The sequence below is a fragment of the Anser brachyrhynchus genome (assembly GCF_964034855.1).
Source record: "Anser brachyrhynchus genome assembly, chromosome: W".
Lineage (NCBI taxonomy): Eukaryota > Metazoa > Chordata > Aves > Anseriformes > Anatidae > Anser > Anser brachyrhynchus.
Genome location: NC_137704.1, coordinates 21373728 through 21510629, shown reverse-complemented (window position 1 = coordinate 21510629; position 136902 = coordinate 21373728). Strand labels below are relative to the sequence as shown.

Genomic DNA, 136902 nt, shown 5'->3' with positions numbered 1-136902 from the left:
CTCCCCCCTCCCTCTCTGGGATGGGGGAGAGAAACCGGAAAGTGAAGCCGGTGAGTTGAGATAAAGACAGTTTATTAAGACAGGAAAATAATAAGAACAATAATAATAATTGTAATAACGATAGTATTACTAATAATAATGTGTATGAAACAAGTGATGCACAATGCAATTGCTCACCACCCGCTGACCGATGCCCAGCCTATCCCCGAGCAGCCGGCCCCCCCACCCCTGCCAGCCACCCCTATATATTGTTTAGCATGACGTCAGATGGTATGGAATACCCCTTTGGCCAGTTTGGGTCAGCTGTCCTGGGTCTGTCCCCTCCCAGCTCCTGCTGCACCCCCAGCCTGCTCACTGGCAGGACAGAGCGAGAAGCCGAAAAGTCCTTGGCCTGGTGTAAACACTGCTCTGCAACAATTAAAACATCAGCATGTTATCAGCGCTCTTCTCATCCTAATCCAAAACATAGCACCCTACCAGCTACTAGGAGGAAAATTAACTCTGTCCTAACTGGAACCAGGACAGATATCCACCCCTTATTCCGTACCATTTATGTCATGCTCAGGTTACACTCTTTCCAATACATTCTAATTAATCACCATTTTCATCTATGATATATAGCAATCATGGTAGTGATGACATACAGTATTATATAATAATTAACATACTACAATTCAACTCATGGGCTATTCTCACCCAGTATTAAATCCCCTTGAGGTACACACCGGACCTCCCCATTCTTTTGCATTACCCACCAAGTGCATCCAGGTCCCTGAGCAAAAGCAATCCCACGAATGGGTTTGCCTTTTCCTGAGGCAGGAGTAGCCCAGACTGTTTGACCCAGCATGTTTCTTACGTGCACTACAGGAACTGAGGTCAAACTAACAGGCCTATAGTTGCCCGGTTCTAACCTCTGGCCCTTCTTGTAGATGGGCGTCACGTTTGCCAGACACCAGTTGACTGGGACCTCCCCTGATAGCCAGGACTGCTGATAAATGATGGAAAGTGGATTGGCCAGCTCTTCCGCCAGTTCTTTCAGTACCCTCAGGTGGATCCCATCCGGCCCCATTGACTTGTGTACATCTAAGTGCTGTAGCAGGTCACCAACCATTTCCTCGTGTATAGTGAGGGCCACATTCTGCTCCCCATCCCCTTCCACCAGCTCAGGGTACTGGGTATCCAGAGAACTGGTTTTGCCGCTGAAGACTGAGGCAAAGAAGGCATTAAGCACCTCAGCTTTTTCCTCGTCCCTTGTAACTAAGTTTCTCCCCGCCTCCAGTAAATGATGGAGATTCTCCTTAGTCCTCCTTTTGATGTTGATATATTTGTAAAAACATTTTTTGTTATCTTTAACAGCAGTAGCCAGATTGAGCTCCAGATGAGCTTTGGCCCTTCTAATTTTGTCCCTGCACAGCCTCACAACAGCCTTATAGTCCTCCTGAGTGGCCCGCCCTCTTCTCGAAAGGTCATAAACCCTCTTTTTTCTCCTAACCTCGAGCCACAACTCTCTGTTCAGCCAGGCCGGTCTTCTTCCACGCTGGCTCGTCTTTGGGCACGTGGGGACAGACCGCTCCTGGGCCTTTAAGATTTCCTTCTTGAGGAGTGCCCAGCCTTCCTGGACTCTGCCCTTCAGAACCACCTCCCAAGGGACTCCGCCAACCAGTGTCCTGAACAGCTCAAAGTCTGCCCTCCGGAAGTCCAAGACAGCGGTTTTACTGGTCCCCTTCCTGGCTTCGCCAAGAATAGAGAACTCTACCATTTCGTGGTCACTCTGCCCAAGACAGCTCCCGACCACCACATCTCCCACCAGTCCTTCTCTGTTTGCGAACAGAAGGTCTAGCGGGGCACCTCCCCTGGTAGGCTCTCTAACCAGCTGCATCAGGAAGCTATCTTCCCCGCTCTCCAGAAACCTCCTAGACTGCTTCCTCTGGGCTGTGTTATACTTCCAGGATATGTCTGGGAAGTTGAAGTCCCCCACGAGAACAAGCGCTGACGATTTCGCAACTTCTGCCAGCTGCCTGTAGAACTCCTCATCAGTCTCCTCATCCTGGTTCAGTGGTCTATAACAGACCCCCACCAGGATGCTTGCCTTGTTGGCCTTCCCTCTGATCCTAACCCATAGGGACTCAACCTTATCATTCCCAGCCTCGAGTTCCACAACATCAAAACACTCTCTAATATAGAGATCCACACCACTACCCCCTTCTGTGCTGCCTGTCCCTTCTGAAGAGCCTATAGCCAGCCATTGCAGCACTGCAGTCGTGGGAGTGGTCCCACCACATTTCCATGATGGCAACCAAGTCATAGCTTGCCTGCTGCACGATGGCTTCCAGCTCCTCTTGTTTGTTACCCATGCTGCGTGCATTAGTGTAGATGCACTTCAGTCGGGCCATTGCCTGCTCCCCCGGCCTTGCCATTGCTCCCCCTGGCACAGCTCCAACAAGCCTTATTTCAGCCCCGTCCCCCTTCTTTCCTAGTTTAAAGCCCTCTCAATGAGCCCTGCCAGCTCCTGGGCTAGGATCTGTTTTCCACTTAGAGATAGGGACCCATCTGCGGCCATCAGGCCGGGTGCCGAGTAAAGCGCCCCATGGTCAAAAAAAAAAACAAAATTTCTGTGTTGGCACCAGCCTCTGAGCCACGTGTTAATCAGGTGGGCTTTCTGTATCCACTCTGTACCCCTCCCTGCCATTGTAGGGGTAGACAAAAACACCACCTGTACTCCCGCTCCATCCACTAACCGTCCCAGTCCCCTAAAGTCCCGTTTGATAGCCTTCAGGCTTCTCTCTTCAATATTACCACTGCCAGCCTGGACTATCAAAAGCGGATAGTAGTCAGAGGGGCGAACCAGGTTGGGAAGCTTTCTGGCAATGTCCCTGACCCTGGCCCCAGGGAGGCAGCAGACTTCCCTATGGGTAGGGTCAGGCTGACAAATAGGGCCCTCTGTTCCCCTGAGAAGGGAGTTGCCTACAACGATTACCCTTCTGTCTTTCTTGGTGGAGGCAGTCTTGAGGCGTGGAGTCGACCTCCTCGCCCTAGGTATCCTCCTGGGTAGACTTTTTACCTCATCCTCACCCACCAGTCTCTCAAGCTCCAAGGCCTCAAACCTGTTGTGTAAGGGCACCTGGGAAGGTGGAGCCGGTGGGGGGGGCGGGGTCGTCTCCTGCGAGGTCGAGCAGGGACCTGTCTCCATTCCTCCTCAACTCCTAGGTCCCCTCCCTCTGCCTGACAGCGATAGGGCAGGGGGTCCACCCCCATTTGGGGTGTCTCATCCCGGTACCTCTCCTTCAGGCCCTGCAGGGAGTTGCTCCACCAGTCTATCTCCCGCTCACGCTCCCTGATAGCCCTCAACCTCTCCACCTCCTCCCTGAGCACTGACACCAGGCAGATCAGGTCGTCCACCTGCTCGCACCTCACACACACAGTCCCTCTGCCTCCCTCAGATGGCAGCAACAGGCTTAGACACTCCCTGCATCCAGAGACCTGAACTGCCGCATTTTTGAGCAGGCAGTCAGTCTGGGTGGTTACAGACTTTCCAGAGAGAGCAGTCTGCCTGGTGTCGTGTACACTGGACTTCATCTGGATCTGTGGATGTTTGTGCGTCGTCTAGGTCCTTATAAATTACTTCCCCTATGGCTAATTCCCTCAGGTACTGAATTCCCTTCTCCATGGTGGTCCACTTGCCTGGTAGACATACAAGTTCTTCCTTGAAGGGATACCTTTCTTTCACAGCTGACAGGAGATGCCTCCAGAGGCTGTGAGATCGTGCTCCATCTCCAATTGCTTTGTCAATGCCTGCGTCTCTAGCAAGGGATCCCAGCCGCCTGGCTTCCCTGCCCTCTAATTCCAGACTATTGGCTACAGTGTCCCAGCACCGGAGCAGCCAGGTGACAAGCTGCTCGCCTATACAGCGACCAAAATCTTTTCGCACATCTCGTAGCTCACGCTGGTATAGAGTCCAGGTAGTTACTGTTGATTTTTCGACATCCTCATCCTCATCTTCAGTCTCCTGCACCTTTGATGGCCCAGCCTCGTCTTCACTATACCTAGACCTAGCAGAAGACTGTCTGTGTTCTAAACGACCTGAGTCTCTATACCATTTTTTCACCTTGTCTACAGGGGCAACTTGCACTGCTACAGCTCGTTTCTCTGACCCAGCCACAGGAGCGGGAGTGGCTGCAGGAGCTGGAGAAGCTGCAGGGGCTGGAGTGGCTGCGGGAGCTGGAAATGGAACAGCTGCAGGAGCTGGAACTGGAATGGCTGCAGGAGCTGGAGCGGCTGCAGGGTCTGTCCCTAATTTGATAGCAGCATCAATTGCAGCTCGGTAGGCACAAGCCAGACCCCAGCACGCTACAGTGATTTGTGTCACTTTGGAACTGCCAGAGTCATGACACCCCTTTTTCAAGCATTCTACCAGTTTTTTAGGATTTTGCAGTTGTTCAGGGGTGAATGTCCAAAACACTGGAGGTGACCACTGCTCTAGAAACCTGCCCATATCCTCCCACACTCCCTGCCACTCGCAACTATCCCGCCTCAAGACAGATCTCCGGATGAGATTCCTAAGTAGTTGTTTAACCTTAAACAAAACCTGAAGCGCATTCAGGAGACATAACAACAAGAACATGCTGGTCTGAGTATCCCAAGGATATTCAACATCTCGGAGAACTATCGTAACTAGCTCAGGGGATAAGAGGGTGGTGAAGGAGAAAGGGAGAGTGAACAAGTAGGAAAAAAATATCTTCCCCTGTCCCCTCCACAGATTGGCTCCCTGACGAAAAAAGGCAATAGGTGTAATTGCTAATAGTTTCCGAGATATGGGTTCCAAAGTATAGAGTCGACGTCAGTGCTGAGTACAAATACCAGGTTAGAGTCATGACCAGAAATCTCATCATTTCATAAGCCATTGTTACACCGCACAGTACCATAACAATCTTAAAACAGGGCCTGGAAAGGATAAACAGCATGACAGGGAGCACATAGAGAAAGTAAAGTGCTATAAAACTCAATTTGGAAAACAGGCACAGAAGACTTGAGATTAAGGCAGTCAACATCGTGACTAGCAACTATTAAGCAGGTCCAATACTTATACCAATTTTAGTTTAACACACTGTGGTCAAATCTGTCATTATCTCAACCCTTCGTGCCCCACGTTGGGCGCCAAAAGGGCTGTTGTGGTTTAACCCAGCCGGCAGCTAAACACCACACAGCCGTTCGCTCACCCTCCCCCCTCCCTCTCTGGGATGGGGGAGAGTAACGGGAAAGTGAAGCCAGTGAGTTGAGATAAAGACAGTTTATTAAGACAGGGAAATAATAATAACAATAATAATAATAATAATAATAGTATTAATAGTAATAATGTGTAAGAAACAAGTGATGCACAATGCAATTGCTCACCACCCGTTGACCGATGCCCAGCCTATCCCCGAGCAGTGGTTCCCCCCGCCCGACCAGCCACCCCATATTAATTTCTCTGCATGACGTCAGATGGTATGGAATACCCCTTTGGCCAGTTTGGGTCAGCTGTCCTGGGTCTGTCCCCTCCCAGCTCCTGCTGCACCCCTAGCCTGCCCGCTGGCAGGACAGAGCGAGAAGCTGAAAATTCCTTGTCTTGGTGTAAGCACTGCTCTGCAACAATTAAAACATCAGCATGTTATCAGCACTCTTCTCATCCTAATCCAAAACATAGCACCCTACCAGCTGCTAGGAGGAAAATTAACTCTATGCTATCTGAAACTAGGACACTGTAATAGCTTTTTTCTATATATAATGAGATCAATTTGCCTGATTAATCAAAGTATTCTTGCTAGTGCTTATTTGTATTGATTTATAATAAATAGAAATCTTTAGTAAACAAAGCCTCTGTGTCCTTGTGTATCACAAAATCCTATGAACTCACTGTTGCAATTGCTACATATTGCTGGGCTGGGTAGCTTCTCTCCCCTTTTGGTTCATGACACCCACATTGGAGGAGTCTGTTCCTAATGGACTCTACCCTATGGGAGGGACCCCATGCTAGAGCAGAGAAAGAGTGTGAGAATGAAGGAGCAGCAGAAACAAGGTGTTATGAACTGACTGCACCCCCTGTTAACCACCTGCACTATGCAGAGGCAAGGAGGTAGGAGAGTTGAGACTGAAGCTGAGCCTGGAAAGAAGTGTGGGGAGTGGGGGAAGGTGTTTTTAGTTTGCTTTTAGTTCTCACTGCCCTACTCTGTTTTCAACTGGCAATAAATTAAATTCATCTTTCCTGAGCCAAATTTGTTTTGCCCATGACAGTAATTGGTAGGTGAACTCCCTGTCCTTATCTCAACCCACAAGTTTTTCATCGTGTTTTCTGCCCCTGTCCTGCTGAAGAGGGGGAGTGAGAGAATGTCTTAGTGGGCACCTGACAGCCAGCCACGGTTAACCCATCACACCTATCTTCAGAGGATCAGCTCATTTCAAACTTAGCCACTAACCATTCACCACAAGCAATAATCAAATAACTAGCTGTGATGGGTTGACCTTAGCTAGTTGCCAGACCCCCACCCAATTGCTCTCTTATTCCCTCTCCTCAACAGGACAGTGGGAGAAAATATGATGGAAAAGCTTATGGGTTGAGATAAAGGCAGTTGATTAAGAAAAGCAAAAGCTGCACATGGAAGCAAATCAAAATGAGGAATTTATTCACTGCAGGCAGATGTCCAGCCCCTTCCTGGAAAGCAGGGCCTCAGTATGTGTTACATTTTCTTGAGAAGACAAATGCCATAAACATCTCCCCCCTTCCTCCTTCACTCACCAGGCCTTTGTTGCTGTGTGACACCATAGGGTATGAAATATCCCTTTTGTCAGTTTGGGTCAGGTGTTCCAGCTATGTCCCCTCCCAATCTCTTGCCGAATCCCAGACTATTAGTCTTTGTGGAGTGTATTGGGATCCTTGCAGAAGACGTTGTATTCAAGGAGTGATCTTGAAAAAGACATTTCTGCTTTATTGGGCTTTGTACTTAGGACTTGAGAAGCCCCCATGTTATTAATATAATCTGTAAATTATAATATATCTTTAGAAAAGGTAAACTGTATGTGAATCAAAGGGTGGAGTGCATCGATCCTGACTGAGAGACCGTTGCACGTTTAAGAGTTAGTGATCCACCTAACAGTTAACCTGAGTAGGTGCAGGCCTGTGCTGTGCTGCATGTACAGTGTGGATTCCTGGGGTGCATCAAGCATGGCATTGCTAGTTGGTCAAGGGAAGTGCTTGTCCCGCTCTACTCTGCGCTGGTGCGGCCTCACCTTGAGTACCGTGTGCAGTTCTGGGCACCACAGTACAAAAAGGACGTTAAACTGTTGGAGAGTGTCCAGAGGAGGGCGAAGAAGATGGTGAAGGGCCTAGAGGGGAAGACATATGAGGAGCGGCTGAGGTCACTTGGCCTGTTCAGCCTGGAGACGAGGAGGCTGAGGGGAGGCCTCATCACGGTCTACAGCTTCCTCACTAGGGGGAGTGGAGGGGCAGGCGCCAATCTATTCTCTTTAAGGACCCGAGGGAATGGTGTTAAGCTGCGACAGGGGAGGTTCAGGCTGGACATCAGGAAGAGGTTCTTCACTAAGAGGGTTGTCGCACACTGGAACAGGCTCCCCAGGGAAGTAGTCACTGCACCAAGCCTGTCGGAGTTTAAGAAGCGTTTGGACTGTGCACTTAGTCATATGGTCTAAACTTTTGGGTAGACCTGTGTGGTGCCAGGAGTTGGACTCGATGATCCTTAAGGGTCCCTTCCAACTCAGGATATTCTATGATTTTATGATTCTATGATTTCAGGCCTGTGTTGTGTTGCACAAAATCCTGCAGGATAAACTCAGGTAGCTCATTGTAACAGAGAAACCTGCAGGCAGTTCCCACTTGGTTTCAGTGATTACACCACCTGCAAGGCCTTGCCTTTATCTGAAAGCACAGCAAGAAGTTCTCATGAGAACATCCTTTAGGAAAAGAGTTTTTTCCTTGTAAGAAAATTCTATAATACCTCAAATGACCAAAAGGGAGAGCTTCTCTCCATTGACAAGGATCTCCTTGGATCTGTGCAGTGCACCAGGGGAAAATCAGTCCAGGCTCTGTCCAATGCACGAATGCATGGTTCCCAGTATCTGAAAGGATGCAAGATTTACTTGCTATCTATATTCCTCTTCTTCTGTCTTATTAAAGCAGTTATCTTATTAAGACAGTTGTTGTCAGGCCTTTCTTACTGAGATCCAGAAAGTACCCTAAACTATCTCAGTCTCTCTCTCACCTCACCCCACCTCCTGCTGCAGAATGATGGAGTGAGTATGGAGAGAAAGCCTTGATGGTGTCCAAGCACTGTTCAGCAATAGCTAAAACATTGGTGTAGTATCAGTGCTGTTTTAGCCACAAATGCAAAGCACAGCACTGGCTTCTATGAAGAAAGTTAACTCCATACCAGACAGACTCGGTACAATCTCTACCCCTTATTCCATATAATTTGCATCATGCTCACATCCCACATTACATCTATGTATCTTCTGACCATCCCATTTTATCTATTTTTATTCCTGAAACCCCCTCTTTCCATTACTTACAACTTATACTACATAATTAAACCAACTTTTCATCCAACATATAGCTTGATACATTCTCATTAAAAACTATCCTATCTCTTAACAGATAGATATTATTTCCCTATTCCATGGGCCTCCCCCCCCACTCCCAAAACTGTCTTTAAGAACAGTTGATGACTTGGGCCCCATTAGTCACAGTGATCGGTCAGAAGCATGTTGGATTGTTGGGTGCCAAGACTGGCTTGGACTGGATCATCACTGCACTTGCCCAGTTCCTTGCAAATCTCATTCTTTGTTGGTTCAGGTGGTTCCTGCTGTAGTGCTTCCTACAACATGTAACTCAAATCATGGATTAATTTATTTCAAGGTTATATTTCCTTGAAGAACGCACCTGATATCCCCATCCTTTTACATCACCCACCAGGTGTACCCAGGTCCTTGGGCAAACACAATCCCACAAGCGGGTTTGCCTTTTCCTGAGGCAGGAGCATCCCATACTGCCTTCCCCATCCACTTCCTTACATGCACTACAGGGACTTTATCTCCTCCAGCAGTGTGTAAGGGCTTTGTTTCAGCAGGACCAGGATGGTTGTCAGATCCTCTGGTATTAACTAGCCAAGAGGCTTCTGGTAAATTCCCATCCCAGTGTTTCCATGTCCCAGCACCCAATGCTCGTAACATGGTCTTTAACAGTCCCCTGTATCTCTCAACCTTTCCAGAGGCTTGTGGGTGATAGGGTATGTAATACACCCATTCAATGCCATGCCTCTTGGCCCAGAAGGTGACAAGATTGTTTTGGAAGTGACTCCCATTTTCTAACTCAGTTCTCTCTGTTGTACCATGGAACCACAGCACTTGGTGTTAATTAGACAAGTGGCTTCTGCTAAATTTGTGTCCCAGTGTTTCCATGCCCCAGCACCCAATGCCTGTAGCATAGCCTTTAACAGGCCATTATACCTTTCAACCTCTCCTGAAGCTTGTGGGTGACAGGGGATGTGATACCAAATCAATGTCATGGTTCTTGGCCCAGACATGAGCCCCATTGTCCGAGTCAATTCTTTCTGTGGTACCATGCCATCATAGACATTGCCTTTCCAGGCCCCAAATGGTATTTTGGGTGGTGGCATTCTTTACAGGGTATGTGAACATCTACATGTGGTACCTTTACAGTAATGTTTTCTACCCAGGCAGCAATGTCTTGCCATAATGCATCAGCCCAGATGGGTATACGTCTGCGCTACCACTTGGCCTGCTTCCATCGCCATAGCCACATCCACAGGGCATTTGCTGCCATTCATGAGACAGCATAGAAAGAAAGTACTGGCAACTTTTCTTGTTCAGAAGTCTCTAAGGCCAGTTGGATAGCTTTCACCTCTGCAAACTGAGTTGACTCTCCTTCTCCTTTGACGGCTTCAATGACTTGTGTGGGACTTTACGCAGAAGCTTTCAGCCTCTGATGGTTTCCCACAAAATGACCATACTGATCAGTAGACAGAGTATAATGCCTTTCACCTTCTGATAACTCATTATACAAAGGGGTCTTTTGGGCACGAGTCACCTCCTCAGGCGATGCTCAAAAATTTCTGCCAGTCCATGATCTCTTCCAGGATTCCTGAGCAGTTAGGGTTCCCTATTCAGCCCATTGCATAATTAATGCTATCTACTCACTCCACGTAGCAGGGGTTGCATGATGGGTGTCTGCAAGGCTGGTTCTCGCTCCTCACTCTCCCAGCTGATTTTATGCAGCAGTTTTTTCCCTTTCTTAAATATGAGGGGTGCACAGAGGTGCAAACAGCCTTGCTTATTGGCTCGGCTCTGGCCAGTGACAGGTCCCTTGTGGAACCGGCTGAAACTGGTCCTTATCTAACATGGGGCAGCTTATGGACTCTTCTCACAGAGACCACCCCTGCAGCCACCTGCTACCAAAACCTTGCCATGTAAACCCAACACAGTGGCTGATGTACCCAGGGGGCATGTAGCCATCCAGAGGGACCCTTACAGGCTGGAGAGTTAGGATGACAAAAATCTCATGAAGTTCAACAAGGGGAAATGACAAGTGCTGCACCTGGGGAGGAACAACTCGAGGCATCAACACATGCTGGGGGCCATCCAGCTGGAAAGTAGCTCTACAGAAAAGGAGTCCTGGTAGAATTAAAGTTGAACATGGTTCTACAGTGTGACTAAGTGTCTGTGCCTCTAAGAAGGCTAATGGCCTTCTTGGCTGCATCAGCCATAGTATGACCAGCAGGTCAAGAGAGGTGATCCTTCTGCTCTTCTCAGAAATGGTGAGGCCGCACCTGGAGTACTGTGTCCAGTTCTGGGCCTCCCAATACAAGAGAGGGCTAGACATTCTCAAAAGAGTCCAGCAGAGGAACTACTGGGAAAGGGACTAACTAAAGGGAAAAGGGAAAGGGGAAAAAGGGAAGAAAAATCAGTCAAACAAACAAACAAAAAAAAAGCCACAAGCAAAGGCTGTATGGAAGCACAGAGGAAAGAAATTACTCTCTACTTCCCACCAACGAGCGATGCTTGACCACGTCCTCGAAGCAGGGCCTCAATATGTGTAGCTATTGTGGTTTAACCCGGCCGGCAGCTAAACACCACACAGCCGTTCGCTCACCCTCCCCCCTCCCTCTCTGGGATGGGGGAGAGAAACAGGAAAGTGAAGCCGGTCAGTTGAGATAGAGACAGTTTATTAAGACAGGAATATAATAATAACAATAATAATAATAGTGATAATGATAATAGTATTAATAATAATAATGTGTAAGAAAACAAGTGATGCACAATGCAATTGCTCACTACCCGCTGACCGATGCCCAGCCTATCCCCGAGCAGCCGGCCCCCCACCCTGGCCAGCCACCCCTATATATTGTTTAGCATGACATCAGATGGTATGGAATACCCCTTTGGCCAGTTTGGGTCAGCTGTCCTGGGTCTGTCCCCTCCCAGCTCCTGCTGCACCCCCAGCCTGCTCGCTGGCAGGACAGAGCGAGAAGCCGAAAAGTCCTTGGCCTGGTGTAAGCACTGCTCTGCAACAATTAAAACATCAGCATGTTATCAGCGCTCTTCTCATCCTAATCCAAAACATTGCACCCTACCAGCTACTATGAGGGAAAATTAACTCTGTCCTAACTGGAACCAGGACAGTAGCCACTGTTCGGGAGGACAGACGTTTTGACAATGAGAGCCTACCACCCCCTTTCCTTCCTTTTTCCACCTTTTATTGCTGAGTGTGACATCATATGGTATGGAATATCCCTCTGGTCAGTTTAGGTCAGCTGCCCTGGTGATGTTCCTTCCTCACCTCTTGCCCACCCCCAGCCTGCTGGCTCTTGGGAGGTTGGAAGGAGTCCTGATGCTGTGCCAGTATTGCTCAGCAGTAGACACAACACTGGTGTGATACCAGGGCTGTTCTAGCTACAAGTGTGGAGTACAGCACTGTATGGGCTGCTGCAGGGAAAGGTAACTCCATCCCAGGCAGACCCAGTACATCTCCATAGGCCACAGCCTCCTTCAGGGCAGGTCCACCTGCTCCACCGTCATCTCCTCCATGGGCTGCAGCATGGAAATCTGCTCCATCGTGGTACACCATGGTCTGCAGAGGGACAACCTGCTGCCTCTCCACAGGCCGCAGGGGAACTTCTGCTCCGGCGCCTGGAGCACCTCCTCCCACTCCTTCTTCAGTGACTTTGGTGTCTGCAGGGCTGGTTCTCATGCCTCTCTCTCCCAGCTGCTGCTCCCCATCAGGTTTTTTTTGTTTTTTGGTTTTTTTTGCCTTTCTTAAATATGCTCTCACAGCGGCACAAAAAACATCGCCTATTGGCTCAGCTCTGGCCAGCGACGGGCCCTTTATCTAACATGGGTCAGCTTCTGGATTCTTCTCACAGAAGCCACACCTATGGCCTCCTGCTAACCAAACCTTACCATGTAAACCTAATCCAGGGTGATGGAGCACTGGAACAGGTTGCCCAGAGAGTTTGTGGAGTCTCATTCTGAGACAGGGAACAAGATAAAGGATGTTGATTCTGTAGGTCTTAGCTACCACAATTGTATGTCAACGACCCCAAAGATACGGGAGTAAAAGACTGTATGCATAGATAATGGAACCAGCAAGAACTGGCTTGACTGCTGAAGCCTGTCAAAGACAGGAAAGGTCAGAAGTTTAGCAGCGAGGAAGACTTCTGGCCTTCATCAAAAGACCACCAGAGTATGCCGGACGACCACCCAAGGATTCCAGTATGCATGCGAATAAGGGCAGGAACCTACGTTAATGATTCTTCGGAGACTTGATGAATATGCAAAGAGATTTACGGGAAATTAAATGAATATGTATTTGTCCCACTAATATAAGCACACTGTCAGTAACCCTTGGTGTGTGTGTGTTAGGCGGAGCAATCCCCCCCACACCCGGCGCCGTAATAAAGAATACCTGCTTAATAACTTTGGTTATTGAGTTTTCACTGCATCAGTTCCTTGGAGATATTCAAAAGCTGCCTGTATAAGGACCTGGACAACATGCTCTAGGTGTCCTCGCTTGAGCAGAGGGTTTGGACCAGATGACCTCCAGAGGCCCCTTCCATCCTTATTCTGTGATTCTGTGAACTTACTGATTTTTTTTTGTAAGTTACAGCAACTAATGGAATTAATTTCCTAAATTATTAAAAACAAGCATGCAGCTTATAAGCAAACCGCATTATCTATGGCACTCAATAAACACATTACTATGCTAAGGTAGTCTTTTTTTTTTTCCCTTGTTTTCTAAGAAAATTAGATTTATTTGATCATGCTCTGTGCGCATGTGTGTGAAAATGTTTGCCTCCTCCAATAACCTTTGAACCTCTTGGCCCAATGTTGACCCGGTCTTTACCAGGGCTCAGAAGTAATTCATTTCCTAGAAGTTTTTGGAAAATTGGGGTACGGTGTGTCCTAGTTTCGGCTGGGTGTGGTATAATTGCCTAAAGTAACTAGGAAAATAAAACTAATATTCACATTTTAAAGAAAATGTACAGCATTGAAGACGCTTTCAGGATAGGGTGTAGCTGCATTATCTGAGCGTTCCCTAGGCTTCCAACCTTAGATGCTATCGCACTAGGGGAACCTGGTGTGCTAACTCTGAGGAACAGTACGGAGCGTAGAGTGGAGACACCGTGGCTAGGCTCTGTGACCAGGTGGGGACTCAATTGTTCTTGTGCACACCAAGACCAATAAGCTGCACTTTTGCTACCCTGAGCCAACGACCTGTCATGTTTTGACAAAATGCTGTACTCTAGTGTACTTTTGCTCATTATAATATCATTATAATACCAAAATACACCTCCATCCCAGAAGATACCTGCCTCCAAGGTGCGACCACCCCTCACTGAGCACGCACTCTGAATTTCTTGGAGCCTATTCTTTTAAACAGAGACGGGAAAACTTTTCACCAGTCATAACTGATATGCTTGACTAGAGTCACTCAAGCTCCACCTAAAAGATAGAAAATAATATAAATTGGCCTAAGAGAGAGGGGATGTTAGGGAAGATACCATTGTCAGGGGAGATACCATCACAAGGGAATATACCATCACGAGGACCTCCTGACTTCTGGGATCAGTCGATGGGCTGAGCCTCTCTTCCCCTCCCATTGGGATGCCTTTGGGTAAGATTTGAACACTTGGTTATACTGTGTGTCTCCGCGGAAACAGAAATCTCTATAGAGTCTTTGTGCCTTTTAACACGTTAATTTCCAGGCTGCACACCTGTATATTTCATGCATGCTAGCTTGCTTTTGCAGACAGTCGATTATCACCGGCAATCCAAAGAACCTGTGTACCTGTTGCTGTAATAAATTGCACCTAACTGCATTGTTCCTAGCCATGATAGTTCTCATTGAACACGACTAGAGTGAAGGCGTTAGTTATGTTGTTGGTAAATCCATGATCGTGATAGTTCAGTGTTCTGAATCCGATCAGACCCATATCGGTTAATGCGTTATTGGTGAATCTGTGATTGTGATAGTTCAGCACCCTGAATCCGACCAGACCCGTAACAGTTGATCGGCTACACCCCTTAACGCGACACTAGGATGTAGTTCATTTCCTTCATAGTGGCTGGTATGGTGCCATGTTTTGGATTTAGGAGGAAAACAATGCTGATAAAATGCTGATGTTTTAATTGTTCCTGAGCTGTGCTTACACAGAGTCAAGGACTTCTCAGTTTCTCATACTGCCCTGCCAGCAAGGAAGCTGGGGGTGCACCAGAAGCTGGGAGGAGACACAACCAGGACAACTAACCCAAACTGACCAAAGGGTTATTCACAGAATCATAGAATCACAGAATATTTAAGGTTAGAAAAGACCTCCAAGATCATCTGGTCCAACCATCACCCTACCACTGATATCACCCACCAAACCATGTCCCTAAGTACGAAGTCCAACCTTTCCTTAAACACCCCCCGGGACAGTGACTACACCACTTTCCTGGGCAACCCGTTCCAATGCCTGACTACTCTTTCTGAGAAGAAATTTCTCCAAATTTCCAACTTGAACCTCCCCTGGGGCAACTTGAGGCCATTCCCTCTTGTCCTATCACTAGTTACCTGGGAGAAGAGGCTGACCTCCAGCTCCCCACAGCTTCCTTTCAGGTAGTTGTAGAGAGCAATAAGGTTTCCCTCGAGCCTCCTCTTCTGCAGACTAAAGAACCCCAGTTCCCTCAGCCACTCCTCATAAGATTTGTGTTCCAGACCCTTCACCAGCTTCGTAGCCCTTCTCTGGACATGTTCCAGGGCCTCAATATCCTTCTTGTACTGAGGGGCCCAAAACTGAACACAGTACTCGAGGTGCGGCCTCACCAGAGCAGAGTACAGGGGGACGATCACCTCCCTGGTCCTGCTGGGTTACACTATTCCTGATACAAGCCAAGATGCCATGGGCCTTCTTGGCCACCTGGGCACACTGCTGGCTCATGTTCAGGCAAGCATCGACCAACACCCCCAGATCCTTTTCCTCTGCACAGCTTTTGAGCCACTCTGCCCCAACCAAGCCTGTAGCGCTGCATGGGGTGGTTTTGGCCAAAGTGCAGGACCTGGCACTTAGCCATGTTGAACCTCATCCCATTGGCCTCTGCCCATCGATCCAACCTGTCCAGGTCCCTCTGCAGGGCCTTCCTACCCTCTGGCAGATTGACATTTCCCCCCAGCTTGGTGTCATCTACAAACTTACTGAGGTTGCACTCAATTCCCTCATCCAATATCAATAAAGATATTAAAGAGGATGGGCCCCAACACCGACCCCTGTGGAACACCATTCGTGACCGGTCGCCAGCTGGATTTCACTCCGTTCACCACTAATCTGTGCGCCTGGATGTCCAGCCAGTTTTTAACCCAGCAAAGAGTGTACCTGTCCAAGCCATGAGCTGCCAGCTTCTCTGGGAGAATACTGTGGGAGACCATGTCAAAGGCCTTGCTGAAGTCTAGGTAGACCACATCAACAGCCTTTCCCTCATCCACTAGGCAGGTCAGTCGGTCATAGAAGGAGATGACGTTGGTCAGGCAGGACTTGCCTTTCATGAACCCATGCTGACTGGGCCCGATACCCGGGTTGTCCTGCATATGCTGCATGATTGCATTCAAGATGTCCTGTTCCATCACCTTCCCTGGCCCCGAGGTCAGGCTGACAGGCCTGTAGTTCCCTGGTTCTTCCTTACGACCCTTCTTATAGATGGGCATCACATTAGCAAGTCTCCAGTCATTCAGGACCTCTCCAGATGACCATGATTGCTGATAGATGATGGAAAATGGCCCAGAAGTCACATCTGCCAACTCCCTCAGCACCCTCATATGCTATTCCATATTCCATAGCATATGATGTCATACTTGACAATAAAATGAGAGGGAGTTGGGTGGGAGGGTTACCATTGCTCTATCTGGGCATCAGTCGGCTGGTGATGAGCAATTGTATTGTGCATCACTTTTTTTTTGTGTATTCTTTTACTATTATTACTACTACTACTACTATTTTTCCTTCCTTTTATTTCCTATTAAACTGTCTTTATTTCAACCCACAAGTTTTACTTTTTTCTGATTCTCTCCCCCATCCCACTATGGAGGACTGATCAAACACTGTGGTGCTTGTCTGTCTTACCTGTTAAACCACAATATGTGAATAGACTATCAAAAACAACGTATGCCCCCCCCCAGACAGAAAGGCTCACAAGGTGAGCTCTTTGTTTTGTCTGCCATTAGTCTATATGTGGCTTTTAAGCAAATAGTCCATATGCAGTTCAAAACCAACTACATCTTATTCTGTCTCTTCCTTAGGCAGTATTTAGGGAAGAAAAGGGAAGTGATTGTGCCCCTGTACTCGGCTCTGGTGAGGCCGCACCTTGAGTACTGTGTTCAGTTTTGGGCCCCTCGCTACAGGAAGGACATGGACGTGCTCGAGCGAGTCCAGAGAAGGGCGACCAAGCTGGTGAGGGGTCTGGAGAACAAGTCTTACGAGGAGCGGCTGAGGGAGCTGGGCTTGTTCAGCCTGGAGAAGAGGAGGCTCAGGGGCGACCTTATCGCTCTCTAGTTACCTTAAAGGAGGCTGTAGAGAGGTGGGGGTTGGTCTGTTCTCCTACGTGCCTGGTGACAGGACGAGGGGGAATGGGCGAAAGTTGCGACAGGGGATTTTTAGGTTGGATGTTAGGAAGTACTTCTTTACCGAAAGGGATATTAAGCATTGGAACGGGCTGCCCAGGGAGGTAGTGGAGTCACCATCCCTGGAGGTCTTTAAAAGACGTTTAGATGTAGAGCTTAGCGATATGGTTTAGTGGAGTACTTAGTGTTAGGTCAGAGGTTGGACTCGATGATCTTGAGATCTCTTCCAACCTAGAAATCTGTGATACTGTGATACTGTGAAAAGAAGAGGTGGTAATGATGTGTGAAGATGCCAGAGTCAGGGATGCTGTTATGGGTTAACTCCGTTAGGTAGCTAAGCACCACACAGACACTCACTTGCTCCCCACCAGTGGGATGGGGAAGAGAATTGAAAATATAAAAGTGAGAAAAAGGGCAAAATCCAAAACATAACACCAATATGAGGTACTATAAAGAAAACGAAAGAAAACGTAGGTCCACTACTAGATGGGGAGGGTCTCCTCACAGACAAGGACATAGGCAAAGCAGAGATGCTTAATGCCTTCTTTGCCTCTGTCTTGAACACTGATGATGGGCTTCGGGACCCTGGGTGCCCTGAGCTGGAGGACCATGACGGTGGGGATGACAAACTCCCAACCGACCCTGAACGTGTGCGGGATTTGCTGCTCCACCTGGATCCATACAAGTCCATGGGTCGGGATGGGATTCATCCCAGGGTGCTTAAAGAGCTAGCTGACATCATCATGGGACCTCTCTCAATTATTTTTCAACGATCTTGGGAATCTGGAGAGGTCCCAGTAGACTGGAAGCTGGCAAACGTTGTGCCAGTTTTCAAGAAGGGCAAGAAAGAAGACCCTAGCAATTACAGGCCTGTCAGTCTCACGTCAGTGCCTGGTAAAATTATGGACAGGATGATCCTTGAAGTTATTGAAGCGCACCTGGGGGACAATGCAGTCACTGGTCCCAGCCAACATGGGTTCATGAGGGGTAGGTCCTGCCAAACAAATTTGATTTCTTTTTATGATAAGATCACCCATCTAGTCGATCAAGGGAAACCAGCTGATGTGATCTTTTTGGATTTCAGTAAAGCTTTTGACATGGTTTCCCATAGGATCCTACTGGACAAAATGTCCATCATACAGCTAAACAAAACCATCATGCGATGGGTGAGCAATTGGCTGACAGGCAGGGCTCAAAGGGTTATGGTAAATGGGGCCACATCTGGCTGGCGGATGGTCACTAGTGGGGTCCCTCAAGGCTCCATTTTAGGGCCAGTCCTCTTCAATGTCTTTATAAATGATTTGGATGTAGGACTAGAAGGTGTTTTGAGCAAATTTGCCAACGACACCAAGCTTGGAGGAGTTGTAGACTCAGATGAGGGTGGAAAGGCCTTGCAGAGAGATCTGGACAGGTTGGAGAGCTGGGCGATCACCAACCACATGAAGTTTAACAAAAGCAAGTGCCGGGTCCTGCACCTGGGACGGGGCAACCCTGGCTGTACGTACAGACTGGGCAATGAGACGCTGGAGAGCAGCCCCGCAGAGAGGGATCTGGGGGTTTTGGTTGACAGCAAGCTGAACATGAGCCAGCAGTGTGCCTTGGCGGCTAGGAGGGACAACTGTATCCTGGGATGCATCAAACACAGCATTGGTAGTCGGTCGAGGGAAGTGATTGTCCCTCTCTACTCTGTGCTGGTGCGGCCTCACCTCGAGTTCTGCGTGCAGTTCTGGGCACCACAGTACAAAAAGGACATTAAACTGTTGGAGAGTGTCCAGAGGAGGGCGAAGAAGATGGTGAAGGGCCTAGAGGGGAAGACATATGAGGAGCGGCTGAGGTCACTTGGCCTGTTCAGCCTGGAGAAGAGGAGGCTAAGGGGGGACCTCATCACAGTCTCCAACTTCCTCACGAGGGGGAGTGGAGAGGCAGGTGACCTATTCTCCATTATCACCAGTGACAGGACCCACGGGAACGGTGTGAAGCTGAGGCAGGGGAAGTTTAGGCTGGACATCAGGAAGAGGTTCTTCACTGAGAGGGTGGTCGCACACTGTAACAGGCTCCCCAGTGAAGTAGTCACTGCACCAAGCCTGTCTGAATTTAAGAAGCGTTTGGACTGTGCACTTAGTCACATGGTCTAAACTTTTGGGTAGACCTGTGTGGTGCCAGGAGTTGGACTTGATGATCCTTATGGTTCCCTTCCTACTTGGGATATTCTATGATTCTATGATTCTATGAAACTAAAGCTTTCATGTGCAGTGGGTCTTTTGCAGAGCCAGTTGGAAGCAGCTGTGACTGGCAGAGGGCAGTCCCTGACCTCCTCCCACAGAGGACATCCCTGTAGTTATTGTTCCCCTTGCCCCCACCTTGCCATTTATACACAATACAAATACACAAAGTTTATAGATGGTAAATGTTTAACAATACCATTCCTTGAGAATGCCAAATGTATGACCTGCAGCTTGGATCCTGCTCACTGATCAGTTTCATCCAGTCTCTGTGCTAGTTAGTGAATTTTCAGATTTGTCAGTAAATTAAAACATAATACTGACAGTTTTATCACTCTCATGCTATGTATACTCTGAATGGTATTAGCCTTTACAGGTACATTTTCAAAGCACTTAGTGTTCAGGAAAAAATGTCTGCTTTGTGCTGTAGCTGTATTTTAGAAGGTCTAAAAGTACAAAAAGTCAAGCACTGACTTAACAGGCAAAGAGCAGCAGCAAAATAAACTTCTGACTCTTAGAACAGGCCAAAGTGTGGCCATGAGGCTGTGCAATGCCTCCAAACAGACTGCAACTGAATGGTGTTGTTCTTGCTTAAAATGGATGTTTTTGAATAATTCACTCACTGATATACTATATTTTATATAATCCAAGATAAATATTCATTCAAATGAATATAGTATGTTTCCATAGGCATGTCAGTAACAAACTGAAAAAAAAACCAACAACAACAACAACATTATGAATACATAGTATTTCAAAAATTTAGTGGTAATATGGGAATAATTAAGGGTAAGAGCGTGTACACTGGAATATTACACTCAAATGAAAGAAATGGATTTTAAAATGTCATCAGTAAAAAAATTACTCTTTGATGAAACTGATAATCTCTGTACAACATTTAAATGATATGTCACAGAAAATTTATGCTTTCCAAAGCCAGTTCTCAAGAAAACTGCAGCACAACAGGTTCTGAGAAAATCTTTCAAGAATGTACAAGTAATAAAGGTAGGAAAAGAATTTTCACTGGTATTCAAGACTGGGATGACTGGATAAAAGCATGAGGCCACACTCAGAACAGTGAGTAACAAGATTTGTCAGGAAGGAAAGATTTGGGGATCTGGGACAAAGGGATCTGGGGGTTTTGGTTGACAGCAAGCTGAACATGAGCCAGCAGTGTGCCTTGGCGGCTAGGAGGGACAACTGTATCCTGGGATGCATCAAGTACGGCATTGCTAGTCGGTCGAGGGAAGTGATTGTCCCACTCTACTCTGCGCTGGTGCGGCCTCACCTCGAGTACTGTGTGCAGTTCTGGGCACCACAGTATTAAAGATATAAAACTGTTAGAGACTGTCCAAAAGGAGGGCTACAAAGATCGTGAAGGATCTGGAGGGGAAAATGTACGAGGAACAGCTGAAGTCACTTGGATTGTTCAGCCTGCAGAAGAGGAGACTGAGGGGAGACCTCATTGCGGTCTGCAACTTCCTCACAAAGGGGAGCAGAGGGGCAGGCGCTGATCTCTTCTCTGGTGATCAGTGATAGGACCCGAGGGAATGGCTTGAAGCTGCGACAGGGGAGGTTCAGGCTGGATATCAGGAAAAGGTTCTTCACTGAGAGGGTGGTTAGGCACTGGAACAGGCTCCCCAGGGAAGTGGTCACAGCACTGAGCCTGCCAGAGTTCAAGAAGCGTTTGGACAACACTCTCAGACACATAATCTGATTTTATTTTTGGGGGGGGAGGTCCTTTGGGGACCCAGGAGTTGGACTTGATGATCCTTGTGGGTCCCTTCCAACACAGATATTCTATGATTCTAACAATTTAATTGATCTTACAAGAAGCTCTCTTTCTGTGGAATCCTTGCTGAATTTAAAACTGCTCTCCCTAAAACAAAACTCATGAAGGAGGGCTGCAGTTACATTACCCTCTTCTGCAAGGAATTATTAGCACAGGTGTCCTTCTAGTTTCCACATACCTACCTATACACATGCTGTTGCCCTTGAAAGCACTTAGAAAAGACTGCATCATAAAGGGAATCTTATTAAGTACACAGCAGTAAATAGAAGCCCACAACGAACTACAAGATTATTTGAAATTACATATATGATACCAAAACATGGTAATGCAGAAATCAGTCATAAGAGAGTGACATTGAAGCTGTAACTTCTTAAAGAGAAAAACAACAGTGTACAGATGTGTTAGAGTCTTGTAAACTGAGGACTTAAACCTGATTCTGCTTTCATTGACACTGGCACAAATACAGCATAATTCCATTGATATTAGGGGTGTAACTAGAAGTAATTTTTGCCTTTAAAAGGCAAGATATGAAACTTTGTTTCTGCACATAAAAAGATGTTGGCTGAAAAGCTGTGAAAATGAGAGTATTAGGTTGTTTTAATGGCCTCAGGAGAAATTCACTTAACACTTTTGGGTAATACAAAACTGAAAAACTGAATGCTTAGATGCCTTCTGGGAACTCGAGAGACATGCAAGTGTCAATGTGCTATTATTTGTCGGCTCTTTTAATACTGAAAATAAAAATTAAAAGATATCTACACGTTACATTGCCTGGCAATATGTCACACAGTCTCTTGATCATGGAGGTACTTACATATGAGGTGAACCTAATGTATCCAAGTAAACCCACTGAATTTAGTAGAATTATTAATGACAAAGATAAACTTGGGTGTGAGAATTCATAGGCTTGGATAATAAGAAAAAAAAACAATCAATTTCAGAAAAGTGCAGATTAAATATATTTTAAGTAGCTATATAGTTGCAACTCTTACAAGATGTAAGGAATAGTCCAGCAATTCGTGCCACTAAGGGGTGTGAAGGGTTAACATTGAGGCCTGGGTTTAGGCGAGAAGAGAACAAAGGGATTTCTTCAGAGAAAAACTGCTGACTTTGCACGGACGTGCAGTAACTTCTGACAGCCGGCCAAGAGACCACTAGATAAGGAGGAAGAATATGAGCCTCCCTGTCCGAGCGGCCCCCGAGAAACTAACAGAGACTGATAAGCAGGTGCACCTGGGAGGACTTCGGATTCGGGAAACCAATTATAATAACCCTGCCTCTTCTAGAAGTAGTAATGAATATGTATTAGCCTAGGAGCATAAAAACCAGCCGCCTTACGTAACAGGTGTGCGTCCTGGTGGAGCAGAGACTCCCGGCGCACCCAGCGCTGTTTGCTTGCCTCTATTCATTTAATAAATTGTAAACTTTGATTGTAATCCTATTTGGGACCCAGTCATTTATAACATCGGGGGAGAGGGGCTGACTGATTATCAAAGTGGTAGAACGGAGAGTAACTTCTTTGGAGGTTCGGGCCTGAGCCCTGGGAATTCGGTAAGAAGGGGGAGAGCGAATTTATTTAGGCCTCAATACCTTTTTAAACCCCCATCTTGACGGATACACAGGAGTGATTCCTTGTTTTGTGTAGGCTTACTAACAAAGTGCATGAGAAAAATTAGCATTTGGCTTGAAATTCGGTCTTATTGAAATGTAAATTTTGTGGAAAAGGTGTTATTGTTTGTCTAGAAGACAGAAGGCTGAGTGCTTCAGGTGTTTTTCCGAAGTCCTGCGGATTTATGATTGGAATGGGGCTCATTAATAATCTGAAATAGTAAAGTTTGTATGTGGAAAGAAGAGTTTAATCCCAGAGAATTGGGACATTTGGGAAGAAGATTAGGAAAAGATAGTAAAAACCTGCAATAAAAAGGTTTGCGTGGAAATTGAAACAAGGGACAGTAACTAATATAAATAAATAAAAGGGAATGGGAAATCAAGGAAAAGGGGAAAATCCCAAAAAAAAGACGTCCTAAAAAAAAAAAAAAAAAGCCTCCTTGGGTGCATATTGGCACATTGGAAGGATATTGTTAGAAATGGGGGCACAGAAAGCAAGAGGACTTCCACTAAGTATTGCAATCAATGGTGGCCACTATATAAACTAAATGGCCACTTTATGGATCAATCGACTATAACAGTGTCTTGCAATTAATGTTGTTTTTGAGGAGAGAAGGAAAATAGGATGAAATGTTGTATAGTGATATGTTGTTTCAGCATGTTGGAGGGAAAAGGTTTGGAATTAAGTTGGCCCCTGACTGAGCCTTTGGTGTTGGCATTAGAAAAGTACGGGCTGGAGAAAGATAAAGGAAGCGTTAAAAGGATTGTTGAAGTTGTTAAAGTTTGTGTGGCATGTAGTATTTAACAGAGCTGTTTGAAGTTGAATGAGCAGGGAAAGAGGATGTAGGAATGTTAATAGTTCCGTCTCAACCCGAGGCTGAGATCTCTAAATCGCGGGTGTGAACCCTCTGGGGCAGGGGGACCGTGATGGGTCCGAGAGAGTTGTCGTGGAAACAGAAAAGCAGCTAACTCTTAAAACAACCTGAGTTCCTGTGTGAGCTCAGATTGCCAATGGGACTGCTCAGGGAACTTTCAACCATTGCATTCCCCTGACCGACCCCCTCACTGAGACCCTAATCACCCCGGAAATTATGTAAATACTAAAATCTGGTTAAATTGGCTATTGGGAATTGAGAATCTGTTCCAACAAGGTCCAAAAGAAACCCCTATGGAATTTATGGAATTTTTGAATTTCTGGACCAACTTTGAAATGCAATGAAAAAAAAAAAAAATGGACCTGGCTTAAAAAAAAAAAAAAAAGAGAGAGAGAGGCAACTGGCTAGCCTCTTTCCAGGGCAATCGGCCCCTGATATCAGAAAGAAATTGTCTTAGGCTGCAGGACAAACTTACAACAGTCAGGAATGATGGGGACCTGGGGCATCTACCCTAGCAGGTCCACTAGTTGAAATAAAGCTAGGAAACGAAGACAGAGGCTTGAATTTTTTGTTGGTTATGGGAGCTTCTTTCTCTGTGTTAATTAGGCTGTAAATGTAATAGGAGCAACATATTCAGTGTTAAATAGTTTAAAAGGACGATTAGGAACTAAGACAACTACAATAATTGGAGCCACAGGGAAAGAGGAGGAATGGTCATTCTTACAACCCCTTGATTTGCGTTTTGGGGGTAAGGAACTAACCCATGAATTTTAGTATGTACCAGAATGCCCGATGCCACTCTTGGGACGGGATCTATTAGCCAAATTAGATGCAACAATAACCTTTGAGGATGGAGAATTAATAATGAAGGTACCTGAGTCCAAAGTAGGCCAAATCCTAATGATCAAAGATAAACCCTTTGTTAATATTCCAAGAGAAGTAGAAAATGCAGTTATAGCAACAGTACGGGAAACAGATGTACCAGGGAAGTCGAAACTGGCACAACTGGTAAAGGTGGAATTAAAGGAAGGAGCCAAACCTGTTTGAATCAAACAATATCCGCTTAAGATAGAAGCTAGGCACAGGAATGGTGAAAATTATTGACAAATTTCTCAAATATCAGATTCTGGAAGAATGTAAATCGGAATACAATACTCCAATTTTTCCAGTAAAGAAGCCGAATGGCGAGTATAGATTTGTACAAGATCTTAGAGCAATAAATGAAATAACAAAGGATATTCACCCGGTAGTAGCTAATCCTTACACATTGTTAACATCTGTGAAAGGGAAATATAAATGGTTTACCGTGATAGATTTAAAGGATGCCTTCTTTTGCATACCTCTTGATAAAGATAGTAGAAAATTATTTGCCTTCAAATGGGAAAACGTATTGAAGTTTTTGGACCACATATGGTAACAACCGTTTTGGAACAAAGGGGGGGGGGCACTGGTTATCACCCAGCTGGATGATGAAATATCAGGCAATCCTAACTGAACAAGATGACATAACCTTGAAAACGACTAACCTGTTATATCCAGCAGTATTTCTAGGAACCGTTCCAGAAGAAGGACCGTTGGAACACAATTGTGTGGAAATAATCGAACATACGCCAGCCACAAAGATTTGAAGGATGTACCCCTTGAAAGGTATTCAGTGGGAATACCACACTCCGTGGCACCCACAAAGCTCAGGGAAAGTAGAAAGGATGAATCAAACAATAAAACAACAATTGGCTAAGTTAATGATCGAGACACAGCTGCCCTGGACGAAATGCTTACCATTGGCACTTTTAAACATAAGAACTAAACCACACAGTGAGACTGGTTATCATCATATGAAATGTTATATGGTATGCCTTATTCTCAAGGGATGCCCCTAGGGAACAATGTAGTTGAGGATCATAGTATCCAGAAATACATAATTACCATTGGAAGGAGATTACAGGAGATAAGAGAAATTGGGATGATGACTCAGACACCACCTTTAGGATTTGCTATTCATAAAATACAACCAGGAGACAAGGTCTTAATAAAAACCTGGAGAGAAGAATCATTGAACCCCCGATGGGAGGGACTGTACCTTGTTTTACTTACTACTGAAACAGCTGTGAGAACAGCAGAAAGGGGTTGGACCCACGCATCCAGAATAAAAGGACCAATAACTACCGAAGCCTGGAGGGTTGAGTCCACTCCTGGGGAACTGAAACTGAGACTAAAGAGGAACTGATATCCCAGCAATGAGGTTCTGCATGAATTAAGGGCACTGGATAAAGAGGACAAGGCTGAAGGGAGGAAAGGGAGAAGGCAAGACCGGGGTAGGACCCTCCACTGCGGCGTGTATGGTCTACCGAGGGAGGCAACCCCTATGGGTATTGACCACCGAGTGAGAGTGCCTCGACCGGACTTCTCCCACACCAAGATCAGTTTGTCCTGAGAAAAATAACATGAGAACCTTTTAAACCCATAATAAAATTGTGATTAGTTTTTCCAGGAGCTGGATCACCCTGAAGGGCTGAATGGTAACACAAGCTCTGAAAGCGGGCCCAACCCCATGATTGAAGGCGCTTCCCACACTCTCAAGATTGGACGGCGAAAAAGGCTTAAAATATGACAGGTTGCCAAAGAGAACTGAATTGTGACTGTAAGTGGAAACCCAACGTGGGAGCTTGGAAGCGTGCATATATGAGTACAAACGGGGCAGACATTGTAACAGGACCACTCGGTAACAAGGACACTCTGTATTATCACGCCCCAAAGGGTAAAGATGGATGGGATGGTCATTTTCCAAACGGGACGTGGGCCCTAAAGAGACATTATTGGGTGTGTGGCAAACATGCTTACAAGAGGCTACCCGGAAACTGGTCGGGAATATGCTATGTGGGGTACATAAGACCCTTGTTCTTTTTATTGTCACAAACACAAGGAAATCATTTAGGAATAAGATTATATGATGACCTGAACAGAATAAAACGATCTATTGATACTTCCTTATCCGGGGATAGTGCCCAAAAATGGGGAAAGGATGAATGGCCTCCTGAAAGAATCATACAGCATTATGGGCCAGCTACCTGGAACCCGAATGAGTTGGTATCAGGAGCCCGAGAACCTATTTATAATTTGAACCGAACAATTAGGTCGCAAGCTATCCTCGAAGTTGTAACCAATCAAACAGCGACGACCTTGGATCTTCTGGCTGATCAATCCACTCAGATGAGGAATGCTATCTTTCAACGTAGAATGGTCTTAGACTATTTACTAGCAGAAGAAGGGGGAGTGTGTGGAAAACTGAACAATTCTAATTGTTGTTTACAAATTGATGATAATGGAAAAGTGGTTAAGCAGATAACAAAAGAAATTAAAAAGCTAGCCCACGTCCCAGTACAAACTTGGAAGGGTATGGATTGGGATTTCTTTCCATGGTTGCCCGGTGGACCATGGGTTAAAAGAATGCTATTTTTATTTTTATGTGGTGTAATGACATTATTGTTTATACCTTGTATGATACCTTGCTTTACGTTGTTGATACGGCAGATAATAAATAGCACCCAATTTGTGATGACTTTGGGAGAGAAAAGGTGATGTGTCGATAATGATGCTTAAGAAATGGACACCCCGAGAACTGACTGATGAAATCCAACTGCTACTAACAAAAGTTGAAGAAGAGACACGAATTGATGATAAAAAAAAAAAAAAGGGAGGAATTGTAAGGAATAGTCCAGCAATTCGTGCCACTAAGGGGTGTGAAGGGTTAACATTGAGGCCTGGGTTTAGGCGAGAAGAGAACAAAGGGATTTCTTCAGAGAAAAACTGCTGACTTTGCACAGACGTGCAGTAACTTCTCACAGCCGGCCAAGAGACCACTAGATAAGGAGGAAGAATACGAGCCTCCCTGTCCGAGCGGCCCCCGAGAAACCAACAGAGACTGATAAGCAGGTGCACCTGGGAGGACTTCGGATTCGGGAAACCAATTATAATAACCCTGCCTCTTCTCGAAGTAGTAATGAATATGTATTAGCCTAGGAGCATAAAAACCAGCCGCCTTACGTAACAGGTGTGCGTCCTGGTGGAGCAGAGACTCCCGGCGCACCCAGCGCTGTTTGCTTGCCTCTATTCATTTAATAAATTGTAAACTTTGATTGTAATCCTATTTGGGACTCAGTCATTTATAACACAAGATAAATAGTACTTATTTTCAGGACAGGCTGAGAGAGCTGGGCATGTTTAGCCTGGAAAAGAGAACACTGAGGTATCAATGTATATTGGTATCTCATCAATGTATATAAATATCTGAGGGGAGGGTGTCGAGAGGATGGAGCCGGTCTCTTTTCAGTTGTGTCCAGCGACAGGACAAGAGGCAACAGGCACAAAATGAAGCACAGGAGGTTTCGGCTGAATATGAGAGGACACTTCTTTACTGTGAGGGTGACAGAGCACTGGAACAGGTTGCCCAGAGAGGCTGTGGAGTCTCCTTCTCTGGAGGTATTCAAAACCCACCTGGATGCCTTCCTGCGCATTGTGCTCTAGGTGATCCTGCTAGGCCGGGGGTTGGACTAGATGATCTTCATAGGTCCCTTCCAACCTCAACCATTCTGTGATTTATAATATTAATATATATTATTTATCTTGTAAATAAGATGCCTGTGACGCCTGCTCCCCTACCTCCCCAGCCCCCCATCGAGCATGCCCACCCTCCCCACGCTCAGCCCCCATCGCTGTCCGCCTGCACCTCTCACTTGCAGCATCTGCACTGCGGTGCCTCACTAGATCTACTAGATCTTTAGGCAGCAGCATAGTACCAAGCAAATTCCTGCTTTTTTCCTCAAGTTGGGATGACCTGAGAGCCACCCTGCTCTCCCTACAGAACTATGCACGTATTTACTGCTTCACGCTTTGGTAGTCCAAAAGGCTCACACAGTTGTTCTCAACTTCGAAATCATAATGAAGCCAGGGATAGAAGAATGGGGGCTTGCTTAATCGCATTAAAATAGACGTTGCTGAGTGTCTTTGCTTACTACTGTGCAAATTAACCGAAACAAGGAGTCTCGGGGCCTCTCACACAGGATGTTTCCTGACAAAAATGGGGAACCTGTCTCAAAAACCAGCTGAGACCGACCTTGTAGTTTGGACAAGAGCCAAGGAGCAGCTGAGTCTGTACAAAGGCAGGGGGTCAACTAGTGGTGATGAAGAAGAGTTATCAACCTTCATCCCCACGACCCTCTGACGACCACCACCAGAAGGCACTGTGCAAGCGCAGATGGGAGGAGTTTATGGAAATGACTTCTTGGAGCTAATTTTAATACAAAGCGGGGATAGGTTATGCATATGTATAGGCGTATTGGGAAACTTCATGCATATGTAACTCTTTACTGCATATAACCAAAGCAAGTTGCCACGTTAGAGTGCGCATGCCTTTGGGAGCTATCCTGCATGCGCCCAGTGCCGAAATAAACCGCATACCTACTTTATAACTCATTTGCTTTGAGTTGTAGAGTTCTTCCATGAATCAATAACTTTGGGGGAAGAGAAAAGTTTGGCACGATCCTGGGAAATCCACCTTTTTCCATTTGCTTGTCGTGGAGTTATGTTTTTTGTTTGTTTGATTTTTTTCTCCTGATGGTGGTGAGGAAAATTCCTTATACTTATCTCTCTTCCCTGCGTCCCTCACAACCTCCAGGAAAGAACAGAAAACTTGTCCCCATCCCCTCTTACGGCGCATCCCACAAGCTGCCCGCACGTGCCGTGCGCCTTAGTGAACACGCAGGTGCAGCCCGCCCATCTGCTCTTTTTTGTCGCTAGCTAGCTCCCTCTCTATTTTCTTCCTTTCCGCACCTATGTGTGAGCTCGCTGGCTCTCAAAGGGGGTGGGGTGATTGTGAAGCTACGTTCTTGCAGGAGCTGTTCCCCTCGCGGCCACAGGGGGAAGAGGCAGCAGGGCTGATGCCTCGTGGAGCTGCCTTGAACGCTTAAACAGATATTGTTTGGAGGCCGTCTCTGTCGGGGAAATGTTCCCCTCGTCCCCGGCTCCGCTCCCCGCAGACGTGGGGGAAGTCTGAGCTCCTTTGTCGCCACCTCCCTAGCGAGTGTTGGCGGCGGCGGCGGCGGCGGGTGGGGGTGGGGTGGGGGGGTGTGTTAGGAGGGGGCGAGGCTCAACATAATGGCGGCCGAGGGCGAGGAGGACGTCTCGGTTACCTCCGTCAGGATGATAGGAACCGTTGGCAGAGCTGAGCCGGGGCACTACCCTGCCCTATGGAGGAGCAAGGAACTGGGGTCTCAGGGCCACTTCCTGGTGGGCTCTGGTGAAGACAGCTCAGGCACCGGCGGTCCGGCTTTGTGCTCGGCGCTAGGGCTCTTGGCGCTGGGCTCAGGGTCTGCCCCTCTGGCGTCCGGAGGTGGTGGTGCCGTGACACCGACTGGCCAGGGACCGGAGGTGTCCGGAGGGGCGCTGCCCGAGTCCGGCACCGTCGTCTTTTCTCTACTGCCGTTACAGCCGTCTTCCTTGGTGGGGGGGTTGGGAACTGTGGACGAAGGCGACTCGCTGGATGGGCCGGAATACGAAGAGGAGGAGGTGGCTATCCCGCTCAACGCTCCCCCCACGAACCAGTGAGTAGTAACGTTCCGGTGCCCTGCCGGGCGCCCGCCACGCCTGGGCTCTTCCCCGCGGGGGGGAGGGGAAGCAGCAGGAAGCGCGGCGTCGGGCCCCATCTTTTTCCGCTGGAAAATGCGCGTCAAACTCCCGTGCAAGTCCCGCAGAAGTTTTGCCCCCTCCCCCCTCTGATTCCGCTTAAGTAGGAATTTAGACGGGAAAGTTCCGTGCGTAGGAAATGCTAAACCTCGGGATGGCTTTAAGACTTAGTTCCTTGTTTCGGGTGAATCCGTGGCTTGGCCTGGCTTCATTTCAGAGTTCAGTTTGACTCACATATGCGGAAGACTCCACGGAAAGTTAGTCCTGTTTACTTGTACTTAGTGTTTTGAAGCGTCTTATCCATCTTTTGACTTTTTGTGCTGTTTTATGACTGGCAGTGGGTGAATGTGAGTCTAATAGGTGTGTCTGTGTATTTCTAGGAACTATTGCCTGCCCTCTTAACTGTAAGCTAGAGCAGTAGTGACATGAAATGTCTGAGATTTAAAGATGGTGCTCTACAACTAACTGGGGTCAGCTCCTGTGAAGACTGATCTGCACGAGTTAACTTTTTCAGCTTTTAATACTAATAAACAAAATGCCAAAAAGGAATGAGCTGTTCCGAATATGATTTGATTATCTGTTGAACTACTGGGGAGACTTGTCCAATATCTAGAAGCACAGTAATTTTTCTCAGAAGAGTAATAAACGTGCTGGTATTATAAAGAACCTTGCACTAGAGGCAGAGCAGTTCTGTGTTTATATTTTGTGAAATAAAAAATCAGAAATTGTTATTTAGAGTTGATATAACTAGTGAGTACTCAAAATATAACTTTTAGATTTAACAACAAATTAAATTTAGGAAGCGTGCACATTTACATAAAAATGTTGCAAGACTTGTATTAGAGCAAGAAAATAGCCCTCAAGCAAGTACCTTACCGTCTCCAAAGTAAAACATTGGTATCTATAAATCTATTACTTTTGAAGTTATAGTAAGTATAGTGGATAATTTAGGGTTTCAAGATTTCAGGTTTTATTTTTACATTCTCTTCTAACTCCAGTGTTAGAGTTAATTTCTGCGTTCTTTCAGGTATTTCCAAGATTTCAGAAGCCATTGCAGTTTTAAGGAGGACGTAAACTGTAATATTAAATAATTGTTTTAAACATACATGCCCCCTCTAACTTTCAAAGACTTCTTACTAAACCTTTCCTCTTTTTGTTTCTTGACTTTTGCTAGACATTTCTAAAGAATAAGACATTGTTTTGTGAAGATAGTGTTTGAATAGTCTTTAACTTGTATGCTTCCATAAAGAGCTAGAAATATAATCAGGCAGTTTAGACAAAGGATGAGGGTAATGGAAGCACATAAAGGTGAAGTTACTTTTTTGTTGTGTATCAAGTCAGTGAGATACAGAATTCTGGTATTCTGAAAAAAATCTGACATTTTACTGTTAGAAGTGGTTATGTTTCTCAGACAAAGTAGGTTTTTTTTGGAAATATTTCTAGGGAGTGGGGTAATTATGATCACCTCTTCAACACAATAATTGTACTACTTTCACAAATGTGAGTAGACTTTGCTGTCGGAATGTTTTCTTATAACTCAGCTGATAGCATGGAAGCTAATGTTTTATGAAAGGATACAGAATTTTTGACAAGTACATTCTAGGGGGAAGACTGCATTTGTTCAATTCAAGGCCCTGATTTCTTGTATTAGTCGATGAGGCTACTTATAATCCTGTGTCGGCTTCCTGTAGGTTGATGTTCTTCAAGAGTTCAACAAGTGCAAGGTCCTGCATCTGGGTCGGGGCACTCCCAAGAGTGCCCCTCTCTAGCTCTGCCTCTCTCTGGGCAGAGAATGGATTGAAAGCAGCCCTGATGAGAAGAACCTGGGGGTGTTGGTTGATGAGAAGCTCAGCATGAGCCAGCAAGATGTGCTTGCAGGCCAGAAAGCCAACTGTATCCTGGGCTGCATCAAAAGAAGCATGGCCAGCAGGTCAAGGGAGGTGATTGTGCCCATCTACTCTGTTCTTGTGAGACTCCACCTGGAGTGCTGTGTTCAGCTCTGGGGCTCCCAGCACAAGAAGGACATGGATGTATTAGAACAAGTCCAGGGGAGGGCTACAAAGATGACCAGGGGGCTGGGGCACCTCTCCTACGAAGATAGGCTGAGGGAACTGGGGTTATTCAGCCTGGAGAAGAGAAGGCTCTGGGGAGACCTTATTGCAGCCTTTGAGTACCTAAAGTGGGTCTACAGGAAAGTTGGGGAAGGACTCTTTATCAGGGAGCATAGTGATAGGACAAGGAGTAATGACTTTAAACTAAAAGAGGGTAGGTTTAAATTAGATGTTAGGAAGAAGCTCTTTACTATGTGGGTGGTGAGGCACTGGAACAACTTCTCCCAGAAAAGCTGTGGGCGCCCCATCCCTGGAAGTGTTTAAGGCCAGGTTGGATGGGGCTTTGAGCAACCTGGTCTAGTGGGAGGTTTCCTTGCCCATGGCAGGGGGATTGGAACTAGATGATCTTTAAGGTCCTTTCCAACCCAAGTTATTCTGTGATAATATTAAGATTAAAAGGGGTATTGAAGTCTTTGCAAGACCAGCATAATTGTGTTTTCTCTTCTGGATACTTTAACATTAAAAATACTTGAACAGTAAATATATTTAAAAAATTTATTCAGAAACTTATACCTCCATCTGCCTATTTTTCATCATCGTTTATCCTTGTTTTATTACTTAAAGTTAAATTGGGTAATTAAAATGTAAGCATGAGACATCAAAAAGCTTTTTATTTTATACAGTCAGCTTTTACCACTCATTTTTTTTAAATTGGCTGTGTGTTGATAGTAAATTGTATACTTTCCATCCTGCCATTTTCTCTTGTAAGTGTCCTTTCTTTGTAGTCATACCATCTGCTTTTATTAAATTGAACTCTTCATTACCAAAACAAACATCTGTCACCTTAACGTTATAAGCAAGCACCTGATACACTTTAATTTCCTCTTCTCTTTTCCAAGTTTTGGTGGTTTCACAGTGATGGCTAGCTAAACGGGGAATGGGGTTGTGGTCAGTCCATAACGCTCTGTCATCTGCTGTTCCTTCCTTGTTTTCTTCCCCTGCTCCAGCATGGGATCCCTCCCATGGGATGCAGTCCTTACCAGAATGATACTACATGGGCTTCCCACAGGCTGCAGTTCTTCAAGAACTGTTCCAACATGGGTCCCCTATGGGTGGTACCTCCTGACAGATCACCTGCGTGTGCGTGGGCTCTTCTCCACAGGTTGCGGTTTTGGCCTGTAGTCTGTTTTTGCATGGACTCTCCACGGGCTGCAGTATGGATATCTGCTCCTCCATGGTACCCATTGGGCTGCAGGGGAGATGGCCTGTTCCACCATCGTCCTCTCCATGGGCTGCAGGGGAATTTCTGCTCTGGTGCCTGGAGCACCTCCTCCCCCCTCCTTCTTCACTGACCTTTGTGTCTGCAGGGTTGTTTCTACACTTGTCTACGTTTTCTCACTCCTCTATCCCAGCTGCTTTTGTGCAGTAGTGTTTTTTTTTTTTTGTCGTTGTTTGTTTTTCCATTTCTTAAATACTGATTGCACCTCTGTGAGAATGTGCTGCTCGTTGGTGAAGCTTTGGCCAGTGGTGGGTCCCTTTCGGAGCTGTCTAGAACTGGCTCTTACCTAATATGGGGCAGCTTCTGGACTCTTCTCACAGAGGCTACCCCTGTAGTCTTCACCCCAGCTACCAAAACCTTGCCACATAAGCACAGTACAGATATGTGTTTGCTTTACATCATAGAATATCTGAGTTGGAAGGGACCCACAAAGATCATGGAGTCCAACTCCTGGGTCCCCAAACGACCACCCAAAAACAAATATCAGATCATGTGTCTGAGAGCGTTGTCCAAGTGCTTCTTGAACTCTGCCAGGAGTGAAGAACCTTTTCCTGATATCCAGCCTGGACCTCCCCTGTCGCAGCTTCAAGCCATTCTCTCAGGTCCTAAATAGGATTTTAGGTCCTTTTAATAAGCTGTGTTGGGTTTGGGTAAGACTCTTTTGACTACGGTGTAGTAGTAGTAACTGATCTTATTTAGTTTAAGTACAGGCCTTGCTGCTGAGATTTCTGTGTCTGTTGTTTGAGAAACAGGTTATTACAACTCGCTTCACAGTTCATGTTTATCCAGCCTGAATTGAAGCTTGAATAGGCTTAAAATACAACAGTCTGAGTCAGATCATTTACTTCTGTTTCTGGTCACTTACTGAAAATGAATAAATTGAGGAGGAAAGAAAAAGCTGGTCATATAGAGCCTTTGGATGGTCCAGAGTGCTTTCCTCAAGTGTGAGTTATTTGGGAAAGTAGGTTATCTGAAAACCTGTGGACTATTTAAAATAATTAAGATTCTGTGTATTGGAAACAATTAATTCCAAGGTGATTACACCTGATAGCTTTATTTGAAACAGTCTTGGAATTGCATCAATTTCAAATGATAACTTTAATTATTTTCAGAGGTCTGTTCTGTGAGAATGAACAGAAGCTTTAAGTTCTAAGGACACCCATTGTTACATTCATTTTTTAGGTGGTATCATGGAAAACTTGACAGAGCAATTGCTGAAGAACGTCTTTGGCAAGCAGGAAAACCTGGAACTTACCTTATTCGAGAGAGTGATCGGAGACCGGGTTCATTTGTGCTTTCATTCCTAAGTAAAACAAATGTAAATCATTTCAGGTGAGAATTATTTTTTTCTTTTAAAGCACTGTAACCTGTTTGTGATTTTAGAACTTAATACAGTACAGAAAACAATTGTATTATAAATTGAATATTTTGACTTTTTATTCATGTACCATATAGCTCTTCGCTTGGGTTTGTTTTTAAATTGTGATACTTAAAATCTACTTTATAGGCTAAAGAATGAAAATGTCATTGGAATAGAGAAGCTTGTCTCAAGCTGTTATGGCTAAACTTAAGTAATCTGGAGACTTTTTATTAGTCATCCATGGAGATTGTTTTGAGCCTGTTCCTCAGTCACTGCAGTTTACAGGGCATACTTGAATGTCAAAGTTGTAGTAAATCTGTGTGCTTCCTTTTTAAGAAAAATAACGAGGAGAAACAAAGAGGTTATGTATTTAACAATCTGAGGTTTTGGTGGAATCAACTTTCCAGTACGTGTTAACTGAGTTGTTCTAAATATAAGTAGTCCTTTATACAAAATTGGAACTAGAATTATTTTTCCATTGGCAAGTTGTATGCTTCAATTTATTCTCATTTATCATCAATAAGATGTGTTCTGGGAAGCTCTTGAATGTTAGCCAGCATGTAGTGTGCTGCAGTGTAATGTTTATCTTCACAGAATAGGAAATCAGATGCATTTTCAGTAGGTTAGGGGGGGGGGGGGGGGGCACAAAAAACAAGCAAGGAAACAAACAAAACCGGTAACTGTCAGCTATCTAGATAACAGGAAATAAAAGGAAAGCAAATTTACTTGCAGACCAAATAGAAATGGCATACTCATGTTTGCTTCATACTATCTGAGCTAACAATTCATACTTCTCAGCTATACTGATTTACTGATTCTTATTTGGGAACCAGTTATTATGTAGCAGTAGTAGAAAATAAAAAGCAAGCATTAACACAGTATCAATTTTTTTCTAAGAGTGTTTCATTATTTTAATAACTTATGATCATTGTAGCTAACACCAGGCATTGAATATTGGTTCATGTCCACCATACAGTTGTTTCTGACATCTCAGATAGAACGTACTCTTTAATGGCTTCCCAGTTCCTAGGAAAATGATCCTAATATTTTCAACTATTAAAGAAAATTTCCTTCTTAGATCCATTACATATGTGAAGAGGTAGCTATTCAAATGAAATTCATTTCTTTGATACTGTTCTTTACAGAATAGACATGCTTTTTGGTTTCATTTGTTGACTGCAGAGTGTATATTTTCCTTATTAGAAGGCAGGTGCTACACTCAAATGTTGTCAGCCTCAAGAATGGCAGTCTTGAAATTGTTTCAAGCAAATGTAGGGATGCATCCACTGGGTCTCACAGACTAGAAGTGTCATTTTCACCAAAGCTTGTTCTTTGACAAGCATGAAAACTAAAATTCTCTTTGGATGTAGTAGTATGCTTTTAGTGAGTTGCAGAGTGATGTAAAATATTGGGAAGGAAAACTTTTCATCTTGTCCTTCAGAGTTCTCTGTGTTTACAGAAATCATATTTACTAGTCCCATGTGTTCTGAAGAAAAGTTTAATTTAAGCTTGTTTAATAATAAAATCTGAAATACTAAATTTCATTTAGAAGCCTAATCTTTGAATAATTTACCTTGCCTTTTATAAGGAATCTAGCAGAAAATATGCGAAGTGTTTTATCCATGCTCTAAGTTACTTTTCCAGATAGCTCTTAACATTCTTAAAGAAGTGCTAAAACTCAGTATTGTTTTCCAGATTCTGAATGGCTGGAAAAGTCCACTTCCTGTTGATGCTGTCAATTTACCTAACTGGTTGTTTCTTTGGTTTGTTTGGTCAAAAATACTAGCTGTTTCAACTTAAGTACTCCTCCCCCTTGTAGAAGTTATTGTGTAATATGAATGTTTTTTAAAACCATTTTTTACCTAAATCAATTATTTCTGTTTTTAGAACTTTTATTGCATAGCAATATGAACAGATAATAATTTGCATTTTTGGTACAAGTGCATTCATGAATCTGTGTACTTAAAAGCAAAAAGTAGTGAGGTGAGCAGTTCTGTAAGAATTCTGTGTTAAACAATTTTTGTAAGCTTTTTTCCTATTAATGAGCTTTTAAACTGAGTAATTATGATCAAGTTGTTATTTTTAGCATGTCTACTAGACTAACTGTAGAAAAGTGACTAATTCTTGAAGGTATTTCAGTATAATTAAGTGCAGTTATTTGTTATACAGTTGTATATACTATATGCAGTTATTTTTTACTATATTGATACTTTGCCAAACTTATGCAGGCCTGTCATATAAGCTGTATGTCGTGCATGGTGGAAGTACTAACGCTGTTACCTCTACTAATGTATGTCATTTGTCCAGGATGCTGGTAATTGCTTCTCTGTTTAATTTAACTTAATTCTGGCTAATTTGCTTGTTTTTTTGTGAATCTGTGCCTCTTTTACAGTCTTCAAAGACTTCTATCATGTGATGTTTATCAGCAACTTCTGATTATCTAATGATTAGTTAAAGGGTGTGCATAATATTGCATTTTATTGAATGTAGACTGCTTTAAAAACTCACCATTATCCTAATTTTAAAAATCCACACAAAAAAAAAAAGCCCAACAATTTGTAGCAAAAGACTTTCTTCTGTCAAGTTTCCTTTTTCCATATTAACAGAATTATTGCCATGTGTGGAGACTATTACATTGGTGGACGTCGCTTTGCTTCACTCTCGGACCTAATCGGTTATTACAGTCATGTGTCTTGTTTGCTGAAGGGGGAAAAACTATTCTTTCCAGTAGCACCTCCAGAGGCAAGTAGTAAAAATTTTAAACGTTTACTTGAATGTTAATATCATTTATCTTGCATTTGACATTCATAATTTTATGTGGGGGGAAAAAAGCATTGTAGAAAGCTTGTCCAAGTTCTAGAGTTGTCTCAGTGTATGGTGAGGTATAACAAATATATAAATGCATTCTTACTGATACAAAATAATTACAAAAAAATGCTTTATAATGAGAGTCTAATGACAAAGCTAGATATCTGGTACTTTAGTTATCTCCAGATGTAATTATAGCGTTGTGTGTAAACTCAGATAAACAAGAAAATGTGCAATCTTTGGCTAGTAAAGAGCACTGTTGTAATGTAGCTAACCCCTACACTGGGTTTTACACCGACTTAATAGAGTATTTCAAAATAATTCCCATTTTGTGATATTCTTGATGAGGTGATCAGCTCTGGTGCCAGCACAATCCTTAGTGTGGAGCAGGGGGATCATGGTGTACCGGGTGTGTGTGCGTGCGTGTGTGTTCCTGAACTGGGGAAATCCCAGGGGAGCAACAGCAACTCCTGTGAGACTGGCTGATGAGGCATGGGCAGGGCCAGGAGCAATGGTGAGAGACTTAAATGTGGTGTAACTGTAACTAGCAGTCATTTGCTGAGGTGATCGGCTCCAGTGCCAGCAAGATCTGCAGTAGAGCAGGGGATTGTGGTGTACGGGGCGGGGGGAGGGGAGGTTCCTGAGTTGGGGAAATCCCAGGTGAGTGTAGAAACCTGCCAGGAGCCAGCAGCTCTTGTGAGAGTGGCTGATGAGGCTTGGGTGAGGCCAAGAGAAAAGGAAGCCAAATGCGACTTGCATAAAAGGCAGCCCTAGGGAGCACTAGTGACCAGGTCAGAGTGTAGCACTCAAGGCAGGGCACAGGAGTGTGTGCAGGGAGGGTACAGTCACTGCCAGTTCAAACAGCAGTTCTAACCAGCTCACAAGGAGATCCAGTCATGGTATCCACCTAGCAGAAAGCTATGTTCTCTGTGTTCCCTGTGCCATCTCCAGCCACAGGAACAACTGACACAGCTACCCAGACAGAGTTCCCAAGGGAACATGCAGCTATCTAGATCTCAGGCTGAAGGGTGTGCCCAAATTTTCTGCTGCTATCTGGTGGCAGCAGTGAGTGTACCTGTAGGAGGTGCACCCAGGTAGAAGAACTGCTCAGCCTGGTGACAGAGCTTCAGGAAGATGTGGGCAGGCTGAGGAGCATTAGTGAGTCTGAGAAGGAGATTGGTGGAATCATTGTGGTGGTTTTACCCTGCTGGGCAGCTCAACTCCACCACAATCACTCTCACTCCCCTTCCTCAAAAGAAGAGGGGGAGAAGAAAATACTACGGAAAGAAAAAGGCTCACAGGTTGAGATAAGGATAATTTAATTAAAGGGAAAAGAAAGAGGGGAGGGGGAAAAAAAACCAAAGGCTGTGCGGAAGCAAAGGGGGGGGGAATATTCTTCATATCAACAAGTGATGTTCGGCCACATCTGGGGAAACAGGATCTCAGTATGTGTAGCAGTTGTTTGGGAGGACAGATGTCTTCATAACAAGAGGACCCCCCCCCCCTCTTCTCATTCCTCTTCCCCACCTTTTATTGCTGAGTGTGACATCATATGGTATGGAATATCCCTTTGGTTGGTTTAGGTCAGCTGCCCTGGTGATGTCCCCTCCCCACCTTTTGCCCACCCCCAGCATACTGGCTCTTGGGGGGGCTTGGAGGGAGTCTTGATCCTGTGCCAGTATTGCTCAGCAATAGACAAAACACTGGAGTGATACCAGGGCTGTTCCAGCTACAAGTGCAGAGCACAGCACTGTGTGGGCTGCTGCAGGGAAAGGTAACTCCATCCTAGCCAGACCCAGTACAATCATACTCTGTCATCCCTGGGACAGATGCTTCAGCCAGCCACAGCACAAGAAATGAAGTATCCCCTACCCTCTCCCACCAGAGAGAAGGAGGGGAATTAAGAGATGGGGGAATGGAAGGAGGCTTCTGCTCAGGACAGCAGGTGAATCCCCTCCCTGCCTACCTCACCTTCCCAGGTGCCCTTGTACAACAGGTATGAGGCTCTGGAACTTGATGGACAGGCAAATGATGATGTGATGTGAACAAAGGTCCATCTAGGTTAGAGGGGTCACCTAGGGCAAGTCAGCCTACCCCATGGTTCAAGACCACCTCTGTCAAGGAGAAAAAAAGAAAGGCAATTGTCATTGGTGACTCCATTCTGAGGGGAACAGAGGGCCTGATATGCTGATCAGACCCAACCTGTTGGGAAGTCTGCTGCCTCCCTAGGGCCTGGGTAAAAGACGTTACTAGAAAACTCACTAGCCTGGTATAGCCCTTTGATTATTACCTGTATTGGGTTTACATGGCAAGGTTTTAGTAGCAGGGGGGCTGCTAGGGTGGTCTCTGTAATAAGAGTCCAGAAGCTGCCCCATGTTAGATAAGGACCAGTTTCAGACAGCTCCACAAGGGACCTGTCACTGGCCAGAGCTGAGCCAATAAGCAAGGTTGTTTGTGCCTCTGAGAGCATATTTAAGAAAGGGGAAAAAACTGCTACATAACAGCAGCTGGGTAAGTGAGGAGTGAGAACCAGCCTTGCAGACAAGAAGGTCAGTGAAGAAGGAGGGGGGAGGAGGTGCTCCAAATTAACTCTGTCCTAACTGGAACCAGGACAGATATCCACCCCTTATTCCATACCATTTATGTCATGCTCAGGTTACACTCTTTCCAATACATTCTAATTAATCACCATTTTCATCTATGGTATATAGCAATCATGGTAGTGATGACATACAGTATTATATAATAATTAACATACTACAATTCAACTCATGGGCTATTCTCACCCAGTATCAAATCCCCTTGAGGTACACACCGGACCTCCCCATTCTTTTGCATTACCCACCAAGTGCATCCAGGTCCCTGAGCAAAAGCAATTCCACGAATGGGTTTGCCTTTTCCTGAGGCAGGAGTAGCCCAGACTGTTTTACCCAGCATGTTTCTTACGTGCAGTACAGGAACTTTATCCCCTTCTACAGTGCGTAACAGGTTTGATTGGGCAGGTCCAGCTCGGTTGGCAGATCCACTGGTATTGACTAACCAGGTGGCCTTTGCCAAATGTGTATCCCAGTTTTTGAATGTCCCAGCACCCATTGCTTTCAGTGTAGTCTTCAACAGTCCATTGTATCGTTCAACTTTTCCAGAGGCTGGTGCATGATAGGGGATGTGATACACCCACTCAATACCTTGTTCTTTGGCCCAAGTGTCTATAAGGTTGTTTCGGAAATGAGTCCCGTTGTCTGACTCAATTCTCTCTGGGGTGCCATGTCGCCATAGGACTTGCTTTTCAAGGCCCAGGATAGTGTTCTGGGCGGTGGCATGGGGCACAGGATATGTTTCCAGCCATCCGGTGGTTGCTTCCACCATTGTAAGTACGTGGCGCTTGCCGTTGCGGGTTTGAGGGAGTGTGATGTAATCAGTCTGCCAGGCCTCTCCATATTTATATTTCAGCCATTGTCCTCCATACCAAAGAGGCTTTGACCGTTTGGCTTGCTTGATTGCAGCACATGTTTCACAGTCATGAATAACCTGTGCTATAGTGTCCATGGTCAGGTCCAGCCCTCGATCACGAGCCCATCTGTAGGTTGCATCTCTACCTTGATGGCCTGAGGTGTCATGGGCCCATCGGGCTATAAATAATTCACCTTTATGTTGCCAGTCCAGGTCCACCTGAGCCACTTCAATCTTAGCAGCCTGATCCACCTGCTGGTTGTTCTGATGTTCTTCAGTAGCCCGATTCTTGGGCACATGAGCATCTACATGGCGTACCTTTACAACCAGGTTCTCTACCCGGGCAGCAATATCTTGCCACAATGCCGCAGCCCAGATGGGCTTGCCCCTGCGCTGCCAGTTGTTCTGCTTCCATTGCTGTAACCACCCCCACAGGGCATTTGCTACCATCCATGAATCAGTATAGAGATAAAGAACTGGCCACTTTTCTCGTTCAGCAATATCTAAAGCCAGCTGAATGGCTTTTACTTCTGCAAACTGACTCGATTCACCTTCTCCCTCAGCAGCTTCTGCAACTCGTCGTGTAGGACTCCATACAGCAGCTTTCCATCTCCGATGCTTTCCCACAATACGACAGGACCCGTCAGTGAACAAGGCATATTTCTTCTCATTTTCCGGTAGCTTGTTGTACAGTGGGGCTTCTTCAGCACGAACCACCTCCTCCTCTGATGATATCCCAAAGTATTTGCCTTCTGGCCAGTCCATAATCACCTCCAAGATTCCTGGGCGACTGGGGTTTCCTATTCGAGCCCGCTGAGTAATCAGTGCAACCCACTTGCTCCATGTAGCATCAGTTGCATGATGTGTAGAGGGGACCCTTCCTTTGAACATCCAGCCTAGTACCGGCAGTCGGGGTGCCAGGAGGAGCTGCGCTTCAGTACCGACCACTTCCGAAGCAGATCGAACTCCTTCATATGCTGCCAATATCTCCTTTTCAGTTGGAGTATAGCGGGCCTCAGGTCCACTGTATCCCTGACTCCAAAACCCCAGGGGTCGACCTCGAGTTTCCCCAGGTTCTTTCTGCCAGAGGCTCCAGGTGGGACCATTCTCCCCGGCTGCGGTGTAGAGCACGTTCTTTACATCTGGTCCTGTTCGGACTGGACCGAGGGCTACTGCATGAACTATTTCCTGCTTAATTTGTTCAAAGGCTTGTCGTTGCTCAGGGCCCCATTCAAAAGCATTCTTCTTACGGGTTACTTGGTAGAGCGGGTTTACAATCAGACTGTAATTTGGAATATGCATTCTCCAAAACCCCACGACACCTAGGAAAGTTTGTGTTTCTTTTTTGCTAGTTGGTGGAGACATAGCTGTTATTTTGTTGATCGCATCCATTGGGATTTGACGACGTCCATCTTGCCATTTTATTCCTAAAAACTGGATCTCTCGTGCAGCTCCTTTAACTTTATTCTGTTTTATGGCAAAACCGGCCTTCAGAAGGATTTGGACTATTTTCTTCCCTTTCTCGAAGACTTCTTCTGCAGTGTCACCCCACACAATGATGTCATCGATGTACTGCAGGTGTTCAGGAGCTTCCCCCTGCTCCAGCGCAGACTGGATCAGTCCATGGCAAATGGTAGGGCTGTGTTTCCACCCCTGGGGCAGCCGATTCCAAGTATATTGGACTCCCCTCCAAGTGAAAGCAAACTGTGGCCTGCACTGTGCTGCTAGAGGGATGGAGAAAAATGCATTAGCGATATCAGTTGTGGCATACCACTTGGCTGCCTTTGATTCGAGTTTGTATTGAAGTTCTAGCATGTCCGGCACTGCAGCACTCAGTGGTGGCGTGACTTCGTTCAGGCCACGATAGTCCACTGTTAGTCTCCACTCACCATTAGACTTTCGCGCTGGCCATATGGGACTATTAAAAGGTGAATGAGTCTTGCTGATCACTCCTTGGCTCTCCAGTTGACGAATTAGCTTATGGATGGGAATCAGGGAGTCTCGGTTGGTGCGATATTGCCGCCGGTGCACAGTTGTGGTAGCGATCGGCACTTGCTGTTCTTCAACCCTCAGCAACCCCACAACAGAAGGGTCCTCTGAGAGACCAGGCAAGGTAGACAACTGTTTAATGTCCTCTGTCTCTAAGGCAGCTATGCCAAAAGCCCAGCAGAACCCTTTTGGGTCCTTGAAATATCCTCTTCTAAGATAGTCTATGCCAAGGATGCACGGAGCATCCGGGCCAGTCACAATACGGTGCTTTTGCCACTCATTACCGGTTAGACTCACTTCAGCCTCCAATACAGTTAACTGCTGGGATCCCCCCGTCACACCATAAATACAGATGGGCTCTGGCCCTTTATAGCTTGATGGCATTAGAGTACATTGTGCACCGGTGTCTACTAAAGCCTTATACTTCTGTGCGTCTGACGTGCCAGGCCATCGAATCCACACAGTCCAATAAACTCGATTGTCCCTTTCCTCCCCCTGGCTGGAGGCAGGGCCCCTCTAGTCCTGGTCAGAATCTTCGTTTCTGTGTTTAAAGGACTGCCTGCTGGAAGTTGGAGCAGCAAACTTTTCAGAGAACTCCTTTTTCCCAATTGTTTTCCTTTGCAATTCACGTACCCGTGCCTCCAGGGTCGCAGTAGATTTTCCATCCCATTTTCTCATGTCCTCTCCATGGTCACGTAGGTAAAACCACAGGGTGGCGCGGTGTGTGTGCCCACCATATTGTCTTCCTTGCATAGATGAACGTTTACCCCTAATAGCTGAGACACTGGTTTGTACAGGTGGGGAGGAAAATAATCTCTCTTCAAGTTGGTGGATCTTTTCAGAAAGTTTCTCCAAAGCATTCTCTTTTAGCTGGTGGACACTGGTTCGTTCAGGTGGAGGGGAAGATAAATTCTCTTTAAGTTGGTGGACCTCTTCAGAGAGTTTCTCCACAGCTGAGACACAGGCCTGTAGGGAAGAGGAGAGATTTCCTTCGTACTGCCGGAGTATTTTAGTCACTTCATTCACTGGGGGATTCTCCTCCGCTTTCCAGGCTAGTATTGCCAATGAGCTGGCATATGATGATGGTGCACTCTGTACAAACTTCCGCCACATGGGTCGTGTACACCGGACTGCATCTGGATCTGCGGATGTTTGTGCGTCATCTAGGTCCTTATAAATTACTTCCCGTACGGCCAATTCCCTCAGGTACTGAATTCCCTTCTCCATGGTGGTCCATTTGCCTGGTAGACATACAAGTTCTTCCTTGAAGGGATACCTTTCCTGCACAGCTGACAGGAGACGCCTCCAGAGGCTGCGAGATTGTGCTCCATCTCCAATTGCTTTGTCAATGCATGCGTCCCTAGCAAGGGATCCCAGCCGCCTGGCTTCCTTGCCCTCTAATTCCACATAATTGGCTCCGGTGTCCCAGCACCGGAGCAGCCAGGTGACAAGCTGCTCGCCTATACAGCGACCAAAATCTTCTCGCACATCTCGTAGCTCACGCTGGTATAGAGTCCGGGTAGTTACTGTTGATTTTTCGACATCCTCATCTTCAGTCTCCTGCACCTTTGATGGCCCAGCCTCGTCTTCACTATGCCCAGACTTAGCAGAAGACTGTCTGCGTTCTAAACGACCTGAGCCTCTATACCATTTCTTCACCTTGTCTACAGGGGCAACTTGCACTGCTACAGCTCGTTTCTCTAACCCAGACACAGGGTCTGCCACAGGGGTTGGAATACCCTCTGCGGGGTCAACTTGCACTGCTACAGCTCGTTTCTCTGACCCAGACACAGGAGCGGGAGCGGCTGCAGGGGCTGGAGCGGCTGCAGGGGCTGGAGTGGCTGCGGGAGCTGGAGCTGGAGCGGCTGCAGGGGCTGGAGCGGCTGCAGGAGCTGGAACTGGAGCGGCTGCAGGGGCTGGAGCGGCTGCAGGGGCTGGAGTGGCTGCGGGAGCTGGAGCTGGAGCGGCTGCAGGAGCTGGAGCGGCTGCTGGAGCGGCTGCAGGGGCTGGAGCGGCTGCAGGAGCTGGAACTGGAGCGGCTGCAGGGGCTGGAGCGGCTGCAGGAGCTGGAGCTGGAGCGGCTGCAGGAGCTGGAGCCGGAGCGGCTGCAGGGGCTGGAGCCGGAGCGGCTGCAGGGGCTGGAGCTAGGTTGCTAGTAGCATCAATTGCAGCTCGATAGGCACAAGCCAGACCCCAGCACGCTACAGTGATTTGTGTCACTTTGGAACTGCCAGAGTCATGACACCTTTTTTTCAAGCATTCTGCCAGCTTTTTAGGATTTTGCAGTTGTTCAGGGGTGAATGTCCAAAACACTGGAGGTGACCACTGCTCTAGAAACCTGCCCATATCCTCCCACACTCCCTGCCACTCGCAACTATCCCGCCTCAAGACAGATCTCCGGATGAGATTCCTAAGTAGTTGTTTAACCCTCAACAAAACCTGAAGCGCATTCAGGAGACATAACAACAAGAGCAGGCTGGTCTGAGTATCCCAAGGATATTCAACATCTCGGAGAACCACCGTAACTAGCTCGGGGGATAAGAGGGTGGTGGCGAAGGAGAAAGGGAGAGTGAACAGGTAGGGAAACATGTCTTCCCCTGTCCCCTTCACAGATTGGCTCCCTAACGAAAACAGGCAATAGGTGTAATTGCTAATAGTTTCCGAGATATGGGTTCCAAAGTATAGAGTCGACGTCAGTGCTGAGTACAAATACCAGGTTAGAGTCGTGACCAGATATTTCATCATTTCATAAGCCATTGTTACACCGCACAGTACCATAACAATCTTAAACCAGGGCCCGGAAAGGATAAACAGTGCAACAGGGAGCACATACAGAAAGTAACGCACTATAAAACTCAATTTGGAAAACAGGCACAGCAGACTGGAGATTAAGGCAATCAACATCGTGACTAGCAACTATTAAGCAGGTCCAATACTTATACCAATTTTAGTTTAACACACTCTGGTCAAATTTGTCGATATCTCAACCCTTCGAGCCCCATGTTGGGCGCCAAAAGGGCTGTTGTGGTTTAACCCGGCTGGCAGCTAAGCACCACACAGCCGTTCGCTCACCCTCCCCCCTCCCTCTCTGGGATGGGGGAGAGAAACGGGAAAGTGAAGCCGGTGAGTTGAGATAAAGACAGTTTATTAAGACAGGAATATAATAATAACAATAATAATAATAGTGATAATGGTAATAGTATTAATAATAATAATGTGTAAGAAACAAGTGATGCACAATGCAATTGCTCACCACCCGCTGACCGATGCCCAGCCTATCCCCGAGCAGCCCGGCCCCCCACCCCGGCCAGCCACCCCTATATATTGTTTAGCATGACGTCAGATGGTATGGAATACCCCTTTGGCCAGTTTGGGTCAGCTGTCCTGGGTCTGTCCCCTCCCAGCTCCTGCTGCACCCCCAGCCTGCTCGCTGGCAGGACAGAGCGAGAAGCCGAAAAGTCCTTGGCTTGGTGTAAGCACTGCTCTGCAACAATTAAAACATCAGCATGTTATCAGCGCTCCTCTCATCCTAATCCAAAACATAGCAGCCTACCAGCTACTATGAGGGAAAATTAACTCTGTCCTAACTGGAACCAGGACAAAGGATCATCCTGTCCATAATTTTACCAGGCACTGACGTGAGACTGACAGGCCTGTAATTGCTAGGGTCTTCTTTCTTGCCCTTCTTGAAAACTGGCACAACGTTTGCCAGCTTCCAGTCTACTGGGACCTCTCCAGATTCCCAAGATCGTTGAAAAATAATTGAGAGAGGTCCCATGATGATGTCAGCCAGCTCTTTAAGCACCCTGGGATGAATCCCATCCCGACCCATGGACTTGTATGGGTCCAGGTGGAACAGCAAATCCCGCACACGTTCAGGGTCGGTTAGGAGTTTGTCATCCCCACTGTCAGGGTCCTCCAGCTCAGGGCACCCAGGGTCCCGAAGCCCATCATCAGTGTTCAAGACAGAGGCGAAGAAGGCATTAAACATCTCTGCTTTGCCTATGTCCTTGTCTGTGAGGAGACCCTCCCCATCTAGTAGCGGACTTATGTTTTCTTTGGTTCTCCTTTTTCTGTTCACCTATCTAAAAAAAACCTTTTTTATTATCTCCCACAGACATGGCCAGCTTCACCTCTAGTTGGACTTTAGCCACACGAATTTTCTCCCTACAAACACGAACAGCATCCCTGTATTCTTTCCTTGTCGCCTTACTCTCCTTGTAGCAGCCGTACACTTTATTTTTTCGCCTAAGCTCCAGTAGAAGTTCCCTGGTCAGCCAGGCTGGCCTTCTGCTCCGCTTGCCTGACTTCCGATTTTTTGGAATTGCCTGATTATGTTCTTTTAGGAGGCAGTGCTTAAAGACTGACCAGCACTGATGGACTCTAGTGCCTTCAAAGTATGCTGGAAAGAAAAAAAAAAAAAACGCAACAAAACACGGGTTGAGATGAGGATAATTTAATTAAAAGGCAAAGAAAAAGGGAAAAACAAGCAAAGGCTAAAGGCTGCATGGAAGCACGAAGAGAGAGAGGAAAAAATTACTCTCTGCATTGCTCCTTGGCAGGAAGTTTCGCCATGGCCCAGGAAGCAGGGCCTCAATATGTGTAGCAGTTGTTTGGGAGGACAGATGTCTTAATAACGAGAGCCCCCACCTCCTTCCCCTTCCCCACCTTTTATTGCTGAGTTTGGCATCATAATGGTATGGAATATCCCTTTGGTCGGTTTAGGTCAGCTGCCCTAGTGATGTCCCCTCCCCACCTCTTCCCCACCCTCAGCCTGCTGGCTCTTGGGGGGGGTTGGAGGGAGTCATGATGCTGTGCCAGTATTGCTCAGCAATAGACAAAACACTGGTGTGATACCAGGGCTGTTCCAGCTACAATTGCAGAGCACAGCACTGTGTGGGCTGCTGCAGGGAAAGTTAACTCCATCCCAGCCAGACCCAGCACAACCTCCACCCCTTATTCCATAGCATTTGTGTCACTCTAAGGTTCCATATACTTTAGTGTATTGGTATTCTCATCACCACTGTTCCTTGTCCTTTAATATATTTATAGATAGGTACTTTTTTTTTTTTCATTCTATAAGCCTCTCCACAAAAAGTCCATAAGAATCCGTGATGATTTAGGCTTTATCTGCCAAAGTGGTCACTCAGGACAAGCTGAGTAGGATTTCTGGATGCCAGCACCAGCTTAGCTTGAGTTGTTGCTGTGCTTGCCCTGTTCCTTACGAAGCTGACCTGTCATTGGTCATGCAGTTTCCTCCTACAACACATATCTTAGATTACAGATTATTTTTGTCCCTAGGTTAAATCTCCTTGAGGCACACACCTGATATCCCCATCCTTTTGCATAACCCATCAGGTGTACCCTGTTCCTTGGGCAAACACAATCCCACAAGCGGGTTTGCCTTTTCCCGAGGCAGGAGTAACCCACACCGCCTTCCCCATCCACTTCCCTACATGCACTACAGGGACTTTAGCTCCTCCCACCGAGTGTAAGGGTTTTGTTTCAGCAGGACCAGGATGGTTGTCAGACCCTCAGGTGTTAATTAGTCAAGTAGCTTAGGGTAAATTCCCATCCCGGTGTTTCCATGTCCCAGCACCCAATGCTCGTAACATAGTCTTTAATAGTCCACTGTCTCTCTCAGCTTTTCCAGAGGGTTGTGGGTGATAGGGGGTGTGATACACCCATTCAATGCCATGCCTCTTGGCCCAGAAGGTGACAAGATTGTTTTGGAAGTGACTCCCATTTTCAGACCAATTCTCTCTGATGTACTATGGTGCTACAACACTTGCCTTTCTGGGCCCAAGATAGTGTTTTGGGTGGTTTATGGGGTATGTTTCCAGCCACCCAGTAGTTGTTTCTACCTTGGCGAGTATGTACCATTTGCCTTGGAAAGTGGTCCGATATAGTCAATTTGCCAGGCCTCACCATATAAACATCCTAGCCACCTCCCCCTATTCCAGGGGGATTTTACCCTCATGGCTCGCTTCATTGCAGCACAGGTCTCACACTCATGGGTAACCTGTGTGATGGCCTCTGGTCAGGTCCACCCCTCGATCACGAGCCCATCTGTATGTGGCATACCTCCCCAGATGTCCTGATGTTTCATGGGCCCATCGAGCTACAAACAGCTCACCCTTACGTCCCCAGTCCAGGTCCACCTGAGCCACTTCAGTTTTCGAAGCTCGGTCTGCTTCTTTGTTATTCAGATGTTCTTCGATGGTATGACTCTTGGGCATGTGGGCATCTACACAATGTACCTTTACAGCTAGGCTTTCTACCCAGGCAGCAATATTTTGCCACAGGGTAGCAGCCCAGATAGGTTTACCTCTTCACTGTCAGTTGCTCTGTTTCCATTGCTGTAGCTACCCCCACGGAGCATTTGCCATCATCCATGAGTTAGTGTAGAGAGAGAGTATTGGTGCTTTTCCTCTTTTGGCTGTTTCTAGGGCCATTTGGATGGTTTTAACTTCTGCATACTGACTCGACTCACCTTCCCCTTCCATGGCCTCAACAACTTGTCGTGTGGGACTCCACACGGCAGCTTTCCATTTCCGATGGCTCCCTACCATGTGGCAGGATCCGTCAGTGAACAACACATACTGCTTTCTGTCTTCTGGCAACTCACTATATGGTGGTGCCTCTTGGGCACGAGTTACCTCTTCGATGAGTACTCTAAAATCTCTGTCTTCTGGCCAGTCCATGATCTCTTCCAGAATTCCTGGGCGGTTGGGTTTTCCCATTCAAGCCTGCTGCATAATTAACACTACCCGCTTATTCCACATAGCATCAGTTGCATGGTGTGTAGTGGGGATTTTCCCTTTGAACGTGCAATGTAACACAGGTAGCCGTGGTGCCAAGAGGAGCTGTGTTTCTGTACCAACAACTTCTGAAGCATCTCAAGCCCCCTCCTATGCTGTTAGTATTTCCTTTTCAGTTGGGGTGTAATTGGCTTCTGATCCTCGATAGCCCCGGCTCCAGAAACCCAGAGGTCGACCTTGAGTTTCTCCTGGGGTTTTCTGCCAGAGGCTCCGGGTGAGGCCATGCTCCCCAGCTGCAGTGTAAAGTACATTTTGCACAGCTGGTCCTGTATGGACAGGCTACTGCATGAGCTATTTCTTGTTTGATTTGTTCAAAGGCCTGGTTTTGTTCTGGACCCCACTCGAAATAGTTTCTCTTTCAAGTCACTCAATATAGAGGACTCACAAGCTGACTATAGCCTGGAACATGCATTCTCCAGAACCCCACAAAGCCTAGGAAAGCTTGTGTTTCTTTTTTGCTAGTTGGCAGAAACATAGCAGTTATTTTGTTGATCAAATCCATTTGAACGTGACGACGTCCATCCTGTCATTTTACCCCCAAGAACTGGATTTCCTGTGCAGGTCCCTTGACCTTACTCTGTTTAATGGCAAAACCAGCTTTCAGAAGGATTTTGACTGATTTCTTCCCTTTCTCAAAAACTTCCTCTGCAGTGTCACCCCACACAATGATGTCAACGATGTACTGCAGGTGTTCAGGAGCTTCCCCCAGTTCCAGCACAGACTGGATCAGTCCATGGCAAATGGTAGGGCTGTGTTTCCACCCCTGAGGCAGTCGATTCCAGGTGTACTGGACGCCCCGCCAAGTGAAAGCAAACTGTGGCCTGCAGTCTTCTGCCAAAGGGATGGAGAAAAATGCATTAGTGATATCAATTGTGGCATACCACTTGGCTGCCTTTGATTCGAGTTTGTATTGAAGTTCTAGCATGTCCGGCACTGCAGCACTCAGTGGTGGCGTGACTTCGTTCAGGCCACGATAGTCCACTGTTAGTCTCCACTCACCATTAGACTTTCACACTGGCCATATAGGACTTTCAAAGGGTGAGTGAGTCTTGCTGATCACTTCTTGACTCTCCATCCGATGAACCAGCTTATGGATGGGAATCAGGGAGTCTCGCTTGGTGCAATATTGCTGCTGGTGCACGGTTGTGGTAGCGATTGGCACCTGCTGTTCTTTGACCCTCAGCAATCCCACAACAGAAGGGTCCTCTGAGAGACCAGGCAGGGTAGACAGCTGCTTCATCTTCTCTGTACTTAAGGCAACTATGCCAAAAGCCCACCGGTGCCCTTTTGGATCCTTGAAGTACCCTCTCTTGAGGTAGTCTGTGCCAAGTATGCAAGGAGCCTCTGGGCTAGTCACAGGGGGATACTTTTGCCACTCACATTTCTCCAGTTAGAGTCACTTTGGCCTCCAATACAGTTAGCTGTTGGGATCCCCCTGTCACTCCAGAGATACAGATGAGTACTGCTCCTTGGTAGCCTGATGGCATTAGGGTGCGCTTTGCGCCAGTGTCCACTAGAGCTTTGTATTCCTGTGGTTCTGATGTGCTAGGACACTGGATCCACACAGTCAAATAAATCTGGATGTTCCTCTCCTCTACCTGGCCAGAGGCAGGGCCCCTCTAGGCCTTGTTGGGTTATCTGTCACTTAATTCTTGCAAATGAGAAGCAGAGGTCCCTTCATCAGGGTCAAGAGTAACATCAGCCCTTCTACTGCCTCTGGGGAACTGCCCAACAGAAACCAGAGCAGTAATTTTCCTAGGAGACCCTCTTCTTGCTGTTTTATTTCCTTGCAGTTCACTTACTCGAGCTGATCGGGTCAAGGTAGGTTCAGCATCCCACTGCCTCATATCTTCCCCGTGGTCATGCAGATAAAACCACAAGGTGCCATGTTCTGTGCATCCCAGGTACTCTCTCCCTCAAGTAGGAAAATGCTGATTCTTAATGGCTGAAATATTACTCTGTCTGGGTGAGGAGGGAGATGATTGTTCTATGAGGTGGTGGAGCCTTTGGGACAGTTTCTCCACAGCCGAGATGCAGGCCCGTAGTGGAACAGAGAGATTGTCTTCATATTTTTGAAGCTGGCAGGACAGAGTATCCACTGTCGGTCCCATCCCCTCATCCCAATTAATTGCTGCCAGCGTACTGGCATGTGATGATTGTGCACCCCGCACAAACTTACGCCACATAGATGGTGTGCACTGGACTTCATCGGGATCTTGAGGTGTCTGGGCATTGTCCAAATCACTATAAACCATCTCCAGCACAGCTAATTCCCTCAGATGCTGGAGACCTTTATCCATGGTGGTCCACTTGCCTACTTGATATACAATATTCTCCTTGTGTGGATACCTTTCTTTCAAACCTGCCAGGAGTCACCTCCAGAGGCTGAGAACCTGTGTCTCTCTCCCAATTTCTCTGTCTATGACCTTTTTTCTAGAGAGGGACCCCAGCTACTTGGCTTCCTTGCCTTCTTGTTCCTGGCTATTGGCTCCAGTGTCCCAGCATCTAAGCAGCCAAGTGAAGATGTGCTCACCTGGGTGTCGACTGAAATCCTTTCGTATATCTCGCAGTTCACTTAGGGATAGGGATTGGGTGGTTTCTGACTCATTTATGATTTCTGTCTCTTCTTCCTGCTGTTTTTGTGATGACTCTGCTTTAGAGCTGTCTGCCTTTTCCCATTCTCCCTCCTTCTTAGGAGGAGCTTCTTCACTTACTAAATGAGCTGACTTCCGTTTCCACTGTTTTCTCTTGACTATGGGGGCGACTGATACCATGGACAGTTGGTCCTCTGGGTTATCCACAGTGTGTGTTATCTGGTCATCAGATTCAGAGACCTCCTCCCTCCCTTGAAGGTGCTGGGTAGCATTAATTGCTGTTTGATAGGCAGTGTTAATTACTGTTTGATAAGCGTAGGCCAGGACCCAGCACAGTGCTGCAAGCTAGAGTTCTCCACCTTTGCCAGGATCAGGGCATCTTTCAAATATTCTGTCAGTTTTTTAGGATTTTGCACTTGTTCAGGGGTGAAGTTGAAAAGCATCGGAGGAGACACCCGTGACAGGTACCTGCCTATATCTTCCCACACACCTTGTCACCCACCACCACACTTTCTGGGTGCAGATTCCTGAGTGGTATTCTTAATTAATTGTTTAATCTTATAGACAAGAGGAAAAAAATTGTGCAGACTTAGCAATAGGAGTACATTGGTTACACATGGATATTCAAAGTACTCAAAAACTGTTGTAATTAGCCCACTGTGAAAGGAGGAGGAGGTACCATTCCTGATATTATTCATAAAATGACTTCCAGAGGAGGAAAGGAAGACAGTATAATTTTGAATATTCTCTAAAAGATAATTTCCAGGAGACCCAAATGATAATAATGCAGAACCTGAATACCAGATTAAACTCAAAGCCACTGCTTTACAGCACAGCAAATTAAAAAAAAAAAAAAAAAGAGATTTTAGCACACTCTCTGATCGGATATAGAGGAGAAGGGAGAACATGGCACGGATTACATGAGACATGATCAAACAGGAAAATATTAACAGGAAACTGAATATGGTGACTAGCAAGTAAGTGTGTTAGTCGTAAGCGTTTTAATCAATTCTGCTGTTATCTCAACCCTTCGAGCCCCACGTTGGGCGCCAAAAAGGACTGTGGTGGTTTTACCTTGCTAGGCAGCTGAATTCAACCACAACCGCTTTCTCACTCCCCCTCCTCAGAAGAGGAGGGGAAGAAGAAAATAATAAAACAATTCACGGGTTGAGATAAGGAAAAATAATTATTAAGATAAAATTATTAAGGGAAAATTAAATAATTTAACTGAAGGGAAAAGGAAAGGGGAAAACAAAACAAAACAGGACAAGTGCAGAACACAGCACTGTATGGGCTGCTGCAGGAAAAGTTAACTCCATCCCAGCCAGACCCAGTGCAAGTGCTGAGGAAACTTCAAGAGTGAGATGCAACAGGTATGGACGGAAGGAATATGTTCCATGATAGTCCCCTTGGCAACATAACCTACTTTTCTGGTTTTGGCTGGGATAGAGTTAATTTTCCTCCTAGTAGCTGGTATGGTGCTTTGTTTTAGACTTAGGATGAGGATAATGTTGATAAGACACTGACATTTTAGTTGTTGCAGAGCAGTGCTTCCGCAAGTCAAGGACTTTTCAGCTTCTCATACCGCCCTGCTACTGAGCACGCTGGGTGTGTAAAAGGAGCTGAAAGGGGACAGACCCAGGACAGCTGACCCAAAGTGGCCAAAGGGATATTCCATACCATCTGACATCATGCTGAACAATTAACATGCGGTGGGTGGCTGGAGTGGAGGAGTGACTGCTGCTTGGGGACAGGCTGGGCATCGGTCAGTGGGTGGTGAGCAATTGCATTGTGCATCACTTACATTATACGTATTATTATTATTATTTCTCTTTATTTTCTGTCCTATTAAACTGTCTTTATCTCAACCCACAAGCTTTTACCTTCCCCCACTCAGTTCTCTCCCCCATCCCACTGCGGGAGTGGGGGGGAGGGTGAGCAAACCACTGTGTGGTGCTTGGCTGCCTGCCGGGTTAAACCACAACAGGCATTTTGGTGCCCAACATGGGCCCAAAGGGTTGAGATAACAGCAGATCTGACCAGAGCATGTTAAAACAAAATTGTTATAAGCATTAGATCGGTTTAATAGTTTCTAATCACAACAGTGATTTTTTTGATCTCAGGTCTGTTGTGATTGTTTTCCAAGTTGAATTATATAGCATATTACTTACTGTATGTGTTCCCTGTTGTGCTGTTTATCATTTCCGGGGGCTGGTTCAAGGTTATTATTTTTCTGTACTGTGTAACACTGGCATATGATATGATAAAATTACTGGTCATGAGACTAATTTGTTATTTGTAATCAGCATTGCCGCCACCTCTATACTTTGGAAACCCTATCTCAGAAACTATTAATAAATACACCATTTACCTTGGGGGGAGGTGTTTTTTCCCACTTGTTCACTCTCCCTTTCTCCTTTACCCCCTTCTTCTCCTCCAGGCTAGTTCTGATAGCTCTTCAAAACTTTGAATATCCTTGGGATGGTCAGCATGTTCCTATTGTTATGTTTCCTGAATGCCTTGCATTTTTTTAGAGGTTCAACAACTACTTAAGAATGCTAACTAGAGATCTGTCCTGAGGCAGGATAGTTATGAGTGGCAGGGAGTGTGGGAGGATATGTGCTCGAGAGAGTCCAGAGAAGGGCAACGAAGCTGGTGAGGGGTCTGGAGAACAAGTCTTACGAGGAGCGGCTGAGGGAGCTGGGATTGTTTAGCCTGGAGAAGAGGAGGCTCAGGGGAGACCTCATCGCTCTCTATAGGTACCTTAAAGGAGGCTGTAGAGAGGTGGGGATTGGTCTCTTCTCCCACGTGCCTGGTGACAGGACGAGGGGGAATGGGCTAAAGTTGTGCCAGGGGAGGTTTAGGTTGGATGTTAGGAAGAACTTCTTTACTGAAAGGGTTGTTAGGCATTGGAATGGGCTGCCCAGGGAGGTGGTTGAGTCACCATCCCTGGAGGTCTTTAAAAGACGTTTAGATGTAGCCCTTAGTGATATGGTTTAGTGGAGGACTTGTTAGTGTTAGGTCAGAGGTTGGACTAGATGATCTTGGAGGTCTCTTCCAACCTAGACGATTCTGTGATTCTGTGATTCTGTGATATGGGCAGGCACCTAGAGCAGTGGGCACCTCCAATTCTTTGGAACTTCACCCCTGAACAAGTGGAGAATCCTAACAAAACTGGCAGAATGTTTGAAAGAGGTGTGTCATCACCCTGGCAATTCCAAAGTGACACAAATCATTGTAACCTGCTGGGGTGTGGCCTATGCTTTGCGAGCTGCAGTCAATGCCAAAACAACCCCCGTGAAAGGCTCTGCGGCCACTGTCACCCATGCGACAGGCCCAGCGGCCATTCTAACCCCAGCGACAAGCCCCATGGCTGGGCCAGAGAACCAACCTCTTCCAAGATCAATAGCCCCTATATGCAAGATGAAACAACGGATGAGAAAGTCAGGTTGTTTAGAAATGAAAGGAACTCCTACTCATAAGGGAAGGAGGAAGAAGATGATGAAGAAGGCTACTCCAAAGTGGCTGGGCTATCAAAGGAACAGGAGGATGAAGAGGAAGGTTTCATAAAACAGTCAGTAACTACCCGATCCCTATAGGAGGGTGAACTAGAAGAAATATGAAAATATTTAAGCCATTGTCCAGGTGAGCACATTGTCACCTCGCTGCTTCAATGCTGGGATAACAAGGCCAATAGCCTGGAAATAGAGGGCAGGGAAACAAAGAAGCTGGGATCACTTGCTAGGGAAGGAGGCATAGACAAAGCAATAGGAAAAGGAGAACCAGTCTTCACCCTCTGGAGGTGACATCTGTCAGGCGTGAAGGAAAGGTATTCCTTCAGGGAAGATCCTGTATGTCAACCAGGCAACTGCATGAGAAAAAAAGTTGTGTTTTTGCAGTAGAATGTGTTTTTGCAGTAGAAAACTAACCTTGTGTATTCAGAAGTGGTTGTGCAGTCATCCAAAGATCCAGATGAAGTCAAGTGTACACAACCCATGTGGCAGAAGTTTGTACGGAGTGCACCATCATCATATGCCAGCTCATTGGCAGTAACGACCTGGAAAGACCAAGAGGATCCCACAGAGGATAAACTGACTAAATACCTCTGGCAGTACAAAGAAAGTCTCTCTTCTTCCTTACAGGCAGAGAAGCTTTCTCGTTAGGTCCACGAACAGAAAGAGAATATATCTTCCCCCCCACCTGTACAAAGCAGTGTTTCAGCTATCATGACCTACCATCCCTCTCTTCAAGAAAGGACATATAGTGGGTACACACCCCGTGCCACCCTGTGGTTTTACCTACGTGACCATGGAAAGGACATGAGAAAATGGGATGGAAAATCTACCTCAACCCTACAGGCATGGGTACGTGAGTTGCAAGGAAAAACAATCACAAAAGGGGGGTCTTCTGAGAAAACTTCTGCTCCAATTTCCAGGGGGCAGGCCCCCAGACACAGTAATGAATACTATGACCATAATTAGAGGGGCCCTGCCTCCAGCCAGGAATCCCCCTGGCTGGACAATCGGGTTTATTGGACTGTATGGATTAGATGGCTTGGCACGTCAGACCCACAGAAGTATAAGGCTTTAGTAGGCACCGGTGCACAGTATACCATAATGCCATCAAGCTATAAAGGGGCAGAACCCATCTGTATTTATGGGGTGATGGGGGGATCCCAGCAGTTAACCGTATTGGAGGCTGAAGTGAGTCTAACTGGGAATGAGTGGCAAAAGCACCCCATTATTGTGACTGGCCCAGTCACAATGCATCCTTGGTGTAGACTACCTCAGGAGAATGTACTTAAAAGATCCAAAAGGGGACCAGTGGGCTTTTGGCATAGCTGCCTTGGAGATGAAGGACATTTAACAGTTGTCTACCTTGCTTGGTCTCTCAGAAGACCCTTCTGTTGTGAGGTTGCTGAGGGTTGAAGAACAGCGGGTGCCAATCACTACCACAACAGTGCACCAGGAGCGATACTGCACCAAGCAATACTGCACCATTCCCATCCATAAACTGATTCGTCAACTGGAGAGCCAAGGAGTGATCAGCAAGACTCACTCACCCTTTGATAGTCCCATATGGCCAAGTGGTACGCAACAATTGATATTGCTAATGTATTTTTCTCTATCCCTCTGGCAGTAGACTGCAGGGCACAGTTTGCTTTTTGATATAACAGACGCTCCGATGAAAAACTTGCATCCCTGGGGAGGACAGTGAGGCACCTTTCTTCGTGGGTGTTAGCTATAGGATGGCTCTTTGATAAACACTATAAACCAGCCATTCCTATCCAGACAGGACTAAAGAAGATTTTTTGTAGATTCCCTTGTTGATATGGGGGCACAGATGTCAGTAATTACTAATGAAACAGCAGAGGATCTAAACATAAAGCCTGGTTGCACTAAAGTAAAATTTACAGGGATTGATGGAGTCATAAAGGAATGTCCTAAAGCAAAGATCACTTTGTGGCTCCCAGGTGAAAAGAAACTGACCCATGCTAAAGTATTGGTCAGTGCTGCTAATACCAATATTTTAGGATTCGATTTGTTGTACAGCAGAACATGGAAACTCCCTGATGAGTCATCTTGGAGTTTCACAGGATGAGGAGATGGGGAAATAGCGTGGTTTGAACTAAATCTATACATTTGTTAGAAGCATCTATACCCTTACCCCCCCACACACACACTAAAATCACTAATGTTCGGTAATATCCACTGCCAGCAGCGGCAGTTACGGGGGGGGGGGGGGGGGTTTGACGGGGTGCTGACAGAATTGGAAAAGATAGAAATCATTAGAAGGACTCATTTGCCTTATAATTTAATGGTGTGGCCAGTAAAAAAAAAAAAAAACTGATGATGGCATTTCACAGTTGATTATCGACAGTTAAATGCTAATAATGCGCCTTTAACTGCTGCAGTCCCAAACACTGCAGAAATAGTGACACTGATACAGGGAGCTGCTCATCCCTGGATGGCTGCTTTAGATGTTAAAGATGTGTTTTTCATGATTCCTCTCCTTGAGCAGGATAAAGCGAAGTTTGCTTTTACGTGGAGGGGGATCCAGGAGACTTTTAACAGGCTTCCACAAGGATATAAACATTTCCCCATGATTGCTCACAATGTTTTGGCTAAAGTCTTAGCAGAAATTCCTGTTTCACCTGACATTACAATATATCAATATATTGATTGAGGGAAAGAGACGAGAAAGTGCAAGAGACACAATGGAAAACATTCAGGAAACAATAATCAAACTGGGATTGGAAATTCCAGATTCAAAGTGTCAGGGACAAGGAAGTTAAATTCTTGGGAGTCTGCTGGATTAAAGGAGCATCTTCTCTTCCTCCAGACACTGTAGAAAAAACAGAACAGGGGCAGAGTCCCTCTAACACAAAGAAGTTACAAAAAGTTTTGTGAGCTTTAGGTTGCTGACGCAAACATATTGAAGACGATACCAAGTTGGGGGGAAATGTCAATCTGCCGGAGGGTAGGAAGGCCCTGCAGAGGGACCTGGACAGGTTGGATCGATGGGCAGAGGCCAATGGGATGAGGTTCAACATGGCTAAGTGCCAGGTCCTGCACTTTGGCCAAAACCACCCCATGCAGCGCTACAGGCTTGGTTGGGGCAGAGTGGCTCAAAAGCTGTGCAGAGGAAAAGGATCTGGGGGTGTTGGTCGATGCTTGCCTGAACATGAGCCAGCAGTGTGCCCAGGTGGCCAAGAAGGCCCATGGCATCTTGGCTTGTATCAGGAATAGTGTAACCCAGCAGGACCAGGGAGGTGATCGTCCCCCTGTACTCTGCTCTGGTGAGGCCGCACCTCGAGTACTGTGTTCAGTTTTGGGCCCCTCAGTACAAGAAGGATATTGAGGCCCTGGAACATGTCCAGAGAAGGGCTACGAAGCTGGTGAAGGGTCTGGAACACAAATCTTATGAGGAGTGGCTGAGGGAACTGGGGTTCTTTAGTCTGCAGAAGAGGAGGCTCGAGGGAAACCTTATTGCTCTCTACAACTACCTGAAAGGAAGCTGTGGGGAGCTGGAGGTCAGCCTCTTCTCCCAGGTAACTAGTGATAGGACAAGAGGGAATGGCCTCAAGTTGCCCCAGGGGAGGTTCAAGTTGGAAATTTGGAGAAATTTCTTCTCAGAAAGAGTAGTCAGGCATTGGAACGGGTTGCCCAGGAAAGTGGTGTAGTCACTGTCCCGGGGGGTGTTTAAGGAAAGGTTGGACTTCGTACTTAGGGACATGGTTTGGTGGGTGATATCAGTGGTAGGGTGATGGTTGGACCAGATGATCTTGGAGGTCTTTTCTAACCTTAAATATTCTGTGATTCTATGGAACTGATAGACTGCATGGCCAGCCCTGGGTGGAACTGATAACAAAATCATGTCCTCTGGGTGAACTTTGCTCATTTTAATCTCATTATAATGCCAAAACACACTTCCATCCAAAACACCACCTGCCTCCAGGGTATGACCACCCCTCACTGAGCATACGCTATGAATTTCTCTGAGCCTATACCTTTAAAGCAAAAGTGAGAAAATTTTATACCAATCATAACAAAGATATGTAGGACTAGAGTCACTCAAGCTCCACCTAAAAGTAAGAAAACAGTAAAAAAAAGTCTCAAGAGAGGAAGAATGTTAGGGAAGATACCACTGCAGACAAGTTGGAAGGACATCACTGACTTCTGGAATCAGTCAACGGGCTAAGCGTCTCTTCCCCCCCACAGGGATGCCTGCTGGGTGAGATTCAAACCCTCGGTTATACTGAGTGCTTCCCCAGGAAACCTAACATTCTCTATAGAGTTGTTTCATAAGTTAGCACATGTGTAGTTGGTTGTGTTTGTTATATTCTTGGTATTTGCACGTGCTTTGCAGACAGTGTATTCATCAGCAGCAATCCAAAAGAACCTGGACTCCTGTTGCTTCAATAAACTTCAATAAACTCATTAATCTACTAGACTGAAGGTGTATCGACCTATTTGCGCATCTGTGATTGTGGTACTTCAATATATTGAAAGAAGACTTATAGTGCTGAATTGGGCATCACTGATAATCTAAGCCCAGCCACCCCCATCCCCTCTGATATCTGAGAACAAGCTGGAATGCAAGGGGGTTTAGGTCCTGGCACACTTTACCCTTTAACGCAACAGTATGTATTCTAATCCAGGATTTTTAAAAACATTGAGGAGAAATGGCCCCAAAATGGAGCCCTGCAAAACCCCACTAGTGACTGGCCACCACCTAGATGTAACCCCGTTTACTATAACCCTTTGATCCTGACCCATTAGCCAATTGTTTACCCATCACAATATTATTTTTGTAGCTGTATGCTGGACTGCTGGATGTTTTGTCCAGAAGGATACTATGAGAAAATGTATTGAATGCTTTGCTGAAATCCAAACAGATCATATCAACTAGCTTCCCTTGGTCAACTAGTTGGGTAACCTTGTGTACTGGGTCTGGCTGGAATGGAGATAAATTTCCGTGCAGCAGCCCATACAGTGCTGTGCTCTGCACTTGTAGCTAGAAAAGCATTGGTATCACACCAGTGTTTTGGGTAATTTTTTGAGAGAAATTTCTTTTCTTTCTCTTTGTGCTTCCACATGGCCTTTGCTTGTTTGTTCTTTTTTCCTCTTCCTTTTCCCTTTAATTAAATTATCCTTATCTCAACCCATGAGGTTTTTTTTTGTTTTGTTCTGTTTTTCTTTCCAGCATGCTTTCTTCTCCCCCTCTTCTTCTGAGGAGGGGGAGTGAGAGAGTGGTTGTGGTGGAGCTCAGCTGCCTAGCAAGGTAAAAGCACCACATTTCTTTTTGGTGCCCAACGTAGGGCACAAAGGGTTGAGATAACAGCAGATGTGATTAAAACACTTACGAATAACACATTTGCTAGTCACCAAGTTTGGGTTGCTGTTAATATTTTTCTGTGTGATACTGCCTTATGCAATTCGTGCCATAATCTATATGCGATCGGAGAATGTGCTGAAATCTGTTTGCTTTTTTCAGTTCACTGTGATGTAAAGCACTGCCCTTGAGTTTAATCTGGTATTCAGGCCCTGCATTGTTATCATTTTTGTCTCTTGGAAATTATCTTTTAGAGAATATTCGAAATTACGCTGTCTTCTTTTCCTCCTCTGGTAGTCAGTTTATGAATGATATCAGGAATGGTACCTTCTCCTCCTTTCACAGTGGGCTAATTACAACAGTTTTTGAGTACTTTGAATGCCCAGGGGTAACCAACATAGTCCTATTGCTAGGTCTGCAGAATGTGTTTCCTTTTCTCCCTAAGGTTAAGCAATTAGTTCAGAAAACCACACAAGAATCTGCAATGAGATAGTGTGGTGGTGGGTGGCAAGGTGTGTGGGAGGATAGGGGCAGGTACCTGTCACGGCTGTCTCCTCCGATGGTTTTGAACTTGCTAAAAATCCTAAAAAACTGATAGAATGTTTGAAAGATGTATGCCCTGACCCTGGCAATGCCAGAGAACTCCAGCTTGCAGAGTTTGTACTGAGTTCTTTTGCACTGTGCTGGGGCCTGGCCTGAGCCTATCAAATGGTAATTTGCTACCCAGCACCCTCAAGGGGAGGAGGAGGTCTCTGAAACCAATGACCAGATAACACACAGTGTTATCACACTCTCTCCATCATATTTGAAAAGTCCTGGCAGTCAGGCAAAGTCCCTGGTGACTGGAAAAAGGGAAACATCACTCCCATTTTGAAAAAGGGTAGAAAAGAGGACCCAGGGAAATACAGACCGCTAGAGCCTCACCTCCTTGCCTCGAAAGATTATGGAAAAGATCCTCCTGGAAGCAATGTCAAGGCACATGCAAGACCAAGAGGTGATCCGAGACAGCCAGCATGGCTTCACCAAGGGCAAATTGTGCCTGACCAATCTGGTGGCCTTCTGTGATGGAGTAACTGCATCAGGTGACAAGGGATGACCGAGTGATGCCATCTACCTGGACTGCTGTAAGGCCTTTGACATGGTCCCACATGACATCCTGGTCTCCAAATTGGAGAGAGATGGATTTGATGGGTGGACCATTCAGTGGATAAGGAGTTGGCTTGAAGGTCACACCCAGAGAGTGGTGATCAATGGTTCTATGTCCAGGTGGAGGCCAGTGACGAATGGTGTACCTCAGGGGTCTGTCCTGGGACCAGTGCTGTTTAATGTCTTCATCAACGACACAGACAGTAGGATCCAGTGCACCCTCAGGAAATTTGCAGATGACACCAAGCTGAGTGGTATGGTTGATATGACAGAAGGAAGGGATGCCATCCAAAGGGACCTGGATAAGCTTGAGAAATGGGCCCACGTGAACCTAATGAGGTTCAACAAGTCTAAATGCAGGGTGCTGCACCTGGGCCGGGGCAATCCTGGACATGAGTACAGACTAGGATAAGAACTCATTGAGAGCAGCCCTTCAGAGAAGGACTTGAGGGTTCTGGTGGATGAAAAGCTCGACGTGAACCGGCAGTGCACGCTTTCAGCCCAGAAGACCAACTACATCCTGGGCTGCATTAAAATAGGAGTGGTCAGCAGGTCGAGGGAGGTGATTATCCCCCCTTTACTCAGCCCTTGTGAGGCTCCACTTGGAGTACTGCGTCCAGGTCTGAAACCCTCAGCACAAGAAGGATGTGGAGCTCTTAGAGGGGGTCCAGAGGAGGGCCACAAAGATGATCAGAGGGCTGGAGCACCTCTCCTACAAAGACAGGCTGAGAGAGCTGGGGCTGTTCAGCCTACAGAAAAGAAGGCTCTGGGGTAACCTCAAGGCAACTTTTCAGTACTTGAAGGGGGCTTATAAAAAGATGGAGAAAAACTCTTTGCTCAGTCCGATACTGACAGGATAAGGGGGAATGGTTTTAAACTAAAAGAGGGGAAGATTTAGATTAGAGGTTAGAAGGAAATTTTTCACTCAGAGGGTGGTGAGGCACTAGAACAGGTTGCCCAGAGAGGTTCTGGATCCTCCATCCCTGGAGGTGTTCAAGACAAGGATAGATGAGGCCCTGAGCAACCTGATCTAGTGGGTAGCATCCCTGCCTATGGCAGGGGAGTTGGAACTAGATGATCTTTGAGGACCCTTCCAACCCAGGCCATTTTATGATGATTATGATTTAAGTAGTAACCCAGGTGAGCACATTCTCACCTGGCTGCTTAGATCACAGAATCACAGAATCACAGAATCGAAGGGGTTGGAAGGGACCTCGAAAGATCATCAGGTCTAACCCCCCTGCCAAAGCAGGCTCCTTAGAGCAGGCTGCCCAGGTAGGCATCCAGACGTGCCTTGAATATCTCCAGAGAGGGAGACTCCACAACCTCCCTAGGCAGCCTGTTCCAGTGCTCCGTCACCCTCACCGTGAAGAAGTTCTTTCGCATGCTGGTGCGGAACTTCGTGTGCTCCATCTTGTGGCTGTTGCCCCTTGTCCTATCCCCACAAACCACTGAGAAGAGGTTGGCCAAATGCTGGTACATTGGGGACAATAGCCAGGAACAAGAAGGCAAGGAAGCCAAACAGTACTCTATCTGTGACAGGGGGATCCCTATAGCCATTATTGGAGGCTGAAGTGAGCCTAACTGGGAATGAGTGGCAAAAGCACCCCACTGTGACAGTCCCGGAGGCTCCGTACATCCTTGGCATAGACTACCTCAAGAGTACTTATCTCAACCCGTGAATTGTTTTTTTCTTTTCTTCTTCCCCTACTCTTCTGAGGAGGGGGAGTGAGAGAGTGGTTATGGTAGGGTTCAGCTGCCTAGCAAGGTAAAAAAACACCAAACTTCTCTTAATATATGGACATACCTTTAGTCTTAATAAGTCACCTCCAGCAATTATTCCACACATACTAAGTAAGTTTGCAGGTGATACTGAATTAATATTAGCTGTTGACTCCCTTGAGTATAGAGAGGTCTTTTGGTGAGATCGTGATAACTAGAGAGCTGGGCAATCATCAAGAATATGAAATTTAACAATAGCAAGTGCCAGAGTGTGCACTTTGGACAGTGGAACCCTTGATATACATCCATATTTGAGAGGCTGGAATATGAGTCAAGAGTGATCCCTGGCAGCCAAAAGGACCAACTGTGTCCTATAGTGCATCGGGCATAGTATTGCTAGCTGGTCGAGGGAAGTGATTGTCCCACTGTACTCTGCACTGTTGCATCCTCGCCTCAAGTACCATGTGCACTTTTGGGTGCCACGGTATAAGGATACAAAAACAAAGGAGGAATTCGAAGATGGTGAGGGGTGTAGAGGGGAAGATATTTGAGGAGTGTCTGAGGTCACTTGGTTTGTTCAGCCTAGGGTAGAAGAGACTGAGGTTATACCTAATTGAGGCCTACAGCTTTCTCATGAGGGGAAGTGGAGCGGCAGGCTCTGATCTCTTCTGGTGAGTAGCGAAAGGACCCGAGGGGATGGCATGAAGCTGCAACAGGGGAGGTTCAGGTTGGATACTGGGAAAAGGTTCTTCACTGGGAGGGTGGTCAGGCACTGGAACACGTTCCCCAGGGAAGTGGTCACAGCACTAATCCTGTCAGAGTTCAAGAAGCATTTATATAGCGCGCTCAAACATATGGTTTGATTTTTGGGTGTTCCTGAGTGGAGCCCTGAGTTGGACTTGATGATCCTTGTGGGTCCCTTTCAACTCAGGATATTCTATGATTCTATGTATCAAGCATGCATTTCAAAATATGGGTCCTTGAAATAACTGAAGTTTTTAAAAGTTAGTCGTCTTTCATTTCTCCATGCTTAAGACAATATCAGTAAATTTTAAAAAAATCACCTACAAACTGTATCTTCATGTTCATCCCTCCAAGCAAAACCCAAATAAAGATGTTTCCGAATGTTAAATTTTCATAAATTTTTACTAAGTGGAAGGGAATTCTAAAGTACTCTTTCATGGGAGTTACATTATTGGTAATTAATTTTGAAGATAGCATATGCTATCTGTCATGCTACAAGGCTAGGAATGTAATGAGAGCTGTTGTAGATAACTTTAGGAATTAAACATTCCTAGCTCTTACTTTTTTGACCATTTCAAAACTTAAAACTCACAACTGGATACAAATCTCTGTTACCAGACCTTTCCCTCTGAATAGCGTAATGTTGGGGAGAGGAATTCTACACTAGAGTGAAAGCAAAATGTAATATCTTTGCTCTCTTCTCTTAAATTGTAGCCTGTGGAGGATAGAAGGAGAGTTCGAGCAATTCTGCCATACACCAAAGTGCCAGAAACTGATGAAATAAGGTATGTTTTAATAACAGGTAGAAGCAGTTGTGAAATTTTTGTTGTGTTTATGAATATTAATGATTTTAGTATGTTTACTATGCAAATACTTTCCAATTGCATCTTAGACTTAACAATGGGATGTTAAAAGTATGATAACTTTTTTTTTCTTGCTGGATATATTAATAAGTTTTATTCTTGATATACTGTTTGTATTGCATTAAATCGCTAGAACTATGAAGCTTAGTTTAGAAGTAGAACATTACCAATTTCAAAGGCTTACATTTTTCTCAAAGTGGATAAGTTTGTGTATTAGGGAATGCTGTGTAAAAATGTCTAGTGAGGGTTTAAAATAAATTGCCTAGGCTTTTCCCTAAAATTTGCCTGCAGAAGTAACTAGTAGAAGATAAATAATTCAAGCCAAACCAATCTTGACCACCAGAAAGACAATGTGAGCACTGAATATCTAATAAAATTAAGAATAGTATATTTAGCATCTGCTAAATAAGAAAAAAGAGAGATGTCAAAAAACAACAACAACAACAAACACAACCATTTCCCTTCAGTGTTCTAGTACTCTAATGAGACCATCTTGGTTTCACAAGATGATATAACATGTTGGTTGAATTGGGTTCTTGTTAGGAATGCTGGCCTAAGATATAGGCTAAGATATACAGGCTGGGGGCTAACCTGCTGGAGTGCTGCTCTGCAGAGAGGGACCTGGGAGTCCTGGTGGACAGCAGGCTGCCCATGAGTCAGCAATGTGTCCTTGTGGCCAAGAAGGCCAACAGTATCCTGGGGTGCATTCCTAAGAGTGTTGCCAGCAGGACAAGGGAGGTGATCCTCTCCCTCTGCTCAGCCCTGTTGAGGCCACACCTGGAGTATTGTGTCCAGTTCTGGGCTCCCCAGTACAAGAGGGGCATAGAACTACTGCAGGAGGGCTACTAAGATGATTAGAGGACTGGAGCACCTGTCGTACGAGGACAGGCTGAGAGAGCTGGGCCTGTTTATCCAGGAAAAGGGAAGACTGAGGGGAGACCTCATTAATGTATATAAATATCTGAGGGGAGGGTGTTGAGAGGATGGAGCCAGTCTCTTTTCAGTTGTGCTCAGCGACAGGATGAGAGGCAATGCCTAGCGAGAGGACGAGGCAACAGGCACAGGAGGTTCCGGATGAATATGAGAGGACACTTCTTTACTGTGAGGGTGACAGAGCACTGGAACAGGTCGCCCAGAGAGGCTGTGGAGTCTCCTTCTCTGGAGATATTCAAAACCCGCCTGGATGCCATCCTGTGCAATGTGCTCAAGGTAATCTTGCTCGGCAGGGTAGGTGGACTAGATGATCTTCAGAGGTCCCTTCCAACCTTGGCCATTCTGTGATTCTGTGATTCTGTAATGTATTATACTCTTGTATTGTAATGTACTTTTGAAGATTCTATGTTTTTCAGTGCATCTTGACTTAAAATTTTAATGTTATAATTGATTTTTGAAAAGCTTGAATTATTTTAGGGTTAATTTCAACCTGTCTTCCAAGCAACAAATTAGTGTACTTTGTTATAGAACTGATGTAGTCTGGCCTTGCTGTTTATTGTTCATTATTGGGATTTAGATACATTAGTAGCTGAATTCATTCTAAATACTTTCTTTAGGCATTTTTTTTATTCTTGCTGTTGGCTTTGCGTTCAAATTAATGCCTTTTCTGTTACCCTCACAAAAGGAAGACATGCAATAGAAAATTGCTTCTAATTTTGGATTGTACTCTAGTAGTTCATAGAATCATAGAATATCCCGAGTTGGAAGGGACCCATAAGGATCATCAAGTCCAACTCCTGGCACCGCACAGGTCTGCCCAAAGTTTAGACCATGTGACTAAGTGCACAGTCCAATCTCTTCTTAAATTCAGACAGGCTTGGTGCAGTGACTACGTCCCTGGGGAGCCTGTTCCAGTGTGCGACCACCCTCTCAGTGAAGAACCTCTTCCTGATGTCCAGCCTAAACTTCCCCTGCCTCAGCTTAACGCCATTCCCGCGGGTCCTATCACTGGTGTTTACAGTGAATAGGTCACCTGCCTCTCCACTCCCCTTCGCGAGGAAGTTGTAGACTGTGATGAGGTCCCCCCCCAGCCTCCTCTTCTTCAGGCTGAACAGGCCAAGTGACCTCAGCCGCTCCTCATATGTCTTTCCCTCTAGGCCCTTCACCATCTTTGTAGCCCTCCTCTGGACACTCTCCAACAGTTTAATGTCCTTTTTCTACTGTGGTGCCCAGAACTGCACACAGTACTCGAGGTGAGGCTGCACCAGCGCAAAGTAGAGCGGGACAATCACTTCCCTCGACCGACTAGCAATGCCGTGCTTGATGCATCCCAGGATGCGGTTGGCCCTCCTGGCTGCCAGGGCACACTGCTGGCTCATATTCAACTTGCTGTCAACCACAACCCCCAGATCCCTCTCTGCGGGGCTGCTCCCCAGCGTCTCATTGCCCAGTCTGTACGTACAGCCAGGGTTGCCCCGTCCCAGGTGCAGGACCCGGCACTTGCTTTTGTTAAACTTCATGTGGTTGGTGATCGCCCAGCTCTCCAACCTGTCCAGATCTCTCTGCAAGGCCTTTCCACCCTCATCTGAGTCCACAACTCCTCCAAGCTTGGTGTCGTTGGCAAATTTGCTCAAAACACCTTCTAGTCCTACATCCAAATCATTTATAAAGACATTGAAGAGGACTGGCCCTAAAATGGAGCCTTGAGGGACCCCACTAGTGACCATCCGCCAGCCAGATGTGGCCCCATTTACCACAACCCTTTGAGTCCTGCCTGTCAGCCAATTGCACACGCATCGCATGATGTTTTTGTTTAGCTGTATGCTGGCCATTTTGTCCAGTAGGATCCTATGGGAAACCGTGTCAAAAGCTTTGCTGAAGTCCAAAAAGATCACATCAGCTGGTTTCCCTTGATCGACTAGGTGGGTGATCTTATTATAAAAAAAAAACAGATTTGTTTGGCAGGACCTACCCCTCATGAACCCATGCTGGCTGGGACCCAATGACTGCATTGTCCCCCAGGTGTGCCTCAATAACTTCAAGAATCATCTTCTCCATAATTTTAATTCTTCTAATTTTGGATTGTACTCTAGTAGTTGATTAGCTTCAGTACCTGTCCTGGTTTTGGCTAGGATAGAATTAATTTTCCTCCTAGTAGCTGGTATGGTGCTCTGTTTTGGATTTAGCATGAGAATAATGTTGATAACACACTGATGTTTTAATTGTTGCAGAGCAGTGCTTACACTAAGCCAAGGACTTGTCAGCTTCTCACACTGTCCTGCAAGTGGGCAGGCTGGGGATGCACAAGGAGCTGGGAGGGGACAGAACCAGGCCAGCTGTCCTAAACTGGCCACAGGGGTATTCCATACCATATGACGTCATGCTGAACAAGAAAACTGCGGGGAGTTGGCCCGAGGGGGGGGGTGTGCTGCTGCTTAGGGTTTGGCTGGGCATTGTTTGGTGGGTGGTGAGCAATCGCGTTGTGCATCACTTGCTATGTATATTCTTTTACTATTATTGTTGTTGTTGCTGTTATTGTTATTATTATTATTTTCCCTTCCTTCTCTGTCCTATTAAATTGTCTTTACCTCAGCGCATGAGTTTTTTTACCCTTCCCCCCCCACCTAGTTCTTTCCCCCATCCCACTGGGGATGGGGAGGAGTGAACAAACAGATGTGTGGTGCTTAGCTGCCTGCTGGGTTGACCACAAAAGTACCTTGTAGCTATTGCCTGTACCACTAATGTACCATCCATGTTGATTGAAGAGTCCTGCTGTACTCCAGTGAAAGGTTTTCATATGACCCAAGTTTGGGGTTACACTTAAGGGAATAACTTATAATCACCTTCCAAAAATGAAACTCCCTTGGATATTTTAATGCTTTGTATTTATGTCCTTATTATAGCTTTGCTTTTTTAGTATGCCATTATATATATTATAAAAACCATTATAGCATGTTTTTTTTAGTAACTATTCTGTATCCTCTTTTTAGCACTTGTACTGTTTAGATCTTTGCATGTGAAGACATATTTCATAGGCTTTTATTATAAAAAAATAGGTTTTGATAAAAAGTATTATTTTCTTAAGTTATTAAGGGAATCTTTGTTTTTACTGGTATTTAGTATTTGATCCTTCTTGATAAAATAATGCTACTATCTTTTAATATTATTTTGGTGGTGTTTGTTTTATATGTCCTTAGCCCACGTTAAATTTGACTGAATTAAAGCATCCATTAAATTCTAAACGTAAATCAAAGGATAATTATGAATCTGTTATAGCTACTAAAAGTGTGAGATGCCGTGTTTGGGATACCAATATATTAATCTTTCATGATCAGATTTCCTCAAGTTTTTGCTGAAATTATGCTCAAGAGCTCATTGTGTTAATTAAACTTTAAGTTAAAGCACAATCATAATATAAATCTTACTGTAACTCTCTCCAGTTTCCTTAAAGGAGATATGTTTATTGTCCATAATGAATTGGAAGATGGCTGGATGTGGGTTACGAACCTACGGACAGATGAACAAGGTCTTATTGTAGATGACCTGGTAGAAGAAGTTGTAAGTAATTTTATATTCAAATCTGTTAGAGAACTGAGATTTTATTTATTTATTTATTTATTTATTTATTATTTTGTATGTGTGCGACTTTAACACTGAGATAAACCCAAACCAGTGGCATTTAACTTCCCAATTTTCAGTTACATACTTTTCTCAACCTTCCATTAGTAACTGAATCTACCACTTTTAAAATAGTGTAACAAACTCTTAAGTCTAATTCAGTAGCCAAATAGAGCTTATTGACATGTTGTCCAAACAAGTTAATGTGAAAATGAATGATACTGTGAATTTACTAGGCAGTTCCCTAAACTCACCAGTCCTGATAAAGAACATGCTAGTCATTCAATTGCGTTCTTTTTGTTTGTTTGTTTGCCATGAAATATTCATAAATATATAGACTGAAATTTTGTATTGTGATATGCATTTTTAAAGGGTCAAGTGTGGGTTAAAAAGTATATTGTTGAGTTAACTATGCCTAGAACAATCTTCTGAAATAATGGGTTTTGGTTGAATTTCCACTTGGTGAATGAAGTGGAAAAACTCTTTACGCAGATATGTGAAATAAGCCATTAAGTTCAAAAATGTCTTGGACTTCTTAGTGCTGCCTATTTCTGCAGAAGGTCTTAACAAATTAAGTTCACTTTTCTAAAATCAGGTATACTGTTGTCATGCACTTAATATGTTAATTTTTCTCGTTAGGGAAGAGAAGAAGATCCACATGAAGGCAAAATGTAAGGATTTTATTTTGTTATTAAAGGCGAATCATAAAATAACTGTAAACTTTAGTTATGAGGTTGACGTTGGGGAGGCGAATCAAAGGTGTGTCGTTGGTTGTTTTTTGCGGTTTTTTGGAAGACTTTTCTTCTGTACTAGCTACTGAAGATACAAGAGTTCATGTCAATTATCTGTATATTAGTTATGCCAAATTGCAATGGTTTTTGCAATGATAAAAAAAGAGTCTGTGCAATCACTTTTACCCAGAATATGCACAGTTTAGGGTGTGGTGTTTTCTGGTTTGTGTTTTTTATTGTGGTGGTTTTACTCAGCTGGGCAGCTGAGCTCCACCACAACTGCTCTCTCATTCCTGCTTCTCAAAGGAAAGGGGGAGAGAATACAGTGAAAAGGGCTCAAGGGTTGAGATAAGGACAGGGAGATCACTCAACAGTTATCATCACGGGCAAAACAGACTCAGCAGAGGGAGATTAATAGAATTTATTACCTATTACTAACAAGCTAGAGCAGTGAGAAACTAAAAATAAAACATACTAAAAACACCTTCCCCCCATCCACCCTCTTCTATGTCCTCTTCCCCTGAGTGGTGCAGGGGAACAGGGAATGGGGGTTGTGGTCAGTTTACATGTGTTTTTTTTAGCATTTTTTTTATTCCTTTTCTTAAATCTGCTGTCACAGAGGTGCAAACAACATCGCTTATTGGCTTGGCTCTGGGCTGCAGCGGGTCCATTTGGAGCCAGCTGAAACTGACCGTTATCTAACATGGGGCAGCTTCTGGATTCTTCTCACAGAGGCCACCCCTGCAGCCCCCTGTTACCAAAACCTTGTCATGTAAACCCAATACATTTATACATATGCATCTTACCTTGGAAGTAACCTTTTTCAGATCTGCTTAACTCTAAATGCAGCAGAGGGAACAAAGCCTCATTAGAGGAATGATAGTGTAATAGTAACACTTTTTCTGTATTAGCCTCATGTGCTAACACTTACAGTCCTTCTGGTTTTCTCTTTAATAACCTGTTTGCAGTGAATTCCAACTTGTTCAATACTTAAATCATATTAGCTCTTTGCAATTTATTTTTATTTATGGTGAACATGTTTGATATTGTGCCAAACTGTTGACTGTTATATTATTTGCAGTAGTAAAGATGAGTGGCAAATGCAAGTTACAGAAAAATTCTAGTAGCTAGATAACTTCATCTGTACTCCATTTGCTTACTGTAATTGCATCTGCTGCTTTCTGTATTAATTGTAAAGTTTGTAGTCTCCAAAGGACTGATGACTGAAGAAGGCATCTCTTGTTACTTAATAGCAAAATGAAACCACACACCAGTGATTTTCTTTCTGCTGTTCCCTAAAACTGCTGTTCCAGTTTTAGTTGTTCTGTACAGTATTTAACCTTCATTAATCTCCTTGTTTGGGCTTTGCATTTCATGCTTCAAATTGCCATCTGAAATTGAATTCAAATATGCCTGTGAAATTATCTAGCATTTAAACAATGCCTTTTCATCTCTAAGCACACTTGGATTTGAACATCTACTTCATGTTGGACATTTGTATTGAATGAATTTATTTATATAGCTGTTGATATATATCTTTCATTCTGTTGCTAGAACAACAGAATCATTGAATAAGATAATGGTTGATTATATAATATATATGTACTAGTTTTTGTTTTTTTTTTGTTTATTTTTTTTTAATAAAAGATTAATTCATAGGTGCCAGAGCCTTAGTTGTCACAACAACCAAAAAAGAGTGCTGATAGTCTTGCTTTCTATTTTTTTCTTCATCTTTAAGATGGTTCCATGGGAAGATCTCCAAACAAGAAGCTTACAATTTGCTGATGACAGGTACTTGTATTTCAGATAGAAAGACAGTGGTAGTAGAATGGAACAAAGTGATCCTATTTATATTGAGCTGTAGCAAAACCTGTTTTTCTGTATGAATGTTTGAGTATCTAATTCCAAATGGAATGGTTGCTGCTACAGAATGTTGGGGGGGGGGACGGGGAGCAGGTGGGCACAAAAATCCAAAGCTGATGGCTATAAGTATTGAGTATTTTTATGTTCTCAAGTAGAGTTAGTTTTGTAATTTCAGGTAAAATTGTTAATTATTTTTTTTAATATATACATATTTAAATATTTTGGGCTTCATCAAAATGCTGAGGAGAAAATACTGTTCTATACTTACAGGAGAAAGTATTATCAACTTTTTAGTCTCCTCACAGAGGAAATAATTATTTAAATGGAAATGTCAAGATTTGACTCATACTGTCAAGTAAAATATTAGAATTAAAAAATCATTAGTTTTTTAAAACATTGTTGATTCCCCCCCCCAGTGCGCTTGTAAAGAGGTGGCAAAACTGTGGACAGGTTGTCAGTTACAGCCAAACAAATTTGCATCAACTTTGGTAGTTTAGTATTACATCCCATTTGGGTGAAGAACAGGGATCACTGTGGGAACTTACCTCAGATTTTGTGTGCAGTTCTTGATAATTTGTACAGAAGGAGTTTTGATAAGCACTCATAAATGACACTAAGATAAGTAACAGTTGAATAACACTTTATTATGCTATCTTTTCAGTTGGTCAGGTGTGCGGTTTTCTTGTGAGGCCTTCAGATAATACACCTGGTGATTATTCACTTTATTTTCGGACCAGTGAGAATATTCAGCGTTTTAAAATATGTCCAACATCAAACAATCAATTTATGATGGGAGGCAGGTATTATAATAGGTAAGTTTTAAGTTGTGTGTATTTTTTAACTTTTGTAAAGAATTTGTGTTGTTGATAATTTACTGATGTGATCATAAAACTTCAGTATTTCTTAATGTACTAAGAGTTTTACCTGACTTGCTTAGTAGTTACTTGTAACTAAGCATCTTCTAAAAGCCCTAAAAAGCCTAAGTGTAACTTGTCTCTTTTGAAGTATTTTGTCTTCTCTGAAAGAACTTCTTCACCCTATAAATTGGGTTATGACATGTAATTAAGAGAATGCAGTGTTGTCTTGGAAGCTACTATTTATAATAGGGAGTTTTATGTATATAAAAGGGGAAAATAGAAACATTGGTTTTATCTGAGACATTCAGGAAGGATTTTAAACTATTAATAAAAATAGGTATTTACAAGAAAGGGAAAAGTTATCTTCATTTTTGAAAAAGTCATTAAATTGCATTAAAACATGAATAATATTTTGGTCAGAAGTGTAGGTCACTTCATTTAGAGTGATGAAACTTGGAATGGGTTTCTTTTGCCATGGGTGTAAAAATATGGTGATATGTACAGGAAGAAATGAAAAGAGATAAATTTCCTCTTTCACAGAAGGAGCTATCAGTGCAACTCTATCCTTAGTAATCTTTATTCTTAGAGTTGTCATAGATTCAAGACTTCTCAGTAGCGAAAACTTACCTCCTTCTTTTAATGGAGGCCATTGCCTGTCACACAATCAAATTTTCCAGACTTGTTCACCTGGAACCAGGGCATTCTTCATCCCAACAGGGAATTTTTCTCACTTCCAGCTTGGCTTCTGAGTAGGTAGAGGCCCAGCAGCTGGTGTGTCTGAGAAAATGTCAAGGTCTCTTAACTAAGAAGTTTAGTGAACTTCTTCAAATGACTTCAAATGGACAGCGGTGTGAGGCTACACAATTAGAACCTTTATTAACCTATGCATATCTCACACACAGGCTGCTTCTACATTAATAATCCTTCTACATTAATAAGTCTGGCCTCTAGACATCCTCATTGAAAAATCAAACTAGCTGCAGTGTTAGCCTTTGATGAAGGTAAATGCTCTTTTGCCCGTTCTCTAGTTACATGGCTTATGGGAAGGATGATGGGCTAAAAGCCCCCACCCTGGGTGATGTCTAGCTAATTAACAAATTAGTGGAAGTCATTATCATAGAATCATATGATAATGCTGCGAAACCATTTGAAACTAATATGACCTTAATCATCCTTCCCATAAGCCATGTAACTAGAGAATGGGCAAAAGAGCATATTAGTTTCAAATGGTTTTGCAGCATTTGATAGTATAGCTTCAGAAACTTACTGGAATAAGTTGATGCTTTAGGAAACCAATTTTCCACTGCTTGATTCACATGAAGTGTGTATATAAAATACATTTATCTAAAGAAGATTCTTTCCTTGATTTTAAACAGAAAACAAGATAAAGTTAAGCAGCACTAAGTTATGATAACATGCTTTAAGAGGGATTTTTTAGAATATTTTGGTACCTAGGTTGCAAAGATCTTTCTCAGTGAAAGAGAGCTGCTTGACTTTGAAAGACTTTTAGTTTTAGTTGTATGTTTTGGGGAAATACTAATATACTTCTAGGCTCAAATTCTGTCCAAGTTAGTATTTACTGAAAGTTGCTGAACTTCTTGAAGTTCAAACATTATGTAATGGAAGATAATAAGGATGCAAAATGAAGGTGGTAACTGCCCCAAATTGTTTACCACAAGATCTACTTCAGAGTAGTAAAAAAAAAAAATAAAAATTGTTCTATTTCACAGGTAGTTTGAATATCCAGACACAGGCAGGGCTGGAAGTTTGATAGCCTATATAAGCAATATTATGTGTCTGCCTATATTCCAAAAGCAAGCCAAAATTTTCTTGGGTGATCATGGGGGGGAAATAGTTCTGGGTATATCTCAGAAATCTGATGTTCTGTGATGCATAGGAAGGACTACTTTTTCCACTAACATTTTCCCTTTGCATGTCCTCCCACCATTCTGTATATATAAATTGCTCAAAATTTCTATTGATGAGTATAACCGACAGACTATATTTATACTCTCATACAGAAGTCTGGTTTCATTATTTTTAACAGCAGCTTTACAAAATAGCCAGTCTGTATTCTTTTAGTTGTCTAATTGAAAGTTCTAATATATAGGAAAAGATAAATACATACCGAGTGTGCTTTTGACTATATAATGAAATACTATTTTCCCATGGACTTTAGTAAAGCATGTAACTTTTGTGATCTGTTTGTTCCATGAATAACATAGAAATTACTTCAGTAGTCACTTTCTTCTATTTTCATGGAAAAAGTGGCAAAGTCTGTTCTAGAGGGTGATTTTGCTAACTGTATATCATGAAATCTAAAACACAAAATTTATGCTTACTGACCTGTTGGACACACCATCCTGAACATACTGTTTCTGATCTAAGCAGGGTTGGGCCCAGTACTTGGACGGGTAACTGCTTGGGAATACTGGGTCTGAGTGTTATAGGCTTCCAGAGAAGGGCCACAAAGACAATGAAGGGGGTGATTGGAGCCTCTCTAGTATGAGGAGAGAGCTGGGACTGTTTAGCCAAGAGAAGAGAAGGTTGGGGGGTAATCTTATCACAGTGTATAAATACCTGATAGGAGCAAAGAAGAGAACCAAATGCTTTTTAGTGGTGTTCAGGGGCAGGACAAGGGGCAGTAGGCACAAAGTGAAATGCAAGAAATTCCATCTGAACGTAAGAAAAGGCTTTTTCTACTGTAAGGATGACTGAACACTAGAAAAGGTTGACCTAAGAGCTTGTGGAATCTCCATCCCTTAGAGATGCTCAAAACATGACTGAACAAGGTCCTAAGTAATCTGCTGTAGTTGACCCCTCTTTGAGCTGATGAATTTCACTAGGTGATCTCGGAGGTCCTTTCTGACTTTCTGACTCACCATTCTGTGAATAACTTTGATGTATTTTACAGTGTTTTTTTTGTTTTTTTTTTTCAGTGTTTCAATTCTGATTTTAGAAAAGATGGTAGGATAGGGATACTATGCCATATCTCCTGCCCTTTTCTCCTATCTGCTTTCTTTCTGAAATCTAACCTTTATAACAGACAGTTTTCCAAAAACCTATAAAATGGCGGGGGAAAGGGTGGTATATCTGGTGATTCCATGTCAAAGGAGAATTGAGGAGAACATTGACCCAACAGTTAGACATCAAACAATCTTTCAAGTTACCTTTAATTTGAGAGGCATGACAGTTTGAGACTAGGAGACTGGAGTTGATGGAAGCCATTTTCATTTTAACTGATGGTTTAATCCATATTTTGATAGGCTGAACAATATGGGCCTAACATGTTAATTTTTTTTTAATAATTTAACAAAGTACATAGTGTTCTGCTTTCTAGATTCTTCACTATTTGAAATGTCAGCACTTAAAATAACTCTTAATTCACCCATTAACTATTAAACAAATGTTATTTGTTTATATTTATATTGTTATTTTGTGGTGATGAGATACTTTTAAACTATCCAAGTAGCTAGGACCTGGGCAGCCTAATCTATTAGCAGGCATAGTCAACATGAGTTCATCAAGGGAAAGTTCTGCCTTAGTAATTTGATCTCTTTCTATGATAAGGTCACCCGCTTGGTGGATGAAGGGAAGGTGGTGGATGTAATCTTTCTAGACTTTAGTAAGGCATTTTGTACCATCCCTCAGCATCCTTCTGGACAAATTGTCCCAATTGTGAGATAAACAGGTTCACCCTATGCAGGATGAAGAACTGGTTCAGTGGTAGACCTCTGAGGATTGTAGTGAATGGGACTACATCTGGCTGGCAACCAGTCACTAGCGGTGTTCCCAAGGTTCAATTCACTGAACATGAGTCAGCAGTGTGCCCTGGCAGCCCAGAGGAAAACCACATTTTGGGATGCATTAAACACAGCATAGCCAGCCGGTCAAGAGAAGCAATTCTTCCGCTATATTTAGAGTTGGTGCAGCCCCACCTTGTGTGCAGTTCTGGTCTCCACAATATAAAAAGGAATTCACAGAAATTAGGCAATTGTTTCTTATGTTGAGGTATTTTTCTTATGTTGAGGTATTTTTAACCATGGAAGTAGACAGTGACAGTCAAGGTATCTTGATTTGATGAACAGGGAAAAAATATATAAAGTCACTTTATTGATGATTGCCCTCATAACAAGATGCTGGCAATAGCTGTTCAACATGCAAAATTCAATTAGTCATTATTTTATGCGATGTGGTAAAGTCTAATTCTTTATGCAGAAAACGGCATGTGCACATTGCATATAAATAAAATTTGAAATTTGATTTTAGTAATACTGAAAGAGAAATTCAAGTCACTTTACAAACCTGAAAAATAAAAATATTCATGGGAAGATTCAAAGATTGATCAAGCATGCACTAGTTGGATAAAGAAAAGCAAACGAAAATGTCTTTCTATTGTTTTGTTTAAATGTTTTCACGATCCTTTTATAGTTTCACATATCTTTGAACACAACTTTATCCACTTGTAATAGGGCAAAGATCTCATCACGTCTTATTGTTTACATTTGCACACATAGCTAACAGTATATATATATATATATATATATAAAGTGAGAAAATGCTTTCAGTATAGTTTTGTTCCTTGCTTAATTACTTAGTTCTTTATTTTCAGGTTCATATTTTATATACGAATGATTCATCTGTGTTGATGTTAACGCTGCCCTTCTTTATTACAGTGTAACTTTCAATAACTGCAAAAATAAGTTTGAGCAACAGAAAAATAAATTGAATTAGCTTGCATCTGTCACTCTTTCTCTCCTGATCTTTCAAAATTCAATTTCACTCCAATTCTGGCAATTAAAATGCAAGCTCCTTCTGCAGAGGAGTGCTACTGACTGAGTAACATGATTTAACATGAAAGCTCAGTGATTTTGAAGTGTAAATTGCATAATCCATGTTACAATACTTTTATATTTCCCCACTCCTGTCCAAAAAAAGAAATTGCTTTGCATAATTTGAAGCATCTCCCATTCCCTTTCCCTAGTTTACTCAAGGACTTTGGAAATTATTGCCAATAAAATAGCAAGTGTCAGCCTGGTTAGAAAGCTGGAAATGTCTATGCATTAACTGAATGTTGAAAAGGTAGTCTACTCATTTGGCATTTTCAACATCTGATTGAAAATGTTCTGCAGAGTTTAGGATTAATATATTATGAATACAGTCTGTTAATTTTCATGATTTCAGTGTATTACTAAATTGTCATTGCTGCAAACAAGATTATGAAGTTTAACACTTGATTTTTATTTAAAAATTGTGAAGCTTAGTGTGATTACACGGAAAAGCAAATTGTCATGCAGAGGAAAAACTAACCAATTTAACATTTAAATCTTATTTTTCTTATTTGAACAGTATTGATGAGATCATTGAACATTACAGGAAAGAACAAATTGTTGAAGGATATTACCTTAAAGATCCTGTTCCAATGCAGGTAAAATTTCATCTCTGAGCATTTGTTGTTGAAGACATGGACTTAATCATCACCAAATATTTATAATAACTGAATTACAGGAGAGGTATTGGTGATAAACAGCATCATCTTCGCCTGATTTTTTGTTTTGAGCTTGTGTGCTTATTTCATTTTAACCTCCTGTGTATTCACTCATCTAAGGTTGGCTTATAGTCAACAGCACATAACGGTAAGCTTTGTCTGTGCTCTGAGGTGTAAATGTTCTGCCTTGTGTCCCCAGCTCTGGTTCCTGATTAAACCATTCTGTGCCTTAATCCCATGTTGGGCTGTGTCTGGCATCTTTCTTCCTCCAGAGAAACCTATATGCACAGAAAGCTGGGATTGCAGGGCATGTTCTGGAACACTTGTGTAATCCATTGTGTAATCCATTACATTAATACAAGGGCATTTCTTGTATTATCCCTTTGCTCACTAATCTGAGCACACCAAATATGCTTTTCATTTCTTCATACCATTCTTGTAGTTGCCCTGCTAACACAAAATCTAGCGCAAGTTCATGTTTCCTGAATGTGATGGACCAGAACAGCTCAGAGTGCCATGTCATCAATGATGCCTTTTTCTGTGGGAATACTTAACAGATATATCCTAGAATATTAGGTGTCATTATTATAGCCACATTACATTATATTGTTTTATACTAACTATCAGCTAGCCATTTACTTTAAAACATTAGTAACTACATATGTTGTTTTGAGCATTATTTCCTTCATAGTTGTAGAGGTTATCTTGAGTTCATGAAAATTTGGATATTGTTTCAATTTTTAGTCCTGTTCTTCCTGTTACTGAAGTGTTTTTCATCTTGTCTTTGTTATTCAAAACCATAATTCTTATAGGCATATGGGGGGAGCAGAGAGAAAAGAGTAGTATGGGGCCAGTGCATATATCACTTCATCTCAATATAGATCTCACTGCTTAACAGTCTTACTTTTCATGTTTTCTTACAGCTAAAGATCTTTTGTTAATCTTAAATTCTTAATTCTTGATCTTAAATTCTTAATGACAGATGTATCCACTTAAGGCACATGGCAGTCTCTGGAGTTAGGGAAGAACAGAGAGACATGGTATTTGCTTTTAAGTTCTACACCCTTGGAATAGGCTAGTCCCAACACCTCTGATAAGAGCAGCCTCAATTTGAAGGCAATCCCCCTCCCCCCTCCATGGGATGCTGAATGACATAAGTCAGTGATAAACAAGAGCCAATGACAAATCATCTGAAAGACTGTTCAGTAAGAGATTAATCTCAGCAAATCATTATCAGTGACAGATGCTAGTCTACTATCAAGCTAGGCTTGGAAAAAAAAAAAGGTAAAGCAAACGTAGAAGAGATGCATCTCTGATACCCTTACACCTCTAGTATCATTTAGAAAGACAGTGCCAAGACCTCATCTTTGTCAAAGATTTTTGACCTGCACTGGCTGGCAACTGACCAGTGTTAAAGGAAGAACTAATTATTCAATTGGTTTATGAACACAGACTGGAGTTTTTGTACTCATTGCCAGTTCAGAGAAGGCAGGTTGAGTAGCCTGCAACATGTTTACACAAGTTCTAGAATATTTAAACATGACTGGGCTGGAGCAGAGAAATGGAACAAAACTTAGGCACCATAGAATTACATATTTGCAGAAATGAACACTGTTGATTCTGAGTGATCAGCACTGGGAATCTTCACTGATTCAGAGAGCTATATATATTACAATGCAGATAGTATCTCAGTGAAATCTAATGACAGTCCAATCATCTTTCTGAGAAGATATTAGTTTCTTTATGTTGGGTCTGCATTTTAAAGGATATTCATCTTAATGTGTAAGATGCACTAAACAGGAGTTCCTGGAAAAGGCATGATTCTCCCAGATGGCATATAACAGGAACATCATCTTCAGAGGCCACTGCTCTCTAGAGGTACCACGAAGGTTAATTATCACTTTGAGATAAGTTTTTCTCTTTCCCAACATGAAAAAGGAAATCAATATTTTAGATTAGTTTGTAAAATCATAAAATGCAAAAGTAAGTTCTAAGTTAAAGCTATTAAGTAAAGCTATACTGAACTCTATACTATACTTCTAGCAAAGGTTCTAACAGCATAACTAAATCTAGCAAGCTCTCAAACCTTAATTGGGATATCATGACCCAGCACCATCATGATCTTAAATAATGTTGTAACCCATGTAAGTGCTATAAAGAATTGGCACTGAAAGAAAAATATATAAACACACTGAAGTGTGAAAATAATGAGACGTTAAAAGATTAGTTTCAACTTAGAACAAAATGACAAGTAACGTACCTAACAACTCTTGTTCTCATTGTGGTATTAGTTGGCCACTTGTTTTGAACAGACTTCTGCAAACATCCATAAATATACCTCAATGTCCTGTAAAAATAATAGCCAGTTACTCACTCCATTAAAAAACTTCGCAATTAAAAAAGCTGTTCAGAAGCTGTATCTAGTCCAACCTCCTGCTTAATGCAGAATTATTATCAATGATAGATTTATTATTCAGACTGTTGTGGTTTAACCCAGCAAGCAGCTAAGCACCACACAGCCGTTCACACCCCCACACACTTCCCACTGGGATGGGGGAGAGAATCAGGAGAGAAAAAAAAGTAAACACTTGTGGGTTGAGATAAAGACAGTTTAATAGGACAGAAAAGGAAGAGAAATAATAATAATGATTATGATAATAATTACAATAATAGTGTAGAAAGCAAGTGATGCACAATGCAATTGCTTACCACCTGCTGACCGATACCCATCCCATCCCTGAGCAGTGGTGTCCCCCCCGGCCAGCCACCCCATGTTAATTGTTCAGCATGATGTCACATGGTATGGAATATCCCTTTGGCCAGTTTGGGTCAGCTGTCCTGGTTCTCTCCCCTCCCAAAGTCTTGTGCACCCCCAGCCTCCTTGCTGGCAGGGCAGTATGAGGAGCTGAAAAGTCCGTGACTCTGTGTAAGCACTGCTTTGCAACAACTAAAACTTCAGCGTGTTACCAGCATTATTATCATCCTAAATCCAATTCACAGCACTATACCAGCTATTAGGACTAAAATTAACTCCATCCTAGCCAAAACCAGGACACAGACATAAGCTTTACATTAATTTAACATCTGCTATGACAGTCCATATACAAATGGCAGAGTCCTTGACTAATACACAATTCTATTTGTGCAAGTCGGATTCTGATTATTCATATGTGGATTAAAATGTTTTATAATAATTTTGTTGCTTTTTTTGGCTTTGTTTTTGTTTTCCCACTTTTTAACTGAATGAATAACAATTTGTTTCCGTAAATACATTTTAAGTGTTTAAAGGTAGTTAAGCAACAGTTTTCCCCTTTAAAAAAATACAACTTTTAATGCTTAATCTTTTCTTCACCAACACAAAAGAAACGTCTGTGCTGCTCTAAAATTCTGTGGTGGGTTGATCCTAGCCAGCAGCTAATTACTTGCTCACTCCCTCTGTGCAGGATGGGGGAGAGAATAAGAAAGGCAAATGGGAGAAAAATTCATAGGTCAAGATAAAACCAGTTTAAAAGGTGAAGCAAAAGCCGTACATGCAAGCAAAGAAAAATAAGGAATTCATTCACTAGTTCCACTCCGCAGGCAGATTTCCACCTACATCCTAGAAAGCAGGCTCTCAGCAAACAAAAAGTTACTTGGGAAGACAAATGGGAAACTTCGTCCCCCTCCTCTGGTACTGTGCTAACAGATCCACGTCCTTCTTGATCAGCTGACTTAGTAAGGTCAAACTTGGCTTGGCTTTTATCTGTTCTAACTTGATATTTACATTTCCAGATTTTAGCTTTCTATATGAATGTGTTTCTGCTTTCTCCTATTGTTTTCTGTTAGAATGTTACTCATTTAGGACATGAGTGCAAATAAGGTTAGTGAGAGACTGCACAACTTCTTGTATAAATCACTGTTTTAATTTAGCTCTGCACCATTCTTGTTGCTTCAGAGTTTATCCTTAATTACTCATTCCCAAAAGTTTTGATAGAAGACAGCCAGAAGCTCAATAACCTTTAAAGACTTATGTAAATTTTATATAAATCACTGTGAAAGGTGATGCTTTCTATTTAATGTTAAATAAATACAGATCTTACTTTGTAAACATTGGTCTGTATTTTATAAGAAAAATAAGGTTTATTCTGGTATAATCATTCCACAAGAAATAGTCATATTACATTTCTGGCAAAGGTATTGTATTAAATTATATCGGTTTGTTAAAACGCGAGAGAACAATAATAAAAGATTGGTAGTGTTCAATAATATTTTTGGTTGCAGCTTCATAGTGTTTAATTGTTTCACAGTTGATTCCTGAGCTTTAAACAAACAAACAGACAAAAAAAACCTGCTGATTTCTCCCTTATTTACCAGCATCAAGAACAAGTGCTTAATAATACGGTGGATGGAAAAGAAATCTACAATACAATTCGTCGCAAAACAAAGGATGCTTTTTATAAAAATATTGTCAAAAAAGGTTATCTTCTAAAAAAAAGTGAGTTCTGTTGCTTCTATAAAATGTTTCTCTTAAAAAAAAAAAGCAGATTTGGATGCATGTTTTGTGTAGCACTGGTACCTAGTGGAGGCAAAACTGAAGTGAGCAAAAGGTTATAGAAAGCCTTTAAAAGGTATGAAAGGTTCTTTTTCCTTAAATTCATCAATAGAAATACATAATACATAAAATGACACGTAATATAAAGTTGATTGGCAGTTCTTGCTGAAAAAAAAACAAAGAGCAGCACAAAAACTAAGTGCCTTTCATCAAAGGTAATATTCAAACTCATTAAATGAAGTACGCTTTTATAAAATGTATTCATACATAGTATGCAATTCCTTTAAATTTAAGCTGATGGCATGAGTTAGAGAGCTAGATTAATGTAAATCAGTGCGTTCATTGGAGACCAGAGCTGGTTTAATTTTGTTATTCCAAGCTAGGTAATATGTGTAATTTAAAATGTGTATTCTGGGTAGTTCTGTATAGACAGAACTTAGTAGTAGTAGTTCTGTATAGACAGAACTATTAAAGTTCTGTCTAACACTGACACAGTCAACGTAATGTACAGTAATTGGATTAAAAGCTGCCTGACTCATCCCAATATATCCTTGAAGAATTGCCATTGAATAAGGTTTTGGAGTTCCAAGGAAGCTAGTACCTTACCAAGTATCATGGTTTTAGTTTATTTTTGTTTCCGCTAAAGCTGATTTTAACGATCAGCAATAAAACAAACATTTTAAAAATAAACATAAATAAAAAATAATAATAATGTTTCTAGAAATGACGAAGACCATAACTAAAACAATAAGTTCCAGATAATGGTCTGGATAGCAAGCAAAAGTGAGAAAGAAGGCAAGCACTTAGATATAGTCAAATATAAAAGATGCATTCAAAGGAAATAAAAACTAGATCCTCTGAATAAAGCAAGGAAAGCACCTCTTCTCTTGAGAGTGTTAATTCTGAGATAAGATGTAGAGGGCTGTGGTAGAGTTGAGGAATTAGCTGAGAATAAACTTTTAAAAATAAATAAATAAAATTTTAGCTAAAAGGGATACTGAGATACTTTAAATGTGCAAGCAGGAATACTGAATAGGTATGGAGAGAGACACGTACCTGCATATAGAACAAAAACTTAATAAAATCACTCTTCCATCTAGTAGAGTATGACTAGATGTTAAAGTAGGTTTTCCAAAACTGTGAGTACTAGTGCTTGTTTATGAAGGTATGTGGTAGATCTATGATGATCAAGTTGAAAATTAATGCTGAATGCTTTTCTAAAAAGTACTGTGTCTTATGTTTTTACGTTTTTCTCTGAAACGTGGAACTGGCCAAATTCTTGGATATAGGTGTGTTTGGGTTCAGTTTTGGTTCTGATTCAACTATGTGTATATTATGTTCCTATTTCTGTTCTGTAGTGATACGGTTTTAAGATATCGTGATGCAATTTGTTATGCTGATGAGTTGGTAAGAGTTTAGGAATAATTTTCTCATGTCAGGAGAAATCTGTTTCTTAATTTAAAACAGCTTTATTAATTTGGATTGTTTACAGCATCACACATTATTTGCGAACTGCATAGACAGTCTTCTCATTGATATGAATGGAGTTGTGTGGGCAGCTCGTGCACTTGCTTAATCCTGTTGAGATTAATGAAAATGTTCAGAGAACCATCTACACTTGTACCTGAACATGTGAAGAGGGTCTGTTTTTAGCTAGATGTTGCAAAAAAATTTAATATGCATACTGATATTATTGCTTAAGCATGGTTAACTGTATGTTGTTTTTCTGTTTGTATTTTGACAAAAACCTTACTGCCCTCTTTTCTCTTCATTTACAAAATTTATATTTTCTTTAAAACAATATTGTAACTTCCTACTTGCTTTTCTACAGGTAAGGGGAAGAGATGGAAAAACTTGTACTTTATATTGGAGGGAAATGATGCCCATCTTATTTATTTTGAAAGTGAAAAACGAGCCACAAAACCTAAAGGTTTAATAGACCTTAGTGTGTGTTCTATCTATGGAGTACATGACAGTTTATTTGGCAGGTACGACACTGATTTTTTAATGCTTGCACATGCAGCAGGGCAGTTAACTGCTAGTTTGAGGCATGTACGGTACATGGACAATATGTCAGTAATGAACAAGGTGTTTTTTGTGTTTTGGGTTTTTTTTTTTCTGATTGTGAAATGTAAGCATTGTGACTGTTGGTTTATATTGTGTTTTATTCCGTAGTTGGTATAGATTGCAAGAGTGTATGTAGACAGATTTAACTGATTAATGGTAACTTGTTAAGCCATGGCAACTTGACTGCTAGCAACTGTTCATAAACAAATTCTAGTAAGAAATTTTAGATCTTAGTCTTAAGATTGTCTTGTGTGTAATAATGATTTGGGCTCTTGCATTGTCATTTTTCAATATTGCGTATTAATTGTTCCCCATTTTGTATTACAGGCATTAAAAAGATTATGAAGCAACTCTATTGAGGGTTTTAATCCTATTGAACCCAAAATTGACAAGATCAAGGATTTTGTCAATTCCAAAAGATCTGCATTCTTTTGTTGATAGGTATTAGAAAGCTGAATTGGGGGGTTGAAACTACTCTATGTTCAATGCTCCTTACAGTCAAACAGCAGAAATGTATTAGTTCAATGTGAACTTTGATTTGGCAGATATCAAGAAATGGAGGCATTTGTCAATACTACAAAGATTAATAAACCTTATGGGTTTTGTTCCTTTATTAAGGCCAAACTGTTTTCAGATAGTAGTTCAGCACTTCAGTGAAGAGCATTACATCTTTTACTTTGCAGGAGAAACTCCAGAACAAACACAGGTGAGAGTTTTTGTTGATAAATATAATTTTTAAAGCAAATTTTAAATTTAAATTTAAAAGCAAATTTTTTTTTGTCTTGTAATGTTTAATATTACCCTTGTCTTGTAATGTTTAATATTACCCTTCTGTAATAGAAAGCATGCGTACCACAGATGGTGGCTATGTCTACATTAACAAATATTACCATGCAATAGTAGCAGATCTGTAAGGGAAATTGTTGGTGCTGAGAATGTAGCTTTAGGGATTTTACTTCGGACAAGTTTTAGTCTGGTCTCATGTACTGAACTCTCATTAGTTTCCCTAAAATATTTCTGGAGAATATCTTTTGGAGTAGTTCAGTCCAAAAAAAAATTGTTTGCTCTCCAAGAATCTTCTATGTTATGAACCAAAGCATGGTAAGTGGGGAGTTTTCCTTCAAGAGTGCTTCTTGATGTGAACAAAAATGCAGGTATGTCCAGCGATCAAAATTTGTTGAGCATTTTACAGTTATTTGTCCTGACCATAAATTGGTGGTTGTTTATATTCTTGGGCACTGATTCTGCATGAAAAGTAAGATTTATTTATTTTTAAATTAGTATCATTTAGTTATTAGCTCTCTAGCAATTAATGTTTGCAGATTAAAAATTGTAGGAGTGGAGCCTAATTCTCTAAAAGTCACCCACCAACAGAAGAATGTATGTAAGATGTGATAATGTTCTTAATCATTAAGTTGTTTTGGTATTCCATGGCTCTGAAATATACCTGTGTTAGAAGTTAACCTTTGCATTTGATTTTATTTAAGAACGTACAGTAGGCAGAATACTCTGTCCTGTTTTCTGAACGTTCAGTATAATCTGCTTTTGGGTTAGACTTGCTTAACATTTAAGCTGTTCACTGCATTTATACAGAATACTGGGATTTCATTTATAAAATTATTCTTGTTAAGGCAAGTCAAATGTTTTACAGATGCTTGTGATTTCAGAAGTTTCAGTTGTCTGTACCTTGTAAAATTTCATGGAAGAATAATTTTGTTGGTATATTAAGGAAAACTTGCTAGTTTTCATATAATGTGGTAAATATCAAAGCAGCTGTCCAATGGATTGCATGATGTCTTTGATGTTCGTACAAAACATTAGTGAATGTAATGTGAAGTGTAGCCTCATATACTAGTGTCACTGTACATGCCATGGTGCATTACTCATACTAGTGTAAACTTTGGAATTTAAGGGGATAAGTTTTCTTCTTAGGAGGGGGAATAAAGAGGAGTGTATATATATAGGAAATATTTATATTAATTTGGAGTATTTAGGAGGTTCTGTGGGTCTTCAATTGCTTTTCCTTATTTGGATAAGGAAACAAGCTACAAAAAAAATGCGTAGTTGAGAGTTCTTCCTTTTGTGGAAGGTTTTGAAAGCTAAAACTTCACTCACAAAGTGATTTACCTGAGAATAGCTCCAATACAGAATGTACCCGTATTTTTAAAATGTGGAAGGTAATGTAAAGGATAAGACTGAAAATGTCTTTTTTTTTTTTTCTTTAATGACATTATTAAATTGTACTTTGAGTAGGCAGCAGATCTTTGAACTACTGCACCTTTATGAATGTTACTCAAAGCCTAAATTTTGTGCTTTAGAAAAACTTACAAAATTTGGGAGTGGGGGATGAAAACATGAGAATGAGGCTATAGCATATCTTCTACCTTACAAAATATCCACTCTGCTCTCTGCATTTGTGAGCAGAGAGAATGGGGGTGTAGGTTATAATTTTCACTGTTTCTCTGTTAATGCTGCTTTGTTTTTTGTTTGAAGCATATGCAGTAAAATATGACTGTGATACAGAAATGGACGAGAGAATGATCAGAACAGTTTGACTTGTCAACTGTTATTTTCTCAGAAGCACCCAAGTCTTGCTTCATTTTATACACTGTTTTTAATTTAATGTAATATCACTAATTTTGAAAATTGGTAAAGGTCACACTGTATATCCATTAGTAATGCTTGATATTCCTAAAAGAGAATCAGTTTTGTAAATACTTTCTTTAGTTTTGCTGAGTAAAGACGAATTTTGCTTTAATATTCAAATTTTCATAATTTGAACTGCATACAAGTTGGTTTTTTTCAATCTAAAGAAAACTTCAGATACTTCAATGTATTTTTATTTTTTAGACATGTCTGTTCTAGTGCAGGAAGGTGAGTCTGACTTCTTGTTACACTGTTCTGTGCCTTTCTCTCTTAGGACTGGATGAAGGCTCTGCAGATATTTTGCAGTTTAAGAAAAAACAGTCCAGGGAAATCCAATAAACGTCTACGTCAGGTGAAGCTATATAAATAATGGGGGGGGGGGAGATTGTCTCCTTGTTGTAAAATGATGCTGATCTCAGAACTTTACTTTCAACAGTAGCAAATCCTGCATGTACTTTCTTTCTTGGAGTTATGCAGTACCTTTGTTAAACCCACCGGAGTGAATTCCTCTTTGTTAACATAGAATGGCTTGGGTTGGAAGGGACCTTAAAGATCATCTAGTTCCAACCCCCCTGCCACAGGCAGGGATGCCACCCACTAGATCAGATTGCCCAGGGACTCATCCAACCTGGTCTTGAACACCTCCAAGGATGGGGCATCCACTACTTCTCTGGGCAACGTGAAGTGAAGGATTTCCTCCTAACCTCTAATCTAAATCTCCCTTCTTTTAGTTTAAAGCCATTCCCCCCTTGTCTTGTCATTGTCTGCATGAGCAAAAAGTTGTTTTCCATCTTTTTTTATGAGCCCCCTTTAGGTACTGAAAAGCTGCAATAAGGTCACCCCAGAGCCTTCTCTTCTTCAGGCTGAACAGCCCCAGCTCTCTCAGCCTTTCTTCATAGGAGAGGCGCACCAGCCCAGTGGCGTGCTATCAACACAGATCTAAAACACAGCACCATATCAGCTGCTTTGAAGATAATTAACTCCATCCCAGCCAGAGCCAGCACAATCTCCACCACTTATTCCATACATCTGCATCATGCTCAGGTCCCACACTATCCACAATACATCCTCATTAATTACCACCCCCTTCCTGTCCTTTGACATATACACAGATATCATTCCCTTTGTCTGTGGGCGGCCTCATTGAAGTGTTTATAAAAAGGACATTGAGTTCATTTAGTCTGTGACTTTGGCTCCATCTGTTATGGTGGTCACTCAGGACAGGAGAGGCAACGTGTTGTGTCGAGTTATTGGGCACCAAAGCCAGCTCAGGTTGGGTTGCTGCTGCACTTGCCTGGCTTCTTCCAAGGCTCATCCTTCATTAGTTTGGGTGGTTCCTGTTACAGTACTTCCTATAACATACAACTCAAATCATGGATTACAGCAGTTTAAATGTATATCCATTACAATCTCCACCCCTTGTCCCTTTGGACTATGCTACAGAGTTTAACACTGCAATGAACTCCGTCCCTTGCCCTTGCTCCAGCATGGATCCTCTGTGGGCTACGGTCCCTTTTGGGGGTCTACCTGCTCTGGCATGGGCTTATGCACAGGCCACAGTCCCTTCACAGGTGTACCCGCTCTAGCGTGGATTTATCCAGTTACTTTGACTCCAGTTCATACCGGAGTTCTAACATGTATGGTACAGGTGCACTCGACTTTGTTCAGGTCTTGATAGTCCACTGTTAGCCTCCACTCTCCATCCGACCTTCACGCTGGACATACGGGACTACTAAAGGGTGAGCGAGTCTTGCTGAGCACTCCTGGGCTCCCCAGTCAATGAATCAGCTCATGGATGGGAACCAGGCAATCTCGGTGCATTATTGCCACTGATTCACTGTCATAGTAACAATTGGCACCTGCTGTTCTTTGACATGCAGCAACCTCACAACAGAAGAGTTTGGAAAAGGTAGACAGCTGTACAGCTGGGTAGAGCTCTTCTCTGTACCCAGGGCAACCACACCAAAAGCCTGCCAGTACCCTTCTGGGTCCCTGAATTACCCTCAGTAACCTCTCTCCCGAGTTATCCTATCCTATAGGAAGGATGCACAGGGTCTCCAGGCCAGTCACAGAGGAGTGCTTTTGCCACTCATTCCCAGCTAGGCTCACTTTGGCCTCCAATACAGTTAGCTGCTGGGATTCCCCTGTCACTCCAGAAATATAGATGGGTTCTGCCCCTTTATAGCTTGATGGCATTACGGTACACTGTGCACCAGTGTCCACTAGAGCCTTATACTCCTGTGGGTCTGATGTGTGAGGCCATTGAATCCGCACAGACTAATAAACCTGGTTGTCCCTTTCCTCCAGCTGGCTGGAGGCAGGGCGCCTCTAATCCTGGTCACTGCATTTGAATTCATTACTTGCTTCTTGTAAATGTGAATCGAATGTCCCTCTACTATAACCAGGAGTAAACTCAACCCATCTACTCTGTCTGGAGAACTGCCCAGTAGAAACTGGAACAGTAATTATCCTGGAAGAACACCCTTTTGTGATTGTTTTTCCTTGCAACTCACATACCCGTGCTTCTAGTGTCAAGGTAGATTTATCATCCCACTTCCTCTCCTCATTTCCTCCCCGTGGTCACACATAAAACCACAGGGTGGCACGTGGTGTGCACCCACGATACCCTTTCCCTTGAGCAAAAAAGGCTGATTCCTAATAGCTGAGATACTGGCCGGTATGAATAGGGAGGAAGGCATTCTCTTTGAGTTGCTGGACTTCTTTGGACAGTTTCTCTACAGCTGAGATACAGGCCCATAGGGAGGAAGAAAGATTCTCTTCTAATTGCCAGAGTTGGCTGGCCACTACATCCACTGTTGGTGCCTCTGTGTCTCATTATCACCAGAGTACTTGCGTATGATGATGGTGCACTCTGTACAATCTTCTGCTACATGGACCGTGTGCTCTGGACTTCATCTGGGTCTTTGGATACCTGATCATTGTCCAGGTTGCTATAGATCGCCTCCACCATAGCTAATTCACTCAGGTACTGGATACTTCTCTCCATAGTCGTCCACTTGCCTGGGTGACATACAACATCTTCCTTGAAGGGATACCTTTCCTTCACGCCTGACAGGAGTCGCCTACAGAGGCTGAGGGCTTGTGCCTCTTTTCCGATCACTTTGTCAATGGCCCTTTCCCTAGAGAGGGATCCCAGCTGCTTGGCTTCCCCGTGTTCTAATTCCTGGCTACTGGCCCCGTTATCCCAGCACTGGAGCAGCCAGGTGACTCACCTGGACAACGGCTGAAATCTTTTCGCATATCTCGCAGCAGTTTCTGACTCATAGAATCATAGAATGGCTTGGGTTGGAAGGGACCTTAAAGATCATCTAGTTCCAACCCCCCTGCTCTGGGCAGGGTTGCCAACCACTAGAGCAGGCTGCCCAGAGCCGCATCCAGCCTGGCCTTGAATGCCTCCAGGGATGGGGCATCCACAACCTCTCTGGGCAACCTGTTCCAGTGCCTCACCACCCTCTGAGTGAAGAATTTCCTCCTAACCTCTAATCTAAATCTCCCCTCTTTTAGTTTAAAGCCCTTCCCCCTTGTCCTATCATTATCTGCCCAGGTAAAAAGTTGCTCTCCATCTTTTATATGAGCCCCCTTTAAGTACTGAAAGGCTGCAATGAGGTCTCCCCGGAGCCTTCTCTTCTTCAGGCTGAACAGCCCCAGTTCTCTCAGCCTTTCTTCATAGCAGAGGTGCTCCAGCCCTCTGATCATCTTTGTGGCCCTCCTCTGGACCCTCTCTAACAGGTCCACATCCTAGTGCTGGGGGCCCCAGACCTGGACACAGTATTCCAAGTGGGACCTCACAAGGGCAGAGTAGAGGGGGACAATCACCTCCCTTGACCTGCTGGCCATGCCTCTGTTGATGCAGCCCAGGATGTAGTTGGCCTTCTGGGCTGAAAGCGTGCACTGCTGGCTCATGTCAAGCTTTTTGTTCACCACAACCCCCAAGTCCTTCTCTGCAGGGCTGCTCTCAATGTGTTCTTCTCCCAGTCTGTACTCATGTCCGGGTTTCCCCCGACCCAGGTACGGCACCTTGCACTTGGCCTTGTTGAACCTCATTAGGTTCACGTGGGCCCACTTCTCAAGCTTGTCCGGGTCCCTTTGGACAGCATCCCTTCCTTCTGTTGTATCTCACTCCATCATAGAAGACCACCAGATTGGTCAGGCACGATTTGCCCTTGTTGAAGCCATGCTGGCTGTCTCGGATCACCTCCTTGTCCTGCACGTGCCTTGACATTGCTTCCAGGAGGATCTGTTCCGTGATCTTCCCAGGCACGGAGGTGAGGCTCACCAGTCTGTAGTTCCCTGGGTCTTCCTTTCTACCCTTTTTTAAAATGGGAGTGATGTTTCCCTTTTTCCAGTCACCAGGGACTTTGCCTGACTGCCAGGACTTTTCAAAGATGATGTAGAGAGGCTTGTCAACTACATCAGCCAGTTCCCTCAGGACCCTGGGATGCATGTCATCGGGCCCCACAGGTTTGTACCTGTTCAGATTCATCAGGTGGTCTTGAACCTGCTCTTTGCTTTCATTGGGAGGGACTTTGCTCCCCCAACCCTCACCTAGAGGTTCAGGGATTCAAGAGATGTGGGAAGCCTGACTGGCAGTGAAGACTGAAGCAAAGGACTCGTTTATGATTTCTGTCTCATCCCCTTCCTGTTCTTGCAATTGCTCTGCTGCAGTGCAGGCTGCCTCTTCTGATTCTTCATCCTGCTCCCTCTCAGAAGGAGCTTTTTCCTCCCCTGCTAACTGAGTCAACCTCCACTTCCATTGTTTCTTCCATTGTTTCTTCTAGACTATAGGAGCAACTGTTATAGTTGAGGGTTAAATCACTGGTTTAGCCAGTATGCATTTATAAGTCTTCAGATCCGGAGACCCTCTTGAGCCCTTCAAGCAAGTGCCAGAGGATCAGTAGGGGTAGGCCAGGTCCCAGCACAGTGCTAAAAAATTGTGTCTCTGATATATAGGCATCCTTTCTTCAAGCATTCTGTCACTTCAACAAGATTCCATGCCTCTTGAGGTTTCAAGGTTTCAAGCCCTATGCCTTTGGGGGGGGGGGGGGCGTATTCCTCAGAAAGGGAAGCAAATACTACGTGAATTAGTTTGTTTGCACGTTCTCCAAAGTATAAAGGAAAATAAGTCTCCAGTGTTTCACAGAGTGGTTTAAGTTGGAAGGGACCTATGGACGTCATTTGGTCCATGTCTGCTAAACAGTGCTAAGTTTGCTATTTGCTAAGTAAAAATTTTTATGTCGTAATCTGTTTTCTAAGGGACTTTACGGAAACTTTATTCTGAATTGTTATATAAAGATCTTTTCAATGTTTCTTGAACTGTCCTTTGAAACTTCTGTTACTAAATATTTGAATTTAAATGGAATGTTGACCCTTTCAAGTGTGATATTTCCTGTATTTGTCTAATTTGACTTGAGCTGATATTAGCAGATGTCGGATTAATCTATGAACTGTATGCAATTCATAAGTTTGTAAAATAAAAGACTGCTTAAAACATTTAATGTAAATGATTTCAGAGTTTGCTTTTCATTTTCTGGAAATTGGGTTGCGAAGTGCTATTATTTTGAGAATCTATAATACGGATTAGTATCCCCCTTTTAACAGGGAGAAAACAGTGTAGTGTGTTGAATAAGGGAATTCTGTGTAATCTGTTAGGAAAACACCAAATATGGCACTGTGTTTGGAACTGTCCATGGCTCTTATTTGAGATACAGGTCTCTGACTTCAGTAGAATTTTCTATGCATAGAAAAGTTAGTACTTGCAAATCTTGATGTCTCATATTGTGGCTTTTAAAAGGAAAAAATGAGTTTAAACTACGGTGCTGGAGATTTATTTTCAATTGTTATTTGAGTTGCTCTTAAAATCTTGTTCCATTACTCCTGTTTCTTGCTCTTTCAATTAGGAAATTGTAGTTTGCATTTTATATTTGTATCTTGACATTAAGCCTTCACGGGGGGGGGGGGGGGGGGGGAATTTTATTTATTTGTCTGTTTGTTTATTTATTTGTTTATTTATTTAGAAATAAATTTTGTGTATTTTCTTTAGGTCAGCAGTCTTATTTTGCATGTAGAAGAAGCTCATACGCTCCCAGTAAAACATTTTACTAATCCGTACTGTAACATCTACCTGAACAGTGTCCAGGTAGCAAAAACACATATCAGGGAAGGGCAGAACCCTGTATGGTCAGAAGAATTTGTCTTTGAGTAAGTCTTTCCTGTTGAATTACTGAATTTCACTCAAATACAATGCAACTTTCAAGATTCTTTACACTGTACTGTTTTTCGTAAGCTTTTTTAAAAATACTGCATGCATGGCTATATAGCAGCCATCTTTCAGTCACAAATGCATGGGTAGAATTTTATGTATGCACCTAAATATCTTTGTTAATATAAATGTCTAGCTGATCATGAGAACTCAGGTTTAAATAACTTTTAGAATAAGATTAAAATTTGGATGAATATAGTATTAATTAAGGCTTTCTGTCTTTTCTCCTAGTGATCTTTCATCTGATATTAATAGATTTGAGATAAGTCTTAGTAACAAAACAAAGAAAAGTAAAGATCCAGATATATGTAAGTATTTTTCTGTAAAAGAAGAATATATATTGCAAAAATGGATGCTTTGTGCAATTTTCATTGCTCTTTTCAAATATGTTTACAAAGCATTTAAGTATGTTCTGTGGTTACCATACAGCTGTATATTTTGTTTTGAATATGTTACTGACTGCATTTATTTTTGCACAATAACATGCATATTTTTAGTAGTAAAATACACAATAATCCAATTCTATATATCTGATGGCTTTTGTAGCTCTGTTCCAGAATACCTATTCTGTTATATTGTGACAATGTTTACAAAAATATGCAAAAACAAGAGGAAAGAGAAGCTGTCAAAATTAATCTGCCCTGTAAGATGTGAATTTTCACTAAGTTAATTTCTTTAATCTGTTTCAAACCTTACTGTGTAGAATTTGTTGTCCTTTTCAGACTTTGTTGCTTCCAGTGAGAAAGAGGGAGGAAAGGTAGTACTTTCCTTACTTAAAAACAAACAAAAAATCCAACTCAGCAGTCTATAGAACAAAAGTTGTTTCAGTCCCATGTCGTATCCCCACCTTGGTTCTACATCATCTTGTGTACCTTCCATGTACCACTCTTGGGGTTGTAACTAAAGTTACCTCAGTATCATCACTTTGAATCGAAAAGGATGGTGTTTCCTTCTGCCTCTTACAGATGTTCCCAAGAATTTACTTTCCTCCTGTTGTCTATACAGCTTCTTCAGTTGTTTTGTTTCTATTCTTCTATTCCAACAAACTCTTAATAAGATGTTAAGACTTACCAGCTTTCAAAAAGAAAAAAAAAAGCTTTCTCAACTACACAATGTGTTTTTTTAGGCTTTCTTTTATTCAAGGTATTGTGTAACTTCAACCCTTTACTTTCTCTCTCGTTGCCTGCAGTGCAGACACCTCTCCCTTCCAAGATTTGTTCCAAGTGCTTTTCTTTTCTGTTTTCTTTTTTTTTTGTGTGCTAATGTTAATCATTTAAAATATTCTGATTCTTGGATCAAGACTGTTATATATAATTCTTAACTGTGCTTGGAGAGAAGGGATCAACTGCTGATGTTTTTTCTATTTGTAATGCGCAAAGTGTAAATGTCCTTAAATTTTCAACTAATGGCAGTCTCTTAATGAATGTAACCTAATGATTCAACATAATTTGCTAAGTAGGAGAAAGTGTTCCTTTAAAGTCTTTGAATATAAATTATAACTACTATTCTGCAATCCATATATCAATACTTCTGTTTTGATCTTTCAAGATCAAAGCAAGATCATAGGATTTGTATTATCACTAGTAAGTATACTATATAACCATGGGAAAAATTAAACCATCAGATTATTCTAAATTGTGTATCATTTCACTGTTCCTGTCAATGAGATACATGACTTACATGTGCAAGCAAAACGGGAAGGAAGTGCATTGCTCAGTTGTGGACACGAGCTTTGCTCTGAAGAAATATTCTGGGAAAGTGCTTGTTTTTTTTTTTTAATCTGGTCTAAAGACAGTCCTATCCACACTTGTGATAAGTAGCAGATAATGAATTTGTTTACCCGCTACTTGACTGACTTGAATGTTACCTTATCAGTACATCAACTCCAAAGAATATGAAATATGAAGAGCCTATTATAAATGTGATGTTATTCTGTTCCATTATCTGATTATGCAAACGATGTCTCAATATATATCGTAGAATCGTGACAGTGGAAAGTCTACTAGAATTGTTCATTTCTGCAAGGCTTTGTAGAAAAGTGAAAAATAAGTGTGGTGTGGTTGGTGTGAGGTGGTATGGGTTTTTTGGTTGTTCTTTGGGGGGGGCGTTGTATGGTATGTGTTTTTCCATTATTATTTAATTTTGTATTTATTTTTATGTGGGGGACTTCAGTAAAAGTAGATCATATTAAGAGGTGCAGAAAAAGGGTGCTTGCTTGGAACTTCCAGACAGTCTGACATGGCTAAATGACAGGCTAAATGTGGAACACAAACTGTGTATCCCCTCTTGAAACACTGTGGGTATTTCATAGGTAGAATGTTGTCTCTGCAAGCATCTGGACCCTTTCCATGTGAAATAACTCAGTTCAGGAGAGCACGTGCTTATTTTAGAATGGTCAGTGGTCTGACTGCTACAGCTTACTACTTAGCTGTCAGACCAGACTTTACGTTATGTTTGAATAGGCTTGTGCAGGTTATTGCTTGGTAAATTTAGGTACCAACATCACAAAAAAAAGTGAATTAATGATTTTGTCATTCTTGGGTTGATTTTTGTCATTATTTGGGCAGTAAGCTGTCTGGGAATGCTTTTTTATATGTCTTGCCTACACTGTTACAGCCTTAACCTGGGTTTTCCGAAATATTAAAGAAATACATATGGCATCATTTGGTAAAAATGTAGTAATGCTAATAATAAATAAGTTAAAATAGTAACAAAGTGGTTCAAGATCAGAACTGATGGAAGTATGAGCCCAAGGTTTCAAAGAATGCAGTGAATTCTAATCACACCACCTGTTTTAATTTTCTGATTGCTGCCTAGGTTCTTTAGGTAGTTTTGTGTTGTTTGGCTTTTTGTGGGGGTGTTTTGTGTTTACTTTTTCCACCATTTGGGTGTTACAAAGAAAACTATATTAATATCTGTTGCATTTAGGAATGTATATGTATACGTTATTTACAACGTTTTATATTTCATCTTCAGTTTACAAGAGTGCTAAATAATCTAAGGGATAATCTGTTAATATATTTGATGGAACAAATTTTGATTACTTTTATTAACACTCTTTTGATGAAACAAGATGACGTGCTGAAAATAAACTTTTTTAAATTCAATTCTGTCACTGTTTGCTGAAAATAACTTACTTAATGCTTTTTTCCTGAAGTGTTTATGCGTTGCCAATTAAGCCGATTACAGAAAGGACATGCAACAGATGAGTGGTTTCAACTCAGTTCCCATATACCACTAAAGGGTATTGAGCCAGGATCTTTGCGTGTTCGAGCACGATATTCTATGGAGAAGATCATGCCAGAAGAGGAGTATAGTGAGTTTAAAGAGGTATTAAGTTTGTTTCCCCAATTTCTGTCAAAATTATTTTTCTCTGTTTGAGAGAGATTTCAGTAACACTAATATACATTAAGTAGTATTTGTAGTGATATCTGTATGTCACTACAGATGTATAATATTCATTTTTCCAAAGCTGTTATGTTAGGAGAAGTTTCTGAACATTATTTTGTTTTTCTTTCAGCTCATACTTCAGAAAGAGTTGCATGTAGTCTATGCCTTATCACATGTTTGTGGACAAGATAGAACACTCTTGGCTGGCATTTTATTGAAGATTTTTCTTCATGAAAAGCTTGAGTCACTATTGTTACGAACACTAAATGACAAAGAAATAAGCATGGAAGGTACTGTACTAATTACACTAACATTTACTGGAACTCTGGGGAGGGAAGGGCTCCCATGTCTTCATTTCTGTTTCCTCCCTTAACTAAGGGGCATATCGAACTGAACACAACATATTTTTCCTCTGCTTTTTTTGTCTCCTTTTCTCAACTTTTCAGTTTCATCTTTTTTTTTTCTCTTTATTTTTCCAGATGAAGCTACTACTTTGTTTCGTGCCACCACTTTAGCAAGTACACTTATGGAGCAGTATATGAAAGCCACAGCAACACGTTTTGTTCACCATGCACTGAAAGACTGTATATTAAAGATAATGGAGAGCAAGCAGTCCTGTGAGGTGATATCGTTAACTATGTGTTGATTGTTTTGTTTTGTTTTTACATTTTGATTTGTTAAAATAATCTACTAGTTATGTTTTGTTTGTTTGTTTTGGAAGCATTTATTAATCCTTCAGAAATAATTTCATTTATATGAGTAATACAGGAACTGAAATAGTTATGAGATTTTTTAAAATATTGGCTTGAACAATGTTCATAATATCACTTTCAAATAAGTTTAACTCAAATGTATTTAAATTATGTATTTATTCTTTAGCAATTGTAGGTTATTTTCTAACAGTTACCGAATGGCCTAATGTAAGTAACTTGTGGTAAGCTCCAGATAGTCTAGAAGTCAATGTCTGATCGTAGTTTTATTTTAAAACTCCCTTATATTAACACCTTGTTGTAGATCCTGTCTTTTTTTTTTAAACTATACTCCTAACTTCTGTTTCAATTCAACTTAATTATGGAAAGGATGAGGAGTCCTCAGAAGATTGGATTAAAAGATATGAAAATATATGTAGTTTATTAGAAAAAAAAAAGGTTATAGTTATGGATAGTGTTAAATGTCTGTGCTTTTAGAAGCATAGTGCGCTAGAGCTTAAAAGCATTGCTTTTTCATATTAGTTTCCTTGCTAGCCCTTGAAGCAGATTTGTAAGCCCTGTAGAAGTCTGAAATTCGTACAGCGGTATAATATTTAATTTAGTTTGAAAAAGTATTCATTGTGTAATGTTGTCAAGTTATATATGAAGCTCTATTCAAGAGAAGAAACTTAGTCTTTTTCTCTTTTTGTTTTAGTTAAATCCCTCAAAATTAGAAAAAAATGAAGATATAAACACTAATTTGGCACATCTACTCAGTATACTTTCAGAATTGGTGGAGAAAATATTCATGGCTGCAGAGATACTACCTCCGTAAGTTTGTGATCTTGTGTTGAAATTTGTACTTGAAAATTCTTGTTTGTGAGAGTTAAATTGCACCATAAAGTGGTGTTCTTATTGGTTCATCTTATTCTAATCAGTCCTAAGACTAACTACGCAGTCTCCAATGGAGGCATGGGTTTGTATCCCACTCCTGACACCTTAAACTAAGACGGGAGATTTAGGTTAGATATTAGGAGGAAGTTTTTCACTCAGAGGGTGGTGAGGCACTGGAACAGGTTGCCCAGAGAGGTTGTAGATGCCCAATCCCTGGAGGCATTCAAGGCCAGGCTGGATGCGGCTCTGGGCAGCCTGCTCTAGTGGTTGGCAACCCTGCCCAGAGCAGGGGAGTTGAAACTAGATGATCTTTAAGGTCCTTTTCAACCCAGGCCATTCTATGATACTTTAGAACTGTTACATGAGCAGAGGAATATAGACAGGAAAAAAACCTAACCAAACACTTGAATGAATTGTGCTTTTTGCACAAAAGCTTTTGGCTAGTACATGTGCTTTTCTCTGAGGTAGAAGCTACTAGATCTAAGGGGTCAGTAAAAGAATAAACAAAAAATTCAATATATTATTTCCACGAAGAGGTAGAAGATAGCACTAGTTAGCAGACAGTTGTACATATTTAAGCTGGTTACCAATTCTTTCTAGTCCTCCTACTCTGTGAAAAAAATTGAATTATTAATAGCATTAAAAATACAAATGGGTGGTGGTAGAATGGCACCCTGCTCTGCTTACTTATGTCTATCAGGGACATGCACGGGTTATGATGTTCCTTTTTTTTTAAAAAAAAAAAAAAAGAAAGCTAAAATAACTTGTCTTCGTAGTTTAGACTCCAACTGCCAAATAAAAAGTGCATCAGTTTTCTTTCTCTATCAGTTTTCTTTCCCTATCATTAGCTTTTAATCAAAATGCTGAATTTTGCAATGTGTACTGGGTCTGGCTGGGATGGAGTTAATTTTCTTCATAGTAGCCTTATGGTGCTGTGGTTTGGATTTTTGACTAAAAGAGTGTTGACAACACACCAGTACTTTGGCTATTGCTGAGCAATGTTTGCACATTGTCGGTGTTTCCTTCTTTTTCCTCCTCTTTACCACTCTGCTGTGAGTCAGAAATGAGTAGGCTGGGGGTGCACAAGAGTCATATATGATGCACATATGATGTCATGCTCAGCAATAAAAGCTTGGAGGAAAAGGAAGAGGAAGGAGTTGGTGTTTGCAGTTATAGCACTTGTCTTCCCAATTGGCTGTTGACTGGGGTCAACTCACTGCAGTCCTTTTTGGCACACAACATGAGGCTCAAGAGGTTAGAGGAGACGATAGATTTGATCAGTGCATGCTAGACTGAATTTATAGTTGTTATAGCTGTTTAGCTATTACTTGGAAAGTTGTTACTTGTTGCTGGTCACAGTGTTGCTTTGTCTGTTCTGGACACTAGTTTATTTGTTCCATCATGTGCTCTGTGGCTTCCTCCCTCTCTTGCTGTACATCAAATTCCAGGAGCTCTTAATGGCTGATTTCGGCTCTTGCAGTTTGCTGCGCTGTTTATCACTACTTTTTTTTTTTTTTTTTTTTTTCTTTCCCTGGGAGAGCTATGATAAAAACACTGGCCTTGAGCCTGGTATTCAGGCACTGCAATGCTGATATCCCAGTACTCAACAATGTTGTGGAGACAATTAACAATTACATCTTCCTCCTCTTCTCCTCTGGGAGCCACTTGGAGAAAATGAAGAATGGCAACTCCCTTTCTCCTTTAAGGTAGATGTGTCCTGCCATGCTGCAATGGCTCTTGAGTTTCTGGACCATCCTTGGATAACCGTATTGTTTATAATGGTGTGTACTGTCAATCTAATTCCAGCTACTCAAAAGGTTAACTAGAGGTTAAAGTTCTTTTTAATTAGAAGTTAAACTAAAAACTAAATGTTTTTTTTTAATTAGAGTTAAAGGGGTTTGGTTTAATTTTTGTGTGGTCCTTTGGGGACGCAGGAGTTGGTTTTGAAGATCCTCATGGATCTATTCCAACTCGGACATTCTATGATTTTGAGATTCTATGATTTAACTGTGATTTGGGAATGCCACACAACCACTTGAGTCATGGGTCGCAAGACGTGTCGGAGAATTTAGACAGGTACCTAGAGTGATCAGCAATCCCACCCCCCAATGGCGTATTCCGGTAGATGTTACAGTACGGATTAGTAAAATGTTTTACTGGGAGCGTATGAGCTTCTTCTACATGCAAAATAAGACTGCTGACCTAAAGAAAATACACAAAATTTATTTCTAAATAAATAAACAAATAAATAAACAAACAGACAAATAAATAAAATTCCCCCCCCCCCCCCCCCCCGTGAAGGCTTAATGTCAAGATACAAATATAAAATGCAAACTACAATTTCCTAATTGAAAGAGCAAGAAACAGGAGTAATGGAACAAGATTTTAAGAGCAACTCAAATAACAATTGAAAATAAATCTCCAGCACCGTAGTTTAAACTCATTTTTTCCTTTTAAAAGCCACAATATGAGACATCAAGATTTGCAAGTACTAACTTTTCTATGCATAGAAAATTCTACTGAAGTCAGAGACCTGTATCTCAAATAAGAGCCATGGACAGTTCCAAACACAGTGCCATATTTGGTGTTTTCCTAACAGATTACACAGAATTCCCTTATTCAACACACTACACTGTTTTCTCCCTGTTAAAAGGGGGATACTAATCCGTATTATAGATTCTCAAAATAATAGCACTTCGCAACCCAATTTCCAGAAAATGAAAAGCAAACTCTGAAATCATTTACATTAAATGTTTTAAGCAGTCTTTTATTTTACAAACTTATGAATTGCATACAGTTCATAGATTAATCCGACATCTGCTAATATCAGCTCAAGTCAAATTAGACAAATACAGGAAATATCACACTTGAAAGGGTCAACATTCCATTTAAATTCAAATATTTAGTAACAGAAGTTTCAAAGGACAGTTCAAGAAACATTGAAAAGATCTTTATATAACAATTCAGAATAAAGTTTCCGTAAAGTCCCTTAGAAAACAGATTACGACATAAAAATTTTTACTTAGCAAATAGCAAACTTAGCACTGTTTAGCAGACATGGACCAAATGACGTCCATAGGTCCCTTCCAACTTAAACCACTCTGTGAAACACTGGAGACTTATTTTCCTTTATACTTTGGAGAACGTGCAAACAAACTAATTCACGTAGTATTTGCTTCCCTTTCTGAGGAATACGCCCCCCCCCCCCCCAAAGGCATAGGGCTTGAAACCTTGAAACCTCAAGAGGCATGGAATCTTGTTGAAGTGACAGAATGCTTGAAGAAAGGATGCCTATATATCAGAGACACAATTTTTTAGCACTGTGCTGGGACCTGGCCTACCCCTACTGATCCTCTGGCACTTGCTTGAAGGGCTCAAGAGGGTCTCCGGATCTGAAGACTTATAAATGCATACTGGCTAAACCAGTGATTTAACCCTCAACTATAACAGTTGCTCCTATAGTCTAGAAGAAACAATGGAAGAAACAATGGAAGTGGAGGTTGACTCAGTTAGCAGGGGAGGAAAAAGCTCCTTCTGAGAGGGAGCAGGATGAAGAATCAGAAGAGGCAGCCTGCACTGCAGCAGAGCAATTGCAAGAACAGGAAGGGGATGAGACAGAAATCATAAACGAGTCCTTTGCTTCAGTCTTCACTGCCAGTCAGGCTTCCCACATCTCTTGAATCCCTGAACCTCTAGGTGAGGGTTGGGGGAGCAAAGTCCCTCCCAATGAAAGCAAAGAGCAGGTTCAAGACCACCTGATGAATCTGAACAGGTACAAACCTGTGGGGCCCGATGACATGCATCCCAGGGTCCTGAGGGAACTGGCTGATGTAGTTGACAAGCCTCTCTACATCATCTTTGAAAAGTCCTGGCAGTCAGGCAAAGTCCCTGGTGACTGGAAAAAGGGAAACATCACTCCCATTTTAAAAAAGGGTAGAAAGGAAGACCCAGGGAACTACAGACTGGTGAGCCTCACCTCCGTGCCTGGGAAGATCACGGAACAGATCCTCCTGGAAGCAATGTCAAGGCACGTGCAGGACAAGGAGGTGATCCGAGACAGCCAGCATGGCTTCAACAAGGGCAAATCGTGCCTGACCAATCTGGTGGTCTTCTATGATGGAGTGAGATACAACAGAAGGAAGGGATGCTGTCCAAAGGGACCCGGACAAGCTTGAGAAGTGGGCCCACGTGAACCTAATGAGGTTCAACAAGGCCAAGTGCAAGGTGCCGTACCTGGGTCGGGGGAAACCCGGACATGAGTACAGACTGGGAGAAGAACACATTGAGAGCAGCCCTGCAGAGAAGGACTTGGGGGTTGTGGTGAACAAAAAGCTTGACATGAGCCAGCAGTGCACGCTTTCAGCCCAGAAGGCCAACTACATCCTGGGCTGCATCAACAGAGGCATGGCCAGCAGGTCAAGGGAGGTGATTGTCCCCCTCTACTCTGCCCTTGTGAGGTCCCACTTGGAATACTGTGTCCAGGTCTGGGGCCCCCAGCACTAGGATGTGGACCTGTTAGAGAGGGTCCAGAGGAGGGCCACAAAGATGATCAGAGGGCTGGAGCACCTCTGCTATGAAGAAAGGCTGAGAGAACTGGGGCTGTTCAGCCTGAAGAAGAGAAGGCTCCGGGGAGACCTCATTGCAGCCTTTCAGTACTTAAAGGGGGCTCATATAAAAGATGGAGAGCAACTTTTTACCTGGGCAGATAATGATAGGACAAGGGGGAAGGGCTTTAAACTAAAAGAGGGGAGATTTAGATTAGAGGTTAGGAGGAAATTCTTCACTCAGAGGGTGGTGAGGCACTGGAACAGGTTGCCCAGAGAGGTTGTGGATGCCCCATCCCTGGAGGCATTCAAGGCCAGGCTGGATGCGGCTCTGGGCAGCCTGCTCTAGTGGTTGGCAACCCTGCCCAGAGCAGGGGGGTTGGAACTAGATGATCTTTAAGGTCCCTTCCAACCCAAGCCATTCTATGATTCTATGAGTCAGAAACTGCTGCGAGATATGCGAAAAGATTTCAGCCGTTGTCCAGGTGAGTCACCTGGCTGCTCCAGTGCTGGGATAACGGGGCCAGTAGCCAGGAATTAGAACACGGGGAAGCCAAGCAGCTGGGATCCCTCTCTAGGGAAAGGGCCATTGACAAAGTGATCGGAAAAGAGGCACAAGCCCTCAGCCTCTGTAGGCGACTCCTGTCAGGCGTGAAGGAAAGGTATCCCTTCAAGGAAGATGTTGTATGTCACCCAGGCAAGTGGACGACTATGGAGAGAAGTATCCAGTACCTGAGTGAATTAGCTATGGTGGAGGCGATCTATAGCAACCTGGACAATGATCAGGTATCCAAAGACCCAGATGAAGTCCAGAGCACACGGTCCATGTAGCAGAAGATTGTACAGAGTGCACCATCATCATACGCAAGTACTCTGGTGATAATGAGACACAGAGGCACCAACAGTGGATGTAGTGGCCAGCCAACTCTGGCAATTAGAAGAGAATCTTTCTTCCTCCCTATGGGCCTGTATCTCAGCTGTAGAGAAACTGTCCAAAGAAGTCCAGCAACTCAAAGAGAATGCCTTCCTCCCTATTCATACCGGCCAGTATCTCAGCTATTAGGAATCAGCCTTTTTTGCTCAAGGGAAAGGGTATCGTGGGTGCACACCACGTGCCACCCTGTGGTTTTATGTGTGACCACGGGGAGGAAATGAGGAGAGGAAGTGGGATGATAAATCTACCTTGACACTAGAAGCACGGGTATGTGAGTTGCAAGGAAAAACAATCACAAAAGGGTGTTCTTCCAGGATAATTACTGTTCCAGTTTCTACTGGGCAGTTCTCCAGACAGAGTAGATGGGTTGAGTTTACTCCTGGTTATAGTAGAGGGACATTCGATTCACATTTACAAGAAGCAAGTAATGAATTCAAATGCAGTGACCAGGATTAGAGGCGCCCTGCCTCCAGCCAGCTGGAGGAAAGGGACAACCAGGTTTATTAGTCTGTGCGGATTCAATGGCCTCACACATCAGACCCACAGGAGTATAAGGCTCTAGTGGACACTGGTGCACAGTGTACCGTAATGCCATCAAGCTATAAAGGGGCAGAACCCATCTATATTTCTGGAGTGACAGGGGAATCCCAGCAGCTAACTGTATTGGAGGCCAAAGTGAGCCTAGCTGGGAATGAGTGGCAAAAGCACTCCTCTGTGACTGGCCTGGAGACCCTGTGCATCCTTCCTATAGGATAGGATAACTCGGGAGAGAGGTTACTGAGGGTAATTCAGGGACCCAGAAGGGTACTGGCAGGCTTTTGGTGTGGTTGCCCTGGGTACAGAGAAGAGCTCTACCCAGCTGTACAGCTGTCTACCTTTTCCAAACTCTTCTGTTGTGAGGTTGCTGCATGTCAAAGAACAGCAGGTGCCAATTGTTACTATGACAGTGAATCAGTGGCAATAATGCACCGAGATTGCCTGGTTCCCATCCATGAGCTGATTCATTGACTGGGGAGCCCAGGAGTGCTCAGCAAGACTCGCTCACCCTTTAGTAGTCCCGTATGTCCAGCGTGAAGGTCGGATGGAGAGTGGAGGCTAACAGTGGACTATCAAGACCTGAACAAAGTCGAGTGCACCTGTACCATACATGTTAGAACTCCGGTATGAACTGGAGTCAAAGTAACTGGATAAATCCACGCTAGAGCGGGTACACCTGTGAAGGGACTGTGGCCTGTGCATAAGCCCATGCCAGAGCAGGTAGACCCCCAAAAGGGACCGTAGCCCACAGAGGATCCATGCTGGAGCAAGGGCAAGGGACGGAGTTCATTGCAGTGTTAAACTCTGTAGCATAGTCCAAAGGGACAAGGGGTGGAGATTGTAATGGATATACATTTAAACTGCTGTAATCCATGATTTGAGTTGTATGTTATAGGAAGTACTGTAACAGGAACCACCCAAACTAATGAAGGATGAGCCTTGGAAGAAGCCAGGCAAGTGCAGCAGCAACCCAACCTGAGCTGGCTTTGGTGCCCAATAACTCGACACAACACGTTGCCTCTCCTGTCCTGAGTGACCACCATAACAGATGGAGCCAAAGTCACAGACTAAATGAACTCAATGTCCTTTTTATAAACACTTCAATGAGGCCGCCCACAGACAAAGGGAATGATATCTGTGTATATGTCAAAGGACAGGAAGGGGGTGGTAATTAATGAGGATGTATTGTGGATAGTGTGGGACCTGAGCATGATGCAGATGTATGGAATAAGTGGTGGAGATTGTGCTGGCTCTGGCTGGGATGGAGTTAATTATCTTCAAAGCAGCTGATATGGTGCTGTGTTTTAGATCTGTGTTGATAGCACGCCACTGGGCTGGTGCGCCTCTCCTATGAAGAAAGGCTGAGAGAGCTGGGGCTGTTCAGCCTGAAGAAGAGAAGGCTCTGGGGTGACCTTATTGCAGCTTTTCAGTACCTAAAGGGGGCTCATAAAAAAAGATGGAAAACAACTTTTTGCTCATGCAGACAATGACAAGACAAGGGGGGAATGGCTTTAAACTAAAAGAAGGGAGATTTAGATTAGAGGTTAGGAGGAAATCCTTCACTTCACGTTGCCCAGAGAAGTAGTGGATGCCCCATCCTTGGAGGTGTTCAAGACCAGGTTGGATGAGTCCCTGGGCAATCTGATCTAGTGGGTGGCATCCCTGCCTGTGGCAGGGGGGTTGGAACTAGATGATCTTTAAGGTCCCTTCCAACCCAAGCCATTCTATGTTAACAAAGAGGAATTCACTCCGGTGGGTTTAACAAAGGTACTGCATAACTCCAAGAAAGAAAGTACATGCAGGATTTGCTACTGTTGAAAGTAAAGTTCTGAGATCAGCATCATTTTACAACAAGGAGACAATCTCCCCCCCCCCCATTATTTATATAGCTTCACCTGACGTAGACGTTTATTGGATTTCCCTGGACTGTTTTTTCTTAAACTGCAAAATATCTGCAGAGCCTTCATCCAGTCCTAAGAGAGAAAGGCACAGAACAGTGTAACAAGAAGTCAGACTCACCTTCCTGCACTAGAACAGACATGTCTAAAAAATAAAAATACATTGAAGTATCTGAAGTTTTCTTTAGATTGAAAAAAACCAACTTGTATGCAGTTCAAATTATGAAAATTTGAATATTAAAGCAAAATTCGTCTTTACTCAGCAAAACTAAAGAAAGTATTTACAAAACTGATTCTCTTTTAGGAATATCAAGCATTACTAATGGATATACAGTGTGACCTTTACCAATTTTCAAAATTAGTGATATTACATTAAATTAAAAACAGTGTATAAAATGAAGCAAGACTTGGGTGCTTCTGAGAAAATAACAGTTGACAAGTCAAACTGTTCTGATCATTCTCTCGTCCATTTCTGTATCACAGTCATATTTTACTGCATATGCTTCAAACAAAAAACAAAGCAGCATTAACAGAGAAACAGTGAAAATTATAACCTACACCCCCATTCTCTCTGCTCACAAATGCAGAGAGCAGAGTGGATATTTTGTAAGGTAGAAGATATGCTATAGCCTCATTCTCATGTTTTCATCCCCCACTCCCAAATTTTGTAAGTTTTTCTAAAGCACAAAATTTAGGCTTTGAGTAACATTCATAAAGGTGCAGTAGTTCAAAGATCTGCTGCCTACTCAAAGTACAATTTAATAATGTCATTAAAGAAAAAAAAAAAAAGACATTTTCAGTCTTATCCTTTACATTACCTTCCACATTTTAAAAATACGGGTACATTCTGTATTGGAGCTATTCTCAGGTAAATCACTTTGTGAGTGAAGTTTTAGCTTTCAAAACCTTCCACAAAAGGAAGAACTCTCAACTACGCATTTTTTTTGTAGCTTGTTTCCTTATCCAAATAAGGAAAAGCAATTGAAGACCCACAGAACCTCCTAAATACTCCAAATTAATATAAATATTTCCTATATATATACACTCCTCTTTATTCCCCCTCCTAAGAAGAAAACTTATCCCCTTAAATTCCAAAGTTTACACTAGTATGAGTAATGCACCATGGCATGTACAGTGACACTAGTATATGAGGCTACACTTCACATTACATTCACTAATGTTTTGTACGAACATCAAAGACATCATGCAATCCATTGGACAGCTGCTTTGATATTTACCACATTATATGAAAACTAGCAAGTTTTCCTTAATATACCAACAAAATTATTCTTCCATGAAATTTTACAAGGTACAGACAACTGAAACTTCTGAAATCACAAGCATCTGTAAAACATTTGACTTGCCTTAACAAGAATAATTTTATAAATGAAATCCCAGTATTCTGTATAAATGCAGTGAACAGCTTAAATGTTAAGCAAGTCTAACCCAAAAGCAGATTATACTGAACGTTCAGAAAACAGGACAGAGTATTCTGCCTACTGTACGTTCTTAAATAAAATCAAATGCAAAGGTTAACTTCTAACACAGGTATATTTCAGAGCCATGGAATACCAAAACAACTTAATGATTAAGAACATTATCACATCTTACATACATTCTTCTGTTGGTGGGTGACTTTTAGAGAATTAGGCTCCACTCCTACAATTTTTAATCTGCAAACATTAATTGCTAGAGAGCTAATAACTAAATGATACTAATTTAAAAATAAATAAATCTTACTTTTCATGCAGAATCAGTGCCCAAGAATATAAACAACCACCAATTTATGGTCAGGACAAATAACTGTAAAATGCTCAACAAATTTTGATCGCTGGACATACCTGCATTTTTGTTCACATCAAGAAGCACTCTTGAAGGAAAACTCCCCACTTACCATGCTTTGGTTCATAACATAGAAGATTCTTGGAGAGCAAACAATTTTTTTTTGGACTGAACTACTCCAAAAGATATTCTCCAGAAATATTTTAGGGAAACTAATGAGAGTTCAGTACATGAGACCAGACTAAAACTTGTCCGAAGTAAAATCCCTAAAGCTACATTCTCAGCACCAACAATTTCCCTTACAGATCTGCTACTATTGCATGGTAATATTTGTTAATGTAGACATAGCCACCATCTGTGGTACGCATGCTTTCTATTACAGAAGGGTAATATTAAACATTACAAGACAAGGGTAATATTAAACATTACAAGACAAAAAAAAATTTGCTTTTAAATTTAAATTTAAAATTTGCTTTAAAAATTATATTTATCAACAAAAACTCTCACCTGTGTTTGTTCTGGAGTTTCTCCTGCAAAGTAAAAGATGTAATGCTCTTCACTGAAGTGCTGAACTACTATCTGAAAACAGTTTGGCCTTAATAAAGGAACAAAACCCATAAGGTTTATTAATCTTTGTAGTATTGACAAATGCCTCCATTTCTTGATATCTGCCAAATCAAAGTTCACATTGAACTAATACATTTCTGCTGTTTGACTGTAAGGAGCATTGAACATAGAGTAGTTTCAACCCCCCAATTCAGCTTTCTAATACCTATCAACAAAAGAATGCAGATCTTTTGGAATTGACAAAATCCTTGATCTTGTCAATTTTGGGTTCAATAGGATTAAAACCCTCAATAGAGTTGCTTCATAATCTTTTTAATGCCTGTAATACAAAATGGGGAACAATTAATACGCAATATTGAAAAATGACAATGCAAGAGCCCAAATCATTATTACACACAAGACAATCTTAAGACTAAGATCTAAAATTTCTTACTAGAATTTGTTTATGAACAGTTGCTAGCAGTCAAGTTGCCATGGCTTAACAAGTTACCATTAATCAGTTAAATCTGTCTACATACACTCTTGCAATCTATACCAACTACGGAATAAAACACAATATAAACCAACAGTCACAATGCTTACATTTCACAATCAGAAAAAAAAAAACCCAAAACACAAAAAACACCTTGTTCATTACTGACATATTGTCCATGTACCGTACATGCCTCAAACTAGCAGTTAACTGCCCTGCTGCATGTGCAAGCATTAAAAAATCAGTGTCGTACCTGCCAAATAAACTGTCATGTACTCCATAGATAGAACACACACTAAGGTCTATTAAACCTTTAGGTTTTGTGGCTCGTTTTTCACTTTCAAAATAAATAAGATGGGCATCATTTCCCTCCAATATAAAGTACAAGTTTTTCCATCTCTTCCCCTTACCTGTAGAAAAGCAAGTAGGAAGTTACAATATTGTTTTAAAGAAAATATAAATTTTGTAAATGAAGAGAAAAGAGGGCAGTAAGGTTTTTGTCAAAATACAAACAGAAAAACAACATACAGTTAACCATGCTTAAGCAATAATATCAGTATGCATATTAAATTTTTTTGCAACATCTAGCTAAAAACAGACCCTCTTCACATGTTCAGGTACAAGTGTAGATGGTTCTCTGAACATTTTCATTAATCTCAACAGGATTAAGCAAGTGCACGAGCTGCCCACACAACTCCATTCATATCAATGAGAAGACTGTCTATGCAGTTCGCAAATAATGTGTGATGCTGTAAACAATCCAAATTAATAAAGCTGTTTTAAATTAAGAAACAGATTTCTCCTGACATGAGAAAATTATTCCTAAACTCTTACCAACTCATCAGCATAACAAATTGCATCACGATATCTTAAAACCGTATCACTACAGAACAGAAATAGGAACATAATATACACATAGTTGAATCAGAACCAAAACTGAACCCAAACACACCTATATCCAAGAATTTGGCCAGTTCCACGTTTCAGAGAAAAACGTAAAAACATAAGACACAGTACTTTTTAGAAAAGCATTCAGCATTAATTTTCAACTTGATCATCATAGATCTACCACATACCTTCATAAACAAGCACTAGTACTCACAGTTTTGGAAAACCTACTTTAACATCTAGTCATACTCTACTAGATGGAAGAGTGATTTTATTAAGTTTTTGTTCTATATGCAGGTACGTGTCTCTCTCCATACCTATTCAGTATTCCTGCTTGCACATTTAAAGTATCTCAGTATCCCTTTTAGCTAAAATTTTATTTATTTATTTTTAAAAGTTTATTCTCAGCTAATTCCTCAACTCTACCACAGCCCTCTACATCTTATCTCAGAATTAACACTCTCAAGAGAAGAGGTGCTTTCCTTGCTTTATTCAGAGGATCTAGTTTTTATTTCCTTTGAATGCATCTTTTATATTTGACTATATCTAAGTGCTTGCCTTCTTTCTCACTTTTGCTTGCTATCCAGACCATTATCTGGAACTTATTGTTTTAGTTATGGTCTTCGTCATTTCTAGAAACATTATTATTATTTTTTATTTATGTTTATTTTTAAAATGTTTGTTTTATTGCTGATCGTTAAAATCAGCTTTAGCGGAAACAAAAATAAACTAAAACCATGATACTTGGTAAGGTACTAGCTTCCTTGGAACTCCAAAACCTTATTCAATGGCAATTCTTCAAGGATATATTGGGATGAGTCAGGCAGCTTTTAATCCAATTACTGTACATTACGTTGACTGTGTCAGTGTTAGACAGAACTTTAATAGTTCTGTCTATACAGAACTACTACTACTAAGTTCTGTCTATACAGAACTACCCAGAATACACATTTTAAATTACACATATTACCTAGCTTGGAATAACAAAATTAAACCAGCTCTGGTCTCCAATGAACGCACTGATTTACATTAATCTAGCTCTCTAACTCATGCCATCAGCTTAAATTTAAAGGAATTGCATACTATGTATGAATACATTTTATAAAAGCGTACTTCATTTAATGAGTTTGAATATTACCTTTGATGAAAGGCACTTAGTTTTTGTGCTGCTCTTTGTTTTTTTTTCAGCAAGAACTGCCAATCAACTTTATATTACGTGTCATTTTATGTATTATGTATTTCTATTGATGAATTTAAGGAAAAAGAACCTTTCATACCTTTTAAAGGCTTTCTATAACCTTTTGCTCACTTCAGTTTTGCCTCCACTAGGTACCAGTGCTACACAAAACATGCATCCAAATCTGCTTTTTTTTTTTAAGAGAAACATTTTATAGAAGCAACAGAACTCACTTTTTTTTAGAAGATAACCTTTTTTGACAATATTTTTATAAAAAGCATCCTTTGTTTTGCGACGAATTGTATTGTAGATTTCTTTTCCATCCACCGTATTATTAAGCACTTGTTCTTGATGCTGGTAAATAAGGGAGAAATCAGCAGGTTTTTTTTGTCTGTTTGTTTGTTTAAAGCTCAGGAATCAACTGTGAAACAATTAAACACTATGAAGCTGCAACCAAAAATATTATTGAACACTACCAATCTTTTATTATTGTTCTCTCGCGTTTTAACAAACCGATATAATTTAATACAATACCTTTGCCAGAAATGTAATATGACTATTTCTTGTGGAATGATTATACCAGAATAAACCTTATTTTTCTTATAAAATACAGACCAATGTTTACAAAGTAAGATCTGTATTTATTTAACATTAAATAGAAAGCATCACCTTTCACAGTGATTTATATAAAATTTACATAAGTCTTTAAAGGTTATTGAGCTTCTGGCTGTCTTCTATCAAAACTTTTGGGAATGAGTAATTAAGGATAAACTCTGAAGCAACAAGAATGGTGCAGAGCTAAATTAAAACAGTGATTTATACAAGAAGTTGTGCAGTCTCTCACTAACCTTATTTGCACTCATGTCCTAAATGAGTAACATTCTAACAGAAAACAATAGGAGAAAGCAGAAACACATTCATATAGAAAGCTAAAATCTGGAAATGTAAATATCAAGTTAGAACAGATAAAAGCCAAGCCAAGTTTGACCTTACTAAGTCAGCTGATCAAGAAGGACGTGGATCTGTTAGCACAGTACCAGAGGAGGGGAACGAAGTTTCCCATTTGTCTTCCCAAGTAACTTTTTGTTTGCTGAGAGCCTGCTTTCTAGGATGTAGGTGGAAATCTGCCTGCGGAGTGGAACTAGTGAATGAATTCCTTATTTTTCTTTGCTTGCATGTACGGCTTTTGCTTCACCTTTTAAACTGGTTTTATCTTGACCTATGAATTTTTCTCCCATTTGCCTTTCTTATTCTCTCCCCCATCCTGCACAGAGGGAGTGAGCAAGTAATTAGCTGCTGGCTAGGATCAACCCACCACAGAATTTTAGAGCAGCACAGACGTTTCTTTTGTGTTGGTGAAGAAAAGATTAAGCATTAAAAGTTGTATTTTTTTAAAGGGGAAAACTGTTGCTTAACTACCTTTAAACACTTAAAATGTATTTACGGAAACAAATTGTTATTCATTCAGTTAAAAAGTGGGAAAACAAAAACAAAGCCAAAAAAAGCAACAAAATTATTATAAAACATTTTAATCCACATATGAATAATCAGAATCCGACTTGCACAAATAGAATTGTGTATTAGTCAAGGACTCTGCCATTTGTATATGGACTGTCATAGCAGATGTTAAATTAATGTAAAGCTTATGTCTGTGTCCTGGTTTTGGCTAGGATGGAGTTAATTTTAGTCCTAATAGCTGGTATAGTGCTGTGAATTGGATTTAGGATGATAATAATGCTGGTAACACGCTGAAGTTTTAGTTGTTGCAAAGCAGTGCTTACACAGAGTCACGGACTTTTCAGCTCCTCATACTGCCCTGCCAGCAAGGAGGCTGGGGGTGCACAAGACTTTGGGAGGGGAGAGAACCAGGACAGCTGACCCAAACTGGCCAAAGGGATATTCCATACCATGTGACATCATGCTGAACAATTAACATGGGGTGGCTGGCCGGGGGGGACACCACTGCTCAGGGATGGGATGGGTATCGGTCAGCAGGTGGTAAGCAATTGCATTGTGCATCACTTGCTTTCTACACTATTATTGTAATTATTATCATAATCATTATTATTATTTCTCTTCCTTTTCTGTCCTATTAAACTGTCTTTATCTCAACCCACAAGTGTTTACTTTTTTTTCTCTCCTGATTCTCTCCCCCATCCCAGTGGGAAGTGTGTGGGGGTGTGAACGGCTGTGTGGTGCTTAGCTGCTTGCTGGGTTAAACCACAACAGTCTGAATAATAAATCTATCATTGATAATAATTCTGCATTAAGCAGGAGGTTGGACTAGATACAGCTTCTGAACAGCTTTTTTAATTGCGAAGTTTTTTAATGGAGTGAGTAACTGGCTATTATTTTTACAGGACATTGAGGTATATTTATGGATGTTTGCAGAAGTCTGTTCAAAACAAGTGGCCAACTAATACCACAATGAGAACAAGAGTTGTTAGGTACGTTACTTGTCATTTTGTTCTAAGTTGAAACTAATCTTTTAACGTCTCATTATTTTCACACTTCAGTGTGTTTATATATTTTTCTTTCAGTGCCAATTCTTTATAGCACTTACATGGGTTACAACATTATTTAAGATCATGATGGTGCTGGGTCATGATATCCCAATTAAGGTTTGAGAGCTTGCTAGATTTAGTTATGCTGTTAGAACCTTTGCTAGAAGTATAGTATAGAGTTCAGTATAGCTTTACTTAATAGCTTTAACTTAGAACTTACTTTTGCATTTTATGATTTTACAAACTAATCTAAAATATTGATTTCCTTTTTCATGTTGGGAAAGAGAAAAACTTATCTCAAAGTGATAATTAACCTTCGTGGTACCTCTAGAGAGCAGTGGCCTCTGAAGATGATGTTCCTGTTATATGCCATCTGGGAGAATCATGCCTTTTCCAGGAACTCCTGTTTAGTGCATCTTACACATTAAGATGAATATCCTTTAAAATGCAGACCCAACATAAAGAAACTAATATCTTCTCAGAAAGATGATTGGACTGTCATTAGATTTCACTGAGATACTATCTGCATTGTAATATATATAGCTCTCTGAATCAGTGAAGATTCCCAGTGCTGATCACTCAGAATCAACAGTGTTCATTTCTGCAAATATGTAATTCTATGGTGCCTAAGTTTTGTTCCATTTCTCTGCTCCAGCCCAGTCATGTTTAAATATTCTAGAACTTGTGTAAACATGTTGCAGGCTACTCAACCTGCCTTCTCTGAACTGGCAATGAGTACAAAAACTCCAGTCTGTGTTCATAAACCAATTGAATAATTAGTTCTTCCTTTAACACTGGTCAGTTGCCAGCCAGTGCAGGTCAAAAATCTTTGACAAAGATGAGGTCTTGGCACTGTCTTTCTAAATGATACTAGAGGTGTAAGGGTATCAGAGATGCATCTCTTCTACGTTTGCTTTACCTTTTTTTTTTCCAAGCCTAGCTTGATAGTAGACTAGCATCTGTCACTGATAATGATTTGCTGAGATTAATCTCTTACTGAACAGTCTTTCAGATGATTTGTCATTGGCTCTTGTTTATCACTGACTTATGTCATTCAGCATCCCATGGAGGGGGGAGGGGGATTGCCTTCAAATTGAGGCTGCTCTTATCAGAGGTGTTGGGACTAGCCTATTCCAAGGGTGTAGAACTTAAAAGCAAATACCATGTCTCTCTGTTCTTCCCTAACTCCAGAGACTGCCATGTGCCTTAAGTGGATACATCTGTCATTAAGAATTTTCCTGGGGTCTCTGCTGGATGCTATAAATACTGGCTCCCTTTCACATCACCTTAGCCTTCATAAGTGGATACTTGTGACTTGTCTCTAGAGTACAGTTTCTTGCAGCTTCCAGTGAAGAATATTATCTTTTATTGTACTGGTTTTGGTCCAATAAAGATTATGTATTCAGAGACAGGTGGGCATTTTTAAAGTGTCTGGGTAGCTTCCCTTCTATATCATTCAAAAAGTGCTGCCATTTCTGTCTGATTTTAAAAGCCCATGTGTAGGTATCGACTCATTCTTAATTTAGTTTGACAGGTATAAGAAGCACCAAATCTTCTGCATCTGCAAGGTCCATCTTAGGTTCATACCCCAGTTTACAGAATCACAGAATGGCCAAGGTTGGAAGGGACCTCTGAAGATGATCTAGTCCAACCCCCTCTGCCGATCAGGATCACCTAGAGCACATTGCACAGGATGGCATCCAGGCAGGTTTTGAATTTCTCCAGAGAAGGAGACTCCACAACCTCTCTGGGCAACCTGTTCCAGTGCTCTGTCACCCTCACAGTAAAGAAGTGCCCTCTCATATTCATCCGGAATATCCTGCTGTACTTCAGTTTGCGCCCTTGCCCTCTTGTCCGCTCGCTGGGCACAACTGAAGAGACCAGCTCCATCCTCTCAACACCCTCCCCTCAGATACTGATACACATTAATGAGGTCTCCCCTCAGTCTTCCCTTTTCCAGGCTAAACAGGCCCGGTTCTTTCAGCCTGTCCTCGTACGACAGGTGCTCCAGTCATCATCTTAGTAGCCCTCCAATCATCTTAGTAGCCCTCCTCTGGACTCGCTCCAGTAATTCTATGTCCCTCTTGTACTGGGTTGTCTTCAACTTCAGGCCATCTAAAAAAGAAATTGGTGCATGTTCTACGACTTCAAAATTATTTACTTCCTCATAGCTTCAAGTACATTCCATAGAAAATATTTTTGTTTCACACTGAGCCAGGACTTTTTTGTCATCCTGTAATCCATGGTTCTTGGAGAAATAGGAAACTTCTATAACACTATATGTCTTGGACAGACAGAAGGTGTGTTAACCTTACCGGTACATATCACTTCTGAGTAATTGTGGACAATGCCATCACTGTGTACTTATCAATAAGCAAGATATTGCAAGGTCCTCTTCCCTTTTTTTTTTTTAAGTGGTCAGGCTTTAGTATTGCTGTAGTGAAAAAGCAGTCTGTTGGTAGTGTACCCTGAACAAAACAAGAGATGAGTTAAATAGCTTTAGTTGGTCTATATGTCACTTCATTTTATAGCAATCTTCTAGAATCACAGTTAACCTCAGATGGATATTTTTTACTTTATCAGCTGTCAACAGGAAGTTAGATTTTTCTCATGCTAAACTAAAGGCTATTTTGGGTTTCTGTTAAGTTTCTAGTTCTGCAAACTGAGTGCTTTTCTCCAGCTTTTCCAGAAAGTAGCTGATCTAGGATAATAATGTACTGTTATCAGTATATGGCTCAGTTTAAGCTGAAATAAGGCTATGTTGCTGCCAAAAAAAGAGGTTCTGTTCTGACTGCACTCTTGCTTTCCTTACATTGGCTTGGGGGAGCAAGTGGCTACAGGTTCAATTACTTGTAGACAGTGGAACACTTTTGGGAGGTAGGAGACCAAGTTTTCCTCCTTCTTAAAGCCAGTGCAGTCTTACACCACGGACATCAGTATGGCTTTACAGTTAAGCTTTTCCCAAGTGATTTCAGAAGTTCACCTTAATTGGGAAATCAATATGCCTGTTTTTATTTCATTTTTTTATAAAAGTTGAAATCATAACAAGACATTCATAATTAACAAACATTTTCATGAGGGTGCAGGCTGGTTGTTTGTCACCTGTCTCAAAAAGGTTTCCACATTGACTTAAATGCTTAAAGACTACATACTTTTACATTAATTTTTTAACTTCATTATTGAACAAACTACAATTTTCTTCCCATTTCAGTGGCTTTGTTTTTCTCCGACTGATTTGTCCTGCTATACTGAACCCAAGGATGTTTAATATCATCTCAGGTGACTATGCTTCAGATTAAATCCATGCTTTATGTAGTAATAGGCATGAACTTACTTTAGTGCCTAATTTAACAAAATATGAATTCTTTTGAACACTGTGTCCAAAGCTATGTTATCCATATTAATTTACTGACTTTCTCACTAAGGGACCCAGCACATGGTTTTTACTCTCAAAGGTTAGACAGTGTTTATTCCCAAGGTCTTGTTTTAAAGTCATGTCCAGTCCCCCCGTCTCCCCAAAAAACTGTTGATATTTAAAAGATATAATATTGAACTCTTACTTTAGCAGTTTGTAATATATTCGGGGGGGGGGGGGACGAGGGGGGGATGACACACAATACGACACGATCAAAACAACAGCAAAAAGCCACAAACACATCTCTTAAATCAACAAGATCTATAAAGTTGAAAAGGTCTGCAGAGCCTGGAATACATTTATGAACCTAAAAAAATATGCTTGAGTAATTTGTCTGACATTTTTGCTTAAATAACTTCTAGAAGTTGGAGAAGTCTCTACTTTGAGTCATTAAGTACAGTCAGTCTCAAGTAAGGAATCTTAAATATGAGAGGTATAATAGTATATAAGAAGGGTGTGTTGTGCGGACTTACGATAGTAATCTTGTTTGTCAAAGGCCATACTTAGGCAAGCCAATAAGAACCATTAAACCAAATGTTAAAGTGTTGCATACAGAAAGCGTTACCTGTTTTTTTGATGCTTTCTTTGTAGTGTCTATATCAGTAAATAAAACAGTGACAGGGACTATTCCTTTGCTAGAACAGCGTTGTGAAATTGCTATACTGGTCTGTGGCAGGATTCTGGCCAATACTGGATAGCATTCTCCTAAACAGTTCTTAGGTGTGATTTGGGTGTTCACATGCATCAGAGAACCATGTCTGACATAGTTGGCATGGGGCTGCTGTGAAGCTTTAAGGGTCAGGACACGGATTCTTCCATGGCAGTTCGCTTAAGCACCTAGAAATATCTCTGGGGTTTTTAACTTAAATGTAGTTGAAGTCTTACAGATGCAACAACTACTGTGTGTGTTATTGTTATTCTAGACATAATGCTGTGTTGAAGGGATTTCAGGTTTTTAAGTTTTGCTGTATTCCTTGTGTGAGAGGAAGAAAGGAAAGGCATTAAAACTACTGGTGGGAAAACCATAGTACTAAAATATTGGGATATCTGAGTTCTGTAGTTTTAAAAAGTTTGCATATGTTATACTTCATCCATACCCTTTTTTTTTGCTAGTCGGTCAAGGGAAGTGATTGTCCCGCTCTACTTTGCGCTGGTGCGGCCTCACCTCGAGTACTGTGTGCAGTTCTGGGCACCACAGTACAAAAAGGACATTAAACTGTTGGAGAGTGTCCAGAGAAGGGCTACAAAGATGGTGAAGGGCCTAGGGGGGAAGATGTATGAGGAGCGGCTGAGGTCACTTGGCCTGTTCAGCCTGGAGAAGAGGAGGCTGAGGGGAGGCCTCATCGCGGTCTACATCTTCCTCACGAGGGGGAGTGGAGGGGAAGGCATCGATCTATTCTCTTTAGTCACCAGTGATAGGACCCGAGGGAATGGAGTCAAGCTGAGGCAGGGGAAGTTTAGGCTAGACATCAGGACGAGGTTCTTCACTGAGAGGGTGGTCGCACACTGGAACAGGCTCCCCAGGGACGTAGTCACTGCACCAAGCCTGTCTGAATTTAAGAAGAGATTGGACTGTGCACTTAGTCACATGGTCTGAATTTTTTGGTAGACCTGTGTGATGCCAAGAGTTGGACTCAATGATCCTTAAGGGTCCCTTCCAACTCGGGATATTCTATGAGTCTATGATTCTATGATTTTTTCTTTTGCATACTAAGTATGCAGATGGCACTAAATTAGGAGGAGCTGTTGACTCCCTTGAGGGTAGAGAGGACTTGCAGAGAGATCTTGACAAATTTGATGGTTGGGCAATCACCAACCACGTGGAATTTAACAAGAGCAAGTGCTGGATTCTGGACCTGGGATGGGGCAACCCTGGATATATATAAAGACTGGGGGACGAGAGGCTGGAGAACCTTTCATCTCCAGTGGGTGATCTGGGGGTTCTAGTTGACAGCAAGTTGAATATGAGAATATGAATATAAGTTGAAGAGTGTGCCCTGGCAGCCAAAAGGGCCAACCATATCCTGGGGTGCGTTAAGCACAGTATAGCTAACCAGTCAAGGGAAGTGATTGTCCCACTCTACTCTGTGCTGGTGCAGCCTCACCTTGATTACTACGTACAGTTTTGGGCACCACAGTGTAATAACTGTATAAAACTATTAGAGTGTGTCCAAAGGAAGGTAACAAAGATGGTGAAGGGTCTAGAGGGTAAGACGTATAAGGAGTAGCTGAAGTCCTTTGGTTTGTTAAGCTTAGAGAAGAGACTGAGGGGTGACCTCATCACGGTCTACAACTTCCTCACGAGGGGAAGCGGAGGGGGAGGCACTGATCTCTTCTCTCTGGTGACCAGTGATAGGACCCAAGGGAATGGCATGAAGCTGTGACAGGGGAGGTTCAGGTTGGATATTACAGAATCACAGAATCACAGAATCGTCTAGGTTGGAAGAGACCTCCAAGATCATCGAGTCCAACCTCAGCCCTAACACTGACAAGTCCTACACTAAACCATATCACTAAGTTCAACATCTAAACGTCTTTTAAAGACCTCCAGGGATGGTGACTCAACCACTTCCCTGGGCAGCTCATTCCAATGCCTAACAACCCTTTCAGTAAAGAAGTTCTTCCTAATATCCAACCTAAAACTCCCCTGGCGCAACTTTAGCCCATTCCCCCTCGTCCTGTCACCAGGCACATGGGAGAATAGACCAACCCCCACCTCTCTACAGCCCCCTTTAAGGTACCTCTAGAGAGCGATGAGGTCTCCCCTGAGCCTCCTTTTCTCCAGGCTGAACAACCCCAGCTCCCTCAGCCGCTCCTCGTAAGACTTGTTCTCCAGACCCCTCACCAGCTTCGTTGCCCTTCTCTGGACTCTCTCGAGCACGTCCATGTCCTTCCTGTAGCAAGGGGCCCAAAACTGAACACAGTACTCGAGGTGCGGCCTCACCAGAGCCGAGTACAGGGGGACAATCACCTCCTTAGACCTGCTGGCCACACTGCTTCTTATGCAAGCCAGGATGCTGTTAGCCTTCTTGGCCACCTGGGCACACTGCTGGCTCATATTCAGCTGCCTATCAACCAATACTCCCAGGTCCTTCTCTGCCAGGCAGCTTTCCAGCCACTCATCTCCCAGCCTGTAGCGCTGCTTGGGGTTGTTACGCCCCAGATGCAGGACCCGGCACTTGGCCTTGTTGAACTTCATGAAGTTGACCTCAGCCCATCGGTCCAGCCTATCCAGATCCTCCTGCAGAGCCTTGCTTCCCTCGAGCAGATGGACACACGCACCTAACTTGGTGTCATCTGCAAACTTACTGAGGGTGCACTCGATCCCCTCATCCAGGTCATCGATAAAGATATTAAAGAGGACTGGCCCCAGCATTGAGCCCTGGGGGACTCCACTAGTGACCGGCCTCCAACTGGATTTGGCTCCATTCACCACAACTCTTTGGGCCCGGCCATCCAGCCAGTTTCTAACCCAACAAAGCGTACGCCAGTCCAAGCCACGAGCAGCCAGTTTCTTGAGGAGAATGTTGTGGGAAACGGTGTCAAAAGCCTTACTGTAGTCAAGGTAGATCACATCCACAGCCTTCCCCTCAGCCACCAAGCGCGTCACTTGGTCATAGAAGGAGATCAGGTTCGTCAAGCAGGACCTACCTTTCATAAACCCATGCTTTCATCAACCCATTAGGAAAAAGTTCTTCACTGGGAGGGTGGTTGGGCACTGGAATAGGTTCCCCAGGGAAATGACCATGGCACCGAGCCTGTCGGAGTTCAAGAATCATTTATATAGTGCTCTCAAACATATAGTTTGATTTTGGGGTTGTTCCTGTGTGGAGCCAGGAGTTGGACTTAATGATCCTTGTGGGTCCCTTCCAACTCAGGACATTCTTTGACTCTATTCTATGATTTCTCCCTTTATTTGGCAAAGATCATACCAACCTAGAGAGCATTTGGTTTGCAATAGCCATTGTTTTTTCTCCTTCTCTCCATAACACTTTCTAAATTTTACCAGTAAAATGCTGATTTGGAAATAGGAAGAAATCAGAAATCACTTGTGTCAGAAACACTTTTTGGGAGAATACTTTTCCTTTTCCCCCTTTATAGATAGTTTTTTAGACCATGTAACATTTTCTGTCCTCTCTCTATACTGAATGAGGCCTGTCAGTCCAAAAGTTTCTTTCACCTTGTAATGATTTTCATACAGGCTTTGACAAAAGCATTTAAGAACCATTGCCTGGTACATGGTGATCCTTTCTTTAGTATTTTTTATCATCTTCAGATTTGTGAGTTATGTATTTTTGAACTTGGGGACTACATTGAGACCACTATGTCTTAAGCTGTAAATGGAGTTGTTATCCAATAATTTGTGTTATCCCTTTAAAGCTTGTCTGTAAATTGTTAGTCCTGTTCAGAAGTCCAGCTAATATTCTCAGCTATCGCTAAGGTAAACTTACAGACTCTATGTAGGGTTGTTAGAGCTGTTCAAAAAAAAAGGGGGCTCTTTCTTTTTGGGGCAAAGCTTCTAACATACTTTTTCCTGTAATAAGGAAAAAAATATATATTCTGAAATCTGCATGTATAGATAGAGTTCAGTTTCAGTAGCAACGTGCCTGTTCTATCATCTGAACTGCTGTTCTCAAAAATATTGAAAAAGTTAATTCCTTTGTTTCAAACTTGATTTTTAAAAAAGAATACTCTTCTTTAGATCAATTATCTTCATCTTGAAGTTCCCAATTCTAAGGCTAGTAATGTTTTCCAGAATTGCTTCTTCGAAGGGATGTCTAGCACTGGATGCTATGAACAGCTGAGAGTAGTTGCATTAGTGCCTCAGTCTAAGCTCCAGCTAGGCCTAAAAAGTTTGAACTTAATTGCAGTGCTGAGTAGGGTAGGGAGCAGTAAGACAGAGAGCATCAAAAGATGCGGACAGACAATGAACAGTATATAGTATTCTTATGAAGTACTGCAAAATTTAGAGTTTATATAATAATTGTGTTAGTTTTGGAACACTTAAATGGCCAGTAAGCAGAAAGCCAAATTTGACTATAACTGTTTATAAAAACAACAACAAAAAACCGAACCTACACTTAACACTAATCTTAGTTTAAAACCAGAAGCAATAGTAGCAGGATATTCTTGCATTTGATTTGTACAGTAAATAACTATGCTTTCATGCAAATACAAACCAGGACCGCATGCAATCTTTAGTCTATTTTCCCTGTACTAGTAATTTCCCGTATAATTTGCATAACAATGCAGGACCCACTTATGTGTGTATGGATAAATAAGGAAAAGGGTAAAATCAATTATTTTATTATATCCTAAGAACAAATAATCCTCCTTTTAACAGAGTTGCTTTATTTTTTTTTTTTGTGAAAAGACTTTCCACTTAATTCATAGAACTTCTGTTAACCTAAGGCTTCTGAGGAACACTTTCTTACTTTGTTCTGTAAGCAACTAGTACAGAAAGTCAGATATGCATATTAATTTTTGTGGACATAATTACTAAAAAAACAAGTTTTACTTGACCATGACAACATTCAAATTATTTAATTCCATGATAAAAACAAATTGGAGAAGAGATTAACTTTCATGTGACTGCTGGTAGTTTTAAATTAAATGGCCAGTAACTCTCTGCTTTCTATTTCTGTCAGATTCTCCTTCCCCTACTGCTGCAAGAACGTTGACACTGGTCGCCAAGTCTGTGCAAAATTTAGCAAATCTGGTTGAGTTTGGAGCTAAGGTGAATATAATTCTATACAGAACAGCCTAGAACTGCACTGTCAATACATTTCAATGTTCCTGTTTAATACAGGCAAAAATCTATTGCTGTTTGGTTGTACAAAGCCTAATGTGTGACCTGGGTGTCTTCATCAGCAAGGAGACCTTGTTCCTGCAGTTCATCCAATCCTCTTCAGTTGGAGCTCAACAGGGAGCTAATTTAAACTAGAGCAGTAGCATAAAGTCTGTCTGCATTGGGAAGAGGAATCAATCATTTTGAGAATGAATCATCTAGAAATTGGTGTGAACGGTTTGGTGCATACCATGAGGATTTTGAATCTGGTAGTATGAACAACAGAAATAGTCTGTTAAAATAATTGATGAACCAATGACCATACTAGTAGGTGTTATAGAGTGTAATGCAACCATATTTTCTTTCTATGAGAATGGATAAACTCAGACATTTGTTCCAAAGACAACAATGGAAGTAGTGGACTGTTTTGTCTGTCAGTGACTAAAATGGTAGCAGCCATACCCTAGTATTTTTGGTGTTGGAGTTGGAAAAGTAGGAGAGGAGAGGCAGGCAGCCATCCCTCTGCAAAGAAAACAGCTATGTAATGGTAAAATGGGTAAATTTTCTTTAGGAATATCCATATCAAAAAGACAACTGAGAAATGCTAAAGCAGAAATCTGTGATTAGAAGGAATCTGTTCAAGAAAGGTGTATCATCTGCCTTAAGTAGATGATAGCAGACTTTTTTGCATTTCCACTGATTATTTGATGTCAAAAAGGGGAGACATCTTTCAGTAATATTGGTATGCCTCTGTACAGAACCTTAAAAGAAAATGGATATAGAATGTATTTTATAGAATATATGTAATAATTCACTTTCAAATTGAGATCATGTAATAATTCTCTTTCAAACTAAGACCAATCAGGAAGAAACATCCAGCTGGATATAGAGTATTTAATTCTGAAACAAATGAATAACTGTCAACCTGTCCATCTGCACCCCCCCACACACACACACACTTTTGCTCTACTTATTCCTTAGAGTGGCATTTTTCTATTGGTACAGCATTTTGAAACACCACTTTTATTTGTACTCATCTTCATATTGCATGACATAAATTTGTAAATCAGTTTTACAAGTTACACCAAAAAGCCTCAGCTTTTAATAAAGTCTCTATTGCATCACTAAAAGAATGCCAGCAGTAACTGGTCTGTTCTGGTTCCCAAGCCTCAGCTTGGTTGAACAATACATTTGTTGACGTAAGCATAATGAAAGATAGTGAGTTCAGGCTGCCATTATAAAGCTGCTTGTTTGACACTCGCAAGTTGGAATGTAAGCATTAATGGAAGAACAAGAAGGAGGGCACTTATTTCCAGATGTTACCTCTGAAAGTTGTTGTTTGTTTTTGTTTTTTTTATTGAAGCTATGTATTGGAGAAATGTCCATCTTGAAATTTTAAATTTCTGAAATATTTGTGTCACTGTGCCTATATAAACAATTTCAGAATACATCTGGAATACAAAAAAAAAAAAAAAGTGTGTAGTATTTTGACATTTGGTACACCAGTCATTATAAATTCACTTGAAAAAATAAAATTACTCCAGATGACACATTTGTGTTTTGTAGTGTCACATCTCTGATGACAATGCATTCACTTTAGATATGACTAAATTGATATTGATTTGTTCTAATAAATACTTTTAAAAATTACTAGGAGCCATATATGGAGGGGGTAAATCCATTCATCAAGAGTAACAAACACCGTATGATCATGTTCTTAGATGAACTTGGGGTAAGTTCTTTTTTTTTTTTTTTAAATCTTTTTAATCTATTGGAAGCTATTGGAATTTGCATAGCAACATCATAAATGAAAATTCTTTACAGTTCTTAACTAGCTCAAATGCATCATCTTCCACACAATTTTGAATGCTTGCTACTGAAAAACTTCTTATCCATGTTTAGGAACTGCGGATTGCTCTTGGCCTGTCACACAGAATTAAAACCATCAAATGTCTTGGGGGGTTGGAATCATTTAGCATTGCTGTATATATGAGATCTATTTGAGCTTTTCCCTGAAGATTAGGGCTTTTGGCCAAAACTACCCTTCTTTTATATTTTAACTACCCTTCTTTTATATTTTATAACAAATTACATGTAAGAATTTGTTTTATGGTTTTGACCAGACATCTAAAAAAAGATGTTTTTTTTTAAAAAAAAGTATTATGTTCAGTTGTAGTTATACATTACCGAATGTGTCTCTGCATGTATTCTAGATCTTGTATTTTAAAAGAAAATAATTGCAGTTCACTTCAAAACTGTTACTGTTTTGTATATGGTAGCTATAATAAGACTACGGAGCTCATGTTTGTGCATATGTCTATATATGTGTGTGTGTATATATATGTATGCGTTTAAATTGAGAATTTGTTTTAAAAATTAAGATGAAAGAAATGTGCCTAGCTTCCTGAATTGATCCATTAAGTGGCCTAGAAGACACAGCAGAATTTTTTGATAATCTATAAGAATGAGTGTTTGAAGCGTGTCAATTAGATCAATTGCCGTATGTCACCTTTTTCTGGTTAAATGGCAACTTCTTACATATATTATGATATACTGTTTTTTCTTTAAATGACAGATTCAATACAAGGACTCTGAAAACTTCATTTTTAAAATAACTGATTAATCTACTGTTGTAATATGAATCTCTGTTCTCAGTATCTTTCTGGTCAGCTTAGAGGCAGCATAGCAACATCAGACCTTTTAGTAGAACCCTCCTACTAGGAATAGGAATTGCTGTTTATTTATTAATCACTCCACGTGAAATGTGTAACCATAATTAAAATGTCTTTGTTAAATATATGCTTGTGGAGAGAAGGAAATATATAATTTGTATTATATAAAATGAGCAAGAAAACTTAATTGTGAAGAAAAACATTACAGTACTTGTTCGCAGTATTGAAACAACTGTAGAACAGTAATTTCCAGTATGCCTGGGTACTCACCATTCTAAGTCTGCTCTCATAATTTTTGTTAAAGAATGTTCCTGAGCTTCCAGACACTACAGAACACTCTAGAACTGATTTATCACGTTATCTGGCAGCCTTGCATGAGATGTGTGTGGCACATTCAGATGAACTTCGGACACTCAGTAATGAGCGAGGTGTAATGCAGGTAAACTACAATGGTTAACAAAAATCATGAGTCTTGAGTTATTGCTTAATATCACGATTCTTTTGTAATATTTCTGGTCAGTAGTGTGAGTGATAAAAGTTGTAATATGTACTTTTCACAAGGAGGTAGGTAGCTGTAAAGGTAAATGGCTGGTTTTGGCTGGGATAGAGTTAATTTTCATCCTAATAGCTGTTACGGTGCTATGTTTTGGATTTAGGATGAGAATGTTGATAACACAACCATGTTTTAGTTGTTGCAGAGCAATGCTTACACTAAGTCAAGGACTTTTCAGCTTCTCATACCGCCCTGCCAGCAAGGAAGCTGGGGGTGCACAAGAAGCTGGGAGGGGACAGAACCAGGACAGCTGACCCAAACTGGCCAAAGGGATATTCTATACCATGTCATGTCATGATGAACAATAAAACTGGGAGAGTTGGCCATGAAGGCTGCCCCTGCTCAGGGACTGGCTGGGCATTGGTTGGCAGGTGGTGAGCAACTGCATTGTGCATCACTTGTTTTGTATATTCTTTTATCATAATTAATATTATTTTCCCTTCCTTTTCTCTCCTATTAAACTGTCTTTATCTCACCCAATGAGTTTTACCTTTTTCCCATTCTCTCCCTCATCCCACTGTGGGGGAGTGAGCAAACAGCTATTTGGTGCTTAGCTGACTGCCTGGTTAAACCACAATAGTAAAGAAGCTCAAAACTATGGACTAAGTATTTATGCAATAAAACCAAAATGTTTTACAGGGGTGCTTTTTAGTTTCCAGAAGAAGCTTTTACTTTTTAGAGGAAGCCTAAACCCAAGAAATTACTGTCTCCTGACAGGCTCTCTGGGTCACTAGTTTTTTAGGACCTTTTTTTTAATCGAGAACTAAATTTACTTTTAGACACCTTAGGTGTCTATCACTAATTCACTTCTGCTTCCTGATTTATTACATTTGTAAACAAACAGGGCCAACTTCTCTAGCAAGCGCTATAAATGACTCTTCTGTTCCAACTATTAAGCAAATGTACTATTGTGGTGGTTTTACCGTGCTAGGCAGCTGAACTCCACCACAACCACTCTTTCACTCCCCCTCCGCAGAAGACAAGGGGAAGAAGTAAAGGAAAGAACAACTCACGGGTTGAGATAAGGATAATTTAATTAAAGGGAAAAATAATTATTACGGAAAGATTATTACTAATTAAACAATTTAACTAAAGGGAAATAAGGGAAAGGGGAAAAGGGAGGGGGAAAGGGAAAGAAAAAAATAAAACAAGTAAAGGCTGTGTGGAAGTGCAGAGGAAAGAAATTACTCTCTACTTCCCACAAATGAGCGATCCTTGACCACGTCCTTCAAGCAGGGACTCAACGCACGTAGCCGGTGTTCGGGAGGACAGATGTTTTCACAACGAGAGCCCACCCCTCCCCTCTTCTTCCTTTTTCCACCTTTTATTGCTGAGTGTGACATCATATGGTATGGAATATCCCTTTGGTTGGTTTAGGTCAGCTGCCCTGGTGATGTTGCTTTCTCACTTTTTGTCCACCCCCTAGGAGGGTTAGAGAGAGTCCTGATGCTGTGCCAGCACTGCTCAGCAGCAGACACAACACTGGTGTGATACCAGTGCTGTTCTAGCTACAAGTGCAGAGCACAGCACTGTATGGGCTGCTGCAGGGAAAGTTAACTCCCCAGCTAGACCCAGTACAACTGTAAATTATTATATTACACAGTAATATTTTTTGGTATGCTTGGCTATTATACTGTGTTGTGAAAGAGATAAGTAGTCTACCCTTTTTAATGCTAATGATTTGGGAGCAGGGGCAGTTGCACTTTTTGTTTAGAGATGGTCTTCCTTAAATTAGTATCAGCTTAAAGTTTTTCTTTAATGACTCTTTCAAAGAGGTGAAGTTTTGGGAATAGTTTGTAATTTCACTGTTTCAAAATGCCTTCTTGTAATCAGATTTCTTATTCTTGGGGTTTAAAGACTGGGCTTCCTATACCCTGACACTTTGAAGGCCTTAATTTAAACCCAGGTAGATGATAAATCTATATTTCTTTCTCCAGGCAGCAGATGAATGTCATTACTCAAATTTCAGTAGTAATGTTTTTTGGGTTTTGTTTTGTTTTTAAACAAGGGGGTTACTTCAAACTTTTATATGATTTTGTAAAATGTGAAAATACATTTGTATTTAATCATCTTTGGCAGAAAAAAGCTCAAGGAATTAAAAATGAAATAATGTTTCATTACAGCAGTTCAAATCTAATCCTGTTTAATAACTACTACAATTTACCTCTTTGGTGGCATTAGGGAAAAAAATCATCATATTCAAGTTCATAATTCATTCACAGCTACTAGTAGTCTTGGCAAGTCAAAAACAATGGCTAGACTGGCATGCAGGATAATAGAAGCTTTCAATACTACATACGTGTCACTTAAAGATAAGGGATATTTCTTTTACAAGGCCTGTATCTGAAGTACTTAATGATTACAGATGTGATACTGTTTCCTCAATACTTATTTCTACTTCAGAGGACTAATTTCTTCTTGTGGGTTTCCATAAAGAAAACTCTTGATTTATTTTTTTCTTTCCTTTTCCTCCTGTCAGTGAGGTTAAGTTGGTTAACGTTCAGGTTAAGTTGGCAAGATTTAATGGGTCTCCATGGGTGCTGATAAATTTCATATTGCTGTTTTACAGTTGCCTTTTGAAGTAATGTCTTAATAACAAGGGAACTGGAGCTGTGGTGGTTTTGGTGTGTGTGTGTTGATATATATTTTAAACTATCTAATTACAAGTCTGGTAGGCTAATGTTGATGGTTCTCAAGCAAGGTGTTTGTTTTTCTCTAGTTGCTAATGTAGGGTTGTACTCTTTTTTTCTACAGCATGTTCTTAAGAAGTTGTTGGCTATTACAGAACTGCTTCAACAAAAACAAAATCAGTATTCAGTGTCTAATAACATCAGGTAGCAACCTGAATTCTGCATGGATCCAGCATGTCTAACATGGCAACTCACACCAGTATCACTTTTGTTTTTTTGCTCTTGCCAAAAACAGCACACCCTGTCACATTACCAGTGATGTGTGAACTATGCAAAGAGAAAACAAAGATCCTGTTAGTGAATGATTGTACCAGCAGCTTTTTAAGCTGTGCGGAACAGTTGAACTTTTCCTCTTGGAACCAGTTCTTATAACCTCTGAGCCTTGGTGTACAGTTTACCTTCTGCAAAGAAAATGCTGTGACTGTCTTGAACTTGAAAAATTACTTTCAGCACCTCTAATTGCCAAAGCTTTTCTGTCTTGTTGGAAAAGAATTATCAACTGACAAGGAAAGAAATGCATTGTTTTGACAGCTACATATAATGGGATAACATTTCTTACTGTAATTTCTGACTGGTTACAATTATTATGGCTTTGACCGTTTCAACCACTTGAACTTGTATTTACAGTTTGTAGACTTTGATGGTTATAGTAAGAACAATTGTTGTTGTACACTTTTTATACCATGCTGTTTCTCTTGCTGGAATCTTGTTAAAAGACAATATGCAGAATGGGTCTTTTCAGCTTTATTCTTTAATGTGCCACTGATTCAGTCTAAATTCTTACATTAAGGACTATATCCATCCAGATAAATCACAATGCTTTTGTAAAATGTTTACAACAGTAAATAATTTTAATTCAATAAATTTACTATTGTATCAGATGTGCATGCATCCATTAAAACATTTTATAAAATAAATGTAGGTCAGTCTTCTGTGTAATGTAAGCTTACCACAAATCTTATTTTTAAACATGAAATATAAGTTTTTACATAATCAAGCTGCAGATAGACTCTTTGTGGAAATTAGCTAACCTTGGCTGCTGTGGAAATTTTTATAGTGTCTACCTAAATAATACTTTGAAATGTTCATACAGTGTCACATTATAAGTCAGTAATTGAGAATCATAGAATCTTAGAATAGTTTGGGTTGGAAGGGACCTTAAAGATCATCTAATTCCAACCCTCCTGCCGTGTGCAGGGATACCTTCCAATAGACCAGGTCACCCAAAGCCCCAACTAACCTGGCCTTGAACACCTTCAGGGATGGGGCATCCACAACATCACTGGGAAACCTGTTCCAGTGCCTCACTACCCTCTGAGTGAAGAATTTCTTCCTAATGTTTAATCTAAATCTCCCCTCTTTTAGTTTAAAGCTGTTCCCCCTTGTCCTATCACTACACTCCCTGATAGAGACCCTCCCCATCTTTCATGTAGGCCCCCTTTAGGTACTGGAAGACCACTATAAGGTCTCCCCAGAGTCTTCTCTTCTCCAGGCTTAACAAACCCAACTCCCTCAGCCTCTCTTCATAGGAGAGCCCTCTGATCATCTTTGTGGCCCTCTTCTGAATCCGTTCCAACAGGTCCATGTCTCTTGTGCTGGGGGCCCCAGAACTGTACTCAGTACTGCAAGTTGGGCCTCACAAGAGCAGAGTAGAGAGGGAGAATCATCTCCCTCGACCTGCTGGCCATGCTTCTTTTGATGCAGTCCAGTTGGCTTTCTGGGCTGCAAGTGCACATTGCTGGCTCCTGTCCAGCTTTTTGTCCACCAGTACCCCCAAGTCCTTCTCTGCAGGGCTGTTCTCAATCCATTCATCATCCAGTCTGTACTGATGTTTGGGATTGCCCTGACCCAGGTGCAGGACCTTGCACTTTGCCTTGTTGAACTTCATGAAATTTGCATGGGCCCACCTCTCAAGCCTGTCAAGGTCTTTCTGGATAGCATCCCTTCCCTCTAGCATATCAACTGTACCACTTAACTTGGTGTCATCAGCAAACCTGCTGAGGGTTCACTCAAATCCCACTGTCCATGTCACCAGAAAAGATGTTAGTCCTGGTCCCAATACAGACCCATGAAGGAGACAACTTGTCACTGGTCTCCACCTGGACTTTGAGCTGTTGACCGCATCTCTCTGGATGCAACCATCCAGCCAATTCTTTATCCACCAAAGAGTCCACCCATCAAATCCATGTATTCCACTTCAGAGACAAGGATGTTATGGGGGAACTATATTTCATGTTCAATGTGGTGTCCAGCAGGACCCCCAGGTCCTTTTCTGCAAAGCTGCTTTCTAGCTGGGTGGTCCCTGGTGTGTACTGGTGCCTGGGGTTATTCCTTCACAAGTTCAGTATTCTGCACTTGGCTTTGTTGATCTTAATTAGTTTCTCATGGGCCCACCTCTCAAGCCTGTCCAGGACCCTCTGGATAGCATCCATTCCATCCAGAGTGTTGACTGCACCACACAGCTTAGTGTCATCGGCAAACTTGCTGAGGGTGCACTCAATCCCACGATCCATGTTGGCAACAAAGATGTTAAATATTACCTGCATAGTTCTGAGGGGCACCACTTATCACTGGTCTCCACCTGCACATCAGGCTGTTGACCGTAACTCTTGAGTGCGATCATGCAGCTAATTCCTTATCCGCCAATAAGGAATTCCCACATTCGTTTATTTTAGCATGAATTGTCAAAATAGCATCAACTTGTCCATAATCCATATTATAGACTGGCTAAGAGTTTCAATAAGTAAGATAGGAAAAAAGCTTGATTTGTATGTACCTCTCATGGGGCAAGAAAGTAGATGTGTTAAAACTATTAATTGTAAGTTGAAAGTAAAATATGCAATTAATTTAGAGGATGTTTCAGCATTCTCATTCATGACTTCCCATTTCTTGTGAGTGACATAATGAATAAAAAAGCACTGAGATTCACCGTGAGCAATCACATTATTGTATAATATGAATGTGTCTGTTGCACTATTGGAACAACTGTTGTATCTGAGAGCTCTGAAGTGTGAATAACATACTTAATAGGTAGAGGTGATGTCCTTAATATGGCCTAAGACATCCATTTGCAAGGCTATGATACTACTGAGTCTTTTGTAGATCCTCTCCTATAAAAATGCTTGACCTGCTGAAGTCAAGCCCGCATTAAATGATACCTTAGAGGAAAAAGTAAATTAATGATAATCTTGGTTAATCTTGGTTTCAGCACTACTTATTCACCCCCTCCCCTCTCTTTTTTTTAAATTATGGAATACAAAGTTAGGTCATTAGTACAAATGCATGAGCCAGCCCCAGTTCATATCATGTTTTTGTGTGAGGAACTGTTGCCAAATACCCTGCTTGTAACTTTCAACTGGATCAGAAGGTAATATATACTATCCTTAGCACAGATTTTGATTAAATTTCATTTCCATTACTTCCTTTTGAAGGTATGTAAATGGTGTCAGGCCATCTGAATTAAAAATGTGATACCTACTTTCTTCCCTGACTACTCAACCTCTGACCCTGGTGTAGAAGAATGATTTATTAAAAACAGATTGTATAAAGTAGATTATTTTGTAAATTTACATGATGGTGCAAGTAGTAAATGAAAAACAAAAAAATGAAAATGAAATTTGGAAAACAGGTAGGGCTGGTTATTTATCTGCAACATACAAAATGTATTAATAAAAAGGAATACGTAAATCTCAAAGTTGCATTTTAGGTATGTGTATTAAACAATTGGCACTGCTACTTATTTTCTAAAATAGAGTGAAAATTAATGTTGTAGTTTACACTGCAACAGCAGCTTAAGCACCACACAGTACACTCTTCCCCCAAAAGCCGAACGGGGGGAAAATAAGATAGCAGTATAATAGAGATAGCTCAATAAGTGGAGGAAAGAGGAAGAAAAGAGGAAGAAAAAAAAAAAAAACAGAACAAGTGATGCAAAGGCAGTCACTCAGTCACTCACAATCTCCCACAAGTAGACTGATATCTAGTCAGTCTTTGAACAACAACCCTTTCCTCCACTTTTACTGCTGAGCATGACATTATAGGGCATGGACTATCATCTTGGTCAGTTCAGGTCAGCTGTCCCAGCTCTGTCCCCTCCCAATTTCTTGCCTGCCCCCAACCTACTTGCACTGGGGGACAGAGTTGGAAAAAGAGAAAGCCTTGATGCTGTGCAAGCACTGTTCAGCAATAGCCAAAACACCTATGTGTTATCAACACTGTTTTAGTCACACAACCAAAACCTAGCACCGTGAAAGGCTGCTATGAAGAAAATTAACTGTCCCAGCTGGACCCAGTACAATGAAATGCTGTGGCATAGCTTTGAACAGTATATAACCACTGGATGTTAAAAAAAAAAAATCACAAACAAAAACCCCTCCGGTGTCTTCATGTATATTAGTCGCTGTAATCCTATAGCTGCAGGATCAACAGATGCAGCAACAGGTTAAGCCACACAACTATGATTATTATTTTTCATATGGTAGCTGCTGCAGCTTCTTTTTAACAGCATATTTGAGAAAAATATTGGGAATGGTGAAAATGTTATGAGCAAGGCTGTTTTCTTTTAACTGGTTAAATAACAATCCTGGGAAGAAGGTAGCACATCCTGCTCTACAGCACTTAAGGATCTGTCTCCTTATATTTATTCAGTTTCCTAAATGGCAAGTTTGACATGAACTACTGCTGTGATGTAATCCTAAACTGTTTCTAAACTAAAACTCTTCACTTAGTGACAGATTTGTAAAAGCAAACATTTCATATTAATGTTTGACTTAAAATGCACGAGTTTTAAAATGGAATTAAAACTATTTACTTCAGCAAAGTCAAATGCTTTACTGTAAAATTTTAGAACTGACAGAATACCTCACACTACAGAGTAAGGAACCTGTAGTCAGTTTTAAGAGTTTGGTTAACACTTGCCCTACTGAAAAAGCAGATAGGCTGAGTAGGTTCTGGCACTCTAAATTACAGGGGTAAGATTCTTCTTTCAAGGTTATGGTGAATCCACAACACAGAAGGAAAATCCACATAGAAGAAAAAAAGCCATACCTTGAACTGTGTGTGCAGTTGACGTGTTTTACAGTGAAGTGGCCCAGACAATACATAACTAAAGGTGCGTGGTACTGCTGCAGTGTCAAAGTAGCTTCTATTATATATTCAAAAATTTTCGTGTAATGAAAAAAAAGGTCAGAGTTGCCACCCTGGATTTTAAGAGAGCAAATTTTAAGTTTCTCAGGGAGCTAGTGTTACCATAAAAGCCAGTTGAAGAAACTCTCTGTGAGAAAAATCTCTAATAATTTTCTTCAGACAGGTTCTTCTGTAAAGCTATTTTATTTGCGATTGCAATGGCGGGCGTCATGTCAATTAGGAGCGCATTCTAGTAAACAAATCATAACCTTTTATTCCCTATAACCCGACACCTGATCACCTCGTCGGCACACCACAAGAGGGCCCCCACACCAGAGCAGGGAGGAGAGCGACCGTGAAGGAGTGGGGGAAATGAAGCACCACGGACTGACAGCAGCCCCCACTCCCAGCCCCCCCGTGTCACTCAGGGCAGGGAAGAGGTGGAACAGAGTGAATGGGGGAAGGTGCCCCCAGCTTGTTTCTCTGTTTCTCACTGCCTGTCAGCAATAGGTAATAAATTTTATTAATCTTCCTACGCTGTCTGTTTTGCCTGCAACGATAATTGTAGAGTAATCCCCATTGAGGTACACTTGAGGAGCCCTTGAGGTACACTTTTTCATTTATCAGGGAACTAACTTTCTGAGAAGCCCCTACTCCCCTATTCTGAATTTATAACAGCAATCTCTCCTCCTTCTTCCACTCTGGATATTCCTATTTGAAGTTGTTATAAATGACTGAGTCCCAAATAGGATTACAATCAAAGTTTACAATTTATTAAACGAATAGAGGCAAGCAAACAGCGCTGGGTGCGCCGGGAGTCTCTGCTCCACCAGGACACACACCTGTTACGTAAGGCGGCTGGTTTTTATGCTCCTAGGCTAATACATATTCATTACTACTTCTAGAAGAGGCAGGGTTATTATAATTGGTTTCCCGAATCTGAAGTCCTCCCAGGTGCGCCTGCTTATCAGTCTCTGTTAGTCTCTCGGGGGCCGCTCGGACAGGGAGGCTCATATTCTTCCTCCTTATCTAGTGGTCTCTTGGCCGGCTGTCAAAAGTTACTGCACGTCTGTGCAGAGTCAGCAGTTTTTCTCTGAAGAATTCCCTTTGTTCTCTTCTCGCCTAAACCCAGGCGTCAATGTTAACCCTTCAAATCCCTTAGTGGCACGAATTGCTGGACCATTCCTTACAATTCCTCCCCTTCTTTTTAATATCATCAATTCGTGTCTCTTCTTCAACCTTTGTTAGTAACAATTGGATTTCATCAGTCAGTTCTCGGGGTGTCCATTTCTTAAGCATCATTATCAACACATCACCTTTTCTCTCCACTGAAGTCATCACAAATTGGGTGCTATTTATTACTCGCCGTATC

The 136902-nt window shown here is 42.2% G+C and overlaps 1 protein-coding gene across 9 annotated transcripts; it reads left to right on the top strand.

The window, feature by feature from the left end:
* The first annotated feature begins 26706 nt into the window (after window positions 1-26706).
* On the top strand, window positions 26707-131323 carry LOC308184719 (ras GTPase-activating protein 1). Of its 9 annotated transcripts, none has more exons than XM_080572086.1 (26): window positions 26707-30254; window positions 34849-34998; window positions 37633-37768; window positions 65850-65920; window positions 70372-70489; window positions 71189-71220; window positions 73019-73071; window positions 73805-73955; window positions 79350-79428; window positions 83842-83962; window positions 85851-86007; window positions 86705-86792; window positions 89007-89084; window positions 94794-94951; window positions 95244-95320; window positions 98170-98342; window positions 98533-98692; window positions 98882-99024; window positions 99807-99922; window positions 101524-101691; window positions 115145-115231; window positions 118500-118567; window positions 124352-124440; window positions 126146-126223; window positions 127468-127602; window positions 130471-131323. In XM_080572086.1, exons 1-26 carry the CDS (start codon window positions 29809-29811, stop codon window positions 130552-130554), a joined length of 3216 nt encoding a protein of 1071 aa, XP_080428212.1. In that variant the 5' UTR covers window positions 26707-29808; the 3' UTR covers window positions 130555-131323. The 9 variants fall into 9 exon arrangements, 7 of the variants coding, with proteins under 7 accessions (XP_080428212.1, XP_080428213.1, XP_080428216.1 ...); XM_080572089.1 differs by lacking the exon at window positions 26707-30254 and adding an exon at window positions 30352-30593; XM_080572087.1 differs by lacking the exon at window positions 101524-101691 and having other exon boundaries at window positions 26714-30254.
* The last annotated feature ends 5579 nt before the right edge of the window (window positions 131324-136902 follow it).

Excerpts from the sequence above, each read along its gene's own strand:
- LOC308184719 (XM_080572086.1), top strand. The coding sequence starts at position 29,809 with ATGGCGGCCGAGGGCGAGGAGGACGTCTCGGTTACCTCCGTCAGGATG. Across the intron at positions 70,490-71,188 it reads ATGACCTGGTAGAAGAAGTT|GGAAGAGAAGAAGATCCACA; the intron begins GTAAGTAATTTT and ends TTTTCTCGTTAG. Across the intron at positions 73,072-73,804 it reads TTACAATTTGCTGATGACAG|TTGGTCAGGTGTGCGGTTTT; the intron begins GTACTTGTATTT and ends CTATCTTTTCAG.